General features: G+C 44.3%; 2 protein-coding genes across 2 annotated transcripts; both read left to right on the top strand.

Moving 5' to 3' along the window:
- Positions 1–24751: 24751 nt before the first annotated feature.
- LOC121579233 (voltage-dependent anion-selective channel protein 1) lies at positions 24752–39189 on the top strand. Its single transcript, XM_041893639.2, has 9 exons — positions 24752–24855; positions 30459–30528; positions 31206–31255; positions 31634–31786; positions 35442–35494; positions 35723–35950; positions 37423–37573; positions 37755–37812; positions 38114–39189. Exons 2-9 carry the CDS (start codon positions 30462–30464, stop codon positions 38203–38205), a joined length of 852 nt encoding a protein of 283 aa, XP_041749573.1. The 5' UTR covers positions 24752–24855; positions 30459–30461; the 3' UTR covers positions 38206–39189.
- An 8454-nt stretch (positions 39190–47643) lies between these two features.
- Positions 47644–83853, top strand: LOC121580113 (trans-Golgi network integral membrane protein 2-like). The gene is made up of 4 exons (XM_041895166.2): positions 47644–47744; positions 74324–74457; positions 78559–79526; positions 83719–83853. Exons 1-4 carry the CDS (start codon positions 47644–47646, stop codon positions 83851–83853), a joined length of 1338 nt encoding a protein of 445 aa, XP_041751100.2.
- The last annotated feature ends 60326 nt before the right edge of the window (positions 83854–144179 follow it).

Raw genomic sequence — 144179 nt, 5'->3', positions numbered from 1 at the left:
AATCACATTACTTCCCAAGTCAATTTTTTGTTTCCTTGGCTGTAGTGCAGCCTCTGAATGTCATACAGACAAACCGAAGATATCCCATATGCGTTGGAGTCACGTCTTTCCCCGGCATTTTACAGCTTGTTTCGAGCATTGCGGACTAAAGCGTCATTATACAGTAGATCGTTTTATATAATCAGGTCCATAAAACATTTTTCAAATCTTAAATGATCAGATATTTCAGATATTGTAACTGTAACTGGTTCTGTTGCGCTCAATTTTTACAGTTGATAGACAACTTTACCACTGTTCCAAACTTTTTAACAATAACCTGTATAGAAATAAAAACATATCCGGTGCTGCAGCATGCCCTCATTCGTTGTCATACTCTATTGTGCTATTAAAAAAGATTCTGCTTGACTCCAGTCATGTAAAATGACGTACAATTGCATGAAATGCGTTTATTAAAGGCTATGTTTTCTCAGACTGCAAATAAGATGATACAGTGCCTTCCGAAAGTATTCATACCCCTTGACTTATTCCACATTCTGTTGTGATACAGCCTGAATTCAAAATGGATGAAATAAATAAAAAATCTCAGCCATCTACACACAATACCTTATAATGACAAAATGAAAATATGTTTTTAGAAATGTTTACAAATGTATTGCAAATGTATTATAGAAATATCTAATTTACACAAGCAGTCACACCCCTGAGTCAATACTTTGTAGAAGCACGATTACAGCTGTGAGTCTTTCTGGGTAAGTCTCTAAGAGCTTTTCACACCTGGATTGTGCAACATTTGCCCATTATTCTTTTCAAAATTCTTCAAGCTCAAATTGGTTGTTGATCATTGCTACACAACCATTTTCAGGTCTTGCTATAGATTTTCAAGTAGCTTTAAGTGAAAACTGTAACTCAGCCACTCAGAAACATTCACGGTCTTCTTGGTAAGAAGCTCCAGTGTTTTGTGTTTTAGGTTATTGTCCTGCTGAAAGGTGAATTCATCTCTGTGTCTGGTAGAAAGCAAACTGAAACAGGTTTCTTCTAGGACTTTGCCTGTGCTTAGCTCCATTCCGTTTATTTTTTATCCTGAAAAACTCCCCAGTCCTTAACGATTACAAGCACACCCATAACATAATGCAGCCACCACTATGCTTGAAAATATACAGAGTGGTACTCAGTAATGTGTTGTATTGGATTTGCCCCAAACGTAACACTTTGTATTCAGGACAAAAAGTGAATTGCTTTGCCACATTCTTTTGCAGTATTACTTTAGTGCCTTGTTGCAAACAGGATGCACGTTCTGGAATATTTTTATTATGTACAAGCTTCCTTCGTTTCACTCTGTCAATTAGGTTAGTATTGTGGAGTAACTACAATGTTGTTGATCCATCCTCAGTTTTCTCTGATCACAGCCATTCAACTCTAACTGTTTTAAAGTCACCATTGTCCTTGTGAAATCCCTTAGCAGCTTCTTTCCTCTCCGGCAATTGAGTTAGGAAGGACGCCTGTATCTGTGTAGTGACTGGGTTTATTGATACACCATCCAAAGTGTAATGAATAACTTCACCATGCTCAAAGGGATATTCAATGTCTGCTTTTTTACCAATAGGTGCCCTTCTTTGCGAGGAATTGGAAAACCTCCCTGGTCTTTGTGGTTGAATCTGTGTTTGAAATTCACTGCTCGACTTAGGAACCTTACAGATAATTGTGTGTGTGTGGGGTACAGAGATGAGGAAGTCATTCAAAAATCATGATAAACACTATTACTGCACACACAGTGAGTCCATGCAACTTATTATGTGACTTGTTAAGCACATTTTTACTCCTGAACTTATTTAGGCTTGCCATAACAAAGGGTTTGAATACTTATTGACTCAAGATATTTCAGCTTTTCATTTTTGATTAATTTGTAAAAGGTTTGAAAAACATAATTCCACTTTGACATTATGGGGTATTGTGTGTAGGCCAGTGACAAAAAATCTAAATGTAATCCATTTTAAATTCAGGCTGTAACACAACCAAGTGTGTAAAAAGTCAAGGGGTGTGAGTACTTTATGAAGTCACTGTAGATTCATGCAGTGCTTTATTATAATGGAGATCTTTTCACCCCTACTTTTGTCTGCGGTGGTCTGCGAAATTACAACCTTCTGGTTACTTTGCCATGTAATGCTTACAAAATGAATAACAGTTTGTAAAACTGCATATCTAAGGCTCTGGTCAGTCCTAGGAGGGAGGGGAAACATAGGCATGTCCTCTGCTATCCACATTATATTTTAATTATTATTTTAATTTACATTTACAACTTCACGTTAGTTGACAACTCAATCAATCAATCAATTTTATTTTATATAGCCCTTCTTACATCAGCTAATATCTCGAAGTGCTGTACAGAAACCCAGCCTAAAACCCCAAACAGCTAGTAATGCAGGTGTAGAAGCACGGTGGCTAGGAAAAACTCCCTAGAAAGGCGAAAACCTAGGAAGAAACCTAGAGAGGAACCAGGCTATGAGGGGTGGCCAGTCCTCTTCTGGCTGTGCCGGGTGAAGATTATAACAGAACCATGCCAAGATGTTCAAAAATGTTCATAAGTGACAAGCATGGTCAAATAATAATCAGGAATAAATCTCAGTTGGCTTTTTCATAGCCGATCATTAAGAGTTGAAAACAGCAGGTCTGGGACAGGTAGGGGTTCCATAACCGCAGGCAGAACAGTTGAAACTGGAATAGCAGCAAGGCCAGGCGGACTGGGGACAGCAAGGAGTCACCACGGCCGGTAGTCCCGACGTATGGTCCTAGGTGCTCAGGTCTCTCAGTTGGCTTTTCATAGCCGATCATTAAGAGTTGAAAACAGCAGGTCTGGGACAGGTAGGGGTTTCGTAACCGCAGGCAGAACAGTTGAAACTGGAATAGCAGCAAGGCCAGGCGGACTGGGGACAGCAAGGTGTCATCATGCCCGGTAGTCCTGACGTATGGTCCTAGGGCTCAGGTTCTCAGAGAGAAAGAGAGAACGAGAGAATTAGAGAGAGCATACTTAAATTCACACAGGACACTGGATAAGACAGGAGAAGTACTCCAGGTATAACCAACTAACCCCAGCCCCCGACACATAAACTACTGCAGCATAAATACTGGAGGCTGAGACAGGAGCGGTCCGGAGACACTGTGGCCCCATCCGAAGAAACCCCGGACAGGGCCAAACAGGAAGGATATAACCCCACCCACTCTGCCAAAGCACAGCCCCCGCACCACTAGAGGGATATCCTCAACCACCAACTTACAATCCTGAGACAAGGCCGAGTATAGCCCACAGAGGTCTCCACCACAGCACAAACCAAGGGGGGCGCCAACCCAGACAGGAAGATCACGTCAGTAACTCAACCCACTCAAGTGACGCACCCCTCCCAGGGACGGCATGAAAGAGCACCAGCAAGCCAGTGACTCAGCCCCTGCAACAGGGTTAGAGGCAGAGAACCCCAGTGGAGAGGGGAACCGGCCCGGCAGAGACAGCAAGGGCTGTTCGTTGCTCCAGAGCCTTTCCGTTCACCTTCACACTCCTGGGCCAGACTACACTCAATCATATGACCTACTGAAGAGATAAGTCTTCAGTAAAGACTTAAAGGTTGAGACCGAGTCTGCGTCTCTCACATGGGTAGGCAGACTGTTCCATAAAAATGGAGATCTATAGGAGAAAGCCCTGCCTCCCGCTGTTTGCTTAGAAATTCTAGGGACAATTAGGAGGCCTGCGTCTTGTGACCGTAGCGTACGTATTGGTATTGTGATGTCACGAGAGGCTGTGTCCTGGAGGGACGTTACATCCCCCTGAGATGGCTGCAAACCCAGACAGCTATGGCTCCATCTGCTGGTATGGTCGGGAACTCCAACCCTCTATGGCCAATCTTCCCACGCAGCTGAAACCAATCAGGAGCTGAGGAGCTGAAGGTTTGTTGAAGGGAAGAGACACGGTCTCCAACCTGGGCTCTCTGGAGGACAAGAGTGCTGCACGTCCACTTCCAGGAGGAATATAAGGATTTGGAGATACTTACCTTTGGGGAAATACTCACCTTTGGATATATGCACCGGTGGAAATACGTGTGGGACATTTGGAAGGACGTTTTGCTGGGTTGGCCACTAGCTGCAACGTGGAAGACAGTAAGACTGGGGAAAAGTTATTTGAGCGAGGGAGAGTTATGATTTTGGATGTGGAAGAGACATCCCTGAACTGTTAACCCTTAAGAGCCACCAGAGAACAGTATTGTGTTATACTTTCGTTAGTTTCCCAAGACCTTTAATAAAATCCTTGTTTTGGTTGAACCTGGTCTCCTTGCACTACTTGAGCAATCCCGCTGAAAGCTGTGTAGCCTCTCGTGACATCACAGATGGTGGAGAATACAGGCACGCTCAAGCGTTAATAGTGCATGTCAGAGGAGGATACCGAAGGTTTGATCACCCAGTTTTCCAAGCTGGCCGTAGGCTCCCCGCCGACTGAAATGGAGGACATATTGAAAGCCCTTGTTGCTGGCCAGCAAGCCCAGATGCAAACAAACGTGGCTCTCTTGGAGGAGCAAAAGAAAGCCAACCTTCTGAAGGCAGAGGAATTGCAGTTGCAGAGACAGAGGGTGGTCCAAAATACCCGCCCAATAAAGGCAAGTGACTTTATATCTAAGATGGGAGCTACCGATGACATTGAGGCATACCTGCATGCATTTGAGGCCACGGCCACTAGGGAAGCCTGGCCCAAGCAACAGTGGGTTGGTCTGTTAGCCCCCTTTCTAACCGGGGAAGCGCTGAATGCTGTCCGGGACCTGGGCCCTGACCAGGTTACTGACTATGATGCCCTGAAGTCTGAGATCCTCAGCAGATATGGACTCACAAAGTTTGGTATGGCCCAGCGCTTTCACAGCTGGACCTTCCAACCAGACCAACCTCCTCGGGCGCAGATGCATGAACTTGTCCGAATCGCAAGGAAATGGCTGGATCCGCAGAGGAATACAGCAGCGGCGGTGGTGGAGGCCGTTGTGGTGGATCGTTACCTACGCGCCCTGCCTTATGAGGCAAAACGGTTCATCAGTCAACAGGCCTTGACCACGGCTGATCTGACCGTGGAAGCTGTGGAAAAGTACCAGGCCACAGCGGAGATGCTGAATGCTTCCCGAAAAGACCCCAGGAGTGCGGCCCCACCACAAATGGGAAGAACCCGTCCAAAGGACCCCAAGGTCTCGAACCCAGCCACGTCAGGACTTATCCCGGCTCCAGGGGGAGCCAGAAACCAGGCGGGTCCAAGAAGAGTACACCAGGAGGGGGAAACTCGACAGTGTTACCGGTGTGGGGGAGATGGGACATATCTCCTGGCAGTGTGGGAAACCAGCCGATGAACCTATGCCCACTGCGGAGTCCTCCAGCTCAGCACCCACACACCGTTTTGCCTCGCTCTTGGGAGTCGTAGATGGCGGCCCAGATCGACCCCCACCTGCCCGGTAACTGTGAATCACCATGATGTGGAGGCCTTACTGGATTCTGGTAGCCGGGCCACCCTGGTGCGTAAGGATTTGGTGGGCCCAACGTGTCTGACCCCGGGAAAGTCCTCCCAGTTTCCCTGTGTCCATGGGGACACCAGAGAATACCCCATTACTGAACTTACAATGACCAGCACACGGGGAACCATACACACGACGGCGGGGGTGGTTGATTCCCTCCCCGTCCCTGTCCTAATTGGACGAGACTGCCCAGCCTTTTACCCACTCTGGAGAGAGTCTCAGGAGAGGATAACCCGAGTACCTCGGAAACGGAGAGGCAAGACTCATCCTGGGAAGGCTCCGGTGCAATCCTCCGAATTACTCACTCCCGCCCGGGCTCTGATAGGGATGGCAGGTGCCCAGACCGACACAGAGACGGAGCTACAGAATCTGGACAAAGAACTGTCTGGTCTGAAGGGGACCGCTGAGAGGTATCGTTTGTTAAAGCAACAGTTAGACATGAAGACAGAAGAGTTAGATATCCTCCAGGCTAAACTCCAACAGAGCTCCTTCCATAAGCAACAGGAGGAGCTGGAGAGGCTGCGCAGGACCATCGAGGAGTGTGAGGAGACCCTGCGCAGTAGTAAGGAGGTCCAGAAGAAGGCAGAGGAGAAGTACAAGGTGTTGGAGAACAAGATGAAGAATGCGGAGGCAGAGAGAGAGAAGGAACTGAAAGCTGCTCAACAGAAGCTAAACTCTGCTAAAACCAAGGCTGATGCGTTCAGTAAGAAACTCAAGGAGAGACAACAGGAGGCTGAGTCCCTGGTCCTAGAGGTGGAGGAGTTGAAGAGAGAGCAGGCTGGCAAGCACCACGGCAATGCGGACGCCCTCTCCCGGCGTGATGCCTTCTTCGCTGCCTTTACCCCGACGAGGACGTCGGTCCCGAGGAGGGGGATGTGTGATGTCACGAGAGGCTGTGTCCTGGAGGGACGTTACATCCCCCTGAGATGGCTGCAAACCCAGACAGCTATGGCTCCATCTGCTGGTATGGTCGGGAACTCCAACCCTCTATGGCCAATCTTCCCACGCAGCTGAAACCAATCAGGAGCTGAGGAGCTGAAGGTTTGTTGAAGGGAAGAGACACGGTCTCCAACCTGGGCTCTCTGGAGGACAAGAGTGCTGCACGTCCACTTCCAGGAGGAATATAAGGATTTGGAGATACTTACCTTTGGGGAAATACTCACCTTTGGATATATGCACCGGTGGAAATACGTGTGGGACATTTGGAAGGACGTTTTGCTGGGTTGGCCACTAGCTGCAACGTGGAAGACAGTAAGACTGGGGAAAAGTTATTTGAGCGAGGGAGAGTTATGATTTTGGATGTGGAAGAGACATCCCTGAACTGTTAACCCTTAAGAGCCACCAGAGAACAGTATTGTGTTATACTTTCGTTAGTTTCCCAAGACCTTTAATAAAATCCTTGTTTTGGTTGAACCTGGTCTCCTTGCACTACTTGAGCAATCCCGCTGAAAGCTGTGTAGCCTCTCGTGACATCACAGTATGTACGGCAGGACCAACTCGGAAAGATAGGTAGGAGCAAGCCCATGTAACGCTTTATAGGTTAACAGTAAAACCTTGAAATCAGCCCTTGCCTTAACAGGAAGCCAGTGTAGGGAAGCTAGCACTGGAGTAATATGATCAAATTTCTTGGTTCTAGTCAGGATTCTAGCAGCCGTATTTAGCACTAACTGAAGTTTATTTAGTGCTTTATCCGGGTAGCCGGAAAATAGAGCATTGCAGTAGTCTAACCTAGAAGTAACAAATGCATGGATAAATTTTTCTGCATCATTTTTGGACAGAAAATTTCTGATTTTTGCAATGTTACGTAGATGGAAAAAAAGCTGTCCTTGAAACAGTCTTGATATGTTCGTCAAAAGAGAGATCAGGGTCAAGAGTAACGCCGAGGTCCTTCACAGTTTTATTTGAGACGACTTTACAACCATCAAGATGAATTGTCAGATTTAACAGAAGATCTCTTTGTTTCTTGGGACCTAGAACAAGCATCTCTGTTTTGTCCGAGTTTAAAAGTAAAAAGTTTTCAGCCATCCACTTCCTTATGTCTGAAACACAGGCTTCTAGCGAGGGCAATTTTGGGGCTTCACCATGTTTCATTGAAATGTACAGCTGTGTGTCATCCGCATAGCAGTGAAAGTTAACATTATGTTTTCGAATAACATCCCCAAGAGGTAAAATATATAGTGAAAACAATAGTGGTCCTAAAACGGAACCTTGAGGAACACCGAAATGTACAGTTGATTTGTCGGAGGACAGACCATTCACAGAGACAAACTGATATCTTTCCGACAGGTAAGATCTAAACCAGGCCAGAACTTGTCCGTGTAGACCAATTTGGGTTTCCAGTCTCTCCAAAAGAATGTGGTGATCGATGGTGTCAAAGGCAGCACTAAGGTCTAGTAGCACGAGGACAGATGCAGAGCCTCGGTCTGACGCCATTAAAAGGTCATTTACCACCTTCACAAGTGCAGTCTCAGTGCTATGATGGGGTCTAAAACCAGACTGAAGCATTTCGTACACATTGTTTGTCTTCAGAAAGGCAGTGAGTTGCTGCGCAACAGCTTTTTCTAAAATTTTTGAGAGGAATGGAAGATTCGATATAGGCCGATAGTTTTTTATATTTTCCGGGTCAAGGTTTGGCTTTTTCAAGAGAGGCTTTATCACTGCCACTTTTAGTGAGTTTGGTACACATCCGGTGGATAGAGAGCTGTTTATTATGTTCAACATAGGAGGGCCAAGCACAGGAAGCAGCTCCTTCAGCAGTTTAGTAGGAATAGGATCCAGTATGCAGCTTGAAGGTTTAGAGGCCATGATTATTTTCATCATTGTGTCAAGAGATATAGTACTAAAACACTTAAGTGTCTCTCCCGATCCCAGGCCCTCGCAGAGCTGTGCAGATCCAGGACAGCTAAGCCCTGGAGGAATACGCAGATTCAAAGAGGAGTCCGTAATTTGCTTTCTAATGGTCATGATCTTTTCCTCAAAGAAGTTCATGAATTTATTACTGCTGAAGTGAAAGCCATCCTCTCTTGGGGAATGCTGCTTTTTAGTTAGCTTTGCAACAGTATCAAAAAGAAATGTTGGATTATTCTTATTTTCCTCGATTAAGTTGGAAAAGTAGGATGATCGAGCAGCAGTGAGGGCTCTTCGGTACTGCACGGTACTGTCTTTCCAAGCTAGTCGGAAGACTTCCAGTTTGGTGTGGCGCCATTTCCGTTCCAATTTCCTGGAAGCTTGCTTCAAAGCTCGGGTATTTTCTGTATACCAGGGAGCTAGTTTCTTATGACAAATGTTTTTCGTTTTTAGGGGTGCAACTGCATCTAGGGTATTGCGCAAGGTTAAATTGAGTTCCTCAGTTAAGTGGTTAACTGATTTTTGTCCTCTGACGTCCTTGGGTAGGCAGAAGGAGTCTGGAAGGGCATCAAGGAATTTTTGTGTTGTCTGAGAATTTATAGCACGACTTTTGATGCTCCTTGGTTGGGGTCTGAGCAGATTATTTGTTGCGATTGCAAACGTAATAAAATGGTGGTCCGATAGTCCAGGATTTTGTGGAAAAACATTAAGATCTACAACATTTATTCCATGGGACAAAACTAGGTCCAGAGTATGACTGTGGCAGTGAGTAGGTCCAGAGACATGTTGGACAAAACCCACTGAGTCGATGATGGCTCCGAAATACTTTTGGAGTGGGTCTGTGGACTTCTCCATGTGAATATTAAAATCACCAAAAATTAGAATATGATCTGCTATGACTACAAGGTCTGATAGGAATTCAGGAAACTCAGAGAGGAACGCTGTATATGGCCCAGGAGGCCTGTAAACAGTAGCTATAAAAAGTGATTGAGTAGGCTGCATAGATTTCATGACTAGAAGCTCAAAAGATGAAAACGCCATATTTTTTTTTGTAAATTGAAATTTGCTATCGTAAATGTTAGCAACACCTCCGCCTTTGCGGGATGCACGGGGAATATGGTCACTAGTGTAACCAGGAGGTGAGGCCTCATTTAACACAGCAAATTCATCAGGCTTAAGCCATGTTTCAGTCAGGCCAATCACATCAAGATTATGATCAGTGATTAGTTCATTGACTATGACTGCCTTTGAAGTGAGGGATCTAACATTAAGTAACCCTATTTTGAGATGTGAGGTATCACGATCTCTTTCAATAATGGCAGGAATGGAGGAGGTCTTTATCCTAATAAGATTGCTAGGGTGAACACCGCCATGTTTAGTTTTGCCCAACCTAGGTCGAGGCACAGACACAGTCTCAATGGGTATGGCTGAGCTGACTACACTGACTATGCTATTGGCAGACTCCACTAAGCTGGCAGGTTGGCTAACAGCCTGCTGCCTGGCCTGCACCCTATTTCACTGTGGGGCTAGAGGAGTTAGAGCCCTATCTATGTTGGTAGATAAGAGGAGAGCACCCCTCCAGCTAGGATGGAGTCCGTCACTCCTCAGCAGGTCAGGCTTGGTCCTGTTTGTGGGTGAGTCCCAGAAAGAGGGCCAATTATCCACAAATGTTATCTTTTGGGAGGGGCAGAAAACAGTTTTCAACCAGCGATTGAGTGCTGAGACTCTGCTGTAGAGCTCGTCACTTCCCCTAACTGGGAGGGGGCCAGAGACAATTACTCGATGCCGACACATCTTTCTAGCTGATTTACAAGCTGAAGCTATGTTGCACTTGGTGACCTCTGACTGTTTCATCCTAACATCGTTGGTGCCGACAACTCAACCAAATGTAAATCAAAACTAGACGTTGAACTGACGTCTGTGCCCAGTGGGTAGTTTATGGAGGGTAGAAGGGCTTTGGAGAGTGACTGTTTGAGTAGCAGCAGGAACATGGGGGAACAGCCTGGTCTCATAGACTTGACGTAATATAGTCAATGTAAACACTGCATTTAGTTTGATATGTTACATTTGGAATGGGTACATAAGACAGATGGTTACGTAAGGCAAAAATGAAAGTAATATGGTTGGTTGGGGTGGATGGGTATAGCAACCCAAAGGTTGTGAGTTCAAATCTCATCATAGAAAACTATAGAATTGTAGCTAATTAGCAACTTTTCCATTACTTACTACTTTTTAGCTACTTTGCAACTACTTAGCATGTTAGCTAACCCGTCCCCTAACCCTGACCTTAACCCTTTTAGCTAACCCTTCCCCTATCCCTAACCTTAACCATTTTAGCTAACCCTTTCCCTAACCCTAAAACCTTTTAACCTAACTCCTAATCTTAACCTTAACCCCTAGCCTAGCTAGCGTTAGCCAGCTAGCTAACATTAGCCACCTAGCTAACATTAGCCACCTAGCTAACGTTAGCCACCTAGCTAGAATTCGTAACATATCATACGTTTTGCAAATTCAGAACATATTGTATGTTTTGCAAATTCGTAACATATGTTACGAATTGTAATTTGTAACATATCATACAAAATGGGTGATGGACATCCACAAAATAATACATCTCATACGAAACTTAGCATACAGTTGAAGTCGGAGGTTTATATACACCGTAGCTAAATACATTTAAACTCAGTTTTTCACAATTCCTGACATTTAATCCTAGTAAGAATTCCCTGGCTTTGGTCAGTTAGGATCACCACTTTATTTTAAGAATGTGAAATGTCAGAATAATAGTAGAGAATGATTTATTTCATATTTTATTTATTTCATCACATTCCCAGTGGGTCAGAAGTTTACATACACTCAATTAGTATTTGGTAGCATTGCCTTTAAATTATTTAACTTGGGTCAAATGTGTCGGGTAGCCTTCCACAAGCTTCCCACAATAAGTTGGGTGAATTTTGGCCCACAGAGCTGGTGTAACTGAGTCAGGTTTGAAGGCCTCCTTGCTCGCACACGCTTTTTCAGTTCTGCCCACAAATTTTCTATAGGATTGAGGTCAGGGCTTTGTGATGGCCACTCCAATACCTTGACTATGTTGTCCTTAAGCCATTTTGCCACAACTTTGGAAGTATGCTTGGGGTCATTGTCCATTTGGAAGACCCATTTGCGACCAAGCTTTAACTTCCTGACTGATGTCTTGAGATGTTGCTTCAATATATCCACATAACTTTCCTTCCTCATGATGCCATCTATTTTGTGAAGTGCACCAGTCCCTCCTGCAGCAAAGCATCCCCACAGCATGATGCTGCCACCCCCTTGCTTCACGATTGGGATGGTGTTCTTCGGCTTGCAAGCAACCCCCTTTTTCCTCCAAACATAACGATGGTCATTATGGCCAAACAGTTCTATTTTTGTTTCATCAGACCAGAGGACATTTCTCCAAAAAGTACGATCTTTGTCCCCATGTGCAGTTGCAAACCGTAGTCTGGCTTTTTTATGGCGGTTTTGGAGCAGTGGCTTCTTCCTTGCTGAGCGGCCTTTCAGGTTATGTCGATATAGGACTCGTTTTACTGTGGATATAGATACTTTTGTACCTTTTTCCTCCAGCATCTTCACAAGGTCCTTTGCTGTTGTTCTGGCATTGTTTTGCACTTTTCGCACCAAAGTATGTTCATCTCTAGGAGACAGAACGCGTCTCCTTCCTGAACGGTATGACGGCTGTGTGGTCCCATGGTGTTTATACTTCCGTACTATTGTTTGTACAGATGAACGTGGTACCTTCAGGCGTTTGGAAATTGCTCCCAAGGATGAACCTGTCACGCTTGTTGAAGGACGGGTCAGACCAAGGCGCAGCGTGAAATGCATACATGTTTATTATTCCAAAATAAACACACGAACAAAACAATGTAATGTGAAGTCCTCAGGCTGAACACAATACAAGCCTCTACACGGAACAAGATCCCACAACTAATGATAGCAAACAGGCTGCCTAAGTATGATCCCCAATCAGAGACAACGAGCGACAGCTGTCTCTGATTGGGAATCACACCCGGCCAAACAGAAATACAACACCTAGAATGAGAACATAGAAATAACAACATAGAACTCCACACCCTGACTCAACATACTAGAGTCCCATAAGTCAGGGCGTGACAGTACCCCCCCAAAGGTGCAGACTGTCTGGACCCTGGTGTGGGGGACCCCGAACCTGGAGAGGGGCTGAGTCTGGACTGGAGCCGCTGACCGGAGCTGGACTCGGCACCGGTGGAGCGGACTACTCTGGCTCCGGAGTGGATCCGCTGACCGGAGCTGGACTGGGCACCGGTGGAGCGGACTGCTCTGGCTCCGGAGTGGAGCCGCTGACCGGAGCTGAACTGGGCACCGGTGGAGCGGACTGCTCTGGCTCCGGAGTGGAGCAGCTGACTGGAGCTGGACTGGACCCTGGTGGAGTGGACTGCTCTGGCTCCGGAGTGGAGCAGCTGACCGGAGCTGGATCAGACACCGGTGGAGCGGACTGCTCTGGCTCCGGAGTGGAGCAGCTCACCGGTGGAACGGGCACGGGCCGTGCCGGACTGGACACACGCACCACTGGTCTGGTGCGAGGAGCAGGCACTCCACACCCTGACTCAACATACTAGAGTCCCATAAGTCAGGGCGTGACAGAACCAGACTTTTTTTTCTGAGGTCTTGGCTGATTTCTTTTGATTTTCCCATGATGTCAAGCAAAGAGGCACTAAGTTTGAAGGTAGGCCTTGAAATACATCCACAGGTACACCTCCAATTGACTCAAATGATGTCAATTAGCCTATCAGAAGCTTCTAAAGCATGACATAATTTTCTGGAATTTTCCAAGCTGTTTAAAGGCACAGTCAACTTAGTGTATGTAAACTTCTGACCCACTGGAATTGTGATACAGTGAAATAATATGTCTGTAAACAATTGTTGGAAAAATTACTTGTGTCATGCACCAAGTAGATGTCCTAACCAACTTGCCAAAACTATAGTTTGTTAACAAGAAATTTGGTGGTTGAAAAACGAGTTTTAATGACTCCGACCTAAGTGTATGTAAACTTCCGACTTCAACTGTATCATACTAAAGGGCAAATCGAAATGTACTGGGGGGAGGGGATGTCAAAAATAGGGGAGAGTTGTCAAACCTTTTATTTTGCTTTGGGTAGGTTGTGGGGTATTTTGGGGGGCACAGGAGAGGGTAGTGTGTTTTTTCCCTGGTTTACATTTGCTCTTCTGCTTGTGTTTTCCCTATAAACAATGGAATGGCTTACTTTCTTTTTCTTTTTATATATATATATATATATATATATATATATATAAAGGAAGAGAAGCTTAGTCCTAACCCCAGAGGTAACTCTGGGTCTTCCATTCCTGTGGCGGTCCTCATGAGCGCCAGTGTCATCATAGCGCTTGATGATTTTTGCGACTGCACTTGAAGAAACTTTCAAAGTTCTTGAAATGTTCCGTATTGACTGACCTTCATGTCTTAAAGTAATGATGGACTGTCATTTCTCTTTGCTTATTTGAGCTGTTCTTGCCATAATATGGACTTGGTCTTTTACCAAATAGGGCTATCTTCTGTATACCCCCCCCCCCGGAATTCATTAAGAAGGAAAGAAATTCCACAAATTAACTTTTAAGAAGGCACACATGTTAATTGAAATGCATTCCAGGTGAGATGGTTTGGGATGAGTCGGACCTCAGAGTCAAGGAAAAGCAGCCAACAAGTGCTCAGCATATGTGGGAACTCATTCAAGACTGTTGGAAAAGCATTCCAGGTGAAGCTGGTTGAGAAAATGCCAAGAGTGTGCAAAGCTGTCATCAAGGCAAAGGGTGGCTATTTGAGGATTCTCAAATATAAAATATACTTTGATTTGTTTAACACTTTTTTGGTTACTACATGATTCCATATGTGTTATTTCATAATGTTGATGTCTTCACTATTATTCTACAATGTAAAAAATAGTAAAAATAAAGAAAAACCTTTGAATGAGTAGGTGTGTCCAAACTTTTGACTGGTAGTGTATAAACAACAGTAATATGAATATGAATATCATACAGTAGACACCTACAGTGCCTTGCAAAAGTATTCACCCCCCTTGGCGTTTTTCCTATTTTGTTGCATTACAACCTGTAATTTACATTGATATTTATTTGGATTTCATGTAATGGACATACAATTGGTGAAGTGAAATGAAAACAATACCTTGTTTCAAAAAATTTTAAGAAATAAATAACGGAAAAGTGGTGCGTGCATATCTATTCAACCACTTTGCTATGAAGCCTCTAAATAAGATCTGGTGCAACCAATTACCTTCAGAAGTCACATAATTAGTTAAATAAAGTCCACCTGTGTGCAATCTAAGTGTCACATGATCTGTCACATGATCTCAGTATATATACACCTGTTCTGAAAGGCCCCAGAGTCTGCAACACCACTAATCAAAGGGCACCACCAAGCAAGCGACACCATGAAGACCAAGGAGCTCTCCAAACAGGTCAGGGACAAAGTTGTGGAGAAGTACAGATCAGGGTTGGGTTATAAAAAAATATCTGAAACATTGAACATCCCACGGAGCACCATTAAATCCCTTATTAAAAAATTTAAAGAATGTGGCACCACAACAAACCTGCCAAGAGAGGGCTGCCCACCAAAACTCACGGACCAAGCAAGGAGGGCATTAATCAGAGAGGCAACAAAGAGACCAAAGATAACCCTGAATGAGCTGAATAGTTATGCACGCTCAAGTTGTCTGTTTTTTTGTCTTATTTCTTGTTTGTTTCACATAAAAAAATATTTTGCATCTTCAAAGTGGTAGGCATGTTGTGTAAATCAAATGATACAAACCCCCCCAAAATCAATTTTAATTCCAGGTTGTAAGGCAACAAAATAGGAAAAATGCCAAGGGGGGTGACTACTTTCGCACGTCACTGTAAGCCTATAGGCCTTTGCATGTAATGCTCTGATACATTTAGTGCTCAAGTCTCTGACAGCTGGACCGTGAGGTGGACAATTATTGTTTTAGGAAAGTAGCCTAAAACCCCCCCCCAAAAAATAGGCTATAAAGTTTTGCAAATGCTACACATTGAAACAAAAGGAATAGTGTTTTTGTAATTTGTTATAGGCTGTTTTTAAGGACACGTTAATGTGGCTAATTTGGCCAACATCCTTCGTTTTTTGATGGCACTGGCTTTGTCGGGTTGGATCTGAATGCATATGGATGTCCATTACATTTCTCAAATGTCCGGTAAATAAAAATCTTCCCTGTCAAATTTTCCAAAAGATTTTAGAATATTCACATGAAAATCTGTAGCCAATTGGATGGAAACCTTGCTATAGACCCCCTAAAGACACTGGCAAGTGCGCTAGTCCAGTGTCACTTGGATTATGCCTTCACATCTGGATTATGCCGCAAACATCTAAAGAATAAGCTACCAGCCAAACAAGCTTGTAAGAATTGTAGTTAAACTCCCCCCTCATCCTCATCTGGAGGTTGAGCATTTTTTTGTCTCTATCTGTAATGTGTCTGTATCTATGTAATTGTATATGTATTTATGGAAAAATTAGGGACACAATTGAAATAAGTCCCCGACTTTATTGTGCAAACCCGGTCACTTAAAAAATATTTGTGTATATACAGTGGGGAGAACAAGTATTTGATACACTGCCGATTTTGCAGGTTTTCCTACTTACAAAGCATGTAGAGGTCTGTCATTTTTATCATAGGTACACTTCAACTGTGAGAGACGGAATCTAAAAAAAAATCCAGAAAATCACATTGTATGATTTTTAAGTAATTAATTTGCATTTTATTGCATGACATAAGTATTTGATCACCTACCAACCAGTAAGAATTCCGGCTCTCACAGACCTGTTAGTTTTTCTTTAAGAAGCCCTCCTGTTCTCCACTCATTACCTGTATTAACTGCACCTGTTTGAACTCGTTACCTGTATAAAAGACACCTGTCCACACACTCAATCAAACAGACTCCAACCTCTCCACAATGGCCAAGACCAGAGAGCTGTGTAAGGACATCAGGGATAAAATTGTAGACCTGCACAAGGCTGGGATGGGCTACGGGACAATAGGCAAGCAGCTTGGTGAGAAGGCAACAACTGTTGGCGCAATTATTAGAAAATGGAAGAAGTTCAAGATGACGGTCAATCACCCTCGGTCTGGGGGCTCCATGCAAGATCTCACCTCGTGGGGCATCAATGATCATGAGGAAGGTGAGGGATCAGCCCAGAACTACACGGCAGGACCTGGTCAATGACCTGAAGAGAGCTGGGACCACAGTCTCAAAGAAAACCATTAGTAACACACTACGCCGTCATGGATTAAAATCCTGCAGCGCACGCAAGGTCCCCCTGCTCAAGCCAGCGCATGTCCAGGCGCGTCTGAAGTTTGCCAATGACCATCTGGATGATCCAGAGGAGGAATGGGAGACGGTCATGTGGTCTGATGAGACAAAAATAGAGCTTTTTGGTCTAAACTCCACTCGCCGTGTTTGGAGGAAGAAGAAGGATGAGTACAACCCCAAGAACACCATCCCAACCGTGAAGCATGGAGGTGGAAACATCATTCTTTGGGGATGCTTTTCTGCAAAGGGGACAGGACGACTGCACCGTATTGAGGGGAGGATGGATGGGGCCATGTATCGCGAGATCTTGGCCAACAACCTCCTTCCCTCAGTAAGAGCATTGAAGATGGGTCGTGGCTGGGTCTTCCAGCATGACAACGACCGAAACACACAGCCAGGGCAACTAAGGAGTGGCTCCGTAAGAAGCATCTCAAGGTCCTGGAGTGGCCTAGCCAGTCTCCAGACCTGAACCCAATAGAAAATCTTTGGAGGGAGCTGAAAGTCCGTATTGCCCAGCGACAGCCCCCGAAACCTGAAGGATCTGGAGAAGGTCTGTATGGAGGAGTGGGCCAAAATCCCTGCTGCAGTGTGTGCAAACCTGGTCAAGACCTACAGGAAACGTATGATCTCTGTAATTGCAAACAAAGGTTTCTGTACCAAATATTAAGTTCTGCTTTTCTGATGTATCAAATACTTATGTCATGCAATAAAATGCAAATTAATTACTTAAAAATCATACAATGTGATTTTCTGGATTTTTGTTTTAGATTCCATCTCTCACAGTTGACGTGTACCTATGATAAGAATTACAGACCTCTACATGCTTTATAAGTAGGAAAACCTGCAAAATCGGCAGTGTATCAAGTACTTGTTCTCCCCACTGTATGTATTTTTTTTACTGACAAATAAAATATATCAATCCAAACTGTGCAGCAGCCAATTTATGAATGGAAAGAGACATTTGTTACAAAACACCAACAAGTTTAATGACATTTGGAGATTGTCAAGCCTTCGATACTGGGTAAGCCTACAAGGTATGGAGGGATCTATTTTCTGTTTGTCGAGATTGACATAGTCTATTTATTGTGGTGTTGAAAACGTAAACCATGATATTGAAGTGCCCGAAGTCGGCATGCTTTGTTTATTGGTTGTTTGGTGCATTGGCACAGAAACCTGTTGGTGGAAAATTCGTTGCATATTTTATATAATTATAAATATGGCATCAAAATGTTGAAAATCAGATTTCCCCCTAGCTGATCATTGTCTGCAGCTGGCTCTGATCGTAGTGTAATGAAACAAGCAGGGAGAGTGAGCTCGTCTGTGGTGGTCAGTGAAACCTTAACCTTCTGGCCCATAGCCCTGCGTGACATCGACTGTGCCACAAAAGCATGCTGAAGTGGCAAAGTCGATATCCACATTTATAAACACAGGGTCGCTACAGTTATTGTTATTTGTGGACGTAAACATTATTTTCAGTTAATTCTATGAGGGTGGTGGGTGTCCAATTTATTTTAGAGTACAAGGGGAGGTTCATGAGAAAACATGTTTTACTTTGGGGAGGGGGGTGCATTTTCTTTAATGACACCTTGAGTTGGACCAGCCCCTCCCCCCCAGTAAATTTAGATCTGCTCCTAAATGGAGTGTCTCGGATCTACATACAGAATAATACGAAATGCTCTGAGACCAAGTTGCAGGAAATGGGTGATGGACATCCACAAATGAATACATATCATACTAAATGGAGTGTCGAATTTACGTACAGAATAATACGAAATGCTCTGAGACCAGGTTGGCGAAAGAATATGATTTATACAACCATAACCAGTCTGGGTTGTGCCAGTATACACCAGGCTCCAGTGAAGTCATTGACTCATAAGAGGCTTGATTGGATGGGAGGGGTTTGGACCTCGCTTGAACCACTGTTTTGAAAAAGATGACATAGTGCCTTATTTATCCATATGTTGTAAATTATGGCATCTGTTTATAATATCTTTATTTACTTTGTAGATGCGGGCCCTGGGTTGATTTGCACTTTCTGTTGTGTTTGTCTTCTTTGGGAACATGATTGGCAGTTGGTGATGGCTGTTTGAAGTTTGCATTGGTTGGCTTTGATGCGTGGGGATGAAAGGAGCATCCAGATATTACTTGAGGATAATGTAAAAATGAATTTGGCTGCATCTTCAAGCGACTGACAGGCGACAAATGTGAAGTTGTTGATAAAATGTTATTCAGGATACAATGACACTTTTGCATGTTCAAAAGAGCAGTTCAAAAAGTTAAAGAAATACCTTAACTTTAATTGATTAAAACAATCAGATAAAGAATAAAGAAAATAGTCTCTGCGTCAGTGACAGACTGTTTCTTGGTTATGAATTATGCTGTTTATAACTGCTCTACTGTTATAATTCATATAATTGATTATCGTTTTCTGTCATGACTTACTTCAAGCCATTTTAAGGAAAATAAAATTACAATCATAAACACTTCATCTTGGAATGAATCGATTATAACAGAAATTCAATGACAAAAACAGTCCCTCTTTACTTTGAAGAATTAGCTCAAATGAAATAACATACCACTCAAAGTATTATCAATTAAAATAATAATTGAAATGCTGCAAATAAAACAGATCCATCAGATTGTTAGTTATGTACATGAGATGTAAATATTTTTCATAGGTAGTAGTTCTTTTTGGGCCAACTGTATGAGTGCTTTAACATCAATTATTTCAAAAATGCTGAGGGATTTAATTTAATTCAGGTGTTGCTATTTTATGTGATATTAATATGTTTATTAGTCTGAGAAATACAACATGTTTAGTCTTACTTTTTTTTACTGAGCTTAACTGATGTTTTTTTTTTATCAGTATATTGATCTTATGATTGACATCGAAACCAAATTTAAAATAGAATAAAAAAAATACTAATTGTTTTAGTTCATACACTAACTAACTTTTTCTAATCAAACAAATAACTTCAAGAAAATACTAAATAAAGACTTTGAGAGTGTCTGAATACCACAAAATATCAAATTATTAGGGAAACAAATAATAGGTTCAGTACAGGGACTGCTCATTACATAAGCAGCACATTTGGCCCACATTTTCAGATATCAAAATACGTGAAAAAACGAATTGTAGGCCTAGTACTTCTGTCATGAGGGACATCTTCCACCAGAGAACAAAATGAATTTGATGTTCTTAGTTGTCTTTTATTTTATTTGAGGAGAATTGTTTCAATGTGCTTTCTGGAAACAGAGAGGAGTCACAGAACACTGCTTACACTGTCATCTACTGGCCAAAACAGCTCAAAGCATCTCCCATGCCCTCTTTCAATGGCTGTAGTGCTAACCCACTGGGCACAGATGTCAGTTCAACGTCTAGTTTTGATTTACATTTGGTTGAGTTGTCAACTAATGTGAATTCAAAGTGAAATCAACCAAAAATGTCACCCTGTCATTTGATTTAGGTTCGAAGTTTTCCATGTTGATTCAACGTCATCACATATACTTTTTTGGTTGAAATGATGTGGAAACAAGGTTGATTTAACCCGTTTTTGCGCAGTGGGAACCTTCCTCCCCCCTAGAAGCCACTCTAGCACAGTTGGGATTGCAAATTTTCATAAACGCGTGTAAAACAAACCACTTTCCAAACATCGTTATTTGGTTGGGTCTTTTGCCCATTTCGTAGCAGCAAAAATAAAATCATAGCAATCGTTGTATAAAGACAGATATAATTACCGTAGGCGCATATCATAGTTCGAAAGATGAGCATTGTACTGTATGCTCTCCATAGGACTACCTGCGCATTTCTACTGCCTGGGTCACCTGTGCCCTACTGCCTATTGACAGAGAGGAAGAGGCAAAGTGAGAGGGCTTACTCCGCCCAAAATCTGTACAGATTAAGCAGATCATTAATTATTAAGCAAGTGAGGAGTTGTTGTATGGGGGTCAAAGAGAGAGTGTTGAATTTAGTCAGGATAAAAATGAATTGCTATTTTGATAGGTGAGGCTTATTTCATTAATTAGAAGTTTCGTAATGCTTAGGTTGTTACACGTGCACTGATATAAGTGTGATGCACGTGACATCCCAGAAACTTTGAGAAAAACTTGAGACGGTCTATGCATATGTCACGCCCTGACTCAGGGGACGCTTATATGTTGAGTCAGAGTGTGTATATTCCTTGTTGTGCTTTTTCTATGTGGCTTGTCTAGTATGTATAGTTCTATGTTGGCCGGTGTGGTTCCCAATCAGAGGCAGCTGTCGCTCGTTGTCTCTGATTGGGGATCATACTTAGGCAGCCGTTTGGCATTAGTGAGTTGTGGGATCTTGTTCCTGGTAAGGTTAGTTGTGTAGCTACCTTAGGACTTCACATTTCGTTTCCGTTGTTGTTTTGTCGTGTGTTTATAGTTCAATAAACATGTACGCATATCACGCTGCGCCTTGGTCTGACCCGTCATTCAACGAACGTGACAGAAGATCCCACCAAACGAGGACCAAGCAGCGTGCCGAGAAGGAGCAAACGCCTGGGACTCAACAGGAAGTAACATTAGTAGATGTCCTCCTCGGTTGGGGGAGAATTACAGAGGAGGAGGCCGTCCGTTATCGGAAGGCGATGAAGGAGGAAGCCCGGGTAGGAGAGGAGAAACGGCACCAACAGTGCCGACAACGGAGACCCGAGAGGCAACCCCAAGAAAAAAATTTGGGGGGGCACACGGTGTGGACGACTAGGCAGCAGGAGGCCGTGAAAGGGCGGATCTGCAGGTTAGGAGAGGAGGCCACCATGTTACGGGGGCTGTTGGCTCAGAGGGAGCAGGAGTTATTCGGTCTGAGGGAGGTGCTACAGGAGGCTAAAAGGGAGAAGGAAAAAGTAGAGGCACGGCGAGAGGAGCTGGTTAGGCAGCAGAAGGAGCGGGGGTTAATAAAGGAACCCAGTCCTGCTCCTCGCACCAAGCAAGTGGTGCGTGTCGCCAGTCCGGTCTGGCCCGTTCCTGCTCCCCGCACCAAGCCAGTGGTGCGCGTCGCCAGTCCGGCCCGGCCTGTTCCTGCTCCTCGCACCAAGCCTGTGGTGCGCGTCGCCAGCCCGGCCCGGCCTGTACCTGCTCCTCGCACCAAGCCAGTGGTGCGCGTCGCCAGCCCGGCCCGGCCTGTTCCTGCTCCTCGCACCAAGCAAGTGGTGCACGTCGCCAGTCCGGCCCGGCCTGTTCCTGCTCCTCGCACCAAGCTAGTGGTGCGCGTCACCAGTCCGGCCCGACCTGTTCCTGCTCCTCGCACCAAGCTAGTAATGCGTGTGTCCAGTCCGGCACGGCCCGTGCCCGTTCCACCGGTGCCTGGTCAGGTACCGGTCAGCGGCTCCACTCCGGAGCCAGAGGAGTCCGCTCCACCGGGGTCAAGTCCAGCTCCGGCCAGCGGTTCCACTCCGGAGCCAGAGCAGTCCGCTCCACCGGTGCCTGATCCAGCTTCGGTCAGCTGCTCCACTCCGGAGCCAGAGCAGTCCGCTCCACCGGTGCCTGATCCAGCTCCAGGCAGGGGCTCCAGTCCAGACCATGACGTCAGCCCCTCTCCAGGTTCGGGGTCTCCCACACCAGGGTCCAGACAGGGCCTGGCGTATCGTGGGAGGAAGGAGAGGGGAAGCAGCGCGCCGAGGTCCAGACCAGACCAGGGGCGCAACAGGGAGGCGGAGAGTGAGAGGTCGTCACGCCCCGAGCCGGGTCCGCCTCCGAGGCGGAATACCCACCCGGCCCCTACCCTGTTATGTTTATGTTGTGCGGTCGGAGTCCGCACCTTTGGGGGGGGGGGGGGTACTGTCACGCCCTGACTCAGGGGACGCTTATATGTTGAGTCAGGGTGTGTATATTCCTTGTTGTGCTTTTTCTATGTGGCTTGTCTAGTATGTATAGTTCTATGTTGGCCGGTGTGGTTCCCAATCAGAGGCAGCTGTCGCTCGTTGTCTCTGATTGGGGATCATACTTAGGCAGCCGTTTGGCACTAGTGAGTTGTGGGATCTTGTTCCTGGTAAGGTTAGTTGTGTATCTACCTTAGGACTTCACGTTTCGTTTCCTTTGTTGTTTTGTCGTGTGTTTATAGTTCAATAAACATGTGCGCATATCACGCTGCGCCTTGGTCTGACCCGTCATTCAACGAACGTGACAGCATATTCATGAGGCTAGCATATCATCTCACTCTCCATTGAATACAGGCGTTTGATGTCAACCCCCCTCATCGAATATTCCCAAAAATATTCAAATAACGAGATGTATCCACCAATCCAAAGAGAGGAATAGGCAGGAGCTTGACAGCCAGCCGTACTGCTCTGTGGACAACGAATCCCATTGTTAGGGCGGAGACTCATGCATCTCGTCATTACTTTACTTTACTTCAGGCAACAGCAGAGGGTGCACCCCCCTATCCACATCGACGGGACCGCAGTGGAGAAGGTGGAAAGCTTCAAGTTCCTTGGCGTACACATCACCGACAAACTGAAATGGTCCACCCACATAGACAGTGTGGTGAAGAAGGCGTAACAGAGCCTCTTCAACCTCAGGAGGCTGAAGAAATTCGGCTTGGCACCTAAAACCCTCACAAACTTTTACAGATGCACAATTGAGAGCATCCGGTCGGGCTGTATCACCGCCTGGTACGGCAACTGCACCACCCGCAACCGCAGGGCTCTCCAGAGGGTGGTGCGGTCTGCCGAACGCATTACCGGGGGCAAACTACCCGCCCTCCAAGACACCTACAGCACCTGATGTCACAGGAAGGCCAAAAAGATCATCAAGGACATCAACCACCCGAGCCACTGCCTGTTCACCCCGCTATCATCCAGAAGGCGAGGTCAGTACAGGTACATCAAAGCTGGGACCGAGAGAATGAAAAACAGCTTCTATCTCAAGGCCATCAGACTGTTAAATAGCCATCACTAGCACATTAGAGGCTACTGCTGCCTATTGAAATCACTGGCCACTTTAAGAAATGGAACACTAGTCACTTTAATAATGTTTACATATCTTACACTACTCATCTCATATGTATATACTGTATTCTATTCTATAATATTCTACTGTATCTTAGACCATGCCACTCTGTCATTGCTTGTCCATATATGTATATATTCTTAAATTCCATTCCTTACTAGTTTTGTGTGTATTGGGTATATGTTGTGAAATTGTTAGATATTACTTGTTAGATATTACTGCACTGTCGGAGCTAGAAGCACAAGCATTTCGCTACACCCGCAATAACATCTGCTAAACACGTGTATGTGACAAATACAATTTGATTTGATTATATCCAGCATCTCTGATATAGACATGTAACCAGTGACCCATGACCCAACAAATGACTTGGAATATATTTAAAGAAATAGTTTATGAAATATGTAAATATATTATCTTGAGCATAATAGAACTCATTTATATGACATTGAACGTGAACTGGTATAGACTTGCCTAGTTAAATAAAGGTTAAAAAAGGTATCACATTGTAGTTATTTTCACTAGATAACCTGAAGGTATATGCTGTCAGCGGCACCCTAACTATGACAGAGGAAGTCATGGGGTTTGGCAGGGTTCCACACAACCACTTCTACACTATTCTTTGAAAATATGTTACACACAATTTCACACCCATGCACTGCACTCACAAGGCTTACAATGGTGCAGAAAAACAGTATGCTATGAGAACTGGCACTGAGGAGAAAATAAACACTTTAAAAATAGCAACTGCGTGATAGATAGGCCTACACTTCACAATATGCAACATTTTGAAAAAATATGCCAATAAACAAGAGCATTGTCACACATCCTGGCTCTTCTCCTGTGCAATGCACTCGTTGTCCAGGGACGGTTTTGGGTATAAGCGCATAATGGTGGGGATATGTGATGAGGTGGGAAGAGATGATCCTAGATCTGTTGTAAATGGCAGCGGGTTTAAGCCTATGGATGATGCGATATGCGGAAATAAAAATATCAACAGCGCGTGCGCCACAGATAATGCAGAGGCGTGGCTCTTTTTTCATACGCTTGCGTGACTTCTAGAGTAACCTCCTCTTACTCCTCCCTTTGTCCAGTTGACAGGATCCTTCTCAGACAGGATTGGAAACCACTGATAGAGGTATGTCGAAATGTAATACTGTTGCCTATTATGGGGCACTATTGTATCCCAGTTGTGATGGACATTGACCTCTTGGCTTGAATGGCAAGAGATGCCACGTGCATCCACCGCGAAATCAGTAGCTAGATGCAGCCCAGGAGGAGAGATGCTGATAGGCATGCAGCAATGTTAGCTAACGTTATGTGAACAAGGCCTCGAGTAGCTAATACCCTGCTTGAGGTCAACTGTAAGTGTGGCCAACAATTATTTGGATTTATTGAGTTTAGCTACTATTTTCCTCTGCAATTTGATTTAAATTGCTAACTATAGCCACTGATACGGCAAGGTATGCACTTGTCCCGTTGTTTACCAATTGCTTGCTAAACCCAGCAGCTAGCTAGCTAGTTAGCAAGTAAACTAAAGATGTCCAAGCACAAGCAGTGATGCTTCTTCTGCCACCTTGTTTCATAACCCCTTGGGCATCGGGTAGCTAGGTTGGCTTGAAACCCGACGTTGAATTGAATTCTATGTCGGCAGAAATGAGCGTTTGAATCAGAAAAGTTTACTCGCAGGACCTCTACAAGCCAGAATATCGAATAAAATGATATTTAACTTACTTTACCGGTTGTCCGTGCGGTTGGTCCTTTTTCAGGTAGGAATGTGAGAAATAAATCCACAGGAAAGTATAATTTAAAGCTGCAATATGTAACTTTTTGGGTGACCCGACTAAATTCACATATACATTATTTAGATCTGTCATTCTCATTGAAAACAAGTCTAAGAAGCCGTAGATCTGTTCTGTACGCTATTCCTATGCTTCCCGTTAAGTTTAGCTTTTGCTTTTGCTTCTTTTACTTTTGGTTTTGTAAACCAACTTCAAACAGCTGAAAATACAATATTTTTTCTTATGGAAAATATATTTCACAGTTTAGATGGTACAATAATTCTCTACACAATGACTTTTTTTGTCACATAAAGTCACAAAACCTTTACATAAACATCAAAGCGCTGCATGTGCACATTATGAAAATACATGCATGCATACATGCCGAGCTCATGCACTTGTTTACATGGTTCTGCTGCATGCTTCAGGTGATAGAAATCTGAATGCACTACCAGTGCTTTGATAAGGTCATTTAATTATACTTTTTTGTGGATATTGGCTTTAATTCCAACCGTCAAAACAGTGCAGAAATCGCTCCGCCATTTCCAGGTTGCTAAAATTCTAATAGTTCGCCTAATTTCAGTTTGTAGGGAAACAAGCAATGTGTAGAGAATCATTGTACCATCTAAACCACTGTGAAATACCTTTTTAATAACCAAAAATATTGTATGTTCAGCTGTTTTTAAGTTGATTTACAAAACCGAAAGTAAAAGCCGCAAAAACAAAACTTAACGGGAAGCATAGAAAAAGCGTGCACAGAACATCTACCGCTTCTTAGACTTGCTTTCAATGAGAATGACAGATTTATAACTCACATTTCTATGTGAATTTGGTCAGGTTGCCTAAAAAGTTACATATTGCAGCTTTTAAACATAATTTTATTCAAGATGCTGGTTTGTAGAGGTCGTGAGAGGAAACTTCCCTGACTCAAACGCTAATTTCACGACGTAGAATTAAATGCAATTCAAAGTCCGGTTTTCAGGCACGTAGCCAGGCAGAAGAACTGCTCATACCAGGCTGCTGTAGCCAGCAGACCTGACCCGCTTGCTTACAGCTGCACTAGGGTCTCCGACACAGGCTTCCTGTGTAGATTTAAGACACGGAAAACGTATCTCAATCCAGGGATGAGAAATGTGTTGTACTCCGAATTGTCCCATTATCCCAAATGCTACACCGAAAAGGTTGAAGGACTGCTAGTTTTTCTACCCTTTTTGCCCTCATGCTAGGTAGCAGAAGCCACATCAGCCGTTTTGGAATTGGAGTGTCAGCCAATCATCTCCTTTGTTGTTCAATGCGAGGTGCCGTTCCATAATGGCTGCTGTGGTTACTGCTAGCTAGCATGAGGACGAAAACGGCAGTTTACTTAATAACTAGCAGTCGTTCAATCTTCTTCTGCTGGCTACAGGTTGCTGTGACAACTATCTGGGAAATATTGACATTCAATGTCCATCTCTAGTGCGTGTGGAAAGTAACACTACAGAGTTTCTAAACCCAGAGGCACAACATCAAGACTTCCAGGAACGCTTGCGAAACAGACCAAGCAGGCCAGGGTTTGAGGTTTGAGAAGTCCTTAATTGTCAATTTTCTCTAACTCTAAAGGCACAACCTTGATTTGAGCCAAGGTCTTAAGTAGTTGAACATATTACTCCAACCTCGTGAAAGTTACAAACTCATTTTCGTCAAAAACAACTATTTCGAAGGAGTTCCTTTGATTTGACGGCCTGCACATGCGCAGTTCGGCGTGAGACGACCATTAGACCCGATGATGTGTTTCTGCACATGAGCTTAGCTAGCCAATGTCGCCATGACATCGCCTACAAGTGTGATCTGGGATTTCTATTGGAGAAGTATTTTCTGCCTATCTTCATACTGTACTGTCTTTGGTGAAACCACCTGCCTGATGTCTGATGCAGCAATGCTAACATTCTTAATTAGGCTAACTGCTTGATCAATCTCCTATCGCAAGTGCAAGGTCCTATCAGTCTGTGTTCTCTTTATTTCTGTTCAGATATGCTCATTAGAAAATGAAATAATGTAAAAAGCTGTAGTCTGATGCAATAGCTTTGACTTTGTGCAATATAGTATTTCTATCTCTAGAGGGACCAGAAGGACATCTTGTGACTTTCCTTGAGGACCCTGTTATTTAGCCTAGCAAGTACATTCCTCAAGGCCCCACTGTCATTCTTCTCAATATGACCTAATGTTCTGACCTCTCCCACCAAAAAGACTCCTCAAAGGGTTTCAATGCTTCTTCCTGTGTGTGTGTGTGTGTGAGATCGGGATGTGTGTGTTATGTGTGTATGCGGGATGTGTGTAATGTACAGTACCAGTCAAAAGTTTGGACACACCTACTCATTCAAGGGTTTTTCTTTGTTTACTATTTTCTACATTGTAGAAAAGTAGTGAAGACATCAAAACTATGAAATAACACACATGGAATCATGTAGTAACCAAAAAAGTGTTAAACAAATCAAAATATAGATTCTTCAAAGTAGCCACCCTTTGCCTTGACAGTTTTGCACACTCTTGGCATTCTCTCAACCAGGAGTTCCCACATATGCTGAGCACTTGTTGGCTGCGTTTCCTTCACTCTGCGGTCCAACTCATCCCAAACCATCTCAATTGGATTGAGGTCGGGTGATTGTGGAGGCCAGGTCATCTGATGCAGCACTCCATCACTCTCCTTCTTGGTCAAATAGCCCTTACACAGCCTGGAGGTGTGTTGGGTCATTGTCCTGTTGAAAAACAAATGATAGTCACACTAAGCGCAAACCAGATGGGATGGCGTATCGCTGTAGAATGCTGTGGTAGCCATGCTGGTTAAGTATGCCTTGAATTCTAAATAAATCACAGACAGTGTCACAAGCAAAGCACCATCACACCACCTCCTCCATGCTTCATGGTGGGAACCACACATGCGGAGATAATCTGTTCACCTACTCTGCGTCTCACAAAGACACGGCGGTTGGAACCAAAAATCTTAAATTTGGACTCATCAGACCAAAGGACCGATTTCCACCGGTCTAATGTCCATTGCTTGTGTTTCTTGGCCCAAGCAGGTCTCTTCTTCTTATTGGTGTCCTTTAGTAGGGGTTTCTTTGCAGCAATTCGACCATGAAGGCCTGATTCACGCAGTCTCCTCTGAACAGTTGATGTTGATATGTCTGTTACTTGAAGTCTGTGAAGCATTTATTTGGGCTGCAATTTCTGAGGCTGGTAACTCTAATTAACTTATCCTCTGCAGCAGAGGTAACTCTGGGTCTTCCTTTCCTGTGGCATCCTCACGAGAGACAGTTTCATAGCGCTTGATGGTTTTTGCGACTGCACTTGAAGAAACTTTCAAAGTTCTTGACATTTTCTGTATTGACTGACCTTCATGTCTTAAAGTAATGATGGACTAACTTCTGTGTACCACCCCTACCTTGTCACAACACAACTGATTGGCTCAAATGCATTAAGAAGGAAATAAATTCCACAAATTAACTTTTAACAAGGCACACCTGTTAATTGAAATGCATTCCAGGTGACTACCTCATGAAGCTGGTTGAGAGAATGGCAAGAGTGTGGAATGCTGTCATCAAGGCACAGGGTGGCTACTTTGAAGAATCTCAAATATATTTTGATTTAACACATTCTTTGGTTCCTACATGATTCCATATGTGTAATTTCATAGTTTTGATGTCTTTACTATTATTCTAGTAAAAATAAAGAAAAACCCTTGAATGAGTAGGTGTGTCCAAACTTTCGACGGGTACTGTATGTGTTCTGGAATGCTTGCCACTTCCTGTCCCCTCCCAGTGGTCCCCACCAAGCTATGAGCAAGTGCCTGTTGGTCACCAGAGATTATAGTTAATTTTGTGGGATTGTGGAGGCTCGTATTATTTAACTTCAAAGTGTGATGAAATTAGGGTTGTGCAATGCTTGGTGTTGGGTGTCACTAAACCATGCGTTTATTTACTACAGGGAGAATGAAGGTGTGGTGATTATCACAAATCATCTATTGAATGGTGGTTGAAGGAAGTGATTGTGGCTGTAGGCTATGGCACACGTTGATGTACAAAACAGGCCTTTGGGCTATACTCTATTTGCAAACTAGCATTGTGCACACATGGGTAGAGGGCAAGTGTTCCAGTTTAAGCCTAGTCTTGGACTAAAAAGCAAGACCAATGGAGAATGTCAATTGAAAATGGTTTTAATTCCAGGATTAGGCTTAATCTTTGTCCGTTAAACCGCCCAACAATCTGCCGGCATCCTTTTTGGAATCTGCAACAAGCAGGTATTTCCTTATGTTTTTAACATGGAAATCTCTGCCCACCCGTTCTTACATAGCAGGAGTGGAGTGGAGTGGAGGTCACATCTAACAAATAATAAAACCCTTCTAATCTGCAATTTAGAAATCACTTGTCTATTGTTGAGATGGCCCCGTTTTGCGTTTTTGCTGTCAGTCCAAGTTTAGCTATTGTGAAATCTCTAGCCCGGCAAGGCAAGCACATCATTGTTTTTCGGACGAGTCAGATCAAACGGGTGAGTCCGTCCAGGCACGTGTGCGCATGCCTGCCTGCTTCCCCCCACCCGCCTACCCTATCCATCAATGACCTCCATCCATCCTCTCCTCTCCCACGTCCCCCACCAGCAGTGTTCTCTCCCCAGCCTTCCTCTGTGTATCACTGAAGGCCCAGCACACTGCTAGTTCTTTATGTCATTGCCGTTGCACGAAGGTTTGTGCCAAAGATTTTTATAACTAAACCAAGATAGACCACAGCCCGTCATTTCTAATGGGAACAAATGAGTCATAGTGGGCAGAACGGCGGATGTTTCACATTTATACATCCAGGAAATATCTGTCTCATTGTTCCATCTGTGTTTGTGCTTAAGCAGTAGCCTAACACAAGGCTCTCTTAAAAAAAAATATATATATATATATACTTTTTTTTATTTTATTTTATTTTATTTTTTACAGATAATGGCCGTTCCTCCTACCTATGTTGACCTTGGCAAGTCCGCCAAGGATGTCTTCACCAAGGGATACGGTGAGCACTGAGCAGTACTACTACTCACTATCCTTCTACTCAGCCTTTGCTTCTGACCTGCAGATAATTTGGAATGGACTGTAGCCTAGCCTAGTGTTCTATCCATTTGGTGAACTCTCTAGTTTAGACTGGCTGTCCTTGGGCAGTGTATTGACTGGGAGACACACAGCTGCACAGAGACAGTGAGGCTCAGGCCGTACTATGGGTATTCCCAGGTAAAAGGGCATTGAATAGCACTTGGGGTTAGCCATAGTACTTCCTAGGCGAGGGTGGGACTGACCAGCACACTGACTCCCAGAGGGGGGTGGGAAGGAAGCTGGGGCTGTGAACCGTGGCTGACGCCTGATGTGACTGTGTACTGTCTAGCATAGAAACCACATCAAATCAATACACTCACTCAATCTAGCAATGTTATGTAATAGTTCTAATGGATGTAGTTCTAGGCTAGTATTTCTCAGACAGGGATTTATTGAACAGTGGTTTATGAGGTGGTAAAATAAGTCTCCACGAGACTACATGTGTATTATGGAAACAATTAGAAGCCACGTGTTTACGGATTGTCAGGAATGTTAGTGAAAATAATTAACTGAACAGAAATGTATCATCAGTTTGAAGAGCATTCCAAGAATGTATTGTAATTACAACAGTTTGATTTAATTTTCTTCCATGCCTCTCAGGTTTTGGTCTCATCAAGCTGGATTTGAAAACCAAGTCAGAGAATGGACTGGTGAGATCCACTGCAGAGTTGGTCCGATTACCCCTTGGAGCCTAAAGGGGCACTTGACTCAGAGTGCTATAATTTAAGTAGTTATCTAGCCCTCTGTCACCATACAACTTAGAGGGCCACTAGTTATCTGACTCATTGCCAACTGTGAAAGACCTCTGTGATTGTCAGCGTCACTTTAGATTATTTCACTATCTGCAAAGGAAAACATACTATAACATATTTATACTTGAATACATTCAAACACATAGCCTAGGCACTGATAATATTTGGCCCATGTAATCCTCAACCATCCAAATCCTCACTGATGGTATCTGATGCGACTTTGCTTTATAACATGGTCACATCTCACCATTGACCTCTGTTTGACCCCAATCCCAGGAGTTCACCAGCACAGGCTCTGCCAACACTGAGACCAGCAAAGTGGCCGGCACCTTGGAGACCAAGTACAAGTGGGCTGAGCACGGGCTGACCTTCACTGAGAAGTGGAACACTGACAACACTCTGGGCACCGAGATCACTCTGGAGGACCAGGTTAGGATCAGGTGTTATTTAGATCAGGGTTCAATGTACTCAACTCTGTTTTCTTCAATCAGCAATTATTAGAAGGGTGCTATAAGCCAAGGAGCAATCCCATCACAGGAGGTTGATGGCACCTTAATTGGGGAGAACGGGCTTGTGGTAATGACTGGAGCAGAATCAGTGGAATGGTGTCAAACACATGGTTTCCAGGTGTTTGATGCCATTCCATTTGCCCCGTTCCGGCCATTATTATGAGCCGTTCTCATAGTAATCCCATAGTGTAAATATAAAAAAGACCAGCACTCAATGACTTGATGCAGTTTCATTGATTTATTATATATTTTAAGACAGTAGGCATAGGCCTATATTTCCATAACTTCACATGTTTAGTCTGGTGTGTGGGAGTCTGTTCCCTATGGGGCCCCCCCACCCTATTAAGTGGTGAAATGCTAATAGCAATATATCTTTCATTACATAACCATGCTTTCTTAATCATTCTTTCCAACTGTCTCAGAAATTCATGAACAGTCAAAATATTTTTCATGAAATTGGATGATATTTGGATGAAACCAGATCAAAGTGTAATGACCAAAGTATGACAAATGACTGTTGCTTCTACATTGATAAAGTTTGATCATAAAGTTACTGGTCCCCTCAACCTGTGTCAAACGCTTGGATTCAGGAGGCGGGATTATTAAAGCGATTAAGGTGACATCACCATAACTCTCATTTTAATACACCAATGGTAACATGATATTCTCTTACCTCATTTATATAAGTACCGCCTTGTAACCAATATCGTAGAAGGCGTGTTTGCAGAGGGGTGTGGTTTATATAGCTAGATAGCTACTCTACTGGTGCAAAAATTTGGCTGTAGGGTGTCAGAAAATATAATTAAAAGTTTACCCTGTTCATCTATGGCGAAGATACTTATGTTTTCCCTTTCATCTGTGTCTGGTGTTGGCTAGTTACTGGCTAGCTAGGTCTTCATCTGTGTCTGGTGTTGGCTAGTTACTGGCTAGCTAGGTCTTCGTCTATGTCTGGTGTTGGCTAGTTACTGGCTAGCTAGGTCTTCATATGTGTCTGGTGTTGGCTAGTTACTGGCTAGCTAGGTCTTCATCTATGTCTGGTGTTGGCTAGTTACTGGCTAGCTAGGTCTTCATCTGTGTCTGGTGTTGGCTAGTTACGGGCTAGCTAGGTCTTCATCTGTGTCTGGTGTTGGCTAGTTACTGGCTAGCTAGGTCTTCATCTGTGTCTGGTGTTGGCTAGTTACTGGCTAGCTAGGTCTTCATCTGTGTCTGGTGTTAGCTAGTTACTGGCTAGCTAGGTCTTCATCTGTGTCTGGTGTTGGCTAGTTACTGGCTAGCTAGGTCTTCATCTATGTCTGGTGTTGGCTAGTTACTGGCTAGCTAGGTCTTCATCTATGTCTGGTGTTGGCTAGTTACTGGCTAGCTAGGTCTTCATCTGTGTCTGGTGTTGGCTAGTTACGGGCTAGCTAGGTCTTCATCTGTGTCTGGTTTTGGCTAGTTACTGGCTAGCTAAGTCTTTATCTGTGTCTGGTGTTGGCTAGTTACTGGCTAGCTAGGTCTTCATCTGTGTCTGGTGTTGGCTAGTTACTGGCTAGCTAGGTCTTCATCTGTGTCTGGTGTTGGCTAGTTACTGGCTAGCTAGGTCTTCATATATGTCTGGTGTTGGCTAGTTACTGGCTAGCTAGGTCTTCATATGTGTCTGGTGTTGGCTAGTTACTGGCTAGCTAGGTCTTCATCTGTGTCTGGTGTTGGCTAGTTACTGGCTAGCTAGGTCTTCATCTGTGTCTGGTGTTGGCTAGTTACTGGCTAGCTAGGTCTTCATCTGTGTCTGGTGTTGGCTAGTTACTGGCTAGCTAGGTCTTCATCTGTGTCTGGTGTTGGCTAGTTACTGGCTAGCTAGGTCTTCAGCCAGCATGGAACAAAAGGGAAGGGGGAAAGGTCGTTCAAAACTCTGACACTGTTGTCATGTCAACACATCCAGCAGTGCTGCTGTTAACCGCATCACAAGAGACATGCCAAACGGGAGATGTACAAAAAATTTAATAAAACATGACATCATTGGTGCAATTTGAATGTTGTTTGAGTTGCTTTGTGTATCACCAAATTTGCTTGAGATTATTTTCCTGCAACACTGCTCACTGCATCCAAGTTGCTTGACATAGGTGTTTCAAAGAGCTGTTAGTCAAGGCGAGCTCATGAATATAAGCTCCCTGCCCACTTAGCCTGTCTTTTCAAACTTCCTGGTAGTTAGCCATGAGAGAAAGTACTTTTTATTTTTAGCATTTCTATCCAAAACAAATATTATTTTATATTTTAGTCACTCAAAAGGCTATTTTACATGTGACTCAGAATTACTGTTTGGGACCTTTTTTAAAGGGTAACTCTCAACCCCAATTTCAGCCTTTGCCCAACACCTTCAAATAAATAAATAAAATATATTCAGGTGAGAAGTTGTGGGTAGGGGGAATTGCTCATAAATATTAATTTTGGGGGTGGGTAAACGTAGTTGTACCTGATCTCAACACTTTCTCGCTAAAGCATACTTACCTGAAGTCCACTGGCACGCTCTGATAATAAAATTATGTGGATCGCGAGCAAATATGGCTCTGGACAGTTGGCTCACAGTGGTAAACCGCAGAGTTTCTGACAACTATTGCCACTGGCGGTGTAAATTCGAATCCCACATCGGGCACAAAAAATATATATTTGAAATGTGGACTCGCATTTATTGTGGTGTTGGGAAGAAAAATGCAATTATCACCTTGAAAATTAATATTAGGGGCTCAATCCAACCCACATTGCATTATTTACGCAGTAGCTCTTTTTTTAATGGTCAAATTAACTATTGGGTACTGTATAAAAACATACAACTACTACCAGGGTGAACCCTTTCACAGGTATGCTTTCACTTTTCAGAATTAGAAGTGTGTGGACACGGGATGAATATTGTAAATAAAGGATAATCTGTGGGATTAGAACTCAGCCATTGTAATATGAGTGAGCTGTGTTTTTTAGCGGACTGTGCCACCAATCAGTCATAGCAATTGGGGACAAAATCTATTTGTTGTTACGATGGTTGTAGCTACGAATATGAACTTAATCCTCATAGCCTACATGTTTTTTTCTTCGTAAAAGCACATGGATGTGTATGAAACGGTAAGCAAAAACCTTGAATTTAGTCATAGTTGGAAATGTGCCTTACTACCTTTTTAATTTTGTGTAAAGTCAGCAGTCTTGTCAAGGAAGCATCATACAAAATATATTGGCACACTCCACTTACCAATACCATTGCCTGCTTTTATAGTAAGCCTTGAGGTGGTACCACCCAGCACATCTAGAAGGGAGTGGATTTCATACCGAACCCCTCCCTTGAGATGATGTAGGTGCCCCTACATCACGATTTCAATGGTAGAGTTGAACCGCTAGGGGCAAAAATAGTTGATTTACTACTAAAACACCAAAATATATAACTTTTGGAATGTACTGTCAAAATGAAGACCACTATAGCTAAGCCTAAAATATCTGGTTTTGGATGATAATCTTTTCTTCTTCATGAAAGTTACTTTTTAATTATGAATCAGTCATGCTTTCTTAACCTCTCCATCTCTCTCTCTCTTTCTCTAACCATCTCCCCTCAGTTGGCCAAAGGGCTTAAACTGACGTTTGATTCCTCCTTCTCGCCAAACACTGGGTAAGAAGTGGCTATCCAATTCATTCAGTGAAGATAGTGTTTAATTGCTTAAAAAAAAAAAAACATTATTGAATTGAAATAAATGTCATCACACAAAACATTATGAAAAGGAATTCCCTGCTCAATATAGGTAATTGGATGTGTCTTGCCATTCTGACACTAGTCCCATTCCCTATATTACCTCACACTGACAAGTTGTCCTTCCACCATCCCTCACCTCTGCTTCAGCAAGAAGAGTGGTAAGATCAAGACTGGCTACAAGAGGGAGCACATCAACCTGGGCTGTGATGTGGACTATGACATCAACGGGACGGCAGTGCACGGCGTGGCGGTGGTGGGCTACGAGGGCTGGCTGGCCGGCTACCAGGTGACCTTCGAGGCCGGGAAGAACAGGGTCACCCAGAGCAACTTCGCCGTGGGCTACAAGACCGACGAGTTCCAGCTCCACACAAATGTGTAAGTAGATGACATGAAATTAATAGATACAGAAATATGGTTCAGGTAGGCCGCCACGCTTCAGCAAACAATGGAAGTAAGACGGGGCTTAACAACAATGACAGTAAGCCAGTAACGTGGGGCTTAACAACAATGACAGTAATCCAGTGATGGTGCTTAAGGACCCTGAACATGGTCTTTAGGGTCGATATACAGTGATTTTAAGCATTTTGTGTATGTGGCTCATTCAGGAGGAATACCCCCAACCGAGTGTTGCAAACCTCAAATCACATTTTATTGGTCACATACACATATTTAGCTATCAGACCTACCATGCTCCAACCAACCGAGCCTTTTAAACCACTAGTGAGTAAAATGTGTCCAGCTCTGTGAGAGCTGACCTTGTCTGGACAATAGCAACTAAGCACTAGCTGTCTGTCTGGCCCCCTCAGATGCAGACTGGCAGTTATTTTAGTACCACTGTATCCCACGGTGATGGGATTTGTGAAAGGGCTTTGTCAGAAGAGGAAGGTGGACAGGAAGGATAGTAAAGTAAGCTAACTTCCTGCTGTGACCTGTCCTCCCAGTCATGATCACTTGTTTTGACAAGGTCAATTAGCTCTGAGACATTGCTCTTTAATCCTTTGACAGCTCATCCTTGATATATACAGGTAACTGCCAAAATAAAGGAAACGCCAATATAAAGTGTCTTAATAGGTCGTTGGGCCACCACGAGCCAGAACAGCTTTAATACACCTTGGCATAGATTCTACAAGTGTCTGGAACTCTATTGGAGGGATGCGACACCATTCTTCCACAAGAAATTCCATTATTTGCTGTTTTGTTAATGGTGGTGGAAAACGCTGTCTCAGGCACCGCTCCAGAATCTCCCATAGGTGTTCAATTGGATTGAGATCTGGACTAAAATGTAAATGTGACTGAGACAGCCATGGCATATGGTTTACATTGTTTTCATGCTCATCAAACCATTCAGTGACCACTCATGCCCTGTAGATGGGGGTATTGTCATCCTATGGGGGCATAGCCATGGTAGCCAAAATAATGGGCAGCTTTTTTTTTATATATGACCCTAAGCATGATGGGATGTTAATTGCTTAATTAACTCAGAAACCACATCTCTGCGGAAGCACCTGCTTTCAATATACTTTGTATCCCTCATTTACTCAGGTGTTTCCTTTATTTTGGCAGTTACCTGTAGGTCTAATAGTTTGATAGTTAAGATTGTGACATTGATCTTCCGATTGCAATGTATGTGAAAGGTAATTCATGTTTTTGTATTGATAATGGATATTCTGTAAAGCAGTATTTATTTTTATGATAATGCACAAGGGCATGGTATGCTATGAGTATTGGAATGGATTTGGATGTTGCAGTATACTTGCATACATACATACATGCATGTTAGTTCCCACAGCCTTGTGTATTCAAAGTATCATCCTCATAGTGATGAATAAGCATGTTTTTCATGAAAGAAATGACGGCACCGAGTTCGGGGGGTCCATCTACCAGAAGGTGAACGACCAGCTGGAGACAGCAGTCAACCTGGCCTGGACCGCTGGCAACAGCAACACCCGCTTTGGCATCGCAGCCAAGTACCAGATCGATGCCGACGCAGCCTTCTCGGTAAGAGGCCACTCTAGCTAGTCCTCACTGGCTGAGACTTGACCTCTGCCTGAGGTCATGTTCAGGGCACGAGTAGAGAGAGCTACTAGGCTAATCAGTTTAACATTATCTTGAGGCATTGTTGTATTTAAGTACCTTTTGATTGAATCCAAAACGTTGGCATTTCATGTTTCTCCTACAGGCCAAAGTGAACAATTCTAGCCTTGTGGGCCTGGGATACACTCAGACTCTGAAGCCTGGTGAGTATTCTTTTATTCTTTTACATAATTTTCCTCCATGCCAGTGACGTCTTGATGAAACGTGCAGTAAAAAACAGTTGTAATGCCATTCTACTGTATTAGGGCAGAACAGCAGTAGGCACTTGACCTCCTCAGCCTGTCAGTGAGCCCTGATCTTTTTTTAATTTACATTTTAGTCATTTAGCAGATGCTCTTATCCAGAGCGACTTACAGTTAGTGAGTGCATAAATTTTTCATACTGGCCCCCCCACTTGTAACTCCTGCCAAAGTCCCATTTCTGATGCCTTGTCCCCGTCTGCAGGAATTAAGCTGACCCTCTCTGCTCTGCTGGATGGGAAAAACATTAACACCGGTGGGCACAAGCTTGGCCTTGGACTCGAGTTTGAGGCATAAGTCATGGAATGCAACAACAAATATTTGATTGAAATAGCTATCCTCACAACCTTGTTTCCCTTATAGTAGATGTGCTATGGTTAAGGTGAGGCGGCACAGGCGGTCAAATCACGCTACAGTTGATATGCCACTTTTTTTGGAATACAGAGCCCAGTTTAGAATAAAACTATAACATGTTTTAAAGGTAGAGTCCGCAAAATGTAGAAATGGAAAAGCTCTGTTAAGGTCTTGTGCATTTGTATTTCACTACAATCATGTAAACACTAATTTATTTATCTTTGTTTCAATAAGGATAAGAGAAAATAAGATACTGTAGGTCAAAAAACACGTGGGCTTTGCAGGATTTAGTAAGCTTAGTTTACTTTCTGTACACAAGGTGGGGCTGTTGCACGACACAGATCACTGGTACTGATCACAACATTCCTTGGCCAAGGTGATATATTCCTCTGTACTGAAGAGTTCTCTCATTGTAAACCCTCTGACAAAGGGAAGTGTCTAAGATATATTATTATGGGATGGGTTCGTGGTCCTTCCCTTAAGCAGCAGTAGCTCTGAGGCACTAAAACCCTGTTGTGTACATCCAGGATTCGTTCCAAATGGCACTGTTCCCTATATAGGGCACTACTTTTAGGGAATAGGATGCCATTTGGGACAAAGCATCTGTGTTTTTTTGTCTCACTTGTCCTTGTCTGTGCATTTGGTGTGAATTTTGTCTTTTGTTACATATTGCAAAAATATTATTTGACCAATGTTCTTGAATACTTAGCCCACCTGTGACGTTTAAGACAAACCTCTGTCAATTTTTCCTAAAGAGAATGTGGAAGGTAACATGTCCTGCACACAATTCAACATCCCTCTTAATACAAATGCTTTGGTGAAAAAATATAAATGCATTGCACAAGGAATAGTAGTCTTCCGATGATGGTGTTGGAACAGACAAACTGTGTACCTGACAGTGTTAAATAAATACCAACAACATCTTGAGTATGCCTCCATGCTTTTTTTTCACCCACAATCATAATGAAATTATTATGAAAATAAAGGCCTTGGATTTGCTTTAGGGCTATATTCTCATATCTACCACAGATAACTAAGTCGCACTGAAATGTGTCCCCCAAAATATGATCAATGTCATTTTCGTCATCCATGGCATTAGCCGGCTACCATGACAACGGCTACCATTGCCAACCATGACAACCATGGGACTTGACAAAGGCACAAATCTGGGACCAGGCTATGAGTGTCACAGTCAGGGCCATGCACGGACCTTTCAGGGGGAAGGTGCTTTTTTAACTTTCATAATTCATATCATACCAAATGCCTCGGTAGTAAAATGTTTTATATTTTTGATCATAGGCCTTTATTTCTGCAACACACATCACAAATTGTAAGCAAGCTAGTTACAGTGCCTCCTAAAGACATGAATGACATCGGGAAAAGACGGTCGGCTATCGGCTGATCGTTGATTGATGTAAATCTGCTACACAGAACAATGAGACAGATATTTCACTGGATGTTTAAATGTGAAGCATCCGCTTGGCGTTTCCCCTCACTACCAAGTATGGTAGTGAGAGGAAGCCCACTGGCGGGCAGTGGGAGAAGATGGAACGAGATGGATTTTGGCCGACATTCTGCACATTTTCTCATCGATGAAAAATTTGATCTCAATATAGTTTTCTGTTCCCAAAACTAGAATCTGTTATGAACAGAGTGGACTAAGGTTTGTAGACTTTACCCTTTGCAAACGTTTTTTAAAATCGCGTTGTTTAGGAGTGCACAGGCGAATTGAGTTATTGCACACGCGCACTCCACAGAGTAGGCGTTCCCTAACGGAAATATGAAGGTGATGCTAGAACCCGCCAATAGGATCTCGCTAACTCGTGCTTGGCTCTGCCCCCCTCCTTGCTTGTTCTGCCCACTATGGCTCATTTGTTCCCATCGGAAACGACAGGCTGTGGTCTATCTTGGTTTAGTTATAAAAAATATGTCTGCTAGTTAGCTAGCTCGATTTCTTTTACTGATTGTGATGAACCTGTCTTTCTGCCGCAGCCAACCAGACTGAATATCGATGATGATGTAGGCTAAATCAAGTGTCAATCAAATGTTGTAAGTCGCTCTGGATAAGAGCGTCTGCTAAATGACTAAAATGTAAATGTAATGTAAAATGTTATGCTGCTGTGGCAGTACTGTTGATATTTAAACTACGTAGCCAGCTACACACAAGGGTGGACTTAATGGTTTGGAGGCAGAGGTCCTAAGCAGAGCCCCCCCATCCAAAACAATTACAGCATCCGAATAGTGCACTTCCCTTCAATTCGCAAGTGGATGAAACTATCTCACCGGAGAAAGCATCCGAGTGAGCAAAACAGCGCCCCTCTGTCTTACTTTATATAGCCCATGTATCTGATGTTGTCTGGCCAAAAAATAGAATAGAAGCTCGCCGCCATTGGACTCTGGAGCAGTGGAAACGCGTTCTCTGGAGTGATAAATCACGCTTCACCATCTGGCAGTCCGATGGACAAATCTGGGTTTGGCGGATGCCAGGAGAACGCTACCTGCCCGAATGCATAGGGCCAACTGTAAAGTTTGGTGGAGGAAGAATAATGGTCTGGGGCTATTTTTCATGGTTTGGGCTAGGCTCCTTAGTTACAGTGAAGGGAAATCTTAATGCTACAGCATACAATGACATTGTAGACGATTCTGTGCTTCCAACTTTGTGGCAACAGTTTGGGGAAGGCCCTTTCCTGTTTCAGCATGACAATGCCCCGTGCACAAAGCGAGGTCCATACAGAAATGGTTTGTCGAGATCGGTGTGGAAGAACTTGACTCGGCTGGCCAGAACCCTGACCTCAACCCCATCGAACACCTTTGGGATGAATTGGAACGCTGACTGCGAACCAGGCCTAATCGGCCAACATCACTAATGCTCTTGTGGCTGAATGGAAGCAAGTCCTTGCATCAATGTTCCAACATCTAGTGGAAAGCCTTCCCAGAAGACTGGAGGCTGTTATAGCAGCAAAGGGGGGACCAATGCCATTTTAATGCCCATGATTTTGGAATGAGATGTTCAACGAGCAGGTGTCCACATACTTTTGGTTTGGGCATGTAGTGTTTGTATTTACAGTTGAAGTCGGAAGTTTACATACACTTAGGTTGGAGTCATTAAAACTAGTTTTTCAACCACTCCACAAATTTCTTGTTAACAAACTATAGTTTTGGCAAGTCAGTTAGGACATCTACTTTGTGCATGACGAAAGTAATTTTTCCAACAATTGTTTACAGACAGATTATTTCACTTTTAATTCACTGTATCACAATTCCAGTGGGTCAGAAGTTTACATACACTAAGTTGACTGTGCCTTTAAACAGCTTGGAAAATTCCAGAAAATGATGTCATGGCTTTAGAAGCTTCTGATAGGCTAATTGACATCATTTGAGTCAATTGGAGGTGTACCTGTGGATGTATTTCAAGGCCTACCTTTAAACTCAGTGCCTCTTTGCTTGACATCAAGAAAACAGCCAAAACCTCAGAAAAAAATTGTAGACCTCCACAAGTCTGGTTCATCCTTGGGAGCAATTTCCAAACGCCTGAAGGTACCACGTTCATCTGTACAAACAATAGTACGCAAGTATAAACACCATGGGACCACGCAGCCGTCATACCGCTCAGGAAGGAGACGCGTTCTGTCTCCTAGAGATGAACGTACTTTGGTGTGAAAAGTGCAAATAAAGATGCTGGAGGAAACAGGTACAAAAGTATCTATATCCACAGTAAAACAAGTCCTATATTGACATAACCTGAAAGGCTGCTCAGCAAGGAAGAAGCCACTGCTCCAAAACCGGCAAAGAAAAGCCAGACTACGGTTTGCAACTGCACATGGGGACAAATATCGTACTTATTGGAGAAATGTCCTCTGGTCTGATGAAACAAAAATAGAACTGTTTGGCCATAATGACCATCGTTATGTTTGGAGGAAAAAGGTGGATGCTTGCAAGCCGAAGAACACCATCCCAACCGTGAAGCACGGGGGTGGCAGCATCATGCTGTGGGGGTGCTTTGCTGCAGGAGGGACTGGTGCACTTCACAAAATAGATGGCATCATGAGGAAGGAAAATTATGTGGATATATTGAAGCAACATCTCAAGACATCAGTCAGGAAGTTAAAGCTTGGTCGCAAATGGGTCTTCCAAATGGACAATGACCCCAAGCGTACAGTCGCGGTCAAAAGTTTTGAGAATAACACAAATATTGGTCTTCACAAAGTTCGCTGCTTCAGTGTTATGAGATATTTTTGTCAGATGTTACTATGGTATACTGAAGTATAATTACAAGCATTCCATAAGTGTCAAAGGCTTTTATTGACAATTACATTAAGTTTATGCAAAGAGTCAATATTTGCAGTGTTGACCCTTCTTTTTCAAGACCTCTGCAATCTGCCCTGGCATGCTGTCAATTAACTTCTGGGCCACATCCTGACTGATGGCAGCCCATTCTTGAATAATCAATGCTTGGAGTTTGTCAGAATTTGTGGGGTTTAGTTTGTCCACCCGCCTCTTGAGGATCAACCACAAGTTCTCAATGGGATTAAGGTCTGGGGAGTTTCCTGGCCATGGACCCAAAATGTCGATGTTTTGTTCCCCGAGCCACTTAGTTATCACTTTTGCCTTATGGCAAGGTGCTCCATCAAGCTGGAAAAGGCATTGGTCGTCACCAAACTGTTCTTGGATGGTTGGGAGAAGTTGCTCTCGGAGGATGTGTTGGTACCATTCTTTATTCATGGCTGTGTTCTTAGGCAAAATTGTGAGTGAGCCCACTCCCTTGGCTGAGAAGCAACCCCACACATGAATGGTCTCAGGATGCTTTACTGTTGGCATGACACAGGACTGATGGTAGCGCTCACCTTGTCTTCTCCGAACAAGCTTTTTTCGGATGCCCCAAACAATCGGAAAGGGGATTCATCTGAGAAAATGACTTTACCCCAGTCCTCAGCAGTCCAATCCCTGTACCTTTTGCAGAATATCAGTCTGTCCCTGATGTTTTTCCTGGAGAGAAGTGGCTTCCTCGCTGCCCTTCTTGACACCAGGCCATCCTCCAAAAGTCTTTGCCTCACTGTGCGTGCAGATGCACTCACACCTGCCTGCTGCCATTCCTGAGCAAGCTCTGCACTGGTGGTGCCCCGATCCCGCAGCTGAATCAACTTTAGGAGATGGTCCTGGCGCTTGCTGGACTTTCTTGGGCGCCCTGACGCCTTCTTCACAACAATTTAACCTCTCTCCTTGAAGTTCTTGATGATCCGATAAATGGTTGATTTAGGTGCAATTTTACTAGCAGCAATATCATTGCCTGTGAAGCCCTTTTTGTGCAAAGCAATGATGACGGCACGTGTTTCCTTGCAGGTAACCATGGTTAACAGAGGAAGAACAATAATTTCAAGCACCACCCTCCTTTTAAATATTCCAGTCTGTTATTCTAATTCAATCAGCATGACAGAGTGATCTCCAGCCTTGTCCTCGTCAACACTCTCACCTGTGTTAACGAGAGAATCACTGACATGATGTCAGCTGGTCCTTTTGTGGCAGGGCTGAAATGCAGTGGAAATGTTTTTGGGGATTAAGTTCATTTTCATGGCAAAGAGGGACTTTGCAATTAATTGCAATTCATCTGATCACTCTTCATGACATTCTGGAGTATATGCAAATTCTCATCATCAAAACTGAGGCAGCAGACTTTGTGAAAATTAGTATTTGTGTCATTCTCAAAACTTTTGACCACGACTGTACTTCCAAAGTTGTGGTAAAATGGCTTAAGGACAACAAAGTCAAGGTATTGGAGTGGCCATCACAAAGCCCTGACCTCAATCCTATAGAACATTTGTGGGCAGAACTGAAAAAGCGTGTGCGAGCAAGGAGGCCTACAAACCTGACTCAGTTACACCAGCTCTGTCAGGAGGAATGGGCCAAAATTCACCCAATTTATTGTGGGAAGCTAGTGAAAGGCTACCCGAAACGTTTGACCCAAGTTAAACAATTTAAAGGCAATGCTACCAAATACTAATTGAGTGTATGTAAACTTCTGACCCACTGGGAATGTGATGAAATAAATAAAAGCTGAAATAAATCATTCTCTCTACTATTATTCTGACATTTCACATTCTTAAAATAAAGTGGTGATCCTAACTGACCTAAAACAGGGAATTTTTACTAGGATTAAATGTCAGGAAATGTGAAAAACTGAGTTTGAATGTATTTGGCTAAGGTGTATGTAAACTTCTGACTTCAACTGTGTGTATATATATATATATATATATATACACTCATTCAAGGGTTTTTCTTTATTTTTTACGATTTTCTACATTGTAGAATAACAGTGAAGACATCAAAACGATGAAATAACACATATGGAATCATGTAGTAACCAAAAAAGTCTAAAACAAATCAAAATATATTTTATATTTGAGATTCTTCAAAGTAGCCACCCTTTACGTTGATGACAGCTTTGCACACTCTTGGTATTCTCTCAACCAGCTTCTTGAGGTAGTCACCTGGAATGCATTTCAATTAACAGGTGTGCTTTGTTAAAAGTTAATTTGTGGAATTTCTTTCCTTCTTAATGCGTTTGAGCCAATTAGTTGTGTTGTGACAAGGTAGGGGTGGTATACAGAAGATAGCCCTATTTGGTAAAAGACCAAGTTCATATTATGGCCAAAACAGCTCAAATAAGCAAAGAGAAACGACAGTTCATCATTACTTTAAGACATGAAGGTCAGTCAATCCGGAAAATGTCAAGAACTTTGAAAGTTTCTTCAAGTGCAGTCGCGAAAACCATCAAGCGCTATGATGAAACTGGCTCTCAAGAAGACCGCCACAGGAATGGAAGACCCAGAGTTACCTCTGCTGCAGAGGATAAGTTCATTAGAGTTACCAGCCTCAGAAATTGCAGCCAAAATAAATGCTTCACAGACTTCAATTAACAGGCACATCTCAACATCAACGGTTCAGAGGAGACTGCGTGAATCAGGCCTTCATGGTCGAATTGCTGCAAAGAAACCACTACTAAAGGACACCAAAAATAAGAAGAGACTTGCTTGGGCCAAGAAACACGAGCAATGGACATTAAGACCGTTGGAAATCTGTTCTTTGGTCTGATGAGTCCAAAGTTGAGATTTTTGGTTCCAACTGCCGTGTCTTTGTGAGACACAGAGTAGGTGAATGGATGATCTCTGCATGTGTGGTTCCCACCATGAAGCATGGAGGAGGAGGTGTGATGATGTGGGGGTGCTTTGCTTTTGACACTGTCTGTGATTTATTTAGAATTCAAGGCACACATAACCAGCATGGCTACCACAGCATTCTGCAGCGATACGCCATCCCATCTGGTTTGCACTTAGTGGGACTATCATTTGTTTTTCAACAGGACAATGACGCAACACACCTCCAGGCTGTGTAAGGGCTATTTGACCAAGAAGGAGAGTGATGGAGTGCTCCATCAGATGACCTGGCCTCCACAATCACCCGACCTCAACCCAATTGAGATGGTTTGGGATGAGTTGGACCACAGAGTGAAGAAAAAGCAGCTTCAAGACTGTTGGAAAAGCATTCCAGGTGAAGCTGGTTGAGAGATTGCCAAGAGTGTGCAAAGCTGTCATCAAGGCAAAGGGTGGCTACTGTCGTAGTAAATATATAATGTTATAGCTTGGTCTGACTAAAATCTTGTGCATGACCCATTTTGTGTTGGGCCTTTGTATTCAATACAATGGACAAAAGAGTCCTATCTTGTCAGCCTTGTCAGCAGGTGGCCAAGGACAACACCCACGCCATAGGTCTCTCAGTTCTTCCAACTCACGAGTTCTTGCTCTGAGGACACACACACACACACACACACACACACACACATCATCACTGATAAACACACACACACACACACACACACACACACACACACACACACACACACACACACACACATCATCACTGTTAAACACACACACACACACACACACACACACACATCATCACTGTTAAACACACACACACACACACACACACACACACAAAAATCCCCTTCTCTTAGGCTGAACATCTGAAGACAGAGAACCCGACTCAGAGCCAATGCAACAGTGACACTAGCCTGGAGGGGACCTCGCCCAACTCATCAGGACCAATCAGAAGATCAGAACTACTAGATTCAACCTACTTCATTTTATTGTATAAAATGTCAGCACACAATGTTTTGGGGCTCTCTTCAGATATCTCCCTAAGAGTTTGACGAACGGGTCCGTGCACGCGATTCCAGATATCTTTACCTCTGAATAAACTGCCTTATATTATACCATTATCCACCCTGTCCAAAGTCTCTACTTGGTCTCAGTTCTCCAGTAAACTTGTATTATCAACACTACTTTGAAGAATCTCAAATATAAAATATATTTTGATTTGTTTTAGACTTTTTTGGTTACTACATGATTCCATATGTGTTATTTCTACAATGTAGAAAATAGTATAAAATAAAGAAAAACCCTTGAAGGATTAGGTGTGTCCAAACTTTTGACTGGTACTGTATATATATATATATATATATATATATTTTATTTTTTAAAATATGTTTTAAAATGCTGAGTTCAGGAGGCCCCTTGATGATGTGAGGCCTGAATCAATAGATCCTCTTCTGCCTAATGGAATGTCTGCCAGTGGCTACACACACTCAACCGGTGACGCATCTCTCAAGCAATGCATGTTCGGATACCGGGCATGTGCAATCTCAGTACAGGGCAGACTGGGGAAAAGGCACAACCGGTCGCGCGAGTTCCATACAGGGCAGATCAACAGGCGCAACCAACGGATGGAGTGTGGGAGGCGAACTTGACTACGACTTGCGGGCAGTGGGTTCCGAACAACAATGGCAAACATTTGTTTAATAAAAAAAACACCCAAAAGGGCACTTTGGAGACTAGAAGTGCAAAGGGGCATGTGCTCTGCACAGGTAGCGCCCTATCGGTGCACGTACCTGATTACAGTAGTCAAGTTGTCTAACAGGGTAATGTTTTCATTCTAGACAGATTATATTTGGCTCTTTGCACACATGCATTTATGTACAAGAGGTTTGTGAAAAATCATAACTGTACATAACATAAAGCTATCTTTCTCACTGATCACACGGTCCCTATTCCCACCCAGGTGTCAAATAAAGACCATTCATGCCACTTCTATACAAAGTGATTTTCGTAGCAGGTTAGGAGAGCATTTTCGTTAACCCTAACCCCTTTCCTAACCTTAACGTCTGTCTCCAAACCTGCTACGGGGAAAAAGTCACTTCGGTATCGATGTGGCTTGAAAACAGTGATTCTCGTGTCTGTTGTCTGCTGTTTTCCGTCAGCTTTTCACTTCTCCGTCAGCTTTTCACGTCTTAACCACGCCCCTCAACCATCACACACAAATAAGATGGCGACTTGCAGGAAGATGAGACGTAGCTGGAAAATTCACTGTGCATTTGCCGTGTTTATCTTGTTACAACTATTTCCTCTCAACAGTATTTCGGCACCGTTGGAACCCCATAACGGTATGTTTAATATTCAACAGGAAGTTACCATGGAATATTTATGGTTAGTTTTATGGACTAAACTGGAAACTAGGAAAAAAGAGGTGAAATCATTACATCAGCAATAGGCCCTTTTCACGTGACGTCAGACAACTTCCGTTCTGCCGCGATGCAGGTTATGTTTACATCCGGTGTCGCTTAGGAACGCTTAGCTAGTAGCACATCATTATGGAGTTCACCCAGTCCCTTTCACATCTGCCACCAATACGACTTAACGACGTAGAACGACTTGCTGACAAGTGGTCCCTTACTTCAAGATCGAAGCTTGATAAAGGCTACAAGTTCTTCGTTGAAGGTTACCTGTTTGATTATGAAGGTACGTGTTTATCTTTATTTAGCTTAAATTAGCCCTATGCTAGCGAAGGTTATGAGCTGACGAGTTTCTGTTTTGCAGCCTCTTTTTAATATTACTGCTGTTTGTATCGACCGTAAGATAAGAGTCAGTAATGTATTAATGGCTAATGCTGCGCCCTTTCTCCCAATCACTGTATTGAAACAGTCTCAAGTGTAGTTAACGGTGAGGTGACAGTGAGAGGGCGATGTTACAGGTCCATGAAGAAAAATGAGGAGGCTCATCGGCTTCAGGTTTCTCAGATAAACAGTTCTCTAACATTATGATAAGATAGGTTAAGATAGATAAGTTTTCTTTTGTTGTGTTTTGCTGCGGTTGCAGATTTAATAAGAATGATTCCACAAAGTTCCACTGTGGATCAGTTTGTTTCTCAGTCTGAGCTCTGATTTTGTATCATTAAACTTAATACACAACGAAATTCTTACAAACCGATGTGGGTTGTTGACGGCAATAAAGACTGGGAAAGATTCTGTGATAACTCAAAATGTTCAAATTTTCGATAAGTGTTGGCACTACTTGTCAAAGGTTTCAGAACAGCCAATTTTTCTTAATTAAAAAAAGAAATTGGGTTTTGAAAATTGTGTACAGTAGTTTATAATGAAACGCAGAAAAAATGTTTTGTAAGTACAGCACTAATTGTTATGTCTCTATGAACAGGTTACACTAGACTCTGCAGAGGTTCCTGTGGTACTCAATCACATGTCATGTTCCTGCTCTGCTGGGAAAGCACTATGTAATCACATAGTAGCACTTCTTTTCAAAGTGCTCACTATGTTACCATGGGCTTTAAGACAGTGCCATTGCCTCTGTCATGCACCAGCGCACTGCAGACCTGGCACCGGCCTAGGACACAGGTCAGACATTATTTGTTACACTGATGCAGAACTTTGCAGTTTGTATTGACTTTTGACAATGTATTGTTCATCATTATTATATCACAGGGAATTGTACCAGAGGCCACCAATGATATGGCGGTGTGTAAACCAGCGGCTAAGAAAAAAACAAGTGTCAGAGCTGGTGTGAAGTGCACACTGTACCGAGCCTATGATGGTGAGTCTGAATGAGCCCCCGCCTGTACTAGAGCACAAAGACTTTAGTGCATTTCTAAAATAATACAAACATAAAAGTGATTATTATTTGTTACTTTTTATATAGACTTTCAGTGGATATTTTTTTATTTGTATTAGAAGCATGTACGAGACTGGATGAGTGTGGTTGTCTTTTTTAGTGAAAAAGATAAGGTGGCATTTAATGAAATCTAAACTTGACATATCTCACTTTCATGCCAGGGCCTATTCCGGATCCTCACGTCATGGCCAGTGCTGAGAAACTGAAAGACATCCGTCCACAACCAGGGGATTTGCAAATTGCTGCACGGGCTTGAGGGCCTTAATTTGGTGGACTCTAAATTTGGCCCTGTGCCATTTGGGTCTGTGCTTTCTTACCAGTGCCCTCTAGAATTAAGTAGAGATATTATTAAACACCCTGGTGCCAGTGAGTTTCCTCAGTTGCCTATTGAAGGTTACAACTTTAAATTTCCCATTGATTTTGAGCCCAACTACATACAACAATGTCATTTGGACAGCCTGATTGTGTCAGAGGAGATGTCTGCTGCTATTGAAGCAGAAACAAGAATGCAGTCAGAATGCCAGCTGTGGAGCCAGGTACGCAAACCCCGACTGACAGCCAGCAGATTCCGTGAAATATGCCATGTTCGTGGGGAGTTGTCTGCCAAGGCTTTGGCAACCCGCATTCTGAGAGGAACTCCTCAGACAGCTGCTATGAGAAGAGGGTTGGATCTGGAACCTGAGATACTGAGGCAATATTCTGATTTTTGTGATGTCTCTCTGAAACAATGCGGGGTCATCATCCACCCTGATTCACCTCACCTTGCAGCCAGCCCGGATGCTAAAGTCTTCTGCCCAACAGAAGCACCACCATTTGGTCTTGCTGAGGTTAAGAGTTGCGATGTTGAAAATGTTACCCAAGTTAAACACCTGATCACAGTTAAAGGCCAGGCCTGCCTTAAGAAGAGCCACAAATACTACTATCAGGTTCAAGGCCAACTCGCCTTAAGCGGACTTCAGTGGTGTGACTTCATTACAGATACCCGCACTGACTTCACAGTTGAGAGAATCTTTAGGGATGAGGAGATTATCCACTCAATGCGACAGAAGCTTGATCATTTCTATTATAACATCTACATGGATGTCTTCTTAAGTTATAAAACATAAGGCAGAATTTTATGTGTAAATAGTGTTAAGGTAAATGTGGAAGGTGAACCTTTGACATTTTTTTCTTTAACTGCAAATTAACTTGTCATATACTGTATATCTCCTATGTACTGAAACACACATTTTGAAAAGGATTGTGATGTAAATGTCGACATGTTTTTCTTTAACTGCAAATGAACTTAATTGTGTTATATACTGTATATCTATGTATTGAAATACAAATTTTGAAAAGGATTGCGATGTTGTAAATGCTCTTACCAAAATCAAAAGGATTGGAAGCAGTTGCTTGCAAACATATATTTAATAGTTCCATCAGTGCCATGACACATAAGCACATAACATGGTTAATAGTTGGATATTTTTACAATATATCACATTAGGTTCATTAATAGCTATGAAAAAGTTATTACCCTTAACAAAAACATACAGTATAACATTAGATCAATTAAATTACCAACAAAGTTAATTCATATTTACATTTTTTTGTACATACAATACAGTAATATAAAAGTACTTCTATTTACAGCCCATCTAGCTTACTCAGGAAATATACAACTTCCAGTTGACAAAAACATCAGACTGGTTTGTCTCCTTTAATGTCAAGAGGTCCCTGATAGTTCGACATGAGGCAGCAGATGGCCCACAGCTGATTCACTGAACCCACTGTGGAAAGAGGAACAAGCCCATCCCAGATATGGTACTCCTTCACCCTCCGTATGGCCCTCTCGACTAAAATCCTCAGCCGGGCGATGGCCTGGGTCTTAAGAGTGTCCTCCCTGCTGAGCTGAGGAGATTTTTTCAGTGGAGGGATGACGAGTGTTGCCCCCACTTCTGACAACATCCTCTCGATCAGGAAACCCTTGTCCGCCATTAATTCATCTCCGGGCTGAAGTAAATGCAAGATCTGACATTTCCGTGTTATTTCCATGTCGGAGATGGAGCCTGTGTAGAGCTTTGATACAAATGTGATAACACCACATGGAGCTACACCAATCAGCCCTTTAAAGGTGGTGTGATTTTTGTAGCTCGAAAAGGTTTCTGACTGTAGTGAGAGGGAGGATGGTGTTTCACAGCGGATCTCGGTGCAGTCTACTATAACTCTCACCTGAGGGCAGTAGAGCTTGAACTTATCAGGCATTGTGGCCTGCACCTGCTCTCTTGTCATCCACACCGGCAGTGAGCCAAGAACCTGGTAAAGGTAGCTAGTCCATGTTAAAATGATGCGGCTAACTGTGGACAGGCTGACCTCAAAGATGGTAGACAAGGTTTTCTCCTGAAGCCCAGCTGCAACACGACACAGAAACATAAATAGTTCATCAATAAGTGGAAGTTTTCGGTGAGGGCTAGGTGTCACATGTGCCGTTTGCTGTGCCTTAGACCAGTATACAAGCCGTGAAGCAGAGGGATAAACAGAATCCCAAAACACAGTGAAGACCTCCTTTGAGCTGAATCGTGTGTAGTAGCGATAGTCCTCATCTGTGACACAAAAATTAAAAAGGAGTGGATGCTGCTTCTTAACTGTCAGGTGCTGGATCTCAATTTCTAGGGACAACACTTGCAGCTCCAACTCTCGAATTCTTTGAGTAGCACTGTCCAGTTTACCTTAAGGGGAAGAAAAAGCATACATGTTGGTAGGTTAGTTATTACTCATCTATCCCATCCCATTTTCAATAAATAAAACTGAAGAAGCTTCTAAGATGGATGAGGTTTAAAACGCCAAGTCTTTTTCACAGAGAGACCAGTTACTCCAAATCGTAGTATAAAATAGTATTTTTACTTAACTGCCATATACTTTTACTTTTTTTGCCAAACAGATACATGGTTACTCTTATTTGTAATACTAACCAGGAGAAGGACGGCAGGCATAGTCGTGATCGTTTGTCACTGCAGGCAAAGCACCCTCTGTGCTGTCAGGCATCTCATGATCAGAATCATCCAGGACAGCAACACCAAGACGCTTTCTTGCTCGCTGGTAAACTGACTCCCGAGCTTGTGAGCCGCCTCCTATATGTGTGAAATTAACCATATGCTTGTCATGATACATTTTGGTAATCACTTTTCAGTCCCTAAAATGACAAAATGTAGCAGCTATATTGCATCAGGATTAAATTATTAAACATTTTGTACAAGTAATATATTATTGGATTACAGTAGTATTACGTTTAACGCTGTCTACCTATCCTTACCCCAATCATTCCAGTGGAATCTAGACGGCACTGATCCCTGTTTAATACGGATCCGTCCACTGGCCGATGTGTATCTATCCTCAGGGGGGAAAGTGCTGACTGCAAACAAAGGTGCTCCCACGAAGAATCTTAAAACTTGGTCCCTCATCTCTCCTGATCGCCCTCACCCAACGGGCACGTATTTCTCCATCAACAGGGAAATCGTGAAAACTCAGATACGGGAATTTCTGTTTGTTGTTTGAACAAAATGGTACACTGCAATAGCATCTTCTCGAAGATTGTGCCATGCTTCGGTGTTGGATGGGATACTGTTGCGATACAGACACCGGGAGAAAAGAAACAGCTAAATTAACATTCAGCTTTGACCAGGAATCAATATTTATCTAGCTATCATGCACAACAGTATTTGAATAGGTGAGTTACTATACATTCATGAATAAACTAACTGCCTAACAAAGGGTTAGATAGCTAGCTAAGTAAACTTGTTACATTACAGCCAGGCAGCAATGTAACGCTACCTTTTAACGTTATCGGTATCTGGTACTAAGTTGTTGTTAGCTAACGTTAGCCCACTTTTAAGTAACTAAGGCAGTGAACAATTATGAATTAACAATAACGTTAGCAAGTTACAAACCATTGCATATACGTAAACATTATTACTATTAACTTTACTAATTTAACTTAAACGTACCTTTTGGAATTTCTTCAAGTAGCTAGCTTGCTAGTTAGTGGTCAACAGTTGTATTTTCGTTGAGAAGTCTCAGGTTACGGGCGAACGGAAGTGAAGTTAACCTGCTACGCGGAAAGGCGGAAGTTAGATGACGTCATCGTGAAAAGGGCCTATTGAGGTGCGTGGGTAAAATCACTGGCCAAGCCAAGCCAGTAAAAAAAAGCTATATTACAACCTAGGTTGTGATATTTGCGTTGTTTGCTAAATAATTTCGTTCATACGCCACCGTGACAACAAAAAGACAAGTCACACAGTAGCAGAATAAATTGAACTACATAAGTTGTTGTTTCATCACTAAACCGGAGCGCAACATCTGTCAGGTGAAGTCCACAAAGCAAATATTGCATGTAACAAACAGTTATGACCTGCAGCATGGTCAAGCAAGTTGTTTTCGACAATTTACTAAACAAATACTGATTTTGAATCATGGCGTTACCGCAAGTCAGCACAAAGACAACAGGAGCCTGCCTCCGCTATTCCAGCACCATTTCAACTTAAACATGATCAAATCAACAAGGCTATATGCTTAGTTGAATACACTGAAAACAAACTTAAAGATACCAAAACAATTTAGTCCAATCAATGTTGCTAAATATCACGTGGCTGTCGATGGAACTGATTTATGTGTTTGCGCGCAAGTAATAAAGAAACAGTTGACTCCCCCTACTTGTAGACTAGTAGAAGGCCAATGCCATCCTCTTTCATCTATGGCGCTGGCATAAAGTACATTTTTAGTTTTCATTTTCATAGGCTACCTAGCTAAATAGCTTGCTAGCCTAACTTCCTTGCACTGGCAACAATGAACCAGTTAAGTTAGCTAACGTGATCCTACTAGGCTACAGTTGAAGTTGGAAGTTTACATACACTTAGGTTGGAGTCATTTTTTAAAATTTAACTAGGCAAGTCAGTTAAGAACAAACTCTTATTTACAATACCGGCCAAACCCGGACGACGCTGGGCCAATAGGCCCTTTTCACGTGACGTCAGACAACTTCCGTTCTGCCGCGATGCAGGTTATGTTTACATCCGGTGTCGCTTAGGAACGCTTAGCTAGTAGCACATCATTATGGAGTTCACCCAGTCCCTTTCACATCTGCCACCAATACGACTTAACGACGTAGAACGACTTGCTGACAAGTGGTCCCTTACTTCAAGATCGAAGCTTGATAAAGGCTACAAGTTCTTCGTTGAAGGTTACCTGTTTGATTATGAAGGTACGTGTTTATCTTTATTTAGCTTAAATTAGCCCTATGCTAGCGAAGGTTATGAGCTGACGAGTTTCTGTTTTGCAGCCTCTTTTTAATATTACTGCTGTTTGTATCGACCGTAAGATAAGAGTCAGTAATGTATTAATGGCTAATGCTGCGCCCTTTCTCCCAATCACTGTATTGAAACAGTCTCAAGTGTAGTTAACGGTGAGGTGACAGTGAGAGGGCGATGTTACAGGTCCATGAAGAAAAATGAGGAGGCTCATCGGCTTCAGGTTTCTCAGATAAACAGTTCTCTAACATTATGATAAGATAGGTTAAGATAGATAAGTTTTCTTTTGTTGTGTTTTGCTGCGGTTGCAGATTTAATAAGAATGATTCCACAAAGTTCCACTGTGGATCAGTTTGTTTCTCAGTCTGAGCTCTGATTTTGTATCATTAAACTTAATACACAACGAAATTCTTACAAACCGATGTGGGTTGTTGACGGCAATAAAGACTGGGAAAGATTCTGTGATAACTCAAAATGTTCAAATTTTCGATAAGTGTTGGCACTACTTGTCAAAGGTTTCAGAACAGCCAATTTTTCTTAATTAAAAAAAAGAAATTGGGTTTTGAAAATTGTGTACAGTAGTTTATAATGAAACGTGAAAAAATGTTTTGTAAGTACAGCACTAATTGTTATGTCTCTATGAACAGGTTACACTAGACTCTGCAGAGGTTCCTGTGGTACTCAATCACATGTCATGTTCCTGCTCTGCTGGGAAAGCACTATGTAATCACATAGTAGCACTTCTTTTTCAAAGTGCTCACTATGTTACCATGGGCTTTAAGACAGTGCCATTGCCTCTGTCATGCACCAGCGCACTGCAGACCTGGCACCGGCCTAGGACACAGGTCAGACATTATTTGTTACACTGATGCAGAACTTTGCAGTTTGTATTGACTTTTGACAATGTATTGTTCATCATTATTATATCACAGGGAATTGTACCAGAGGCCACCAATGATATGGCGGTGTGTAAACCAGCGGCTAAGAAAAAAACAAGTGTCAGAGCTGGTGTGAAGTGCACACTGTACCGAGCCTATGATGGTGAGTCTGAATGAGCCCCCGCCTGTACTAGAGCACAAAGACTTTAGTGCATTTCTAAAATAATACAAACATAAAAGTGATTATTATTTGTTACTTTTTATATAGACTTTCAGTGGATATTTTTTTATTTGTATTAGAAGCATGTACGAGACTGGATGAGTGTGGTTGTAAAAAAAAAAAAAAAAGATAAGGTGGCATTTAATGAAATCTAAACTTGACATATCTCACTTTCATGCCAGGGCCTATTCCGGATCCTCACGTCATGGCCAGTGCTGAGAAACTGAAAGACATCCGTCCACAACCAGGGATTTGCAAATTGCTGCACGGGCTTGAGGGCCTTAATTTGGTGGACTCTAAATTTGGCCCTGTGCCATTTGGGTCTGTGCTTTCTTACCAGTGCCCTCTAGAATTAAGTAGAGATATTATTAAACACCCTGGTGCCAGTGAGTTTCCTCAGTTGCCTATTGAAGGTTACAACTTTAAATTTCCCATTGATTTTGAGCCCAACTACATAGTAGCAAGTAGCTAGCTTGCTAGTTAGTGGTCAACAGTTGTATTTTCGTTGAGAAGTCTCAGGTTACGGGCGAACGGAAGTGAAGTTAACCTGCTACGCGGAAAGGCGGAAGTTAGATGACGTCATCGTGAAAAGGGCCTATTGTGCGCTGCCCTATGGGACTCCCAATCACGGCCGGTTGTGATACTGCATGGAGTCGAACCAGGGGGTCTGTAGTGATGCCTCAAGCACTGAGATGCAGTGCCTTAGACCGCTGCGCCACTCGGGAGCCATTTAAAACTCATTGTCAACCACTCCACAAATTTCTTGTTAACAAACTATCGTTTTGGCAAGTTGGTTAGGACATCTACTTTGTGCATGACGCAAGTAATTTTTCCAACAATTGTTTAAAGACAGATTATTTCACTAATAATTCACTGTATCACAATTCCAGTGGGTCAGAAGTTTACATACACTAAGTTTACGGTGCCTTTAAACAGCTTGGAAAATTCCAGAAAATGATGTCATGGCTTTAAAAGCTTCTGATAGCTAATTGACATCATTTGAGTCAATTGGAGGTGTACCTTTTGGATGTAGTTCAAGGCCTACCTTCAAACTCAGTGCCTCTTTGCTTGACGTCATGGGGAAATCAAAATAAATCAGCCAAGACCTCAGAAGAAAATGTGTAGACCTCCACAAGTCTGGTTCATCCTTGGGAGCAATTTGCAAACGCCTGAAGGTACCACGTTCATCTGTACAAACAATAGTACGCAAGTATAAACACCATGGGACCGCGCAGCCATCATACTGCTCAGGAAGGAGAAGCGTTCTGTCTCCTAGCGATGAACGTACTTTGGTGCGAAAAGTGCAAATCAATCCCAGAACAACAGCAAAGGACCTTTTGAAGATGCTGGAGGAAACAGGTACAAAAGTATCTAGATCCACAGTAAAACAAGTCCTATATCGACATAACCTATCCTACCGACCCTTGACTTCGACTCCAACACTCTACTCAGCAAATTGGATGTAGTCTATCACAGTGCCATCTGTTTTGTCACCAAAGCCCCATATACTACCCACCACTGTGACCTGTACGCTCTTGTTGGCTGGTCCTCACTACATATTAGTCGCCAAACCCACTGGCTCCAGGTCATCTATAAATCACCGCTAGGCATATCCCCGCCTTATCTTAGCTCATTGGTCACCATAGCAACACCCACCCGTAGTATGCGCTCCAGCAGGTATATCTCACTGGTCATCCCCAAAGCCAACACCTCCTTTGGCCGCCATTCCTTCCAGTTCTCTGCTGCCAATGACTGGAACGAACTGCAAAAATCTCTGAAGCTGGAGGCTCTTATCTCCCGCACTAACTTTAAGCATCAGTTGTCAGAGCACCTTACCGATCACTGCACCTGTACACAGCCCATCTGAAATTAGCCCACCCAACTACCTCATCCCCATATTGTTATTTATTTTGCTCATTTGCACCCCAGTATCTCTATTTGCACATTCATCTCTTGCACATCTATCATTCCAGTGTTAATACTAAATTGTAATTATTTTGCACTATGGCCTATTTATTGCCTTACCTCCATAACTTGCTACATTTGCACACACTGTATATATATTTTCTGTGGTATTTTTGACTTTGTTTTGTTTACCCCATATGTAACTCTGTGGGTTTTTTTTTTTTATCGCACTGCTTTGCTTTATCTTGGCCAGGTCGCAGTTGTAAATGAGAACTTGTTCTCAACTGGTTTACCTGGTTATATAAAGGTGAGAAAAAGAAAAAAAAAACGGAAAGGCCGCTCAGCAAGGAAGAAGCCACTGCTCTAAAACCGCCATAAAAAAGCCAGACTACGGTTTGCAACTGCACATGGGGACAAAGATCATACTTTTTGGAGAAATGTCCTCTGGTCTGATTAAACAAAAATAGAACTGTTTGGCCATAATGACCATCGTTGTGTTTGGAGGAAAAAGGGGGTTGCTTGCAAGCCGAAGAACACCATCCCAACCGTGAAGCACAGGGGTGGCAGCATCATGCTGTGGGGATGCTTTGCTGCAGGAGGGACTGGTGCACTTCACAAAATAGATGACATCATGAGGAAGGAAAGTTATATGGATATATTGAAGCAACATCTCAAGACATCAGACAGGAAGTTAAAGCTTGGTTGCAAATGGGTCTTCCAAATGGACAATGACCCCAAGCATACTTCCAAAGTTGTGGCAAAATGGCTTAAGGACAACAAAGTCAAGGTATTGGAGTGGCCATCACAAAGCCCTGACCTCAATCCTATAGAACATTTGTGGGCAGAACTGAAAAAGCGTGTGCGAGCAAGGAGGCCTTCAAACCTGACTCAGTTACACCAGCTCTGTCAGGAGGAATGGGCCAAAATTCACCCAGCTTATTGTGGGAAGCTTGTGGAAGGCTACCTGACACGTTTGACCCAAGTTAAACAATTTAAAGGCAATGCTACCAAATACTAATTGTGTATGTAAACTTCTGACCCACTGGTGTGCCACAATGTGATGAAATAAATAAAAGCTGAAATAAATCATTCTCTCTACTGTTATTGTGACATTTCACATTCTTAAAATAAAGTGGTGATCCTAACTGACAGGGAATGTTTACTAGGATTAAATGTCAGGAAATGTGAAAAACAGAGTTTAAATGTATTTGGCTAAGGTGTACAGTGGGGAGAACAAGTATTTGATACACTGCCGATTTTGCAGGTTTTGCTACTCACAAAGCATGTAGAGGTCTGTAATTTTTATCATAGGTGCACTTTAACTGTGAGAGACGGAATCTAAAACAAAAATCCAGAAAATCACATTGTATGATTTTTAAGTAATTAATTTGCATTTTATTGCATGACATAAGTATTTGATACGTCAGAAAAGCAGAACTTAATATTTGGTACAGAAACCTTTGTTTGCAATTACAGAGATCATACGTTTCCTGTAGGTCTTGACCAGGTTTGCACACACTGCAGCAGGGATTTTGGCCCACTCCTCCATACAGACCTTCTCCAGATCCTTCAGGTTTCGGGGGCTGTCGCTGGGCAATACGGACTTTCAGCTCCCTCCAAAGATTTTCTATTGGGTTCAGGTCTGGAGACTGGCTAGGCCACTCCAGGACCTTGAGATGCTTCTTACGGAGCCACTCCTTAGTTGCCCTGGCTGTGTGTTTCGGGGTCGTTGTCATGCTGGAAGACCCAGTCACGACCCATCTTCAATGCTCTTACTGAGGGAAGGAGGTTGTTGGCCAAGATCTCGCGATACATGGCCCCATCCATCCTCCCCTCAATACGGTGCAGTCGTCCTGTCCCCTTTGCAGAAAAGCATCCCCAAAGAATGATGTTTCCACCTCCATGCTTCACGGTTGGGATGGTGTTCTTGGGGTTGTACTCATCCTTCTTCTTCCTCCAAACACGGCGAGTGGAGTTTAGACCAAAAAGCTATATTTTTGTCTCATCAGCCCACATGACCTACTCCCATTCCTCCTCTGGATCATTCAGCAAACTTCAGATGGGCCTGGAATTCTTACTGGTTGGTAGGTGATCAAATACTTATGTCATGCAATAAAATGCAAATGATTTACTTAAAAATCATACAATGTGATTTTCTGGATTTTTGTTTTAGATTCCGTCTCTCACAGTTGAAGTGTACCTATGATAAAAATTACAGACCTCTACATGCTTTGTAAGTAGAAAAACCTGCAAAATCGGCAGTGTATCAAATACTTGTTCTCCCCACTGTATGTAAACTTCCGACTTCAACTGTACATCTAGGCTACATATTGAATTTCAATCGTCTCAGGCCAGTGGCACAACATATATGAATTTATGATTTAGATCAGAATCGCCATCATAATCACTGGCTTGTACAGAGAATTAAGTCAAAACCACAAGTCCAAATCCACATCTCCATCCATGGCTTAGGAAAGGGCTGATTTAGCAAGCAAGCTACTGCAGGACATCAACACAAGCAGACCAGAAACACACGTTTTTTGACAGTGATGACGTTTTTCTTAGGATGTGATTTGATTGGTGTGAAGCCAAACCCAAACTGGCCTCTGTTGGAGGGGCTTTTTGCTGCACCAGGACAACCCACAGTTGAGCTCCGCTCAATGCTGATTGTCTAATTTTTATGTATTTTTTTAATCAAGGGAGGCCAAATGCTTGCTGGCATCAATCAATCAAATTCTACTGCAGCAACATGTCGTACTCTTTTGTTCCAAACAGCATCATATACATGGGCTACACGTTTCCCTCGCTCTGATTTCTCTGGTGAGATTCAGCCACTTCCGAATTGACTGAAAATTAAGAAAACACATATTTGGGAAAGCTTGGCTTCCTTTGGCATCCATGAATACACGCCACTGGACATCAGTTATTTTCAGGTAGGAAATTCGGAGCTCTAGAAAGATGCCAGAGTTTCCGACTTAGAATTCTGAGTTGGATGACCGTTCAAAACGATTTTTCCCAGTCGGAGCTCGTTTTTTCCCCGTGTTCCCAGTTGTCTTGAACACACTGAAGTTGGAGAGTTTCCAGTTGTTATGAACGCAGCATAAGATCTTTCAGGCATTCTAAACAACTAACAAAAATCGGATTAATAGTAGGTTGTTCTATTTGATTTCAATAACTTTTTGACCACACCCCTTTTATTTGAACAAAACTTTCCATACATTTGCCCATGGTGGAAGTGGTCAAAGTGACTTTTTGGACATGAGATGCAGGTGCTCAAAGTTGACCATTTTGCATACCATGTAAAAGCTTGCTAACATGGTTGTCAATTATTTGATTTTTTTGTCATTTCATAAATAACATATTTGTATATTGTTTGCCTTTAACATAAATTATCTAAAAACACGTTAACATTTTTGCTTGGAAAATAAATAAATCTTGGACCCTAATTTACATAATCTGAGGTTTGTGTGTTGTGCCCACAATCAGTTGACACAGCATACTCTTGAATACAGGGTGGGTGTCATTTAAATCATAGAAATATAATGCATAGACTGGACCTATCCTTTCAGACCACTGAAATTTAGCTGGTACACCATGGAAATTTAAGTTAAATTGAAAATTTTAAATTACTACTATAAGGATGGCCGTCGGTCCACCCACTGTTGAATGTCAACTTAAATGGAAAGTCTAACAATTTATATTATTTGAATCAGTTTCCTATGGAATATTGACAGTGTCATTTTAAAGGTAGACTCAGCAAAACAACGTTGCCATGAGCAGCACCGCAGATATTGCGAGATGCAAGACTTCGCATGGGCATGGGTTTGCTTCACGCTGTTAGAGTGTGGTAGGTACGGGACCAAAACAGTTGAGAAGTTAACCTCGAACTTCAATGCTCTTAGTTGTGGTGGAAATTGACCCACTATACTGTTTATTTTGTGCACCTATGTCATATCGCTGAGTCTTAGGGCCGGGACAATGCCTGTATCGGCAAAATAAAATTAATGGCTAAAATGAATACTCTAAGCAGACAACCCTTTGATCATTTAAAAACCTGCTGTATGTAAAATATTGTGCGCTTTAGCTTGGAAAAAAATGTATGACTCTGGATGAGAATATAATGATATTTGTTTTCAACATTAGGGCAGTTTTGTTTCCTTGCCACGATACTAACAATTATCTGGTATCGTCCCGGCCCTACTGAGTCTACCTTTTAAAACAACTGATATTCCCATTCAAGTCAACATTCTCTGTGTGGACCTCCATCCATCTTTGTGGTACCATTTTGAAAGTTGTACATTTATCAGCCGAAACATGACACCCACCCTATATTCCAGAGCATGCTGTGTCTCAACCGATGGCGGGCACAACAAAAACACCTCAGATGATGTAAAACAAGCTAGATCATATGCAAAAATTAGAAAATTTTTTGGAGTTGACGGTTTTACATAATTGACGTTAAATGAAGAAAATTGATATATATATATACAGTGAGGGGAAAAAAGTATTTGATCCCCTGCTGATTTTGTACGTTTGCCCACTGACAAAGAAATGATCAGTCTATAATTTTAATGGTAGGTTTATTTGAACTGTGAGAGACAGAATAACAACAAAAATATCTAGAAAAAAGCATGTCAAAAATTGTATGAATTGATTTGCATTTTAATGAGGGAAATAAGTATTTGACCCCTCTGCAAAACATGACTTAGTACTTGGTGGCAAAACCCTTGTTGGCAATCACAGAGGTCAGACGTTTCTTGTATTTGGCCACCAGGTTTGCACACATCTCAGGAGGGATTTTGTCCCACTCCTCTTTGCAGATCTTCTCCAAGTCATTAAGGTTTTGAGGCTGACGTTTGACAACTCGAACCTTCAGCTCCCTCCACAGATTTTCTATGGGATTAAGGTCTGGAGACTGGCTAGGCCACTCCAGGACCTTAATGTGCTTCTTTTTGAGCCACTCCTTTGTTGCCTTGGCCGTGTGTTTTGGGTCATTGTCATGCTGGAATACCCATCCACGACCCATTTTCAATGCCCTGGCTGAGGTTCTCACCCAAGATTTGACGGTACATGGCCCCGTCCATCGTCCCTTTGATGCGGTGAAGTTGTCCTGTCCCCTTAGCAGAAAAACACCCCCAAAGCATAATGTTTCCACCTCCATGTTTGACGGTGGGGATGGTGTTCTTGGGATCATAGGCAGCATTACTTCTCCTCCAAACACGGCGAGTTGAGTTTTCCTCTGAATCATTCAGATGTTCATTGGCAAACTTCAGACGGGCATGTATATGTGCTTTCTTGAGCAGGAGGACCTTGCGAGCGCTGCAGGATTTCAGTCCTTCACGGCGTAGTGTGTTACCAATTGTTTTCTTGGTGACTATGGTCCCAGCTGCCACGAGATCATTGACAAGATCCTCCCGTGTAGTTCTGGGCTGATTCCTCACCGTTCTCATGATCATTGCAACTCCACGAGGTGAGATCTTGCATGGAGCCCCAGGCCGAGGAATATTGACAGTTATTTTGTGTTTCTTCCATTTGCGAATAATCGCACCAACTGTTGTCACCTTCTCACCAAGCTGCTTGGCGATGGTCTTGTAGCCCATTCCAGCCTTGTGTAGGTCTACAATCTTGTCCCTGACATCCTTGGAGAGCTCTTTGGTCTTGGCCATGGTGAAGAGTTTGGAATCTGATTGCTTCTGTGGACAGGTGTCTTTTATACAGGTAACAAGCTGAGATTAGGAGCACTCCCTTTAAGAGTGTGCTCCTAATCTCAGCTCGTTACCTGTATAAAAGACACCTGGGAGCCAGAAATCATTCTGTTTGAGAGGGGGTCAAATACTTATTTCCCTCATTTAAAATGCAAATCTATTTATAACATTTTTGACATGCGTTTTTCTGGATTTTTTTATTGTTATTCTGTCTCTCACTGTTCAAATAAACCTACCATTAAAATTATAGACTGATCATTTCTTTGTCAGTGGGCAAATGGACAAAATCAGCAGGGGATCAAATACTTTTTTCCCCTCACTGTGTGTGTATGTATATATGTATATATATATATATATATATATATATATATATATATATATATATATATATATATATATATATATATATATATATATATATACACAGTGGGGAAAAAAGTATTTAGTCAGCCACCAATTGTGCAAGTTCTCCCACTTAAAAAGATGAGAGAGGCCTGTAATTTTTATCATAGGTACACGTCAACTATGACAGACAAAATGAGGAAAAGAAATCCAGAAAATCACATTGTAGGATTTTTAATGAATTTATTTGCAAATTATGGTGGAAAATAAGTATTTGGTCAATAACAAAAGTTTCTCAATACTTTGTTATATACCCTTTGTTGGCAATGACACAGGTCAAACGTTTTCTGTAAGTCTTCACAAGGTTTTCACACACTGTTGCTGGTATTTTGGCCCATTCCTCCATGCAGATCTCCTCTAGAGCAGTGATGTTTTGGGGCTGTCGCTGGGCAACACGGACTTTCAACTCCCTCAAAGATTTTCTATGAGGTTGAGATCTGGAGACTGGCTAGGCCACTCCAGGACCTTGAAATGCTTCTTACGAAGCCACTCCTTCGTTGCCCGGGCGGTGTGTTTGGGATCATTGTCATGCTGAAAGACCCAGCCACGTTCCATCTTCAATGCCCTTGCTGATGGAAGGAGGTTTTCACTCAAAATCTCACGATGCATGGCCCCATTCATTCTTTCCTTTACACGGATCAGTCGTCCTGGTCCCTTTGCAGAAAAACAGCCCCAAAGCATGATGTTTCCACCCCCATGCTTCACAGTAGGTATGGTGTTCTTTGGATGCAACTCAGCATTCTTTGTCCTCCAAACACGACGAGTTGAGTTTTTACCAAAAAGTTATATTTTGGTTTCATCTGACCATATGACATTCTCCCAATCCTCTTCTGGATCATCCAAATGCACTCTAGCAAACTTCAGACGGGCCTGGACATGTACTGGCTTAAGCAGGGGGACACGTCTGGCACTGCAGGATTTGAGTCCCGCGGCGTAGTGTGTTACTGATGGTAGGCTTTGTTACTTTGGTCCCAGCTCTCTGCAGGTCATTCACTAGGTCCCCCGTGTGGTTCTGGGATTTTTGCTCACCGTTCTTGTGATCTTTTTGACCCCACAGGGTGAGATCTTGCGTGGAGCCCCAGATCAAGGGAGATTATCAGTGGTCTTGTATGTCTTCCATTTCCTAATAATTGCTCCCACAGTTGATTTCTTCAAACCAAGCTGCTTACCTATTGCAGATTCAGTCTTCCCAGCCTGGTGCAGGTCTACAAATTTGTTTCTGGTGTCCTTTGACAGCTCTTTGGTCTTGGCCATAGTGGAGTTTGGAGTGTGACTGTTTGAGGTTGTGGACAGGTGTCTTTTATGCTGATAACAAGTTCAAACAGGTGCCATTAATAGACGTAACGAGTGGAGGACAGAGGAGCCTCTTAAAGAAGAAGTTACAGGTCTGTGAGAGCCAGAAATCTTGTTTGTTTGTAGGTGACCAAATACTTATTTTCCACCATAATTTGCAAATAAATTCATAAAAAATCCTACAATGTGATTTTCTGGATAATTTTTTCTCAATTTGTCTGTCATAGTTGACGTGTACCTATGATGAAAATGACAGGCCTCTCTCATCTTTTTAAGTGGGAGAACTTGCACAATTGGTCACTGACTAAATACTTTTTTTCCCCACTGTATATATATATATATATATATATATATATATATATATATGATCAAATAGTTTGACAACCCTGTTTGTAAGCTTTTAAATTATATAAATCTCAACCCTTTATATTTTTCAGTGATGAAGACATGGGTGTCTCATGATAGGGTGGGGTATGCAAAATGGGTCAACTATCTCCTGAATGTTTCATTCAAATCAAAAGGGGTGCGGTCAAAAAGTGATTGCAATCAAATGGAACGACCCAGTATAAAGATGTTGTTTCGGTGGTCATCATTCACCCATCCCCTAGCTACAGTTACCAAAGATGACGGCGTACTGTATGGCCTCCGTTTTGTGAGCTCTGAACCAGCTTTGCCATTTTGTGATTGTTTTGCTGTTTTCATTTTAGCTTTATTTTCACAATGTATCCGCTATCATTTCTTATAACCGACAATAACTTTTGAACATCAGATCGGCAGTTACCTCAATTCCGGCTTCAACTTTGACTCATCTGCCCTGGGCTCTTTCTGTAATTCGACCTAATTTTTGGGGTATCCCATAGGAAACGCAGGCGTTACAGAGGCAAGAGAGGGGGAGACGTGGCGAGGACAGTGGAGTCAGGGAAATCAAGAGGGGAGGGGTTTACCACCTAATCAACAACAAATAGTGTGCTGACTCGAGTGCAGTGGGAGTCTCGACCCGTCTTGGAATACCTGATGGTCAAATGCCGACCATTCTACCTCCCGAGGGATTTTTTTATCGTGACTGTTGTATACATTCGACCTCAGGACAAGAAAAACAACAAGCTGGCACTTAACGAACTGTACGAGGCTATAAACAAGCAGCAAAACTTGCAACCGGAGGCTGCTTTCCTTGTTGCCATTTACATTTTAATTCCGTGTCATTAAGACACGTGATGCCCGTCTCTTCGGCCCTAGGGGTCATAAAGTCCTAGACTACTGTTACTCTACCTACAAGCAAGCATACAAGGCCCTCCTTCGTAAGGCTGTGGTGGTCATGAAATTTTGACAGCTGGTGATATATATCAAGCAAATAACTGCCAGTCTCACGTAATTGACCGTTAATTAACATAAACACATTTAGCGTCTCCTGTCTTCCACGCATAGCCTACAAGCCACTGATGCAGACCTTTTGGAACGTCTACATTTTAAAAAGTCTAATAAATCCATGTAATATAGCCTACACCATCACAATAAATCCATTATTTATTTTAGACAGTTCTAAAGAAACATGATATGAAGAAAATGTAGTCTAGTTCAGAAGAACAGAATAGCATACTGTGTTGTCCATATGTTAGACCCTGATCTGGCTATGCCATATGGCTGTGGGCTACACTAGTTCATTTAGCAGACAAGATTTGCTTAAAATTCCGTAGCATTATTTTATAGTATAAAGAATACAATTAAACATAGCTGAATAAAATAGAAATGATATTTTCTCCAAACGATTTGAGGGAGTGCGCACATGCGGCTATTCTGTGTTGAGCAGGTAAACAAAAAAACAGGTACTCCTATATGCTTAATTTAGAGTTATCTATGTAACTTTAGTTGTGATACAAATGTTGGGCTATATGTTTTTTGTTTTTTAATACATTCTAAGGCTGCATGATGCAACTAATGATTTAAAAAAAATAGTTGAATGAAAGGCATGAGCTTTTGCGCAGGCTGTACACACCATCATTCTCTCATTCACAATTTGACAAGCACTTGATAATGCCTCAATTTTCCCGGCTGCATCCCATTTGTGTGGCCATAATCCCCCTACAAAAATCCATGCCTTTTGTGGCCGTTATGCCCTTGGGCTGAATATAATTATTATAATTCCCTTCTCCCCGCTGCGTGCCGAAGCTCCTCTAACTCACATGGCTTGGTCACGTGATCGGGTCTTTCTCACAGGCTACAAGTGAAGACAGACACATCGGGGACGCAACTGCGCTGCGTCCTTATCCAATTCCGAGGCGCATATTGAAGATATTGGAAGAACTGTCCACTTTTACTTTTCCTCAGCCAACAAGATGAGTAAGCCTAACAAACAGCAAAAGCACTAGCCTATGTCAATCTACTATCACCCACTAGTACAAAAGTTGACCTATTCTGTGCGAGGAAATAAATATTCCAAACATAGTCCGGGACAGTTGTGGGATGCGATAGATCCCAAATTAATACAACCACTAGCATCAAAAAACCTGTTTTAAGCAATGAGCCTGACGCAACAGATGAAGATTTAGCTTAAAATGTTGATTAACTATTAGGCTATTCTTCACATTATAAGCGCAGCAATGCGCACACAGCAGTAGGCTATAAGCACGAATGTTCCATTAGCAGGAAAATACCATTCTCAAAAGTGACCACAAATGCGATTATGCATGTAATGCTTTTATTATAAAGGTGCATTTTTATGGTGAAAGTTATCTTCCCCAACCTTGAAACTCACGCTCTGCTTATGTATGCCAGTTAGGCTCTACACCCATTGTAAAGCGGATTAATGTACTTAATTTGATGAAATTATTTGGCCACTTTAGTTGTCATACAAACCTTATCAAGACATATAGGCCTATGGACTAGGCTACATGAGGTGTGCGACTATGATTTGAAAAAGTCGCAAAGAAAAGCATGTGCGGTTTGCCTTAAGCTGGGCATCATTCACAAGTGATAATATATAATTCACAAGTGATAGGCTAATATTGTCACCCATCACACTGTTCTTGATTTAATCTTGTCTTTACATATACTAAATAATGTGTGAAATTTGTTTTGATATAGAATGGATCATTATCATGCACCTGTCTCAAAACAGGGGCAGCGGGGGGAAAAAAATACATGTCATCTATGCTCTTAAATAGCGAACGGAGGACTGTTTTTCCGTGGTTCATTTTCAGGCCAGCCAGGTAGGCTATACTCCTGTTTTAAAGAAGCAATGTGCTTAATATTAGGAAGATTGAGAAATAAATATCGTAGGCCTAGCTCTGTTTTCTCACGCAATTGCATAGCCTATAGAAATGTTGCGCAACATGAGCTCATGGGCTCTCATGAAGTGTTTGATTAGATTTTCGATGACATTTGCATTGATGTCAGAGTGATTAGAGGGACAATAGAGTGCGGAGTACCAGGCAGTTAGAACATTTGGTAGGCTACTAATGACCATCAGCAGCATCAGAGCTTGGAGACGCCTAATTACCGTGACTAAACGGTCACATGGAATTTGACTGCCATCATGACTCGTGACCGCCGGTGTGGCGGTAATACGATCACCGTAACAGCCCCTACTCCTTTGTCCCCCATTTGACAAATCAGATCATGACTCTGTACTCCTGCTTCCTGTTTACAAGCAGAAGCTCAAACAGGAAGTACCCGTGACTTGCTCCATTGAGAAATGTTAATCAGAGTTGGATATTATGCTACAGGACTGCTTTGCTAGCCCTGATTTGAATATGTTCCGAGACTCTGGAGATAACATCGAGCTAACTCCCTCCGTCACCGGCTTCATTAGGAAATGCATCGCTGACGCTGTCCCCACAGTAATGGTTTGCTGCTTCCCCAATCAAAAGCCCTGGATTAACACATTTACATTTATATTTACGTCATTTAGCAGACGCTCTTATCCAGAGCGACTTACAAATTGGTGCATTCACCTTATAGCCAGTGGGATAACCACTTTACAATTATTTTTTTGGGGGGGTGGAGTAAGGGGGGGTAGAAGGATTACTTTATCCTATCCCAGGTGTTCCTTAAAGAGGTGGGGTTTCAAATGTCTCCGGAAGGTGGTGAGTGACTCCGCTGTCCTGGCGTCGTGAGGGAGCTTGTTCCACCATTGGGGTGCCAGAGCAGCGAACAGTTTTGACTGGGCTGAGCGGGAACTGTGCTTCAGCAGAGGTAGGGGAGCCAGCAGGCCAGAGGTGGATGAATGCAATGCCCTCGTTTGGGTGTAGGGACTGATCAGAGCCTGAAGGTACGGAGGTGCCGTTCCCCTCACAGCTCCGTAGGCAAGCACCATGGTCTTGTAGCAGATGCGAGCTTCAACTGGAAGCCAGTGTAGTGTGCGAGGAGCGGGGTGACGTGAGAGAACTTGGGAAGGTTGAACACCAGACGGGCTGCGGCATTCTGGATGAGTTGTAGGGGTTTAATGGCACAGGCAGGGAGCCCAGCCAACAGCGAGTTGCAGTAATCCAGACGGGAGTTGACAAGTGCCTGGATTAGGACCTGTGCCGCTTCCTGTGTAAGGCAGGGTCGTACTCTCCGAATGTTGTAGAGCATGACATGAACCTACAGGATCGGGTCACCGCCTTGATGTTAGCGGAGAACGACAGGGTGTTGTCCAGGGTCACGCCAAGGCTCTTCGCACTCTGGGAGGAGGACACAACGGAGTTGTCAACCGTGATGGCGAGATCATGGAACGGGCAGTCCTTCCCCGGGAGGAAGAGCAGCTCCGTCTTGCCAAGGTTCAGCTTGAGGTGGTGATCCGTCATCCATACTGATATGGCTGCCAGACATGCAGAGATGCGATTCGCCACCTGGTTATCAGAAGGGGGAAAGGAGAAGATTAGTTGTGTGTCGTCTGCGTAGCAATGATAGGAGAGGCCTGTGAGGATATGACGGAGCCAAGTGACTTGGTGTATAGCGAGAATAGGAGAGGGCCTAGAACTGAGCCCTGGGGGACACCAGTGGTGAGAGCATGTGGTGCGGAGACAGCTTCTCGCCACGCCACCTGGTAGGAGCGACCGGTCAGGTAGGACGCAATCCAAGAGTGAGCCGCGCCGGAGATGCCCAGCTCGGAGAGGGTGGAGAGGAGGATCTGATGGTTCACAGTATCAAAGTCTTGACCAGTCTTGAAACCTGACTGGTTTGGATCAAGAAGGTCATTCTGAGAGAGATAGCAAGAGAGTTGGCTAAAGACGGCACGCTCAATAGTTTTGGAGAGAAAAGAAAGAAGGGATACTGGTCTGTAGTTGTTGACATCAGAGGGATCGAGTGTTGGTTTTTTGAGAAGGGGTGCAACACTCGCTCTCTTGAAGACGGAAGGGACATAGCCAGCGGTCAAGGATGAGTTGATCAGTGAGGTAAGGGAGAAGGTCACCGGAGATGGTCTGGAGAAGAGAGGAGGGGATAGGGTCAAGCGGGCAGGTTGTTGGGCGGCCGGCCATCACAAGACGCAAGATTTTATCTGGAGAGAGAGGGGAGAAAGAAGTCAAAGCATAGGGTAGGGCAGTGTGAGCAGGACCAGCAGTGTCATTTGACTTAACAAACGAGGATCGGATGTCGTCAACCTTCTTTTCAAAATGGTTGACGAAGTCATCCACAGAGAGGGAGGAGGGGGGAGGGGAGGAGGATTCAGCAGGGAGGAGAATGTGGCAAAGAGCTTCCTAGGGTTAGAGGCAGATGCTTGGAATTTAGAGTGGTAGAAAGTGGCCTTAGCAGCAGAAACAGATGAAGAAAATGTAGAGAGGAGGGAGTGAAAGATGCCAGGTCCGCAGGGGAGTCTACTTTTCCTCCATTTCCGCTCGGCTGCCCGAGCCCTGTTCTGTGAGCTCGCAATGAGTCGTCAAGCCACGGAGCAGGAGGGGAGGACCGAGCCGGCCGGGAGGATAGGGGACATAGAGAGTCAAAGGATGCAGAAAGGGAGGAGAGGAGGGTTGAGGAGGCAGAATCAGGAGATTGGAGGGAGAAGGATTGAGCAGAGGGAAGAGATGATAGGATGGAAGAGGAGAGAGTAGCGGGAGAGAGAGAAGCGAAGGTTGCGACGGCGCATTACCATCTGAGTAGGGGCATAGTGAGTAGTGTTGGAGGAGAGCGAGAGAGAAAAGGATACAAAGTAGTGGTCGGAGACATGGAGGGGAGTTGCAGTGAGATTAGTAGAAGAACAGCATCTAGTAAAGATGAGGTCAAGCATATTGCCTGCCTTGTGAGTAGGGGGGATGGTGAGAGGGTGAGGTCAAAGAGGAGAGGAGTGGAAAGAAGGAGGCAGAGAGAAATGAGTCAAAGGTAGACGTAGGGAGGTTGAAGTCCCCCAGAACTGTGAGGGGTGAGCCATCCTCAGGAAAGGAACTTATCAAGGCATCAAGCTCATTGATGAACTCTCCAAGGGAACCTGGAGGGCGATAGATGACAAGGATATTAAGCTTAAATGGGCTAGTGACTGTGACAGCATGGAATTCAAATGAGGAGATAGACAGATGGGTCAGGGGAAAAATAGAGAATGTCCATTTGGGGGAGATGAGGATTCCTGTGCCACCACCCCGCTGACCAGATGCTCTCGGGGTATGCGAGAACACATGGTCAGACGAGGAGAGAGCAGTAGGAGTAGCAGTGTTTTCAGTGGTAATCCATGTCAGCGCCAAGAAGTCGAGGGACTGGAGGGTAGCATAGGCTGAGATGAACTCTGCCTTGTTGGCAGCAGAACGGCAGTTCCAGAGGCTGCCTGAGACCTGGAACTCCACGTGGGTGGTGCGTGCAGGGACCACCAGGTTAGAGAGGCAGCAGCCACGCGGTGTGAGGCGTTTGTATAGCCTGTGCGGAGAGGAGAGAACAGGGATAGGCAGAGGCATAGTTGACAGGCTGCAGAAAATGGCTACAATAATGCAAAAGGAGATCGGAATGAAATGAACTAAACATCTGGGAAAGGAGAGAGCGGGGCCTCCCTCACCACAACACCCAACTATAACTCTCCCAACTTCCACCTCAGAAACTATAATTGTTGTAAACTACAGCGGTTCAATGTTTTCTAGGAATAGACTAACTTAGTTTATTCAGCTAGCTAACTAGGTACAGTATTCTTCCGTGAAAATCGTCCAGGGCACCTAGTCATAAGACGCCACAGCCAGCTAGCATGCCGGACTCCAACAACACGGTTTAGCACCAATACTCGGCCACAACAAACCACCAGTGTGTCAACACGCCAAGCAGATCGTCCGTGTCGGTGTCTAACGTTGTGTGTTGGTCCCGACAGCTTGAGCGAGTCCGTCGTCAACTTATTCAGCCAGTTAGTAAGCTAGAATAGTTAGCATACTAGCTAGCCATTGCTTTCAGACAAAGAAGAAACCCCTCCTTTCACGGCACAAACACACAGAGAGAGCAAAACTAATGTTAACTAGTCACCCATGTCCCGAATTCCTTGAACGACTCTAGCTACCAATATGTAAAAATAAAACACAAATGTAGGTTATGACTTACCCCTAGCAGCTACTGTTAGCTAGCCAAGTGCAAAGCTAGCCACTGAATTGACTCAGCCAGTTCGCGTCTGTTCGCCAGGTCGTTCCAGCTATTGTTTACTAGTTGCTATCCAGGTAGCAACAAGCTAGCTAAATTTCAAGCACAGTAGCCACTTACTACCTAACGTTAACGGTTCAGACAATGAGGTTAGAAAACAGCTGAATGGTAGGCAAATATTGTATGTAATTATTGTAGGCAGCCAGCTGGCGTAATTACAGGCACTCTCAGGCGTGAAACAACTATACCGTTGCTAATAGTTACCAGTAGCTACCCGCTAGGTAGTGGGTTAGCCAGCTAGCTTCGTGCTACACCGGGCTCAATACTAACCTACAATAATTACATACAACAACCCACGATAACTACCTACAATACCTAACTGCAATACCTAACTACAATCTAAATACATAGTTAAGCCTTACTCGACAAAGCCCAAACTATGTATAAAACCAAGCTTACCCGACGACCTCACCCGACAACCTCCTCCTGTCGAGAAATCCTAGGTAAAACACCACGGTTGGCGCTAAACTAAAGGACAGGGCTACCGCGGACAGGGCTACCGCACACAGGGCTATCGCAGATTACCGAATGTGCACACAAACAATTTAGGCAACAGAATTCTTGATCCAGGAGGGGATGAATTTCTCTGCTGTAACCAAGAAGCTTGATCTTGACATCTAGCCATTTAGCTAGAAAGTTTGCAAACCAAATGCATAGCTGGAGCCCTGAGCTTGATATTTATTTGACACATCTTAGATTTGTTATAGTTATATTTAACTTACAGCTAATAAGCAGTGCTGTATCATGCAGCCCCTGCGAGGCCGGGGTGCCCCAACAGCACCCCAAAAAAAGTATTGAAAATCATACTGTCGGTATTTCGAAATACAGTATAAACGGTATATCGCCCAAGCCTAATTCATGGTTATTTTCAACCTCTCCTTGTCCCAGTCTTTAATCCCCACGTCTTAAACTGACCACCATCATTCCTGTTCCCAACACTATAAGGCTTCATCCTACAATGACTACCGACCTGTATCAAATCAAATCAAATGTTATTGGCCACATGCGCCGAATACAACAGGTGCAGACATTACAGTGAAATGCTTACTTACAGCCCTTAACCAACAGTGCATTTATTTTTAATAAAAAAGTAAAATAAAACAACAACAAAAAAAGTGTTGAGAAAAAAAGAGCAGAAGTAAAATAAAATAACAGTAGGGAGGCTATATATACAGGGGGGTACCGGTGCAGAGTCAATGTGCGGGGGCACCGGCTAGTTGAGGGAGTTTAAGTAATCATGAAGTGATTTTGAAAGGCTGGTTATGGCACACATCAACTCCATCATCCCAGACATCCTAGAACCACTCCAATTTGCATACCGCCCCAACAGATTCATAGACGACGCAATCTCAATTGCACTCCACACTGCCCTCACCCACCTAGATAACAAAAATACCTATGTGACAATCCCAGGCAGCCGGTGGCACCTTAATTGGGGAGGACAGGCTCCTAGTAACGGCTGGATCAGAAAAAATCAAAACGAAATGATACCATTTCATTCACTCCATTCCAGCCATTATTATGAGCCGTCTTCCCCCCAGCAGTCTCCTGTGGTGAGAATGCTGTTCATTGACTACAGCTCAGCGTTCAATACCATTGCCCCCTCCAAGCTTAAGACCCTGGGACTGAACACCTCCCTCTGCAACTGGATCTTGGACTTCCTGAAGGGCTGACCCCAGGTGGTGAGGCTAGGCAACATCCCCTCTGCCACACTGTACCGCAACACGGGGGCCCCACAGAGGTGTGTGCTTAGTCCCCTCCTGTACTCCCTGTTCAGCCACGACTGCGTGGCGACGCACGTCTCAAACACCATCATCAAGTTTGCTGACAACATGATGGTGGTAGGCCTTATCGCTGGCGATGATGAGACAGCCTACAGGGAGGTCGTCAGTGACCAACCTCTCCCTCAACGTCAGTAAGACCAAGGAGCTGATCGTGGACTACTGGGGGCGGGGATCGAGCACGCTCCCATCCACATCGACTGGGCTGCAGTGGAGGGGGTCAAGAGCTTCATGTTCCTCGGTGTCCAAATCACTAACGAATTAGTTGTCCCCACAGACGCGCGAAGGCGTGTTGGCATGGGCCCTCAATTCCTCAAGTTCTACAGCTGCACAATTTGAGAGCATCTTGACTTGCTGCATCACTGCTTGGTATGGCAACAGCACCGCCCTCGATCGCATGGCGCTACAGAGGTTGGTGCGGACAGCCCAGTACATCATTGGGGCCGAATTCCCTGCCATCCAGGACCTCTAAATCAGGTGGTGTGAAAGCAAGGCCCGGAAAATCGTTAGACTCCAGCCAAAGACCGTTCTGTCTGCTTCCGCACAGCGAGCGGTACCGGTGCATCAAGTCTGGCACCAAACCTCTCCTGAAAAGCTTCTATCCCTAAGCCATAAGACTGCTAAATAGCTAACAAAATGGCTACACGGACTGAGTTGACACTTTATTTTTTAATTTTTTCACCTTCTCTATGCACACTCACCGGACTCTACACTAACACACACACTATTTGCTCACACACACATAACGTGCACACACATTTATACTGACTCTACACACACGCACACATAGTATTCAGACCCCTTGACCTTTTCCACAGTTACAGCCTTATTTATTAAATAAATGTTTTCCCTCATCAATCTACACACACTACCCCATAATGACAAAGCGGAAACATGTAATGTTTGCAAATGTATTAAAAATAAGAAACAAAAACCTGATTTACATAAGTATTCAGACTCTTTGCTATGAGACTCTATATTGAGCTCCGGTGCATCCTGTTTCCATTGATCATCCACAACTTGATTGGAGTCCACCTGTGGTGAATTCAATTGATTGGACATGATTTGTAAAGGCACACACCTGTCTATTTAAGGTCCCACTGTTGACAGTGCATGTCAGAGCAAAAACCAAGCCATGAGGTCGAATGAATTGTCCGTAAAGCTCAGAGACAGGATTGTGTCGAGGCACAGATCTGGGGAAGGGTATCAAAATAGTTGTGCAGCATTGAAGGTCCCCAAGAAGACCGTGGCCTCAATCATTCTTAAATGGAAGAAGTTTGGAACCACCAAGAGTCTTCCTAGAGCTGGCCGCCCGGCTAAACTGAGCAATCGGGGGAGAAGGGCCTTGGTCAGGGAGGTGACCAAGAACCCGGTGGTCACTCTGACAAAGCTCCAGAGTTCCTTTTGTGGAGATGGGAGAACCTTCCAGAAGTACAGCCATCTCTGCAGCACTCCACCAATCAGGCCTTTATGGTGTGGCCAGATGGAAGCCACTCCTCAGTAAAAGGCACATGACAGCCCGCTTGGAGTTTGCCAAAAGGCACCTAAAGACTCTCAGACCATGATAAACAAGATTCTCTGGTGTGATGAAACCAAGATTGAACTCTTTGGCCTGAATGCCAAGCGTCACGTCTGGAGGAAACCTGGCACCATCCCTACGGTGAAGCATGGTGGTGGCAGCATCATGCTGTAGTGATGTTTTTCAGCGGTAGGGATTGGGAGACTAGTCAGGATCAAGGGAAAGATGAACAGAGAAAAGTACAGAGAGATCCTTGATGAAAACCTGCTCCAGAGCGCTTAGGACCTCAGACTGGGGCGAATGTTCACCTTCCAACGACCCTAAGCGCACAGCCAAGACAACGCAGGAGTGGCTTCGGGAAAAGTCTCAATGTCCTTGAGTGGCCCAGCCTGAGCCCGGACTTGGACCTGATCGAACATCTCTGGAGAGACCTGAAAATAGCTGTGCAGAGACGCTCCCCATCCAACCTGACAGAGCTTGAGAGGATCTGCAGAGAATAATGGGAGAAACTCTCCAAATACAGGTGTGCCAAGCTTGTAGCGTCATACCCAAGAAGACTTGAGGATATAATCGGTGCCAAAGGTGCTTCAACAAAGTACTGAGTTGGAACATTTCTGAATACTTATGTAAATGTGATATTTTCATTTTGTTTGTGTGCAAAAATGTCTAAACCTGTTTTTGCTTTGTCATTATGGGGTATTGTGTGTAGATTTGAGGGGGAAAAACTATTTAATCCATTTTGTATTAAGGCTGTAACAGAACAGAATGTGGAAAAAGTCAAGGGGTCTGAATACTTTCCGAATGCACTGTATCTACCTTTATCACTCCAGTATCCCTGCACATTGTAAATATGGTACTGACCCTGTATATAGGCTAGCTTACTTCTCGTGTTATTTATTTCATTTCTCGTGTAATTTATTTAATTTCTCGTGTGTTTTTGTTCTACATTTGTTTTGTTAGTACTACATTGATATTGATTACTGCATTGTTGGGTTTGGAGCGTGCAAGAAAGGGATTAAAAATGGAATCCCAGCCACAGAGGTAGTTAGCTAGCTAGTAGCACACTGGATTAGTGTTTAGAATAGCCACAATAGATTACGCTCTTCAGTGTTAGCGAGCTAGCCTGTGTGCCTTGGACTCTAATTTCAAGTGTGAGAGAGAGGGACTGTCCGACCAGGTGTCCCTCACCATATATCTGAAATAATAAGCATCCTGTCAGTGAAATGGGCTCACTGTTCTCTAAAAGAAGACGCTAGACAAGAAATGTCCCAACAAGAAAATGTCAACAAAAATATTACCTTATCAAACTAGCTATAGGCCTACTTATACATATTTCTTAATGTTTGACTTGACAATGTTGTATTTGAGATTGATATAAAGCTTGTCTTCATGGGAATACTTTTCCAATAGCCTCCTTATTGCCTTCTGAAAGTGACTTACAAAAATCATATTTTGAGAAGATCATATTTCATCACATCTTGTAGAACACTACATCTCTGGCCTTTATCGTGTCATATAGCCAGTCTATGTTTGCCTTTGTGTGCCATAGCCGAGCTGTTCCGAGTTTTTCTTAGGAACATTGCATGATGCCACATTCAGGGAAAGCTAACCCATGTGGCCTATTTTACATGCATCCAAATTGACATTGCATGCTATCCAATATCCATAACGGTGTTCTTCTCTGAGAGAACTCTAATAATTCCCAACAGTAGCCCATTCACTGTGTGTGTGAGGAGATGCTGGGTTTGCCCCATAGTTTGAGTTACAGATAGAAAGGGGCCATCTGAGGTGTCATTCTACAGCGGAGTTTAACGCGTGAGGAGAGCAGTGTTTAATGTAGACATAGGAGAGATTGCAATGCAATGACAGAGATTGCAAGAGGGAAGAAATCGTCCGACTTGGGGACATTGAATAGACGTTGCGTATTATTGGGATGTCCCTCCCTATACAGAGCCGATGGAGGATACTTCCCAGTCATTTACTAGTTAAAGAGGGTGTGTTTAGTCTCAGACCTCTTTCTATTCCTTTTAATCGCAAATTAATGTGTAACGCAGTCGTTGCGACAAAGGTCTCCCATTTATTCAATGTTTATGCTGGCAGTAGCCTCAGGAATGAATATTCCCTTTCTTCCTGGGGACCGCTAACTTATTAACAATTCCTCAAGAGTTACCCCGCCCAGCTTAACCCTCAGCTTGGCCGACGCCTATAAAAGTCCCATGAGTATAAAATCGTGTTGACTCTAGTTGAATCGTGTCATTGATTGCGATGGAAGGAGCTACAACAAACATCCCCCTCATTAGATGCCTGACTGAACATCTTGTACACTTAGACTGCATATGAATTAAGCTAGTATTTACTGTACATTGCACATTTTTACAGTGAGAAATGTATAATGAAACTCAGAGGGCAAAGAGAAACTATAACAGTAGGTTATCTAATACAAAAACATTCAAAGTGATGGAGCTATGACAAACATTACAGATCAGACACTGAATGATAAGATGTGTGTATCATGTAAAATTTGATGATTAGGCCTATATCATTTTGGCTACATTGTTCAACTAAAGATTTCACCATGTTTATTTTCAAATCCCCAGTAGGCTACAAAACGGTTAAAGCCAATGACTTGTTTTGCAAAGTGTGGAATGTGAACAAATGTTCAAATGAATGTGGTGGTTGTTTGTTTTCAATTCCTATTTCTCTCATTTCCAGATCCAGTTGCGGTTCAACCATCTCTGGATCCAGGGGTTGTTGGTTCAGATCACTCCTTGCCTTTGAGAACCGCCAGCAAGGATGCAGCAACAGCCGTCATCACTGGCAAGGCAGACACAGTAACCAGTGACAAAGCTACAACACTTATCCAGGTTGATGATGATGATGATACAACAGTCATTAAGGCTGTAACAGCAGATGCTACTGCTGCTACACCCAATGAGGGCGCTACGCCTATCAAGGATGCTACCACACCCATCAAGGATGCACCTATCGATGGCGTAACAGCTTATGTCGCACCAGCCACCAAAGGGGAGGTTATAGCTGAATCCCCTGCCATTATTGCTAAAACAACTGTTGGCAAGGAAGTATTAACTGCCGACAAGGGCAAGACAACCAAATTGAATGAAGAAGCAGGACGGACGACTGAAGAACTACCTCCCAATCCCACTGATTCAGATGCTGCTGCTGCCTCTACCGTGGCTGCAGATACAGCCATCAGTACCTCCACCACCACAGTCAAAGCCCCAGAGCCTGCCAAGCCCACCCTGGAGAAACCAAGCCCTGCCTCCAACACCAAGCTTGTCGGTCGCGTGGACCCTACAGAGGATGAGCAAGAGGACAATTCTATCAAAAACTTTGACGACAACCTAGAGTCCCAGACAGAGACTGACATGTACGACGTTGATGAGGAGGACGACTATGACCCGAGGCCAGCAGTTAAGGCCCCTCTGGACCAGAACCAGAACTTTGGCGGCCAAGACTTCGAGGAGGAGGAAGACATGGTGAACGCAGACAATGACCCGGTGGTGTTCGGACCAGCAGAGAATGCTGGGAAGATAGATGTGCGTATGAAGGACACCAACATCTACACCATCCAGGATGAGGACTCTCACTTCTTCTTCCACCTGGTCATCCTGGCCTTCCTGGTGGCCATCGTATACATCACCTACCACAACAAGAGGAAGGTAAGCAGAGGAAGAATACTTTATTAATCCATACAAGACAAAGTTGTATTCTGGTGTACTCTACCTCCTATCTAGCTTCAACTAAAATATAAACGCAACAATTTCTAAGATTTTACTGAGTTAGTGTTCATATAAGGAAATCAGTCAATTGAAATAAATTCATTGGGCCCTGAACTATGGATTTCACATCTGTTGGTCACAGATACCTTAAAAAAAAAGGTAGGGGTGTGGATCAGAAAACCAGTAGTATCTGATGTGACCATTTGCCTCATGCAGCACGATATGTCCTTCGCATAGAGTAGATCAGGCTGTTGATTGTGGCCTATGGAATGTTGTCCCACTCCTCTTCAATGTCTGTGCGAAGTTCCAGGATATTGGCGGGAACTGGAACACGTTGTCGTACACCGATCCAGAGCATTCCAAACATGCTCAATGGTTAACATGTCTGGTGAGTATGCAGGCCATAGACATTTTCAGCTTCCTGGATTTGTGTACATACCTTGCGACATGGGGCCGTGCATTATCATGCTGAAACATGATGGCGGCGGATGAATGGCACGACAATGGGCCTCAGGATCTCATCATGGTATCTCTGTTCATTCAAATTGCCATAGATAAAATGCAATTGTGTTCATTGTCCGTAGCTTATGCCTGCGCATACCATAACCCCACTGCCACCATGGGACATCAGCAAACCACTCGCCCACACGACGCCATACACGTGGTCTGCGGTTCGAAGTACTGCCAAATTCTCTAAAATGACGATGGAGGCGGCTTATGGTAGAGAAATTAACATTAAATTATCTGGCAACAGCTCTGGTGGACATTCCTGCAGTCAGCATGCCAATTGCACACTCCCTCAACTTGAGACATCTGTGGCATTGAGTTGTGTGAGACAACTGCACATTTTAGAGTGACCTTATATTGTCCTGGGCACAAGGTGCACCTTTGTAATGATCATGCTGTTTAATCAGCTTCTTGATATGCCACACCTGTCAGGTGGATGGATTATCTTGGCAAAGGAGAAATGCTCACTAACAGGGATGTAAATCCATGTGTGTACAATTTGAGAGAAATAAGCTTTTTGTGCGTATGAAACATTTCTGGGATTTTTTATTTCAGCTCATGGAACATGGGACCAACCCTTTACATGTTGCGTTTTATATGTTTGTTGTGTGTGTGTGTACATAGAGTGTATTCAGACCCCTTGACTTTTTCCACATTTTGTTACGTTACAGCCTTATTCTAAAATTGATTAAATTGTTTTTTTGTTCATCAATCTACACACAATACCCCATAATGACAAAGCAAAAACAGGTTTAGACATTTTTGCAAATGTACTAAAAATAAAAAGCTGAAATATTACATTTACATAAGTATTCAGACACTTTATTCAGTACTTTGTTGAAGCACCTTTGGCAGCGATTACAGCCTTGAATCTTCTTGGGTATGACACTACAAGCTTGGCACACCTGTATTTAGGGAGTTTCTCCCATTCTTCTCTGCAGATCCTCTCAAGCTCTGTCAGGTTGGATGGGGAGTGTCACTGCACAGCTATTTTCAGGTCTCCAGAGATACAGTGGGGGAAAAAAGTATTTAGTCAACCACCAATTGTGCAAGTTCTCCCACTTAAAAAGATGAGAGAGGCCTGTAATTTTCATCATAGGTACACGTCAACTATGACAGACAAAATGAGAAAAAAAATCCAGAAAATCACATTGTAGGATTTTTTATGAATTTATTAGCAAATTATATGATGGAAAATAAGTATTTGGTCAATAACAAAAGTTTCTCAATACTTTGTTATATACCCTTTGTTGGCAATGACACAGGTCAAACGTTTTCTGTAAGTCTTCACAAGGTTTTCACACACTGTTGCTGGTATTTTGGCCCATTCCTCCATGCAGATCTCCTCTAGAGCAGTGATGTTTTGGGGCTGTCGCTGGGCAACACGGACTTTCAACTCCCTCCAAAGATTTTCGCGTGAGATCTTGCGTGGAGCCCCAGATCGAGGGAGATTATCAGTGGTCTTGTATGTCTTCCATTTCCTAATAATTGCTCCCACAGTTGATTTCTTCAAACCAAGCTGCTTACCTATTGCAGATTCAGTCTTCCCAGCCTGGTGTAGGTCTACAATTTTGTTTCTGGTGTCCTTTGACAGCTCTTTGGTCTTGGCCATAGTGGAGTTTGGAGTGTGACTGTTTGAGGTTGTGGACAGGTGTCTTTTATACTGATAACAAGTTCAAACAGGTGCCATTAATACAGGTAACGAGTGGAGGACAGAGGAGCCTCTTAAAGAAGAAGTTACAGGTCTGTGAGAGCCAGAAATCTTGCTTGTTTGTAGGTGACCAAATACTTATTTTCCACCATAATTTGCAAAGAAATTCATTAAAAATCCTACAATGTGATTTTCTGGATTTTTTTTTCTCAATTTGTCTGTCATAGTTGACTAGTACCTATGATTAAAATTACAGGCCTCTCTCATCTTTTTAAGTGGGAGAACTTGCACAATTGGTGGCTGACTAAATACTTTTTCCCCCCACTGTATTCGATAGGGTTTAAATCCGGGCTCTGGCTGGGCCACTCAAGGACATTCAGAGACTTGTCCCGAAGCCACTCCTGCATTGTCTTGGCTGTGTGCTTAGGGTCGTTGTCCTGTTGGAAGGAGAACCTTCGCCCCAGTCTGAGGTCCTGAGTGCTCTGGAGCAGGTTTTCATCAAGGATCTCTCTGTACTTTTCTCCGTTCGTCTTTCCCTCGATCCTGACTAGTTTCTCAGTCCCTGCTGCAGAAAAACATCCCCACAGCATGATGCTGCCACCACCATGCTTCACCGTAGGGATGGTGTCAGGCTTCCACCAGACGTGACGCTTGGCATTCAGGCCAAAGAGTTCAATCTTGGTTTCATCAGACGAGAGAATCTTGTTTCTCATGGTCTGAGTATTTAGGTGCTGTTTTGGCAAACTAAGCAGGCTGTCATGTGCCATTTACTGAGGAGTGGCTTCCGTCTGGCCACTCTACCATAAAGGCCTGATTGGTGGAGTGCTGCAGAGATGGTTGTCCTTCTGGAAGATTCTCCCATCTCCACAGAGGAACTCTGGAGCTCTGTCAGAGTGACCATCGGGTTCTTGGTCACCTCCCTGACCAAGGCCCTTCTCCCCCGATTGCTCAGTTTGGCAGGGCGGCCAGCTCTAGGAAGAGTCTTGGTGGTTCCAAACTTCTTCCATTTAAGATTGATGGAGGCCACTGTGTTTTTGGGGACCTTCAATGCTGCAGAAATAGAGCTCCGAGACAATCCTGTCTCGGAGCTCTACAGACAATTCCTTCGACCTCACAGCTTGGTTTTTGCTCTGACATGCACTGTCAACTGTTGGACCTTATAAAGACGTGTGTGCCTTTACAAGTCAATTGAATTTACCACAGGTGGACTCCAAGTTGTAGAAACATCTCAAGGATGATCAATGGAAACAGGACGCACCTGAGCTCAATTTCGAGTCTCATTGCAAAGGGTCTTAATACTTATGTACATAAGGTATTTCTGTGTTATTTTCAATAAATTTGCAAACATTTCTAAACCTTTTTTCGCTTTGTCATTATGGGGTGTTGTGTGTAGATTGAGGAAAACATTTTATTTAATCCATTTTAAAATAAGACTAACGTAACAAAGTGGAAAAAATCAAGGGGTCTGAATACTTTCCAAATGCACTGTACACATTAGGTTGGAGAGGCTGAAGCAGTGGGTAGCCACTTTGCTTAACCTGCACAACGGCAGGAGATGTAAGGAGAAGCACGTATTCTATCTCTGTATTAGGAAGGACCAAACATGACTATTCTAAAACATATTTGGGTTGGTTTTCTTCAGTTAGGCTTTGTCTTGAAATGGTCACTTTAAACACAAATTCCCACACTTTTTCACACATAATTGTGTATTATGATGATTATATAGCCTCCTTTTGCAGTTAGGCTATTGAGTCTTCATTTCCCTAATGGGTAGCCAAGCCACATTGTTAGCGTGGGGAATCCCCATTCACACCCCTTTTTAATCTAGGATAATTTTTGCCTTTTAGAATATGATTACATTGACAGAAGGGACCTGATCCTAGATCGGCGCTGCAACTGAGATGCTTTATGAATACTGGCCCGGGTTACAATTTCGAAAGGTTAAAGGTCAACTTGAATATCCCTTCTCTCCAGATCTTCCTCCTGGCCCAGAGTCGGCGCTGGAGGGACGGCCTGTGCTCTCGCAAAAATGTGGAGTACCATCGGCTGGACCAGAATGTCAACGATGCCATGCCTTCCCTCAAGATGACTCAAGATTACATTTTCTGAGCAGAGAAGGAAGTTGAAAAGACTGAACTGAATTGAACAAACCTGTTTCCAGCTGCTTTGTTGAAATGTTCGCTTGCCCACAAGCTTGCCCCACTTCCACTTGCTTCAGGACAATCCTGGGCAGGCAGGAGTTTGATGGTACTTCAACTCTGTAATCGATAGCCTACACATTTTCAATGTTCATCCACGTACGCTGGAAATATTACTTTCTTTGTTTTGTTAACCATACTCTTAGTTTGAAATGATTTATTTGGGTGAAAGAGACTGGTCTATATGAAAAACGTTCACCATGTTTAAGCCTTACTTTCCTTCTACACTTAAAATATTGTTTTGCTCTCATTTATTTTCTGTTGCAGATTACACACTCAGAAAATTTGAATGTAAAGATTGTCAGAATCAATGTCAAGATAAATATGTCCAGTGATACTTTGCTCGTTAGTCACTAGTTTGCCCAGCAAGGAATGAAGGCTATTTGTAGTGGTTAGCCTCAAAGCCCTCAAGCCACAAACATTTGCAGAAGATAATATTGTAGGTATACAGCAAACTACCAGTGTTTCCCAACTCCGGTCCTCCAGTACTCCCCCAACAGTACATATTTGTGTTGTGGCCCCGGGCAAGCACACCTGATTCTACTTGTCAACTAATCATCAAGCCCTTGACAAGATTAATCAGATGTTTTTGTCCCAGGCTATAACAAAAATATGTTGTGTAGGGGGTACTGGAGGACCGGAGTTGGGAAACACTGTACTACACAATATAGAACTTTTATAAAAAAAGGTCTATACAGCAAATACTGACAATTATTTACATTTGTTGTGGTCATTTCTTACGCTAAATCCATTGGACAAGTGAGGACTTTTATTGACACGACAGAACCCACCACCACATTGTGATATGGTGGCAGTTATTCCCTTGCCTGTAATTGTATTTTTCCATAATCTGGCATTTTACTGGTCTTATTAACACGTTGTCCAGATTGTGCTATACACTTATCCCAGGGCTGGTCCTCCTTTTGTATTTGTTTGGTCGTTCATTCTCTTTCTATAGGAAATGTGCCCTCTTCCTGTGGCCTAATGTGCATGTAAAGCCCTACTTCGACACAGATTACCTTCGGTCAGGACTGCCCAACCCTCTTCCTGGAGATCTACTATCCTGTAGATTTTCAGTCCAACCCTAATTTAGCATATCTGATTCAGCTAGTTAAGGTCTTGTTGAGCAGCTAATAAGTAGAATCAGGTGTGTTAAATTAGGGTTGGACTGAAAACCCACAGGACGATAGATCTCCAGGAAGAGGGTTGGACTGAAAACCCACAGGACGGTAGATCACCAGGAAGAGGGTTGGACTGAAAACCCACAGGACGGTAGATCACCAGGAAGAGGGTTGGACTGAAAACCCACAGGACGGTAGATCACCAGGAAGAGGGTTGGACTGAAAACCCACAGGACGGTAGATCACCAGGAAGAGGGTTGGACTGAAAACCCACAGGACGGTAGATCACCAGGAAGAGGGTTGGGCCTTAGGTCAATCAGCTCTCTGTCCGCATCCCTAATGGCACCCTATTCCTTATGTAGTTCACTACTTTTGACCAGGGCCCTATGGCTCTGGTCAAAAGTAGTGCACTGTGTAGGGAATGGGTTACCATTTGGGAGTCAGTCTGGAGGCGACGATAACAACCACCATCAATCACTCAGTCATCGTTACCTTAACAAGCCTTCAATTCTAATGCCATATCCTGTGACAAGAATCCAGAATTATCAATTCTCATGCACTTGTCAGTCGCTGTTAATTTTCCACTGTCTTTTCGGTACAGAGAAGAAGCATTGTAGCCTGAGTGCCAGTCTGTTTGTGCTAACATGCCAACTCGTTGTCAGTCATTGTCATGACAAAAATGTTTGCCTTGACAATGAGCAATGGCGTTGGAAAGGGCACAAAGGTTGCATCTATACAGGCAGCCCAATTCTGATATTTTTTCCACTAATTGGTCTTTTGACCAATCACATCAGATCTTTTCACAGATCTTTTTCAAAAGGCCAATTTTAATGAACAAAATATTAGAATTGGGCTGCCTGTGTAAACACAGACGAAATCAGGGACCAGGCTAAAGCGTTGTAAATAGGTGGTGGATTTCAGCTCTGTCAAGAGCTGTGCGCACTCTGGTGTCACGACAATCTAAAGCATGGGAGGGAGTTGTCATGCATGGAACAGAAATACTGTATTGTGTAGCTTTCATATAGCCTGTGGTGGGTGGACACTGCTTTGAGATGAACTGTAGAGATTCTACAAACTTTTGTCAATAAAGCACAATTGTATATGGGGCCCCTTTTTTTATTTGTCTTGCTAATGCTTAATTTTCTACTAAATAAATGTTAATATCTGTTTCTTCTTATATTTCTTCTAAATGAATTTACCTCCACAGCAGGTTGTAAGAGTCATCAAAAAACTGTTAGTTGTATTCATTACTACTATGGCTGACCTTGTAAAACAACACATTTCACTGCACCTATCCAGTGTATGTGATGATAAAACACATTCACATTTTTTTAAACTAACTGTTGAATGATGATGGTATTACTGAGAGAGCTTGATATGAGATGAGTCATGTGGGTAAGTCTTGAATGAGGTAAAGGGCCTGTTCTATAGATAGACAGATAAGGTTGCAGTTGGTCACATCACCACTTGATGTCAGTAGAGACACATACAACTCAGTGATGATGAGACGGGGTAAACAGCATCTAAGTTTGAGAACATTCAGAAGGGCACTTCTAGGAAGCTTCCAGCTTGAGTAAAATAAAATAACTTGGTAACTGTTTAAGCTTGAATAGATATGCCTATCATCCTAAAACTTGGCAAGCACAGAGTAGGCTAATTAATAACCACGTAAGTAAGTAGAACGTACTTATTTATTTACATGGTTGATTTCATGAACACCCAACGCTGTCAATTGAAGTGAAACCAAATATTCCATTGCTACACAAAAGCACATGATAGTGGGTACATGAAAAACAAACTTGCAAAGCGTTGGAAATATGCGGACCCAAATCTGCAGTGATATTGAAAACATGGGATGTCAAGGTCATGCAGGACGGTTGATTAAGGCTGAAATTGGGCATTTTGGTTGTGATATTTTGGCCTGCAGTCGGTAAGTGGGTGTTTCTCCTATGGAAATATATGGACTGGAAACCGGGGGGCAAGCCTCCCTCCGCAGATAGATAAAACACCTGGAATACAGCCAATACTTATCAAAGCACACATATCAGATGTATATGTTCTGGCTGTTGCTTTATCTTCACATGGAGGTCAAGGTGTGCCTCATTGACAAGCTAGCTCTGTGTCGGAGCCTGTTGGAGAAAGGTTGCTGTTGTAGGTAATAGTTAGGATATATGGTATTTTCATAGGTGCTGTATGTTTCTGTATGTAGGCCCTGCCTCAAACGTATGTACCTAACTTATGTGCTCTCTGTCATCTGGGGCTGCATGGCAAATGGCCCAGGAACATGAGGCAAACACAAAGAACAATGATTTAAGGGCCAGTACGCCCTTCCCCCTCTGAGGGGCCAAATGTATCTCTCTCTCTCTCCAACAGTAACCAGAGAATTGACTATGGAAATGTGTGTTAGAATAACACTATTGCATCAATGTTTGGTGTCTATCAGAAACTTGTCACCTGAGGAGAACTCTGACACTATCTATATGGATGTATGGTCTCTGTGGTAACTTGTGTCAGTACAGGGTGAACTCTAAACTACCCTATAAAAAAGGGGCTTTATTGTCTCTAGGAACTCTGCCTTATCTGCATTAGGTCTCCTTTAGACCTTCAGATGCTGTGACACCCTGTGGAGATTGGGCTTGGCTGATCAGGTTACTGTAACTTGAAATCTTTTGATGGGTCAATGGTGGTAGGTTTTGGTTTGAAAGTGTCACACCTTGTGTTATAAATGGAATGAAGTGCCTTTGTTCGGTCTCTTATCCTGTATCCTGTCCATGGAGAACGGTTGTATGATCAATTCTCATTTCCTATTAGGCATCTATTTTTTCATGCTTTGGCTTGTAACTGTTAAGATTTGTATGCCTAGATTGTGAATGCTATGTAACATAAGCTTTTTGCCTTGTATAATGTTATAATTCATTTTACAAAGTAATTAAATACACTTGCATTTTGCATTCGCTTCTCATTAACATTTCTTGATCTTAGTCAGCTAAACGTATAATACTTCATTGCACATGGTATCAAATGGAGTCAGATAGTCAGGTTTATCAAATGTAGATGGTTAAATATGATTTGGCAACACAAGGATATTTGTGGACCAATGTGTGAATGCAGGTGTCATACCTCATTTCTTTCTTCTTTACCAGTATATTTTCTTCATGTCGTCAAAATGTTGTTTCAGTTCACAGAGACCTGTCTCCTAATGGATTCTTATTTTTGATTCAAGTTCTTCATAATGAATTTTCATATTGTGTGAGACTTTTTAAGGCCTACTATTGGTTGATGCTCCACAGGAAGTGGTATTTACCTTAATTTATGGCAAATTAACTTAACAAGTATCCCTACCACAAAATGTGACAATTGCCTTTTCATTGGTCAGTAGTATGCAGTAAGATGAACATATCTGACCTCCTCTACCCTTTCTAATTACTTGACTGAGACTTTTAATTTCCTGTCCCTGCTTTCAAACTAAAAGTCACCCGGGCGGCATAGTCCACTCTGTCTAGACTGTCTAGTCCTGTTTGCCCCGTTTGATCTGGGTGTGTTATTTTAATATTGACTATAGCTTTACTGTCCTGAGTTTCTTTCTGGGAATAGGGAAAGCCTACAGTGTACAGTGTTGACTCTTGGATTACCTCTTGTTGGTAAACGCCACACATGTCTGGGGCCTCCCTCACTTCTCTCATTCTGTTGTCATCCTCCCCTTGAAGACTGCCTGCCTTCTTCTCTGAGGGGCCCGTTCCCCTGGGGCCTCCCTCACTTCTCTCATTCTGTTGTCATCCTCCCCTTGAAGACTGCCTGCCTTCTTCTCTGAGGGGCCCGTTTCCCTGGGGCCTCCCTCACTTCTCTCATTCTGTTGTCATCCTCCCCTTGAAGACTGCTTGCCTTCTTCTCTCAGGGGCCCGTTCCCCTGGGGCCTCTCTCACTTCTCTCATTCTGTTGTCATCCTCCCCTTCATTACTCACTCACCATCAAAGCACCTCCCTTCCTCTAAAACCCTCCTTCTCCTCTTCTTCCTCCTCCTCTTCCTCCTCCTCCTCCTCCTCCTCTAACAAACTGTTAGCTCAGAGGCTGTGTCAGAGGCTGTGTCATTAGTTAGTTAAATTTAAGATGATCAAACAGTTAGATTATAACCCATAATCTGTTAAACACCTGTCACATGTCATGTCTTCTTCAGTAGCTCTTACATATAAGCATCCCCCTCTCCATACTGATAATAAGCATGTTGGGCCAGTTGCCTCCAGCTCTCAGATGATTGATTAAACATTAATTGTGTGTGTGTGCTTCTCCCCGCCTCCAGCTACTATCCCATGCTAAGCCATACAGTGTCTGTCCGCTTGGTTCTCTCAGACCTACTATGTTAGCTGCCTTAACTCTATGTATTTGGCAGCAGCTCTCTGATTTACTTCTCTCCTTCCGTCCTCTCAGGATAGTGTATTAGCTCCTTTCTCTCTGTCTTGCTAGCTCCGTCCCAATCTCTCAGACTAACTTCTTCTCATGGTTTTATATGCTACTTTGATATTCCCTTCAGTCTCTGATGATGAGGTGCAGTTTTTTGTCTGTGTATTTATAGGTACAGTGCCTTCGGAAAGTTGACTTTTTCCACATTTTGTTACGTTACAGCCTTATTCTAAAATGGATTAAATATTTTATTTTTCTCAGCAATCTACACATAATACCCCATAATGACAAAGCGAAAACAGGTTTTTAATTTCTTTTGCAAATGTATTAAAAATAAATAACAGAAATACCTTATTTACATAAGTATTCAGACCCTTTGCTATGAGACTCGGAATTGAGCTCAGGTGCAGCCTGTTTCCATTGATCATCTTTGAGATGTTTCTACAACTTAATTGGAGTCCACCTGTGGTAAATTCAATTGATTGGACATGATTTGGAAAGACACACCTGTCTATATAAGGTCCCACAGTTGACAGAGTAAAAACCAAGCCATGAGGTCGAAGGAATTGTCTGTAGAGCTCCGAGATAGGATTGTGTCGAAGCACAGATCTGGGGAAGGGTACCAAAACATTTCAGCAGCATTGAAGGTCACCAAGAACACAGTGGCCTCCATCATTCTTAAATGGAAGACGTTTGGAACCACCAAGACTCTTCCTAGAGCTGGCCGCCCGGCCAAACTAAGCAATCGGGGTGAAGGGCCTTGTTCAGGGAGGTGACCAAGAACCCGATGGTCACTCTGACAGAGCTCCAGAGTTTGTCTGTGGAGATGGGTGAATCTTCCAGAAGGACAACCATCTCTGCAGCACTCCACCAATCAGGAAGGAAGCCACTCCTCAGTAAAAGGCTCATGACAGCCCTCTTGGAGTTTGCCAAAAGGCACCTAAAGACTCTCAGACCATGAGAAACAAGATTCTCTGGTCTGATGAAACCAAGGTTGAACTCTTTGGCCTGAATGCCAAGCGTCACGTCTGGAGGAAACCTGGAACCATCCCTACGGTGAATCATGGTGGTGGCAGCATCATACTGTGAGGATGTTTTTCAGCAGCAGGGACTGGGAGACTAGTCAGGATAGAGGCAAAGATGAACGGAGCAAAGTACAGAGAGATTCTTGATGAAAACCTGCTCGAGAGCGCTCAGGACCTCAGACTGGGGTGAAGGTTAACCTTCCAACAGGACAACGACCCTAAGCACACAGCCAAGAAAACGCAGGAGTGGCTTCAGACAAGTCTCTGAATGTCCTTTAGTGGCCCAGCCATAGCCCAGACTTGAACCCGATCGAAAATCTCTGGAGAGACCTGAAAATAGCTGTATAGCAACGCTCCCCATCCAACCTGACAGTTCTTGAGAGGATCTGTAGAGAGGAATGGTAGAAACTCCCCAAATACAGGTGTGCCAAGCTTGTAGCACCATACCCAAGAAGAGTCGAGGCTGTAATCGCTGCCAAAGGTGCTTCAACAAAGTACTGAGTAAAGGGTCTGAATACTTATGTTAATATGATATTTCATTTTTAATACATTTGCAAACATTTCTGAAAACATGTTTTTTCTCTGTCATTATTGGGTATTGTGTGTAGATTGAAGAGGAAAAAAAACAATTTAATAAATTTTAGAATAAGGCTGTAATGTAACAAAATGTGGAAAAAGTCAAGGAGTCTGAATACTTTCTGAAGGCATTGTATGTCTATGCATTAATTGGATCTTGTGAACATGAATTTGGGTTAAGCTTTGGAGTGAGATTTCTCATAGCGAATGAATTTTTTCTCCCATCGTGTTCTTGTAAAAAACTGTTCACTGACACCCTCTGCAGTTGTTCCTCAACATCTTGACCCTCCATTTTAAATGCATCAGATCACCTTGTGACAAGGCAGGTTTAATGATTTGGGGAGCCATGGCCTATGATTTATTTCCAAAAACACTGCTTCTCCCTTGTCAGTCACAACCATAGAATTAGGAATTAGAGAACAAATTAGTAATTTAATATGATTTCTATGGTCACAACAACAATGACATGCGTCACCCTCTGTCCCCCGGGCAATAAAACACCTGAATAACAATCTCAGGCATGACCACTGACTAGAATACTGGACAATCTCAGCATTCTGAAGGAACGTCATTATGATTCCAGTCATTCCCTCTGTGGACTTCCTTTTGGTTGATACAGCTCCTATAAAAAAAAAGAGGGAATCCATCTGAGCATGTGGGATGGAGGACCGTCGTCATGCCGACGTTGCCTAGGAACGATATATGGATGGAGGTGTGCAAAGGTCACACGCTGCAGCCGACATAAGAATGAAGTAAATTTAAATGTCAGACTCTGTAATGTTCCTTCCATTGAGCTGGTGCATATTCAGCAAAGGAGGCCCCATACACACCCTCCTCTTCTCCACACCCACACCCACACCCTCCTCTCCTCCACACCCACACCCTCCTCTACTCCACACCCACACCTTCCTCCCCACCAACCCACCCAGCCAACCGCTGGGCGTTCTCTCATGTAACAGCATTTCTGCTGTGTTCCACTATCACACAGACAACCTTTCCATCTGCTTTCATTGTGACAGCGAATACCAACACCTGAGTAAGCAAGAATTTCACTCATGACAGGTCAAACGCAATGGTCCCAAATAATTACTTCTATTAATATGTTATAGTATATGGCCGCTGACAGTTATGAAGTCTCTCTCCCGCTACTCTCTCCTCTTCCATCCTGTCATCTCTTCCCTCTGCTCAATCCTTCTCCCTCCAATCTACTGATTCCTCCTCCTCAACCCTCCTCTCCTCCCTTTATGCATCCTTTATGTCCCCTATCCTCCCGGCCGGCTCGGTCCTCCCCTCCTGCTCCGTGGCTTGACGACTCATTGCGAGCTCACAGAACAGGGCTCCGGGCAGCCGAGCGGAAATGGAGGAAAACTAGACTCCCTGCGGACCTGGCATCTTTTCACTCCCTCCTCTCTACATTTTCTTCCTCTGTTTCTGCTGCTAAAGCCACTTTCTACCACTCTATATTCCAAGCATCTGCCTCTAACCCTAGGAAGCTCTTTGCCACCTTCTCCTCCCTGCTGAATCCTCCTCCCCCTCCACCCCCCTCCTCCCTCTCTGTGGATGACTTCGTCAACCATTTTAAAAAGAAGGTTGACGACATCCGATCCTCGTTTGTTAAGTCAAATGACACCGCTGGTCCTGCTCACACTGCCCTACCCTATGCTTTGACTTCTTTCTCCCCTCTCTCTCCAGATGAAATCTTGCGACTTGTGACAGCCGGCCGCCCAACAACCTGCCCGCTTGACCCTATCCTCTCCTCTCTTCTCCAGACCATTTCCGGAGACCTTCTCCCTTACCTCACCTCGCTCATCAACTCATCCTTGACCGCTGGCTATGTCCCTTCCGTCTTCAAGAGAGCGAGAGTTGCACCCCTTCTCAAAAAACCTACACTCGATCCCTCCGATGTCAACAACTACAGACCAGTATCCCTTCTTTATTTTCTCTCCAAAACTCTTGTGCGTGCTGTCTTTAGCCAACTCTCTTGCTATCTCTCTCAGAATTACCTTCTTGATCCAAACCAGTCAGGTTTCAAGACTGGTCATTCAACTGAGACTGCTCTTCTATGTGTCACGAAGGCTCTCCGCACTGCTAAAGCTAACTCTCTCTCCTCTGCTCTCGTCCTTCTAGACCTATCTGCTGCCTTTGATACTGTGAACCATCAGATCCTCCTCTCCACCCTCTCCGAGTTGGGCATCTCCGGCGCGGCTCACTCTTGGATTGCGTCCTACCTGACAGGTCGCTCCTACCAGGTGGCGTGGCGAGAATCTGTCTCCGCACCACATGCTCTCACCACTGGTGTCCCCCAGGGCTCAGTTCTAGGCCCTCTCCTATTCTCGCTATACACCAAGTCACTTGGCTCTGTCATATCCTCACATGGCCTCTCCTATCATTGCTACGCAGACGACACACAATTAATCTTCTCCTTTCCCCCTTCTGATAACCAGGTGGTGAATCGCATCTCTGCATGTCTGGCAGACATATCAGTGTGGATGACGGATCACCACCTCAAGCTGAACCTCGGCAAGACGGAGCTGCTCTTCCTCCCGGGGAAGGACTGCCCGTTCCATGATCTCGCCATCACGGTTGACAACTCCGTTGTGTCCTCCTCCCAGAGTGCAAAGAGACTTGGCGAGACCCTGGACAACACCCTGTCGTTCTCCGCTAACATCAAGGCGGTGACCCGATCCTGTAGGTTCATACTCTACAACATTCGCAGAGTACGACCCTGCCTTACACAGGAAGCGGCACAGGTCCGAATCCAGGCACTTGTCATCTCCCGTCTGGATTACTGCAACTCGCTGTAGGCTGGGCTCCCTGCCTGTGCCATTAAACCCCTACAACTCATCCAGAATGCCGCAGCCCGTCTGGTGTTCAACCTTCCCAAGTTCTCTCACGTCACCCCGCTCCTCCGCACACTCCACTGGCTTCCAGTTGAAGCTTGCATCTGCTACAAGACCATGGTGCTTGCCTACGGAGCTGTGAGGGGAACGGCACCTCCGTACCTTCAGGCTCTGATCAGTCCCTACGCCCAAACGAGGGCATTGCGTTCATCCACCTCTGGCCTGCTGGCCCCCCTACCTCTGCGGAAGCACAGTTCCCGCTCAGCCCAGTCAAAACTGTTCGCTGCTCTGGCACCCCAATGGTGGAACAAGCTCCCTCACGACGCCAGGACAGCGGAGTCACTCACCACCTTCCGGAGACACTTGAAACCCCACCTCTTTAAGGAATACCTGGGATAGGATAAAATAATCATTCTACCGCCCCTTACCCCAGAAAAAAAAATAAAAAAAAATAAGAACGAACAAATAAAACTAAAATGTTTTTAAGAAAAAAGAAAAAAAGAAAATAAAAATATTGTTAAGTGGTCGTCCCACTGGCTATCATAAGGTGAATGCACCAATCTGTAAGTCGCTATGGATAAGAGCGTCTGCTAAATGACGAAAATGTAAATGTTAAAATATATGCAGACATTGCTGGGCAGTGGATTTATTTTTGTCCTCAATGTTTTGGACTGAATTGCATTTTGGGAGCTTTTTAAAAAGGGAATCACCTTGTTTGTCATTATCTATGCATAGTCACTTTACCGCTACCTACATGTACGTATTACCTCGACTAACCTGTACCCCCACACATTGACTCGGTACCGGTACCCCCTGTATATAGCCATGGTATTGTTATTTTATTGTTGCTCTTTTATTTTTTACTTTAGTTTATTTAGTAAATATTTTTCTTAACCCTTATTTTTCTTAAAACTGCATTGTTGGTTAAGGGCTTGTAAGTAAGCATTTCACGGTAAGGTGTACACCTGTTGTATTCGGTGCATGTGACAAATACAATTTGATTTGATTTGATCCCCCAACACACACACAGTTGTTACTGTGTGTGTGTTGGCAAGCAGAGTCTACAAGCAGACTACAAGCAGCGACTACAAGCAGACTACAAGCATCGACTACAAGCAGTGACTACAAGCAGCGACTACAAGCAGACTACAAGCAGCGACTACAACCAGCGACTACAAGCAGACTACAAGCAGCGACTACAAGCAGCGACTACAAGCAGTGTCTACAAGCAGACTACAAGCAGTGACTACAACCAGCGACTACAAGCAGACTACAAGCAGCGACTACAAGCTGTGACTACAAGCAGCGACTACAAGCAGTGACTACAAGCAGTGACTACAAGCAGCGACACAAGCAGCGTCTACAAGCAGACTACAAGCAGCGACTACAACCAGCGACTACAAGCAGACTACAAGCAGCGACTACAAGCTGTGACTACAAGCAGTGACTACAAGCAGCGACTACAAGCAGCGTCTACAAGCAGACTACAAGCAGCGACTACAACCAGCGACTACAAGCAGACTACAAGCAGCGACTACAAGCTGTGACTACAAGCAGCGACTACAAGCAGCGACTACAAGCAGCGACTACAAGCAGCGACTACAAGCAGCGACTACAAGCAGCCTCTACAAGCAGCGTCTACAAGCAGCAACTACAAGCAGCAACTGTTTGGAGGACTAAAGCAGGAGTGTACTGTATGCCTGAGAGGATGACTCCACTCTGCATTATAGAGTAAGAGCAGATGCAGTCAGGCAGTCAGGGGGGATGCCTGGGTCAGTCCAGACATACCTGGAACAGTGGGGCCCATTGATATGATTATGTAGCGGTGGCGGTGCTGTCAGTGGCTGGAGGAGAGAGCACCAGGGGGCACCGTTTGCTCTGAGCATCCTTCATGGAACCCACGACAGGCCTTTTGCATTGCTTTAAATAATGAGTTCATTCATGTTGTACAAAAGAGCTCCGGGGATCGAGGAAATTGCTTTTAGAGAGAGAGAGAGAGAGAGAGAGAGAGAGAGAGAGAGAGAGAGAGAGAGAGAGAGAGAGAGAGAGAGAGAGAGAGAGAGAGAGAGAGAGAGAGAGAGAGAGAGAGAGAGAGAGAGAGAGAGAGAGAGTTATTGATGGGTGGGTTGATTGTGTACACTCAAACGACTAACACTCTGAGAAAAAAACAACAACAACAACAGAAGATTGTGAACTGAACTTTACAGGACAAATAGTTTCTGAACACAATTTTGATTTCAGTGTAACTTTTCTTTCTTTTTTCTTCAATAAGAACCACTGCTGTGTCAAAAGCGAACCCCCTCCATCCCACCATCCAATCTCCGATATTGGTTTTCTGCTTCCTCTCCTGTAGCTGCAGTGATTACACCAAAGGTAATCCAAAGACATTCATCTAGCCTGGCTTTTAAGGTTTTTAATTATTTACAATATTTCTAATTGAAAAGCTGCTTTATATGTAGATGGTTGATCTATACATATTGATACAGATGCTGCTTTTATTATGGTGCAGAAGGCTTTGATACAGGTGTCTCTTCTCATTTGCCTCTGCGGTTTTAATTTAAATTCAGCAGTCGGACCCCTAGATTGAATATAGCTCTCTGTCAACATAGGTTAGCCTGCAATGCTTTATCGCCCCCTCAACACTAAAACAACTGCTATCCACGCTTGGGTCTGGTCAGGGAAACGATTTAATCATTTGAAGGAGGCTGTAGTAGGGGAAATAATGTGGAGAAGGGCAAGCAGCTCTATCAGTGGTTTGCTTACCTTGTCTAGAATATCTACCTGTTGATGCAAAGGAAGAAATGTGTAATGATTTCTGTATGAAAAAGCTCACCCCTCCCTTGTCTCTTCACCTGCAGCTCAGCTCCTAAAAGGCCATTACGAGACCCTGATGGGTTTCATCACTTAGGGAGCGATCCAACGGCAGCCTAATTCCATATGTAGTGCATTACTTTTGACCAGGGCCCATAGGGCAACATGAATAGGATGAAGCCCCTGACTGTAGAAATGAAACGCGAGACAATAGAGACCCACTTCTCACAGATTCCACCTGATTGGTCTGTTGTTACCGGCCGTTTGTTGAAAGGTAACAGAAATTGCCCATCCTCATCATGGCTTCCATTAATCCCCTCACACAGCCTCCGTGTCCAGTCCACATTCCATCAAACGATAAACGCTCGCCTCGCAAAGCCCCTTTGTGGTTGTTCTCAATAGCACTATTGTCCGCCAAAGTTGCCAATAAAATATGTTATTAAGTAAGTGCTGATGGAATCGATAGGGGTGGAGGAGGGTGGATTGGATTGTCTTCCCTGTTTTCAGAGTGCTTTACTTTTCCCCTTTTCGGTGACTGTACAGCGGCCGCTCCTGTGGTGTGTGGGGACACACATTACCTTAGACAGGTGCCCAACAGATGCTAACGAGAAAATACATAACACAGTGGAGGACAGGATGCAGCCAGAGCTATGTGAGGAGGAGGTAACCAGTGGGGATAGAGAATGAAGTGAGACATTAGGTTCATCAGGAAAGGTAAATTAAAGCCACTTAAATGGCGTCCTGTTAATGGCTTAAGACAGAGGATTAATCAGGGTGTTAGGGCATTACTGCTCATTACTGTAGAGCCTCCATGTATTGCACTGGACTGGCAAGACACAGCTCTATGATGTTATGAACTGCTTCTCAAATGGCATCCTATTCCCTATATAGTGTACTCTTTTGACCATAGCCATGTTGGCCATGCTCAAAAGTAGTGTGCTATATAGGGAATAGGGTGCCATTTGGGATGAAACCATGGTGAACTGAAGCAGTAAGGTACCTAGCTAGTTGACGCTGTTATACCTTGAGTAGGAATATGTACTTACGCAAATTAACACAAGCAGAGGTTTAGCTTTAAATGTAAATGAACACAACATGAACATGAATCACTAAGCATCAGATGGTCAAGATGTTATAAAGGGTGACCAAAACACAATGAATATTTACTCAGATACTAACTGCATTAGCTTAGCAATATTATCCAATATCCAGACACCTCCACCATTCACCCAGTCCCTTGGACGTCCAGATTGTTTATTTATTTATTTATTTCACCTTTATTTAACCAGGTAAGCCAGTTGAGAACAAGTTCTCATTTACAACTGCGACCTGGCCAAGATAAAGCAAAGCAGTGCGATAAAAACAACAACACAGAGTTACATATGGGGTAAACAAAACATAAAAGTCAAAAATACCACAGAAAATATACATACAGTGTGTGCGAATGTAGTAAGTTATGGAGGTAAGACAATAAATAGGCCATAGTGCAAAATAGTTACAATTTCGTATTAACACTGGAATGATAGATGTGCAAAAGATGATGTGCAAATAGAGATACTGGGGTGCACATTAGCAAAATAAATAACAATATTGGGATGAGGTAGTTGGGTGGGCTAATTTCAGAAAGGCTGTGTACAGGTGCAGTGATCGTAAGCTGCTCTGACAACTGACACTTAAAGTTAGTGAGGGAGATAAGAGTCTCCAGCTTCAGAGATTTTTGCAGTTCGTTCCAGTCATTGGCAGCAGAGAACTGGAAGGAATGGCGTCCAAAGGAGGTGTTGGCCAGTGAGATGACCAGTGAGATATACCTGCTGGAGCGCAGACTACGGGTGGGTGTTGCTATGGTGACCAGTGAGCTAAGATAAGACGGGGAATTGCCTAGCAGTGATTTATAGATGACCTGGAGCCAGTGGGTTTGACGACGAATATGTAGTGAGGGCCAGCCAACAAGAGCGTACAGGTCACAATGGTGGGTAGTATATGGGGCTTTGGTGACAAAACGGATGGCACTGTGATAGACTACATCCAATTTGCTGAGTAGAGTGTTGGAGGCTATTTTGTAAATGACATCGCCGAAGTCAAGGATTGGTAGGATAGTCAGTTTTACGAGGGCATGTTTGGCAGCATGAGTGAAGGAGGCTTTGTTGCGAAATAGGAAGCCGATTCTAGATCTAACTTTTGATTGGAGATCCTTAATGTGAGTCTGGAAGGAGAGTTTACAGTCTAACCAGACACCTAGGTATTTGTAGTTGTCCACATACTCTAGAACCCGCCGAGAGTAGTGATTCTAGTCGGGTGGGCGGGTGCAAGCAGCGTTCGGTTGAAGAGCATGCATTTAGTTTTACTAGTGTTTAAGAGCAGTTGGAGGCTATGGAAGGAGTGTTGTATGGCGTTGAAGCTCGTTTGGAGGTTTGTTAACACAGTGTCCAATGAAGGGCCAGATGTATACAAAATGGTGTCGTCCGCATAGAGGTGTATCCGAGCGTCACCAGCAGCAAGAGCGACATCATTGATATACACGGAGAATAGAGTCGGCCCGAGAATTGAACCCTGTGGCACCCCCATAGAGACTGCCAGAGGTCCAGACAACAGGCCCTCCGATTTGACACATTGAACTCTATCTGATAAGTAGTTGGTGAACCAGGCGAGGCAGTCATTAGAGAAACCAAGGCTATTTAGTCTGCCAATAAGAATGCAGTGGTTGACAGAGTCGAAAGACTTGGCCAGGTCGATGAAGACGGCTGCACAGTACTGTCTTTTATCGATCGCGTTTATAATATCGTTTAGGACCTTGAGCGTGGCTGAGGTGCACCCATGACCAGCTCGGAAACCGGATTGCATAGCGGAGAAGGTACAGTGGGATTCGAAATGGTCGGTGATCTGTTTGTTAACTTGGCTTTCAAATACTTTCGAAGGGCAGAGCAGGATGGATATAGGTCTATAACAGTTTGGATTTAGAGTATCACCCCCTTTGAAGAGGGGGATGACCGCGGCAGCTTTCTGGGGATCTCAGACATTACGAAAGAGAGTTTCGACAATTTCGGCGGCTAATTTTAGAAAGAAAGGGTCCAGATTGTCTAGCCCAGCTGATTTGTAGGGGTCCAGATTTTGCAGCTCTTTCAGAACATCAGCTGTCTGAATTTGTGTGAAGGAGAAGCGGGGGGCATGGGCAAGTTGCAGCGGAGGGTGCAGAGCTGGTGGCCGGGGTAGTGGTAGCCAGGTGGAAAGCATGGCCAGCCGTAGCAAAATGCTTGTTGAAATTCTTGATTATTGTAGATTTATCGGTGGTGACAGTGTTTCCTAGCCTCAGTGCAGTGGGCAGTTGGGAGGAGGTGCTCTTATTTTCCATGGACTTTACAGTGTCCCAAAACTTTTTGGAGTTAGTGCTACAGGATGCAAATTTCTGTTTGAAAAAGCTAGCCTTTGCTTTCCTAACTGATTGTGTATATTGGTTCCTGACTTCCCTAAAAAGTCACTTTCAACCCATGCAAACCATCCTCAAAACTACCATAAAACACAATAAGTTATGTATCACCAAGTAGCTTCTCTTTGAACAGCTTATTTGAAAAAAACAACAGCTCTCACTGTCTACCACAATAACTCTCCTCACCACCCACTCCTCGGCTCTGTCCATCCCTCAGACTTAATTACGGTGTGGAACACATGAAGCTGCTGCTGTCTGCTGAGGCATGATAACGTGCTCTGCTCTGCCAGGTGTTGTCATAGAGGTGGCCCTCCATCTGTTCAGGGGACCCTGACAGCACAGTGCTACACAGCCCTGTGGAGCCTGTTAGTCAGCCTGGGCCTCAATGCTGTGTGGAGACAGAGGAGAGGACAGGAGGCAAAGAGTGACTGCGCTGTGGTACAGACACCAGGCCACCTCTGTGTTTGGCTTAGCCACTGCCAAACCCTGCTGGGACTGCAGAGAGAGAGGCTACTATATAGGCTACTGTGTCTCTGTGGCTGTGAGCATGTCAGTATGAGTGTGTACTGTACTGTACACTGCGTAATGTCCGTGAGTGAGAGGCCTATGCTATGACAGAGACTCCAGACATGTAGAACACCTTTGGAGTAGTGGAGGCTCCTCAGAGTAGGAAGGGGATAACCATCCTCCTCAGTGAAGTTCATAAAAATACAAATAGTGAAACATTGACAGAGTTATCCTTTTTAGATAAAACTATACTAAATCTATTCACGTCAGCAAATAATTGATTAAAACACACTGTTTTGCAATGAAGGTCTACAGTAGCCTCAGCAGCAATCTGTAGGGTAGCACAATGGTGTAGCTGGAGGACAGTTAGTTTCCGTCCTCCTCTGGGTACATTGACGTCAATACAAAACCTAGGAGGCTCATGGTTCTCACCCCCTTCCATAGACTTACACAGTAATTTTGACAACTTCCGGAGGACGTCCTCTGTCCTATCAGAGCTCTTGCAGCATGAACTGACATGTTGTCCACCCAATCAAAGGATCAGAGAATGAATCTAGTACCGAAAGTATAAGCTACAACTAGCTAGCACTGCAGTGCATAACATGTGGTGAGTAGTTGACTCAAAGAGAAATAAATAAAATAGTTGAACAGTTTTGAACAAATGTATTTATTTAAAAATGAAGGAGAGAGAGAGAGAGAGAGAGAGAGAGAGAGAGAGAGAGAGAGAGAGAGAGATATTTAGTTTTCTTTTTTTCACTTTCACTTTCACTTAGCTAGCAAATGCAGCTAGCTAGTTTAACCTACTCAAACACCCGGCTCAAACAGAGAGGGATGCTATGTTAGCTAGCTGGCTATGGCTATCCAACACTGGAACTCTTCCAAGTCAGGGTAAGTATTTGGTTGTATTAATTTATTGCCACCGGGGTAACTGCTAAACTGCTTGCTGACTGTACACTGTACTGCATGATTGTAGCGGGTTTACTAACGCATTAGTTCTAGTAGCTATGTTGACATTAGCTAATATGGTGACAACGATGTAGGCTGTGTGTAGCAGTGAAGGGAAAAGGTGAGAGGAGGAGAGCGCGTAGATGCGAGAAGGAATTATACAACGAGCAAAATGTTCATGCTGTTTGTATGTGGCTTCTATGAAAGTGAACTGTGTTTGCGTGTGATCAGGGGTGTATTCATTCCGCTGATTCTGTTGAAAAACTTTTCTTAAATGTAACGAATCAGGGATAAACATACCTGAATTTGTCCAATAGAAACTCTCATTTGCAACTATTGGACTAATGATTACACCCTAGATCAACTAGATGCAGGCAAGTGTGTGCAAGGCGGTATTGAATGTGTCACTGTCTGTCACCTTGATTACTCAAATTTTTCTCTCGACCTGTGCACCTACGTTGTAAACTTTCATTCATAGGCAAGGTCATGATTAGTACAGGGAAAATGTGAGTTTAATGTAGCGGCCTAAACCTATTGATGTTACATTGAGCTGGGTGGATGGAACATGAATGACAGTCATCCAATACGCTGTAATAGAAATAAGGTCATGCTCATAAAAAAAATCGTCCTCCCTCATCTTAATCGTCACTGAATGCCACTGCTTTGGAGGTGTGTGTGTGTGTATGACAGCCAGTCCCTCCTAGCTTCTCTAGCATCTCTCTTTCTCTGTCAGGGCGCTGGTGCTGTTCTAATGAGATGGTGGAAGGAAGGCTCCCACTCAGAAACAGCTGCTACATGTCACAGCCTGATGCGGAGATAAGAGCCCTACGCCGCTACTTCCCTCCCTCCTTTCATTCAGCCCTTCTACGAGGCACTGCCGCCACGTTCCTCCTCCTCTCCTCCCTTCCCTCCCCTATCCCTGTCATCTTATTTTCCCGTAGACAGAGTGGGATGAGATTGCAGTGATTAAACCATCAACATTAATTGAAATGACGGGTTGTTGTCTTCATCTGTTCATTCATTGGGGTGCGTTCCAAACGGCACCCTGTTCTCTTTATTGTGTACTACTTTTGACCAGGACCCATATATAGGGAATAGGGTGCCATTTTGGAGGTAACCATTCTTTTCAGTGTTGTGGTGGACAGCGACGGTGGGTACTTGTGATGAGCCAATGGAAGGGGAGAGTGGTTTGGCGCTAGCTCTAACCAGCTTGTCACCACATATACTGTACCTCACAATTTAGCGACGTGTTGTAATGTGATTATCAGTTTAATCTTGTCATTATCATTCTAGAGGTGGCTCTCATGTCCATTCTCGTCATGCTAAGAGAGATCCTAGTCACAAGAAGTCATGAAGCGAAGTGATACAGATGGAGAGGGCTGCTGAAGCACCCCTGTGTTCAACATGTGTGTCAGAGTCAGTAAGTCAAGACCCCTTGACACACAACTCTTGGCAAGTTGGGAGAAGGTGGAGATGTGTTTTATTGATGCCTAAGTGAGGCTGTAGAGGATCCTTTTCAAACAGAGGGAACATCCCCCTATGGATTAATGACAACCTTGGTGGTCGCCTCACCTGGTTGGCTCCTGAACCCTGAGATGTATAGTTGCCTTGTGATGTCATGGAGTTTGGAAAGGCTGGCAGAATTCCGGAATGGGAGGAGACATGGAAGACACCAAGCAGGAGGGAGTTTTTTCCCCATCCACGTCCCAGGATCGTTCACCTAGCGGAGGAGAGGAGTAAAGGAAAGGAAGTGAAGAGGAGAGGAGGATTTTTTTTCTTTTTCTGCAGAGTCATCTTTATCCATTAATCTGACGGAGGCGCTGATGCCTCATTATCCAACGCTGTGGTGATTATATTAATGGACGGGCTGCGGTATGTGACAGCAGCAGTGGCCAATGATCTGAGTTTGGGGCCGAGGGCATGTATGAATCTAAATGCTAATTTAGAGAAAATGGGGGTCGATTTCGCCACTGAACAAAAGCGATATAGACAGACACCGCATACACAGTAAAATCACCAGTGTTCAATTTGCAGTGTCAAAAGTGATTGACTCCCTTAGATTTGATTGAACAACAGGCTGTGTCAAAAGACCCCTAGTGTCGGTGTTGATAACTGTAGTTAAAAGCTAGGTGTCATTTTTAAAACTCTAATTAGTGTAAGAAACATCATAACTCCGCCCACCAATTTTATTTGATGCTTTCAAGATTTCCTTTCTCATCAATGCCATTACAGAAGGCAGCACTAGCCAGTTGCAGCAAGGTGAGTTTCAAACAAACGTGTCTCTTAATTTAGTGGTATTCCTATTAAAATATACTTCATATTTGATTGTCAGGTGCATTTGACTAAATTTTTTGAATTTTAATTGTATTTTTAAATCGCTAGCTAGCCTAGCTACTATAGTTAGCAAAATATTAATTTCTCAGTTAAAGGGGAATTCCACTTTTTCTGTTTCTCTTGAGTCCATATGGTTTCATATCATTATGTGCGTTTCACAGCCATCCTAATGTTGATTTTAAAAGGGAACTTCACCCATTTTAATTTTGTGTGGCCTTATTTTTCACTTTATATATATTATTTCCACTGTGCCATTAATCCATGTTTGCAAGATGCAACCTAAATATGCAAATATTGAGTTATAGGAGAGTGGAAGCAATATGTAATATTAGTGGGTTTGGAGTGTTTTATAGACACATTTTCATAATGCATTCAGTCAATGGAAAGTGATGATTCAGCAAAAGTGACAACCAATTTTCTGAAATACGATATAAAAAAACAATTTGGGTAATCAACTACAAGCACAGAAAGGGGGAAAATAAAACATTTACAGTGGGGAGAACAAGTGTCACGGATTCAGCCGAGGCTGCCCCTCCTCCTTGCTCGGGCAGGCTTCGGCGTTCGTCGTCCCCGGAGTACTAGCTGCTACCGATCTATGTTTCTGTGTTTGACTTGTTTGGTCTTTATTGTGTACACCTGTTTCCCATTATGTTGTATTGTCTTCCCTATATAACCTCATCGACCACTACTGATGTAGCTTGAGGGAGGACGTGCGTCGGGAATTGGCCTGCAGGGACACCAACCTAAGCCTGGACCAACTGGTGGACATGTCGATTCGCCTGGATACCCTGTTGGCTACCCGGAGACGTCCGGATCCGGGGCTGTCCATTCCATCCCCCAGCACTTCCGAGCCGACCCCTATGGAGCTCGGAGTTGCTGGTATGAGGGAGACCAGGAGAGGGGCCGTCCCCTGCACCAACTGTGGCCGCAGAGGACACACTGCTGGTCGGTGCTGGGGAGGGCCTCCCAGGAGTCGAGGCGGTAGGCAGCGCACTGATGAGCCATTCCAGGTGAGTAGGCACCCAACTCACCCAGAGCTCCCTGTTGCGCATATGTGTATTAATGTTGTGTTTCCCGAGGTTTCTCCTCATTCCCAGCATAAGGCGCTAGTCGATTCAGGCGCAGCTTGGAATTTTATCGATTGTCAGTTTACCTATAAGTTAGGGATTCCTATTGTTCCAGTTGATGTGCCCTTCCCTATCCATGCCCTAGATAGCCACCCCTTGGGGTCAGGGTTGATTAGGGAGGTCACAGCGCCTATCAGGATGAAAACGCAGGAGGGCCATGAGGAGATAATTAGATTGTATCTGATTGATTCTCCTGCGTTTCCCGTGGTGTTGGGGCTTCCCTGGTTAACTTCTCATGACCCCAACATTTCATGGCAACAGAGGGCTCTCGAGGGATGGTCTGATCAGTGCTTGGGGAGGTGTGTAGGTGTTTCCGTAGGGGCAACGACGGTGGAAAGTCCGAACCAAGTTCCCACCATGCACATTCCGCCTGAATATGCCGATTTGGCTCTCGCCTTCTGTAAAAAGAAGGCGACTCAATTACCACCCCATCGACAGGGGGATTGTGCGATAAACCTCCAAGTAGGCGCTGCGCTTCCCCGAAGTCATGTGTATCCTCTATCTCAGGAGGAGACGGCGGCTATGGAGACATATGTTACCGAATCTCTGAGACAGGGATACATACGGCCATCCACTTCCCCTGCGTCATCGAGTTTCTTTTTTGTGAAGAAGAAGGATGGTGGCTTACCACCTCGGGCCACTATAAGTACCTCGTCATGCCATACGGTTTGATGAATGCTCCTTCAGTCTTCCAATCGTTTGTGGATTAGATTTTCCGGGACTTGCATGGACAGGGTGTAGTGGTGTATATCGATGACATTCTAATATACTCTGCTACACGAGCCGAGCATGTGTCCCTGGTTCGGCGGGTGCTTGGTAGACTGTTGGAGCATGACCTGTATGCGAAGGCGGAGAAATGTCTGTTCTTCCAAGAGTCCATCTCCTTCCTGGGACACCGTTTGTCCGCGTCAGGTGTGGAGATGGAGATTGACCGCGTTTCGGCCGTGCGCAATTGGCAGACTCCCACCACGGTGAAGGAGGTGCAGCGGTTCTTGGGTTTTGCCAATTACTACCGGAGGTTTATCCGGGGCTTTGGGCAGGTAGCAGCTCCCATTACCTCCCTGCTAAAGGGAGGGCCGGTGCGTCTGCAGTGGTCGGCTGAGGCGGACAGGGCTTTTAGGCATCTGAAGGACCTGTTTACCTCGGCTCCGGTGCTGGCACATCCGGATCCCTCTTTGGCATTCCAAGTTGAGGTGGACGCGTCCGAGGCTGGGATCGGTGCTGTACTGTCTCAGCGCTCGGGTACGCCACCAAAACTCCGTCCCTGTGCTTTCTTTTCACTCGATTTGTGTTTACGCTCACCTACAGACCAGGTTCCCAGAACGCTAAGGCAGACGCCCTGTCCCGACTATATGACACCGAGGAGAGGTCCATTGAGCCCACTCCCATACTTCCGGAGTCTTGTCTGGTGACACCGGTGGTGTGGGAGGTTGATGCGGACATCGAGCGGGCGTTACGCACCAATCCTACTCCCCCCCCCCCAGTGTCCAGAGGGTCGGATGTACGTGCCGCTCGAGGTTCGTGATCGATTGATATATTGGGCTCACACGTCACCCTCCTCTGGTTATCCTGGTATCGGTCGGACAGTGCACTGCCTTAGTGGGAAGTACTGGTGGCCCACTTTAGCTAAGGACGTGAGGGTTTATGTTTCCTCCTGCTTGGTGTGCGCCCAGTGTAAGGCGCCTAGACACCTGCCCAGAGGGAAATTACAACCCCTACCTGTTCCACAACGGCCGTGGTCTCATCTATCAGTGGACTTTGTCATGGACCTTCCCCCCTCACAGGGGAACACTACGATCTTGGTCGTTGTGGATCGGTTTTCGAAGGCCTGCCGTCTCATTCCTATGCCAGGTCTCCCTACAGCCCTACAAACTGCTGACGCCCTGTTTACACACGTCTTCCAGCACTACGGGGTACCTGAGGATATAGTGTCTGATCGGGGTCCCCAGTTCACCTCTAGAGTCTGGAGGGCGTTTATGGAACGTCTGGGGGTCTCGATTAGCCTTACCTCAGGTTTTCACCCCGAGAGTAATGGGCAGGTGGAGAGAGTGAACCAGGATATGGGTAGGTTTCTGAGGTCCTATTGCCAGGACCAGCAGGGGGAGTGGTCGGGATATATCCCTGGGCAGAGATAGCCCAAAACACACTTCGCCACTCCTCAACTAACCATACGCCTTTTCAGTGTGTGTTAGGTTATCAGCCGGTCCTGGTACCTTGGCATCAGAGCCAGATCGAAGCTCCTGCGGTGGACGAGTGGTTTCGGCGCTCGGAAGAGACCTGGAACGCTGCGCATGTCCACCTGCAGCGGGCTATCAGGCGACAAAAGGCGAGCGCCGATCGCCACCGCAGTGATGCTCCGGTGTATGCACCGGGAGATCGGGTCTGGCTCTCACCCGAAACCTGCCCCTTCGCCTGACCTGCCGGAAGCTGGGTCGGCGGTTTGTAGGGCCATTTAAAGTCCTGAGGAGATTGAACGAGGTTTGTTATAGGTTACAACTTCCCATTAATTACCGTTCCATGTCTCTCCTCAGGCCGGTAGTAGCTGGTCCACTCCAGGACTCTGAGGTACGAGAGGTTCCTCCGCCCCCACTGGACATCAAGGGGGGTCCGGCGTACTCAGTCCGTTCCATCTTGGATTCGAGGCGTCGGGTGGGGGGGCCTGCAGTATCTCGTGGAGTGGGAGGGGTACGGTCCGGAGGAACGGTGCTGGGTTCCTAGGAGGGACATCCTAGATCCCTCCATGTTGAGGGATTTCCAACAGAATCATCCGACTCGCCCTGCTCCGCGTCCTCCTGGCCGTCCCCGGGGTCAGCGCACGGCTGGAGCCGCGCGTCAAGAGGGGGGGGGTACTGTCACGGATTCAGCCGAGGCTGCCCCTCCTTGCTCGGGCAGGCTTCGGCGTTCGTCGTCCCCAGAGTACTAGCTGCTACCGATCTATGTTTCTGTGTTTGACTTGTTTGGTCTTTATTGTGTACACCTGTTTCCCATTATGTTGTCTTGTCTTCCCTATATAACCCTCTGTCTTTCATTGTGTGTTGTGTGTGATTGTATTCGTCATCGGCAGTAGTTTGTGTGTGGGTTGTTTTCCTCCCTGTGTGGAGGTTGTTTATACTCTATTTACTTTCGAGTAAAGTATGTTTCCAGTAAGCTCTGTGTCCTGCGTTTGACTTCGCCTACCGCATTCACTGACGCTCTGACAACAAGTATTTGATACACTGCCGATTTTGCAGGTTTTCCTACTTACAAAGCATGTAGTGGTCTGTACTTTTTATCATAGGTACACTTCAACTGTGAGAGACGGAATCTAAAACAAAAAATCCAGAAAATCACATTGTATGATTTTTAAGTAATTAATTTGCATTTTATTGCATGACATAAGTATTTGATCACCTACCAACCAGTAAGAATTCCGGCTCTCACAGACCTGTTAGTTTTTCTTTAAGAAGCCCTCCTGTTCTCCACTCATTACCTGTATTAACTGCACCTGTTTGAACTCGTTACCTGTATAAAAGACACCTGTCCACACACTCAATCAAACAGACTCCAACCTCTCCACAATGGCCAAGACCAGAGAGCTGTGTAAGGACATCAGGGATAAAATTGTAGACCTGCACAAGGCTGGGATGGGCTACAGGACAATAGGCAAGCAGCTTGGTGAGAAGGCAACAACTGTTGGCGCAATTATTAGAAAATGGAAGAGGTTCAAGATGACGGTCAATCACCCTCAGTCTGGGGCTCCATGCAAGATCTCACCTCGTGGGGCATCAATGATCATGAGGAAGGTGAGGGATCAGCCCAGAATTACACGGCAGGACCTGGTCAATGACCTGAAGAGAGCTGGGACCACAGTCTCAAAGAAAACCATTAGTAACACACTACGCTGTCATGGATTAAAACCCTGCAGCGCACGTAAGGTCCCCCTGCTCAAGCCAGCGCATGTCCAGGCCCGTCTGAAGTTTGCCAATGACCATCTGGATGATCCAGAGGAGGAATGGGAGAAGGTCATGTGGTCTGATGAGACAAAAATAGAGCTTTTTGGTCTAAACTCCACTCGCCGTGTTTGGAGGAAGAAGAAGGATGAGTACAACCCCAAGAACACCATCCCAACCGTGAAGCATGGAGGTGGAAACATCATTGTTTGGGGATGCTTTTCTGCAAAGGGGACAGGATGACTGCACTGTATTGAGGGGAGGATGGATGGGGCCATGTATCGCGAGATCTTGGCCAACAACCTCCTTCCCTCAGTAAGTGCATTGAAGATGGGTCGTTGCTGGGTCTTCCACCATGACAACGACCCGAAACACACAGCCAGGGCAACTAAGGAGTGGCTCTGTAAGAAGCATCTCAAGGTCCTGGAGTGGCCTAGCCAGTCTCCAGACCTGAACCCAATAGAACATCTTTGGAGGGAGCTGAAAGTCTGTATTGCCCAGCGACAGCCCCGAAACCTGAAGGATCTGGAGAAGGTCTGTATGGAGGAGTGGGCCAAAATCCCTGCTGCAGTGTGTGCAAACCTGGTCAAGACCTACAGGAAACGTATGTGTCACGGTTCAGACAGACGACAAGAGGACCACAATTGCGTCACACCAGAAAGTTTATTAAAACTTAAGGGAAAAGGGAAGTAGGGAGTGAGTGAAGGCTCCAGGGGTTATCCCGTCCAATGTGCTGGGTCTGTGCCCCCAGTGGCAGCGGTGCGTCCGATGACGCGCGGTGGTTGGTGGTCCAGAAGTCCTGGGGGGAGGAAACACAGACACAACGGGGGCGGATGAAACAAGGCAGAAGTACAGTTCAAGGGAAATCCAAATACGTTGTAGCAAGGCAGAAGGCTGGTCAGAGTTACCGGGGGTCGAAGAGTAGTCAGGAGTCGTAATGGCAGAAAGCAGGTCTGGTTTTCCTGGGGCAGAAGAGTATCCAAGAATCAGGCAGGTCCGGGGTCACAAAACAAGGGTGAGCCAGAAGCGCGAGCACACAGGTTCCGGGTGTGAGCTTTGCAGACGATCTGACAAAGGAGAGCTGAGAGACGGGACTTTAAATACTGGGAGAGGTTAGTGGGTAATGCAGCGCAGCTGGCAGAGTAATTAGAGCCGAGCAGAGCAGGGACAGGTGGAGCTCGTTAGGCTGAGTAGAGAGAGAGAGATGAGCAGAGTGGAAGATAGTGGAAACACATTAAGGTGGTAACCCGGTGGAGTGAGAGGGCTCATGACAGAACCCCCCAAGGGGGACGGCCCCAGAAGTCCCAAGAGCAACACCACGCCGGGCGGGAGGAGGGGAGCCGGAGGAGGGCTAGAACTCCTCCGAACGGTCCGAGCGAACGCCCTCATCCTCGGAGGAAGCCGGAGGGCCGTGGTCGGGGAGATGGGACAGGTCCCGAGACAGGATCAGGCACAGGACAGGAAGCCGAGCGGGCAGGACGGTTAGGGATCCCTCTGGGGCGGCCCTACGGATTGCAGGTTGATCAGGATGCCGTTGGTGGAAGGCGGTGATGAGAGTCCTATCCACAATCCGACTAGCTGGCACCCAGGTCCTTTCCTCAGGTCCATAGCCCTCCCAGTCAATGAGGTACTGGAGACCCCTACCCCTCCGTCTGGACCGAAGCAGGCGGCGGACGGTGTAAACCAGACCCCCATCGACGAGCCGTGGAGGAGGAGGACAAGGCGCAGCAGGGACCAGCGGACTCTCATGAATGGGCTTAATCTTAGACACATGGAAAGTGGGGTGCACCCTCATGGAATTAGGCAGTTGGAGCCGGACAGCAGTTGGGCTAATCACTCTTATGATAGGGAATGGGCCAATGAACCGAGGTGCCAACTTCTGCGACTCCACCCTGAGTGGCAGGTTCCTTGACCGACAACCACACCCTTTGACCAACATGGTAGGTGGGAGCAGGGATTCTCCGACGGTTGGCCCCGGTAGTGTAGCTGGCAACGGATCTGAGAAGTGTGGCTCGGGCCTGTGACCAGGTGCGGCGACATCGACGGGCAAACGCAAGTGCAGATGGGCAAGTAACCTCCCCTTCCTGACTGGCAAATAGAGGAGGCTGGTATCCATAAACACATTGGAAAGGGGACATACCGATGGCAGAGCAGGTCAGAGAATTGTGTGCGTACTCCACCCATGTCAATTGCTGCGACCAGGAGTGGGGGGTTGCGTGAAGTCATGCATCGCAGTGCCTTCTCGAGCTCCTGATTTGCCCGCTCTGACTGCCCATTGGATTGGGGATGGAATCCGGAAGTCAGACTGACTGTGGCTCCCAGCAGGTGACAGAACTCCTTCCAAAAAGCGGAGGAGAATTGTGGACCACGGTCAGAAACTACATCCTTTGGCAGTCCGTGGATCCGGAAGACGTGTTCCAGGACCACCTGGGCGGTCTCCTTGGCGGTTGGGAGCTTGGGGAGGGGAATGAAGTGTGCCATCTTGCTGAATCGGTCAACTATGGTGAGAATGACGGTCTTGCCCCTTGAAGGGGGCAGCCCCGTGACAAAGTCAAGGGCGATGTGAGACCAGGGACGTCTGGGCACAGGCAGGGGCTGCAGCAATCCGGCTGGGGGCTGGCAGGACGACTTGTGTTGGTTGCAGATGGGGCAGGCTTGGACGAATTCCCGTACATCCTTTCTCAGAGCGGGCCACCAGAACCTCTGGGCGAGCAGGTTGTAAGTGCGGGTGGAGCCAGGGTGACAAGCTAGGCGGGGAGTCATGTCCCCACTGAACGACCTGGGACCTTAGGTTTTCGGGGACAAAAAGGCGGTCAGCTGGGCAAGTGCTGGGACCGGGCTGGTTACGGAGAGCTTCCAGCACCTGTTCCTCAACAGCCCAGGTCAGAGCTGCTACGATGCAGGGACTTGGCAGAATCGACACAGGATCCTTGGAGGGGTTGTCATCCTTCTGGAATTGACGGGAGAGGGCGTCTGGCTTGGTGTTGCGTGATCCAGGCCGGTATGACAGAGTGAAATTAAACCTGGTGAAGAACAGGGCCCAGCGGGACTGCCTGGAGTTCAACCGTTTGGCCGTGCGGATGTACTCCAAGTTCTTATGATCGGTCCAAACGAGAAATGGAGTGGTGGACCCTCCAGCCAGTGACGCCACTCCTCCAAGGCAAGCTTCACAGCCAGCAGCTCTCGGTTCCCTATGTCGTAATTGCACTCAGAGGGGGACAACCGACGTGGAGAAAAAGGCACAGGGATGGAGCTTCCTATCCTCCGCAGCCCACTGAGAAATCACAGCACCAACTCCCACATCCGAGGCGTCCACCTCCACAATGAATTGCCGGTCCACGCCAGGCATCTGGAGGATGGGAGCGGAGGTGAACCTTACCTTGAGGGTACTGAAGGCCTTGTCGGCTGCTGGGGTCCAGGTGAAGGGTTGCTTGGTGCTGGTTAGAGCAGTGAGAGGGGCAGCAACGGTACTGTAGTTCCGGATAAACTTTCTATAGAAGTTAGCAAACCCCAGAAACTGTTGCAGCTTCTTTCTGTTCTCCCGGAACTGGCCATGACGTGACTGCTGATACTTTGGCAGGATCCATTTGGATACTTCCCTCTGCCACTATGTACCCCAGGAAGGCCACTGTCTTGACGTGAAACTCACACTTCTCTGCCTTGGCGTAGAGGGAATTCTCCAGAAGACGATGAAGGACTTGCTGGACATGGCGGGTGTGTTCAGACAGGTTTCTGGAGTAGATTAAGATGTCATCCAGGTAAACGAAGACAAACTTGTTTAACATGTCCCGTAGTACATCATTCACTAGAGCCTGGAACACAGCAGGAGCATTGGTGAGGCCAAAAGGCATAACCAGATACTCGTAGTGGCCTGTTGGTGTATTGAATGCGGTCTTCCATTCATCTCCCTCCCGGATCCGCACTAGGTGGTAAGCGTTTCTGAGATCCAACTTGGTAAAACAGTGGCTCCCTGGAGCAACTCAAAAGCAGAGGTGAGCAGAGGGAGAGGGTAACGGTTTTTCACTGTGATGTCGTTGAGTCCCCTGTAGTCGATGCAGGGGCGAAGAGATCCGTCCCTCTTCCCCACAAAGAAGAAGCCAGCACCAGCCGGAGATGAAGATGAACGGATCAATCCTGTGGACAGAGAGTCATTGATGTAGTCCTCCATGGACCTTCTTTCAGGAGCAGACAACGAATAAAGACGGCCCCTTGGAGGGGCTGTTCCAGGGAGGAGGTCGATGGCACAGTCCGTACGGTCGGTGAGGGGGCAGAGATGTGGCTCTTGCTTTGTTAAACACTTCTCTGAGACCATGGTAGCATTCTGGGACATGGGAGAGGTCAGGGGCGGAGTTAGTAGGTACTGGCCGAGGGGGTAGTGCGGCAGCAAGCAGGCAGGTTCGGTGGCAGTCCTCTCCCCACTCCCTGATCACCCCGGTCACCCAGTCGAGCTGAGGGTTGTGCCGGCGGAGCCATGGGTAACCCAGGATGAGGGGTTGGCCTGGAGAGGGGAGCAGGTGAAACTGGATAGTTTCTTGATGGTTTCGGACAGACCCATCAAGACCGGGGCCGTGACATGAGTGACCGATCCGAGTAAGTGTCCGTCCAGTGCCCGGGCAGGAATAGGAGGTGTCAAACGGAGGTTCTCCAGTCCCAGTTGGCGTGCCAGCTTGATGTCCATTATGTTGGCTTCGGCGCCAGAATCCACCAGAGCAGCCAGGGTGTGAGTAGAGTCAGAGAGGCGGAGGTGAACTTGCAGCAAGGGTTTGCGGTCGGAGGACTGGATGGTCATTGAGCTCAACCGGACTCCCCTATGCCCGGTGAGCTTCGGCTTTAAAGGGCAGGTTACCACACGATGTCCATCACCTCCACAATAGAGGCAGAGGTTTGAGGTGAAGCGGCGCTGGCGCTCTGCAGGAGTGAGAGAGGCTCGCCCAATCTCCATAGGCTCAGACTGATCAAGCTGACTTGGGTGAGTGGCAGTAGCTGACAGGAGCCCAGTCGGATCTCTCCGAATGCCGGTAGTTGGTGGACCTTGGCGCCCCCTCTCACGACGACGGGTCTGTATCCTTCTGTCGATCCGGACAGTCAGTGCGATGGCTTCATCAAGAGTGGAAGGCAGTTCATGGGAGACCAACTCGTCCTTGATATAGTCAGCCAAGCTATGGAAGAACGCGTCCACCAACGATGGTGTGTTCCAAGAACTTCGTCTTGCCAGGGTTCGGAAGTCGATGGAATGGTCTGCGACTGTACGTCTGCCTTGTCGAATACTGAACAGTTCACGGAGACGCCTCTGCGGTTGGTGAATCCAGGTCAAACACCTTCAGCATCTCCTCAGCAAACAGGTCGAAGGTTGCACATGCGGGGGGTTTGACGTTCGAACTCTGCTGTTCCCCAGAGTCGAGCTCGGCCCGTCAGGTGAGTGATGGCATACCCGACCCTAGCCCCTCCGTGGCGAAGGTCCTTGGCTGCAAGGAGAACTGAAGTCGGCAGCTAGTCAGGAATGGCCGGACCTGGGTAGAATCGCCGTTGAACCGCTCGGGGTTTCCAATCTTGGGTTCGGGGCAGCGGCTGAAATGACCGGGGCAGGTGACTCGGAGGCAGGGCTGGTGGGCAGACTGGCTGGGGTAAGGTTGGTGAGGAGTTGGATGATCCTGGCGAGTTGTTGTTGCTGCTGCTGGGACTGCTGCTGGTGCTGCTGGAACTGCTGATGCTGTTGGTGGCTCGACCTGAAGCAGAGAGGTGATGTCGCCGCTCATGCGGCCTAGCTCTCTCTCAGTGTGTTCCAGGCGTAGCATGGCGGTGGGTTGCTCAGGTTCTTCGGTTTCCATGTCGGGGAAGTGTGCGCTGAGTCCATGATGGTCAGATCGTACTGTCACGGTTCAGACAGACGACAAGAGGACCACAATTGCGTCACACCAGAAAGTTTATTAAAACTTAAGGGAAAAGGGAAGTAGGGAGTGAGTGAAGGCTCCAGGGGTTATCCCGTCCAATGTGCTGGGTCTGTGCCCCCCCAGTGGCAGCGGTGCGTCCGATGACGCCGGTGGTTGGTGGTCCAGAAGTCCTGGGGGGAGGAAACACAGACACAACGGGGCGGATGAAACAAGGCAGAAGTACAGTTCAAGGGAAATCCAAATACGTTGTAGCAAGGCAGAAGGCTGGTCAGAGTTACCGGGGTCGAAGAGTAGTCAGGAGTCGTAATGGCAGAAAGCAGGTCTGGTTTTCCTGGGGCAGAAGAGTATCCAAGAATCAGGCAGGTCCGGGGTCACAAAACAAGGGTGAGCCAGAAGCGCGAGCACACAGGTTCCGGGTGTGAGCTTTGCAGACGATCTGACAAAGGAGAGCTGAGAGACGGGACTTTAAATACTGGGAGAGGTTAGTGGGTAATGCAGCGCAGCTGGCAGAGTAATTAGAGCCGAGCAGAGCAGGGACAGGTGGAGCTCGTTAGGCTGAGTAGAGAGAGAGAGATGAGCAGAGTGGAAGATAGTGGAAACACATTAAGGTGGTAACCCGGTGGAGTGAGAGGGCTCATGACAGTATGATCTCTGTAATTGCAAACAAAGGTTTCTGTACCAAATATTAAGTTCTGCTTTTCTGATGTATGAAATACTTATGTCATGCAATAAAATGCAAATTAATTACTTAAAAATCATACAATGTGATTTTCTGGATTTTTGATTTAGATTCCGTCTCTCACAGTTGAAGTGTACCTATGATAAAAAATTACAGACCTCTACATGCTTTGTAAGTAGGAAAACCTGCAAAATCGGCAGTGTATCAAATACCTGTTCTCCCCACTGTATGTGTTAACTTCCCCTTTAACTGACGGTATAACAACAGAATTTCCCCTTGGGGATCAATAAAATATCTAATGCAACCATTTCACAGTTTTGTTGTGGGATCGCCGTTAAACTCTAACTCACACAGTAATGATTTTTTGAAATCATCTATAGAATGGACTGGAGAACAGCGAACAGAACAATTGAGTGTAATTCCCCCACTAATGGTTATTTTGGAATTGTTTGTCTCAACATTCCTGAAATTTGACGTACCAGTTGCCAGCCAAATTAATGCAAAGCTGTATGGTGAGTCGGAAACTGAAGTTGATGGAGAAGTGTTTGAGAAGGTGCTGACACAGCCAAGTCCTGGTGTTTTCACAATCACACTGGACAACGATACTGATGCTGGTATGTGTTGGTTTTTCACAGTAATAAAGTTAGAGGAGGGTTTAACTGTCGGCCTCTCCTTTGTATAGAGCTGTGTTGCTTTCTCACATTAATTTTGAATGTCTGTCTTTGTCAAAACCTTTGCAATAATCAACCACTTTGTGTGACAGTATCTTCCCAGATTACTTCCTCCTTTGCCAGTTCCTTGTTGGAGATCTTGTCCATTGAGTCGGATGATACTGTCATTCTGAGCGATGATGGGAGCCCTTCAAGAAAACGACAGAGAGCTGAGGATGAAGCTAAACATGTACGTTTCTGAGTGTAATGTAATGAGCCTCTGTTTAGAGTCATTCATTGCTAACCTCTCTTTCTCTTAACTAATGTTCCGTATATCAGCTTACCCCCCTGATAGTTGGGAGCTGTAATCCAGTGCATTCGTTTTTACCTGCAGTGTCCGATAAGAGCGGGTAAGGGTGGTTCTGGATTGTGCTTTATCATTTTATTTTAATAGTTAATCAATAACATACTGAAGAAGAAATCTGGTGGTGATCTTGTCATCAAGGAATACTCTCGAACCAAAGGGCTGACTGATGACACCAGACGAAAGATGATTAATATTCTCACAGCAGAGATGACCGAGACTCATGGGTAAACACTAAACCTGGCACGGAAGAAAGCTGTCTGTATCTAGGCTGTATTTCAGATGAATGTTGCAATTATAGCGACCGGAATCAACAGGGGGCTTCATTGCAAATGGATTAATAAAGTACTCTTCTTGTCAGGACATCACCACCACGCCATGTGAGGGAGACATGTGCTCAAGGAATTGTCAACTTGTTCCCTTACCTCAAGGACCCCTACAAAACTAAAGGATATGTGAGTATTAATTGGCCAAAATGTTTTTGTATGTGCCACATTGTGCATGCATTTGGGTTTTGGATTGCATGTTACATATTTTGCAATTGGTGTCTGATTAGGAGTGTTAATGTATGTGTTGCTGTGACTTTTCCATTGTGTTTAGATGAGTGAATGTGTTCTCCTTTTCTTCAAGGAACATTATTTTGACCCTCAAACTGGAAATGGTTACTTGTCCTGGAAAATCTAAACCATCCAGAGGAATTCAGCTTCATCTGAGAAATGACCATCTAGCCAGTCATTCAGTGGTGGCCCAACAGCTGAGAAAGAGACTTCACCCCATCCAGAGATTACCCTGATTGATGAACAGTGCAGGGAGGCCATTTCCCCGATGAAGCATTCTTCTGATGAGGCTACCATTAAGCAGAAGATGAAGATGACATTTGAATACAGACAGAAGATGACTGAATTTCCACAGTTCATGGATATGAAGTGCCTGGTAAGCTTTTCAAATTCAACATTTCAAACAGCATCACCTTATTGGCATCCTTCCTTGAATCCGAACATTTAGAGCTTGATTGCTTTGGCAGTTTCTTAACTATTGTGCTATTGTATTACATTTTGCTCAGTATCTTTCTGTGTTTAGGATGGACAGTGACCTCTCCTCCATCCTCCTCTTGCTCCATTTGATTCTCCCTTCATCACAAGGCCGCAAAAGACCAGGCAAGGTGTCTGCCTCTCAAGCTGAGAAGCATCTTGTCATATTCAAAAAGGTTTGTTTTGGTCTCCTTATCGGAGTACCTAGTGTCACGGTTTATTGAATCCAAGCCACTATACAATTGGTGAATTTGAAATAATGGTAGTGTTTCTTTTGTTGTTTTTGTCTTCAGGCAGGAACCAGTATCCAGGAACACCTTGATGCCATTGCCCAAAGCAGTCAAACGTACCTCCTTGCTGTCGGGACCAAGAGAAGCAGCATCCATAGTTACTTCATCAACCTGGACAAGCAAGCTCTGCCATGAAACTCTACAAGCGCTCTTGGTGCCTTCGATGAGCTCTTCAAGACACTTTTTGTTTGGGACCTCTTACAATCTGATGCTGCACAGTATGTACACCTTCATACAGACAACTGTGTCCAATATAGATATTGGGAAGGTTAAGGAGAGTCCATGTGTTGCAGAGCTTAGAGCTAGATTCCTACACTTAAGCAGAAATATTGAGTTCAAATATGATTTGTTTTGTTTGTCAAGCTAGTCATTGGAGTACAAACTTGCTTGTTAGGCATCTCAAGTTGATTCATGGACTTTGCCCTGGTAAAACACTTAAGCTGAAATATGGTCAAACAGGTTGTTGTCATGTATTTGGTACTTTTTCAGGCTTAAGGAAACATGGTACATGAAGGACAAGATTATGTTCTATTGAACACTGAAATGGATGCGAATACAAATGTTGATAGTCAACCAAGTGATGTCATGCCTACAACTTCTTATGTCTTGCCAATATCCAACAAGAACACCCTTGATTTGTGTGCGTCAGCTATTGCACAACTGCAGGCTGCGGGTGTAGGTCAGACAACTGTAAATAGTTTTGTATCTTCCATGGAAGAAACAGTTATTGAGATACAGGGTCAAGCTAAAGAGACAGCTCTGAAATGTACACTGCTCAAAAAAATAAAGGGAACACTTAAACAACACAATGTAACTCCAAGTCAATCACACTTCTGTGAAATCAAACTGTCCACTTAGGAAGCAACACTGATTGACAATAAATTTCACATGCTGTTGTGCAAATGGAATAGACAACAGGTGGAAATTATAGGCAATTAGCAAGACACCCCCAATAAAGGACTGGTTTTGCAGGTGGTGACCACAGACCACTTCTCAGTTCCTATGCTTCCTGGCTGATGTTTTGGTCACTTTTGAAGGCTGGCGGTGCTTTCACTCTAGTGGTAGCATGAGACGGAGTCTACAACCCACACAAGTGGCTCAGGTAGTGCAGCTCATCCAGGATGGCACATCAATGCGAGCTGTGGCAAGAAGGTTTGTTGTGTCTGTCAGCGTAGTGTCCAGAGCATGGAGGCGCTACCAGGAGACAGGCCAGTACATCAGGAGACGTGGAGGAGGCCGTAGGAGGGCAACAACCCAGCAGCAGGACTGCTTCTCCACCTTTGTGCAAGGAGGAGCAGGAGGAGCACTGCCAGAGCCCTGCAAAATGACCTCCAGCAGGCCACAAATGTGCATGTGTCTGCTCAAACGGAAAAACAGACTCCATGAGGGTGGTATGAGGGCCGACGTCCACAGGTGGGGTTTGTGCTTACAGCCCAACACCGTGCAGGACGTTTGGCATTTGCCAGAGAACACCAAGATTGGTAAATTCGCCACTGGCGCCCTGCGCTCTTCACATATGAAAGCAGGTTCACACTGAGCACATGTGACAGACGTGACAGAGTCTGGAGACGCCATGGAGAACGTTCTGCTGCCTGCAACATCCTCCAGCATGACCGGTTTGGCGGTGGGTCAGTCATGGTGTGGGGTGGCATTTCTTTGGGGGGCCACACAGCCCTCCATGTGCTCGCCAGAGGTAGCCTGACTGCCATTAGGTACCGAGATGAGATCCTCAGACCCCTTGTGAGACCATATGCTGGTGCGGTTGGCCCTGGGTTCCTCCTAATGCAAGACAATGCTAGACCTCATGTGGCTGGAGTGTGTCAGCAGTTCCTGCAAGAGGAAGGCATTGATGCTATGGACTGGCCCGTCCGTTCCCCAGACCTGAATCCAATTTAGCACATCTGGGACATCATGTCTCGCTCCATCCACCAACGCCACGTTTCACCACAGACTGTCCAGGAGTTGGCGGATGCTTTAGTCCAGGTCTGGGAGGAGATCCCTCAGGAGACCATCCGCCACCTCATCAGGAGCATGCCCAGGCGTTGTAGGGAGGTCATACAGGCATGTGGAGGCCACACACACTACTGAGCCTCATTTTGACTTGTTTTAAGGACATTACATCAAAGTTGGATCAGCCTGTAGTGTGGTTTTCCACTTTAATTTTGAGGGTGACTCCAAATCCAGACCTCCATGGGTTGATACATTTGATTTCCATTGATAATTTTTGTGTGATTTTGTTGTCAGCACATTCAACTATGTAAAGAAAAAAGTATTTAATAAGAATATTTCATTCATTCAGATCTAGGATGTGTTATTTTAGTGTTCCCTTAATTTTTTTGAGCAGTGTATATCTTCACAGCACACAGAAATGCTAAGCAAAATCCAGCAGTCTTTTCAGGATATTGAAAACCCTTTCACTTCATTGAATTCTGAATCGAAACGAAAAAAGTATTTTGGACAGAAATGGGAAACTGTTAACCCGGTGGAGAAAGTGCTTGGTGTTAGATTTGATAATAAAATAAACAAAACAACTGGAACTTATGATCAAGTAGTCGTATCTTACAATTTTGTTTATGTTCCAATTCTTCAGACGTTGCAGTCCATTTTTAAGAACCCAAACCTTAGTGATATGTTCAAGTCGAGTCACAATTTCGAAGGAGTTTACTTTGATTTGGAAGATGGATTGTATATTAAGAGACATCCCCTCTTCTCCAAAGAAAAAAATTGGTTGCTTTTATGACTTTGAGACAGCCAATCCATTGGGATCAAATAAGGGTATTCACAAGATGGGGGGTATATACTTCACTTTGAGAAATTTCCACCAAAATTGAATGAATCTTTAGTCAATATACACTTACAGTATGTGCGCTCTTCCAAACCCTTAAAATGTATGGATTAGATGCCATACTAAAGCCAATTGTAAGTGACCTGAAAGTGCTTGAGACTGAGGGAATTGAAATTTCCATGTTTAATGGTTGTGTTCATGTCAGTATTGTCCAAGTTACTGATGATAATCTGGGTATACAGTGGGGAGAACAAGTGTTTGATACACTGCCAATTTTGCAGGTTTTCCTACTTACAAAGCATGTAGAGGTCTGTAATGTTTATCATAGGTACACTTCAACTGTGAGAGACGGAATCTAAAACAAAAATCCAGAAAATCACATTGTATGATTTTTAAGTAATTAATTTGCATTTTATTGCATGACATAAGTATTTGATACGTCAGAAAAGCAGAACTTAATATTTGGTACAGAAACCTTTGTTTGCAATTACAGAGATCATACGTTTCCTGTAGGTCTTGACCAGGTTTGCACACACTGCAGCAGGGATTTTGGCCCACTCCTCCATACAGACCTTCTCCAGATCCTTCAGGTTTCGGGGCTGTCGCTGGGCAATACGGACTTTCAGCTCCCTCCAAAGATTTTCTATTGGGTTCAGGTCTGGAGACTGGCTAGGCCACTCCAGGACCTTGAGATGCTTCTTACGGAGCCACTCCTTAGTTGCCCTGGCTGTGTGTTTCGGGTCGTTGTCATGCTGGAAGACCCAGTCACGACCCATCTTCAATGCTCTTACTGAGGGAAGGAGGTTGTTGGCCAAGATCTCGCGATACATGGCCCCATCCATCCTCCCCTCAATACGGTGCAGTCGTCCTGTCCCCTTTGCAGAAAAGCATCCCCAAAGAATGATGTTTCCACCTCCATGCTTCACAGTTAGGATGGTGTTCTTGAGGTTGTACTCAACCTTCTTCTTCCTCCAAACACGGCGAGTGGAGTTTAGACCAAAAAGCTATATTTTTGTCTCATCAGACCACATGACCTTCTCCCATTCCTCCTCTGGATCATCCAGATGGTCATTGGCAAACTTCAGACGGGCCTGGACATGCGCTGGCTTGAGCAGGGGGACCTTGCGTGCGCTGCAGGATTTTAATCCATGACGGCGTAGTGTGTTACTAATGGTTTTCTTTGAGACTGTGGTCCCAGCTCTCTTCAGGTCATTGACCAGGTCCTGCCGTGTAATTCTGGGCTGATCCCTCATCTTCCTCATGATCATTGATGCCCCACAAGGTGAGATCTTGCATGGAGCCCCAGACCGAGGGTGATTGACCGTCATCTTGAACTTCTTCCATTTTCTAATAATTGCGCCAACAGTTGTTGCCTTCTCACCAAGCTGCTTGCCTATTGTCCTGTAGCCCATCCCAGCCTTGTGCAGGTCTACAATTTTATCCCTGATGTCCTTACACAGCTCTCTGGTCTTGGCCATTGTGGAGAGGTTGGAGTCTGTTTGATTGAGTGTGTGGACAGGTGTCTTTTATACAGGTAACGAGTTCAAACAGGTGCAGTTAATACAGGTAATGAGTGGAGAACAGGAGGGCTTCTTAAAGAAAAAACTAACAGGTCTGTGAGAGCCAGAATTCTTACTGGTTGGTAGGTGATCAAATACTTATGTCATGCAATAAAATGCAAATGAATTACTTAAAAATCATACAATGTGATTTTCTGGATTTTTGTTTTAGATTCCGTCTCTCACAGTTGAAGTGTACCTATGATAAAAATTACAGACCTCTACATGCTTTGTAAGTAGGAAAACCTGCAAAATCGGCAGTGTATCAGATACTTGTTCTCCCCACTGTACATTGCCTCTTTGGTTTTGTAGAATCATTTAGTGCCCCGTATTGCTTTCGTTTTTGCTTCACTGAGAAGGGGTATTTTCAAACTGTTCTGTAAAGATGACAAAAGTGTGATTTTGCAAACAAAAGGCATGCATTCAGACCATTGTCAAACTATACAGTCAAATCCAACACTACCTCATGTATACGGTGTGAATCATGCTTGTTTATTGACCTCTCTGCAGTACTTCCAGTTATCCATGATGGCGTAGCAGTGCGGTCGTGTATTGTGTTGTGTCTTCGTGTAAATAGCCTGTTTTTTTTTGTTCTTTTGTCTTTTATTCGTATATATTTCTCTATCTCACTTTCCATCCTTTAACTAAATATACTTTCCTTCAACCCGCCTCACCCAATGTGGAACGGATTCTATTATTTCTTAATTTTTTTCAAGAACGTACGGCTGAAACTAGCCAGCTAGCCAGCTAACTAGCTACTTGCTATTAGCCACCGTTAGCGGTCTTCACCACTGTCCGTGGCCTGCACTACCTACCAGCTAGCTCTAGCCTGGACAATTATCGGCCAGTCTGCAGAGCGTGCTATCGAGCCAGAGCATATTGGATTTTCTGCCGGAATCACTGAATCACTGGACCTTAACACCGGACCATCGCAACTAGCTAGCTGCAACCGAATGGCTGTTGTTGGCTAATCACCACTTCCCGACGTACCAGTTAGCCTTGAGCTAGCCTCGAGCCAGGCCCATCTCCCGGCTATCTACCTCTCTATCAACCGGACGGGTCCTCCTAGTGTCGACACGGAGCCCCGCCGATCCATCACAACTGGTCTGCCGACGTAATCGTCTGATGTGGTTTCAACAGGCTTCCCGTTGCGACGACCACGAAAATCCATCTGCTAGCCCCGGCCCGCTAGCACGCACAATCAACAGCCGTGCTTCCTGCTCGCCTGTGCTTTATCAGCCTATGATCTGCTTACTTAGTGCTGTTCACTGGACCTTATGATCAGTCAGCTACACAGCTAATACCTGCTGGACTGTTCCTTTACACGGTACCCCATCCTGTTTATCTGTTTAGCCTCAGCCCAAACTTTCACCGCCATTACCAGTTGTTGTCTTAGCCCTCTCGAATAACACCTGTGATTGCGTTATGCCTCTCTCCCATGTCAATATGCCTAGCCTATTGCTGTTTGGGTTAGTTCTTATTATACAATTTCACTGTAGAGCCCCAAGTTCAGCTCAACCAGCCTCAGAGAGCTCCTTTGTCCCTCCCCCATACACGCGGAGACCGGCTCAATCGGTACCTCCAGTGATGCTATCTCTTTCATAGTTACCCAATGCTTAGGTGTACCTCCACTGTACTCATTTCCTTCCATATCCTTGTCTGTACATAATGCCCTGAATCTATTCTACAACGCCTGGAAATCTGCCCCTTTTCTCTGTACCCAACGCACTAGAAGACCAGTTCTTAAAGCCTTTAGCTGTATCCTTATTCTATTTCTCCTCTGTTCCTCTGGTGATGTAGAGGTTAACCCACACCCCGTAGCCCCCAGTATCACTCCTACCCCCCAGGCGCTATCATTTGTTGACTTCTGTAACCATAAAAGCCTTGGTTTCTTGCATGTTAACATCAGTTCTCCTCCCCAAGTTTCAGTGATTCACTGCGTTAGCACACTCTGCCAACCCTGATGTTCTAGCAGTGTCTGAAGGCCACCAAAAATTCAGACATTTCCATTCCGGACTACAACATTTTCCGTCTAGATAGAAATGCCAAAGGGGGCAGAGTTGCAATCTACTGTAGAGATAGCCTGCAGAGCTCTATCATACTATCCAGGTCTGTGCCCAAACAGTTTGAGCTTCTACTTCTAAAAATCCACCTTTCCAGAAATAAGTATCTCACTGTTGCCGCTTGCTACAGACCCCCCTCAGCCCCCAGTTGTGCCCTGGACACCATATGTGAATTGCTTGCCCCCCATCTATCCTCAGAGTTCGTACTGCTTGGTGACCTAAACTGGGATATGCTTAACACCCCGGCCGTCCTACAATCTAAACTAGATGCCCTCAATCTCACACAAATTATCAAGGAACCTACCAGGTACAACCCTAAATCCGTAAACATGGGCACCCTCATAGATATCATCCTGACTAACTGAACCTCTAAATACACCTCCGCTGTCTTCAACCAGGATCTCAGCGATCACTGCCTCATTTCCTGCGTTCGTAATGGGTCCACGGTCAAACGATCACCCCTCATCACTGTCAAACGCTCCCTAAAACACTTCAGCGAGCAGGCCTTTCTAATTGACCTGGGCCGGGTATCCTGGATGAATATTGACCTCATTCCGTCAGTAGAGGATGCCTGGATGTTCTTCAAAAGTGCTTTCCTCTCCATCTTAAATAAGCATGCCCCATTCAAAAAATTCAGAACTAAGAACAGATATAGCCCCTGGTTCACCTCAGACTTGACTGCCCTTGACCAGCACAAAAACATCCTGTGGCGTACTGCATTAGCATCGAACAGCCCCCGCGATATGCAACTTTTCAGGGAAGTCAGGAACCAATATACACAATCAGTTAGGAAAGCAAAGGCTAGATTTTTCAAAAAGAAATTTGCATCCTGTAGCACTAACTCCAAAAAGTTTTGGGACACTGTAAAGTCCATGGAGAATAAGAGCACCTCCTCCCAGCTACCCACTGCACTGAGGCTAGGAAACACTGTCACCACCGATAAATCTACGATAATCGAGAATTTCAATAAGCATTTTGCTACAGCTGGCCATGCTTTCCACCTGGCTACCCCGGACACCAGCTCTGCTGCAACTTGCCCATGCCCCCCTCCCCCCCCCGCTTCTCCTTCACCCAAATTCAGATAGCTGTCCTGAAAGAGCTGCTAAATCTGGAACCCTACAAATCAGCTGGGCTAGACAATCTGTACCCTTTCTTTCTAAAATTAGCTGCCGAAATTGTCGCGACCCCTATTACTAGCCTGTTCAACCTCTCTTTCTTATCGTCTGAGATCCCCAGAGATTGGAAAGCTGCCGCGGTCATCCCCCTCTTCAAAGGGGGTGACACTCTAGATCCAAACTGTTACAGACCTATATCCATCCTGCCCTGCCTTTCGAAAGTATTTGAAAGCCAAGTGAACAAACAGATCACCGACCATTTCGAATCCCACCGTACCTTCGCCGCTATGCAATCTGGTTTCCGAGCTGGTCATGGGTGCACCTCAGCCACGCTCAAGGTCCTAAGCGATATAATAACCGCGATCGATAAAAGACAGTACTGTGCAGCCGTCTTCATCGACCTGACTAAATAGCCTTGGTTTCTCAAATGACTGCCTCGCCTGGTTCACCAACTACTTCTCAGATAGAGTTCAATGTGTCAAATCGGAGGGCCTGTTGTCTGGACCTCTGGCAGTCTCTATGGGGGTGCCACAGGGTTCAATTCTCGGGCCGACTCTATTCTCTGTGTATATCAATGATGTCGCTCTTACTGCTGATGACTCTCAGATCCACCTCTACGCAGACGACACCATTTTGTATACATCTTGCCCTTCATTGGACACTGTGTTAACAAACCTCCAAACGAGCTTCAACGCCATACAACACTCCTTCCGTAGCCTCCAACTGCTCTTAAACGCTAGTAAAACTAAATGCGTGCTCTTCAATCGAACGCTGCTTGCACCCGCCCGCCCGACTAGAATCACTACTCTCGGCGGGTCTGACTTAGAATATGTGGACAACTACAAATACCTAGGTGTCTGGTTAGACCGTAAACTCTCCTTCCAGACTCACATTAAGCATCTCCAATCCAATGTTAAATCTAGAATCGGCTTCCTATTTCGCAACAAAGCCTCCTTCACTCATGCTGCTAAACATGCCCTCGTAAAACTGACTATCCTACCGATCCTTGACTTCGGCGATGTCATTTACAAAATAGCTTCCAACACTCTACTCAGCAAATTGGATGTAGTCTATCACAGTGCCATCCGTTTTGTCACCAAAGCCCCATATATTACCCACCATTGTGACCTGTACGCTCTCATTGGCTGGCCCTCACTACATATTCGTCGCCAAACCCACTGGCTCCAGGTCATCTATAAATCACTTCTAGGCAAATCCCCGCCTTATCTTAGATCATTGGTCACCATACAACACCCACCCGTAGTATGCGCTCCAGCAGGTATATTTCACTGGTCATCCCCAAAGCCAACACCTCCTTTGGCCGCCATTCCTTCCAGTTCTCTGCTGCAAATGACTGGAACGAACTGCAAAAATCTCTGAAGCTGGAGACTCTTATCTCCCTCACTAACTTTAAGCATCAGTTGTCAGAGCAGCTTACCGATCACTGCACCTGTACACAGCCCATCTGTAATTAGCCCACCCAACTACAGTGAGGGAAAAAAGTATTTGATCCCCTGCTGATTTTGTACGTTTTCCCACTGACAAAGACATGATCAGTCTATAATTTTAATGGTAGGTTTATTTGAACAGTGAGAGACAGAATAACAACAAAATAATCCAGAAAAACGCATGTCAAAAATGTTATAAATTGATTTGCATTTTAATGAGGGAAATAAGTATTTGACCCCTCTGCAAAACATTACGTAGTACTTGGTGGCAAAACCCTTGTTGGCAATCACAGAGGTCAGACATTTTTTGTAGTTGGCCACCTGGTTCACACACATCTCAGGAGGGATTTTGTCCCACTCCTCTTTGCAGATCTTCTCCAAGTCATTAAGGTTTCGAGGCTGATGTTTGTCAACTCGAACCTTCAGCTCCCTCCACAGATTTCCTATGGGATTAAGGTCTGGAGACTGGCTAGGCCACTCCAGGACCTTAATGTGCTTCTTCTTGAGCCACTCATTTGTTGCCTTGGCCATGTGTTTTGGGTCATTGTCGTGCTGGAATACCCATCCACGACCCATTTTCAATGCCCTGGCTGAGGGAAGGAGGTTCTCACCCAACATTTGATGGTACATGGCCCCGTCCATCGTCCCTTTGATGCGGTGAAGTTGTCCTGTCCCCTTAGCAGAAAAACACCCCCAAAGCATAATGTTTCCACCTCCATGTTTGATGGTGGGGATGGTGTTCTTGGGGTCATAGGCAGAATTCCTCCTCCTCCAAACACGGCGAGTTGAGTTGATGCCAAAGAGCTCAATTTTGGTCTCATCTGACCACAACACTTTCACCCAGTTCTCCTCTGAATCATTCAGATGTTCATTGGCAAACTTCAGACGGGCATGTATATGTGTTTTCTTGAGCAGGGGGACCTTGCGGGCAATTGTTTTCTTGGTGACTATGGTCCCAGCTTCCTTGAGATCATTGACAAGATCCTCCCGTGTAGTTCTGGGCTGATTCCTCACCGTTCTCATGATCATTGCAACTCCACGAGGTGAGATATTGCATGGAGCCCCAGGCCGAGGGAGATTGACAGTTCTTTTGTGTTTCTTCCATTTGCGAATAATCGCACCAACTGTTGTCACCTTCTCACCAAGCTGCTTGGCGATGGTCTTGTAGCCCATTCCAGCCTTGTGTAGGTCTACAATCTTGTCCCTGACATCCTTGGAGAGCTCTTTGGTCTTGGCCATGGTGGACAGTTTGGAATCTGATTGATTGATTGCTTCTGTGGACAGGTGTCTTTTATACAGGTAACAAGCTGAGATTAGGAGCACTCCCTTTAAGTGGGTGCTCCTAATCTCAGCTCGTTACCTGTATAAAAGACACCTGGGAGCCAGAAATCTTTCTGATTGAGAGGGGGTCAAATACTTATTTCCCTCATTAAAATGCTAATAAATTTATAACATTTTTGACATGCGTCTTTCTGGATTTTTTTGTTGTTATTCTGTCTCTCACTGTTCAAATATACCTACCATTAAAATTATAGACTGATCATTTCTTTGTCTGTGGGCAAACGTACAAAATCAGCAGGGGATCAAATACTTTCTAACCCTCACTGTACCTCATCCCCATATTGTTATTAACATTATTTATTTTGCTAATTTGCACCCCCAGTATCTCTATTTGCAAATCATCTTCTGCACATCTATCACTCCAGTGTTAATACTAAATTGTAAATATTTTGCACAATGGTCTATTTATTGCCTTACCTCCATAACTTACTACATTTGCACACACTGTATATATATTTTCTATTGTGTTATTGACTGTACGTTTAGTTTATTCCATATGAAACTCTGTTGAATTTAGATTTTCTATTTGTTTTTATCGCACTGCTTTGCTTTATCTTGGCCAGGTCGCAGTTGTAAATGAGAACTTGTTCTCAACTGGCTTACCTGGTTAAATAAAGGTTAAATAAATAAACAAAATTACAAAACTTCAACACAGCTGGCAACAGTTGATATTATTTACGACATTGTAGAAGGAGTTGCACAGTTTGAGGTAAACTTGTGTTACAGTATGTACAAGCTAACTTTGTGACTGCCAAATACATTTTTGGTAGAATAGTCATTTAACTATGGCTACACAGAGAGAAGGAATCGTCCACCTGCAGTCAAATTGGATGATGAAAGCAATGCTTTGGGCCTAAATGCTATCCAATCTTGGTGTCTTCTCCGCAATATGCCATTGATATGGTGATCTGGTTCAGAATGATGGTAAATACTGGCAACTGCTACAGTTACTACTACAGATCGTGAATATTGTGTTTTCTCCAGTATTAACCGAGGGTATGACTATATCTAAAACACTTAATTGCTGAGCATCATAGGCTCTTCAAGTATTTGTTTCCAAATAGGAATCTTTTGCCTAAACACCATTTCATGATACATTATCCTCGGTGTATAAGGAATATTGGGCCAATTCTTCACACATGGTGTATGCGTTAGGAAGTGAAACACAACTTATTTAAAACACAGCCAAAGAGTTTAAAAAATATCATCATGACACTTGCCAAAAAGCACCAACATCACATGGCATATAAATGGGAATCTTTCAGCCAGGACAGATTAGCCATAGGTCCAGGGGAGATGGTAGAGCTTAATTACATGAAAGAAGGTCCTGAGATTGTTACTAGATTGAATGTCTCAGTGCACACAAATGTTCTCTCAGTGAAATGGTTAAAGCACCAAGGTGCTGACTATCGCCTTGGCTTGATCGTATGTGTTGAAGTAATCATGGACGTGCCATTGTTTGCAAAATCAAGGACACTGTTGTGAAAGATTAGCAAATTCTATTGGTTGGCTCACCCCTTGAAACTCTTTGTTTTGATGACCATTTCCATGCATTTGAAGTTGTATGGAAGCGAAGTGGGCTGTGTAAGGTATTTGACGTCAATGACATTATGTACTACAAACCATTTGATTTACAGATGGCTTATAGATCAAATAATTTTTGGTATGTGGTTCCATACTGTCACCTATTGCAACTTTGAGTAGGTTGCTTTATCGATGTAAACATGGTGTACAGTACATTTTGTTGTTGAACCAAAGATGTCCAACTCATATGCAACTTCGCTTGTTTTTTGTTTTATCAATGTGTCTTACCTTGCTTATTGTTGAAATGAAACCATGTCCAGTGCATATTTATTTATTGTATTTTTATTGTTGAAATGAAACCATGTCCAGTGCATATTTATTTATTGTATTTTATTGTTGAAATGAAACCATGTCCAGTGCATATTTATTTATTGTATTTTATTGTTGAAATGAAACCATGTCCAGTGCATATTTAGTTATTGCATTTTATTGTTGAAATGAAAACATGTTTAGTTCATAAAGTAACTGCCGAGTATTTACAGATTTCTATGAATATGAGTGAAATAGTTTCCCATCCCAAAAATGGTAATTAAGGATGTTGGAATGTAGGGTGGGTAAATACCGGTCTGAATGTAGGGTGGGTAAATACTGGTCTGAATGTTGGGTGGGTAAATACCGGTCTGAATGTTGGGTGGGTAAATACCGGTCTGAATGTTGGGTGGGTAAATACCGGTCTGAATGTTGGGTGGGTAAATACTGGTCTGAATGTTGGGTGGGTAAATAACGGTCTGAATGTTGGGTGGGTAAATACCGGTCTGAATGTTGGGTGGGTAAATACCGGTCTGAATGTTGGGTGGGTAAATACCGGTCTGAATGTTGGGTGGGTAAATACCGGTCATTACAAATATGAATGCAAGTGGACTGCTGATTGACTGGAGTGCATCCTCAGGAGTATTCCACACATCATAGCAAGCGTTTTTTAATGGTTATATAATTTTTTTCTCCAATTTATACTTTGGTCACATACCAGTATTGGACAAGTCCACATCATTATTTGGGTATGAGTTAACAGAATATGAACTTTTAAAAGTAAGATTTTCACTGGGCAGTTACTTCAAGTGGGACATTCCAGAATCCATGTCTCTTGACATGACAGAATGCCTTTGTTTTTATAGTATGTGCTAAGATTGTAACACATGCCTAATTTGATATTTGAAGCACTAAATACATATTTTGATGCAATTGTTCTGTTTGGATTCATTGTTATTTTGTAATTCCAGAAAACATTGTTTTTACACTGGACAGAGTAACCAGAAATGTAACTGTTAACACTAATAAAGAGTAAAGTCTAGATTAACCCTAGTGTTGAATATTAATTACACTGTGAGTGTTAATTCACCCTTAGTGTTACATTTTTGTGACACTAGCAAGTGTAATGCAATTTTTTACATTACAGTGTGTTACATTAACACAAAAAATGTAACACTATAATCTGAGTACTTTTTACACTCTGTGGAGTGGAACCATATGTTATCCGGGGTAGAGTTAAAATCAACTCTAAGTGTTGATTTAACACTGCAAAATGTACTGTGTAGACACATCACACACACCCTAGCTGCTGTCTGTACCCACTGAAAGTCTATCCTATCTGCACCTATTCTCATGGTAGCATCATCAACCCAACTCAGATGATTAAAAAATACCAACGTTTTTTAAAATCCGCTGTCAGAATAAGCTTTGGAGAGAGATTCAACTGCAATCGTGACATGAGATTAAGTTAATCTTCGGTGTGGCGAGACCGCTGTATGGTTTTAGTGTAAACAGTATTAAAACCAGACGCTCCCGTTTTTCGGCTCCATGGTTGTCGAGATAATTCCAACCCCTGAGGGTAGACTACCTGCCACAGAAGCTATCCTTTTGCCTACAGACAGAGAGATTACTATGATTGCTAATGTAGTATTATGGATTGCTACACGTTGAGAGAGGAAAGTATTTGTTTCAGAGGACCAGAGAGGATTGGTCCCTATATAGTGCACTACTTTTGACCAGAGCCCTATGGGAATAGGGTGCCATTGGGGACACAACCATGTTCAGCCTTCATTTACATTCAACCTTTATGAAAGACTTTTCAGCATGTGAATCTGACAGGAATCCAGACCTGTCTATTGTAATCCACATGCATATGGCCTGTAATTAGAGACATTATGACTTGGTGAGGAGAACACACCTGCTCCAGCTCCATCTTGTATTGTGTGACTCGCACACACACACACACACACACACACACACACACACACACACACACACACACAACGGGGCTTTCAGAGAGAGGAAGGGCTGCCATGTCTTTACCTCCTTCCCTCGACAGCAGTCAGTGTCAACTTAGTTCTCAGACAGGAGATGTGAGGGTGCTTTATCGCTGCGCTCACCCACACTTTCAAAGCAGCTCTGACGATAGTTGATACTTGCAAAAAAAAAAGGGAGAGAAGCAGGGTGAAATTACAGCACTTTGATACCGATGAGGAATTTGGGGACTTACCACTTGAAAAGTTTGCCTTTTTAAATCCTTCCCCAAGACTGAGGCAATAGTTTCCCTTGATGTTGCTGTATTAAATATTGAATGCACAGAAACAAGATGGCAGCCAGGATAATAAACAGAACTGGAAAGGATTTTCACTTATTTTTTAATCTCTCTCTTCTGTCTGAATCTTCCCACAGCAAATATGAGTGGGGGGCATGTCCAGCAGTGTTGAGAGAGTGAGAGAAAAGGTGGATAGAGAAAGAGGGAGAGAGAAATAGAGAGAGGGGGAAAGAATGCCTTCCTGTTCTAGTTTCTGCGAATGCCGAGGGCTATGTGATATCAGTTTAAACACCACTAAGTGTTAATGATGTTTTTAAGCCTTGAGATAATTGAGACCTGGATTGTGTATGTGTGCCATTCAGAGATTTAAGTGCCTTTGAATGGGGTATGTTAGTAGGTGCCAGGCTCCCCGGTTTGTGTCAAGAACTGTAATGCTGTTGGGTTTTTCACGCTCAACAGTTTCCTGTGTGTATCAAGAATGGTCCATCACCCAAAGGACATCCAACCAATTTGACACAACTGTGGGAAGCATTGAAGTCAACATGGGCCAGCGACCCTATGGAATGCTTTCGACACCTTGTAGAGTCCATGGCACAACGAATTGAGTCTGTTCTGAGGCCAGAAGTGGGGGTGCAACTCAATATTAGGAAGGTGTTCCTAATGTTTGGTATACTCAGTGTAGAAGATTTCACTGAAAAATACTGTTGTTTGTGAAAGTTGTAGGATTCCTGGTCATAAGTCAGGACTTATTCCAGTGACATCATCACTGGGTGTACTGTTTGTACATAACTCCATTGAGTGCAACTCAAACAACAGAGATAATGCAGGTAAGAAGATTGCCTGCCGCTGAAGTCTTCAACGCCATTCTTATCCTCCCAAGCAAACTGACTGATAGTGGTAATGACAAGGATGATAATGTTGACAGAATAGCATAACGGTAATCATTCCTTCATCATGCTCCAGTAGTGTTGAGAGAGTGAGAGAAAAGGTGGAGAGAGAAAGAGAGGGGGAGAGAGAGTACGACCCTACCGTAAACAGAAAGCGGCACAGGTCCTAATCCAGGCACTTGTCATCTCCCGTCTGGATGACTGCAACTCGCTGTTGGCTGGGCTCCCTGCCTGTGCCATTAAACCCCTACAACTTATCCAGAACGCTGCAGCCCGTCTGGTGTTCAACCTTCCCAAGTTCTCTCATGTCACCCCGCTCCTCCGCACACTCCACTGGCTTCCAGTTGAGGCTTGCATCTACTGCAAGACCATGGTGCTTGCCTATGGAGCTGTGAGGAGAATGGCACCTCCTTACCTTCAGCCTCTGATCAGACCCTACACCCAAACGAGGGAACTACGTTTATCCACCTCTGGCCTGCTAGCTCCCCTACCTCTACGGAAGCACAGTTCCCGCTCAGCCCAGAAAGCTATTCGCTGCTCTGGCACCCAATGGTGGAACAAGCTACCTCTTTATGGAATACCTGGAATAGTATAAAGTAATCCTTCTTCCCCCACCCTCCATAAAAAAAAATTAAGTAGTTGTCCCACTGGCTATCATAAGTTGAATGCACCAATTTGTAAGTCGCTCTGGATAAGAGTGTCTGCTAAATGATGTAAATGTAAAATGTAAATGTAAATAGAGAGAGGGGGGAAAGAATGCCTTCCAGTTCTAGATCTGGATATTTGTCTAATTTCTGCGAATGCCAAGGGCTATGCGATATCAGTTTAAACACCACTAAGTGTTAATGATGTTAAAAACATGAAGTGAGACCTATGACACAAGCAATTTTACACCAGTGTAAAGTGGAGGAAAAAGCAGTAACACATCTCTGTCGGGGGACGAAGTGTTTGACTAGAGAGTATCGCCGGGATCTTCATCTATATTCATCAATTCAAAAAAATACGATTTTGAATTATAAATAATAATCCTCTGAATGGTAATTTAAAAAATGACTGTGTCACTGACTATAAAACCAAAGAGGCCATGTTTTAACTTAATAGATTAATTATCTTTGTTACTTTGATGGCCATGCATCAACAGATATATGATCTATGAATATTCATCCATAATTCTTTCTCTTCTCTTTGATGGAAGGTTTGATAATTTAATCATGATGGAAGGGAATATCTGACTGAATTCTAACATGGCCGTTTCTGTGTAAAAAAAAGTAAAACATTCTCAGGTTCTTTTTAAAGCTAGAATCCTTAAAACAATAACAAAGCATTTCCCCACCCCTGTTTCGCTAAAAAGCTAAGGGATGAGGCTGGAAAAATGTAACCACTCAAATTCATAGACAGAGCTATGGATGCAAGGATTGATCATGCAAGGCTTGATCATCCATGATATCAAATGTATAGTTTTAACCATGTTTTGAGGCTATACAGTGTTTGTTTACATTTACATTGTTTACAAACATTGGAGTAAAACAAGCTTATATTATGGGTTCTCCAGTTGAACTAAGCTAATGAGGCATTTATAAGTTATATTCTGTAAGAATCAATGGGTATATATCATTAATTTATAAGTCCAAAAATGAATGTATAAACTAAGGATTCTAGCTTTAAGGCTTCGTCTTAAAATGCAGCCTATTCCCTATGTAGTGCACTACTTATGACCAGGGATAGTGCACTATATAGGGAATAGGATGCCATTTGGGATGCATCCTGAGAGTGTTGAATGATGCGTGTGTGTTGTACAGTGAGGGAAAAAAGTATTTGATCCCCTGCTGATTTTGTACGTTTGCCCACTGACAAAGACATGATCAGTCTATAATTTTAATGGTAGGTTTATTTGAACAGTGAGAGACAGAATAAATTTTAAAAAATCAGAAAAACGCATGTAATTTTTTTTATTAATTGATTTGCATTTTAATGAGGGAAATAAGTATTTGACCCCTCTGCAAAGCATGACTTAGTACTTGGTGGCAAAACCCTTGTTGGCAATCACAGAGGTCAGATGTTTCTTGTAGTTGGCCACCAGGTTTGCACACATCTCAGGAGGGATTTTGTCCCACGTCCTGACGTTTGGCAACTCGAACCTTCAGCTCCCTCCACAGATTTTCTATGGGATTAAGGTCTGGAGACTGGCTAGGCCACTCCAGGACCTTAATGTGCTTCCTCTTGAGCCACTCCTTTGTTGCCTTGGCCGTGTGTTTTGGGTCATTGTCATGCTGGAATACCCATCCACGACCCATTTTCAATGCCCTGGCTGAGGGAAGGAGGTTCCCACCCAAGATTTGACGGTACATGGCCCCGTCCATCGTCCCTTTGATGCGGTGAAGTTGTCCTGTCCCCTTAGCAGAAAAACACCTCCATGTTTGACGGTGGGGATGGTGTTCTTGGGGTGATAGGCAGCATTCCTCCTCCAAACACGGCGAGTTGAGTTGATGCCAAAGAGCTCCATTTTGGTCTCATCTGACCACAACACTTTCACCCAGTTCTCCTCTGAATCATTCAGATGTTCATTGGCAAACTTCAGACGGGCATGTATATGTGCTTTCTTGAGCAGGGGGACCTTGCGGGCCCTGCAGGATTTCAGTCCTTCACGGCGTAGTGTGTTACCAATTGTTTTCTTGGTGACTATGGTCCCAGCTGCCTTGAGATCATTGACAAGATCCTCCCGTGTAGTTCTGGGCTGATTCCTCACCGTTCTCATGATCATTGCAACTCCACGAGGTGAGATCTTGCATGGAGCCCCAGGCCGAGGGAGATTGACAGTTCTTTTGTGTTTCTTCCAACTGTTGTCACCTTCTCACCAAGCTGCTTGGCGATGGTCTTGTAGCCCATTCCAGCCTTGTGTAGGTCTACAATCTTGTCCCTGACATCCTTGGAGAGCTCTTTGGTCTTGGCCATGGTGGAGAGTTTGGAAACTGATTGATTGATTGCTTCTGTGGACAGGTGTCTTTTATACAGGTAACAAGCTGAGATTAGGAGCACTCCCTTTAAGAGCTGTGTGGCTGAATTGGCTGGAGACTCAAGGCACTCATTGATGTGCTACTCTCACTTTAACATTAAGGAGGCAGGGAGAGGCAGAGAGAGATAGATAGAGAGCGAAAGAGAGAGAGAGAGCCAGAGAGAGAGAGAGGGGGAAAAGAGAGTGATAGAGCGAGAGTACGAGAAATAAAGAGAGAGAGTGAAAGAGAGAGAGACAGATTCTGGCAGATAGAGTGTGAATCAATTAGAGTGATGTCATCACTGCAATACTCCACTGAGCCCGTGGCTGAATGGGAAGCAGTCTCCATGTCCTGCGTCTCTCTGTCTGTCTCTCTGTCTCTGCATCCCAGAGCAGCAGGCAGCTGCTCTGGGATGCAGGACCAGGAAGTGAGAGTTTCCCTGACAGCTGCTTGAGTTCCCACTCACGTCCTCCCAGGACAGATTTGTGCGGCTTAGACCGTAAGTTTGCTAAATGAAGCCCTGAAGGACCATGAGATTGCAGCAACAGCACTCCAAAGCAGCGAATAAAGCAGCCTTATCTCTCTCGGTTTGTAACATGAGTTCAGGGACGTTTTCTCTTTGTCACATTTGGAAGGGTGTACCGGGGTTGTGAAGGACAATGCAGGCATCTATTGTTTGACTGTAATTGTGAACAATATAACTACAATATTCACATTATATTGAATTCACAACTGCCCACAAATCTCAGACTGATGGATTATGTACATAGTATACACACTGAGTATAAAAAACATTAACCTCTTAAGATCTGATCCAGACCCTTTTTAATACAAACAAAAAAACATGCGTTTTCTATTTCTTTTTTTAAATCATCTTTGAAATGCAAGAGAAAGGCCACAATATAATATTGCAGTTTAGGTGCAATTTAGTGTGTGTGCAAAGTGTGTGTGCAAAGTTTCAGATTGATCCAGTGAAGTATTGCAATACTGGACTATTTTGTATCAAGTCTGCCCAAATGTGCCGAATTGGTCAATTGATACATTTTCAAGTACATAGCTATAGAGAACATACAAAAATGATATGGTAATACAACATTTAAGTTTACACACTCCCAGGAATGTTATACATGATGGATCATAGCTTATACATTAACTTTCAGACATCTAGATGGCCGGGCAGGGTGAGTGTAGAGCCAGAGACAGCAGGGGTTCAAACTGTAGAACCCAGTTCCTACATTTGAATATAAAAATAGATTTTATCAAACAAAACTATGCCACAGTTTATCTCTGGGACCCTTAGGATGACAAATCAGAGCAAGAATACTGAATGTAAGTACATTATTTACCTTCAGAGGTGAATGTATCAAACCAGTTGTCGTGATACGTTTTTTGTTGTTGTGCACTCTCCTCAAACAATAGCATGGTATTTCTTCACTGTAATAGCTGCTGTAAATTGGACAGTGCAGTTAGATTAACAAGAATTTAAGCTTTCTGCCCATATAAGACATGTCTATGTCCTGAAAGTTTGCTGTTACTTGCAACAGTCATGCTAATCCCATTAGCGCACGTTAGCTCAACCGTCCCGTATATGGGACACCGATCCTTTAGAGGTTAAGAACACCTGCTCTTTCCATGACATAGACTGACCAGGTGTATCCAGGTGAAAGCTATGATCCGTTATTGATGTCACTTTTTAAATCCACTTCAGTCATTGTAGATGAAGGAGAGGAGATGGGTTAAAGAAGGATTTTTAAGCCTTGAGACAATTGAGACTTGGATTGTGTATGTGTGCCATTCAGAGATTTAAGTGCCTTTGAACGGGGTATGTTAGTAGGTGCCAGGCTCCCCGGTTTGTGTCAAGAACTGTAATGCTGTTGGGTTTTTCACGCCCAACAGTTTCCCGTGTGTATCAAGAATGGTCCACCACCCAAAGGACATCCAACCAATTTGACACAACTGTGGGAAGCATTGAAGTCAACATGGGCCAGCGACCCTATCGAACACTTTCGACACCTCCATGCCACGACGAATTGAGTCTGTTCTGAGGCCAGAAGTGGGGGTGCAACTCAATATTAGGAAGGTGTTCCTAATGTTAGGTATACTCAGCATAGAAAATTTCACTGAAAAATACTGTTGTTTGTGAAAGTTGTAGGATTCCTGGTCATAAGTCAGGACTTATTCCAGTGACATCATCACTGGGTGTACTGTTTGTACATAACTCCATTGAGTGCAACTCAAACAACAGCGATAATGCAGGTAAGAAGATTGCCTGCTGCTGAAGTCTTCAACGCCATTCTTATCCTCCCAAGCAAATCAAACTGACTGATAGTGGTAATGACAAGGATGATAATGTTGACAGAATACATAACGGTAATCGTTCCTCCATCATGCTCGGCTGGCTTAATCGGCTGTCATGCATCTCACGCTCTAACTTTAAACACAAGTGGCACTTTATTGACATAATTGATATAAATAAAGAGCCTACGTGGCTCTTGACTGATATTACAGCCGCCCATTCTCCTTCTAATATTCCATTATCATTCCACCTCTCTGCTGCATTATTCATAGGGTGCCATCCCTGTAGGCAGAGAGAGAGAGCAAGCTGTGGGAGAGAGACAGGGAGAGAGAGAAAGAGAGACAGAGAGAGAGAAAAAAAAGAGAGCGAGAGAAGGAGAGAGAGAGGAGAGAAAGAGAGACAGAGGCAGAGAGAGAGGGAGAGAGAGAGAAAGAGAGAGGAGAGAGAGACAGAGAGAGACAGAGAGAGCGAGACAAAGAGAGACAGAGAGAGAGATTGATAGAGAGAGAAAGATAGAGAGAGAGAGGGTGATTTCACTAAGCCAGACAGGGGAGACGAACAGGTTTGGTTCCGAAAGAATTAATAAAAGAGATGCTGCCGTCAGTTCATCAATTGTTCCAAATTAGCGGAGCCTTCGTTTAACATATGTCTTCTTAAATTAGGAGGAGAAGGGGGGATATATATCGTCATTTAAAATGTATGTTCCCCACTGTCTTCTGTACGATGCACGATCCCCTCCACCAAGTGTGAGCAAGCTTGAGGAATCATGCCTCTACTCAAGTTGGGCTGAATATTCATTGTCCCACATTTGCATATCCCGCAGATGGCGAAAACAGATGCTCGTTGCGGCAAGTGTCAATTTTCAAGAATTTGCTTTCATGACAAAACAAATAAAGTAATATGGAGGATGGAGCAGCTCCACTATTTCTCCTGGCAGCAGCAGCGTTTTTGGGGGGCCCTCAGTATTCTGGAATACGGAACGCACTGGAGCCGGAGACAGCTGTCACAGAAGAGACACTGAGGGGTTAACACTGGGGGGAATGTGTGTGTGTGTGTGTGTGTGTGTGCAGGTAGGATGCTGGGACTTCATATTCAAAACGCTTTTCACCATTTAAACATTACTGAAGGCTCTTAGTAAAGTGCCACTCTCACTTTATCCACCATAGAGAGACACAAGGGGAAGTAGAGAGAAAGATAGAGGCACAGATAGACAGAGAAAGAGATATTCCTTTTTCTTCATCTCTTACAGAAGGTTCCACCATCCTAGGAGACTGGGGTGGAAATTGAAAATATTATTTATACTGAACAAAAATATAAACCCAACATGCAACAATTTTAACAATTTTACTGAGTTACAGTTCATATAAAGAAATCAGTCAATTGAAATAAATAAATTAGGCCCGAATCTATGGATTTCACATGATGGGCAGGTGCGCAGCCATGGGTGGGCCTGGGAGTGCATAGGCCCTCCCACTGCAGAGCCAGGACCAGTCAATCAGAATTAGTTTTGAGAAATGTTCACTAACAGGGATGTAAACACATTTTTGCACAACATTTGAGAGAAATAAGCTTTTGTGCATATGAAACATTTCTGGGATCTTTTATTTCAGCTCATGAAACATGGGACCAACACTTTACATGTTGTGTTTATATTTTTGTTCAGTATAAAAACAACATATTTTTGGTAGTTCCATCACCTAGTCCCAAGCCTTGTAAATTCTTCAATCCAAATGTGCTGATGGAATCAATTTAATGCTTGGACTGAGGTAAATATTTATTTATCACTGATATCCCATGAAATAGCTTTGGTTCAGTGACACAACAGCATATTATAGCTTCAAGCATATTCATGGATGACAGTAGAGCACCTAGCTTGATATACTGCATTCACTGAAGTGGGATGGTTTTACCACGAATTTCACTATTTTACCATCTCTTTAAATTGTGTGGCATTGAGAATGTTGTCAAGGACACTGTGTAGCTATCTACTCACAGTATTACATTCTAACCCTTTATCAGGGCTCAATTGTTGAATGGCAGCCTGTCTACTGCTGGTTCTGACATTCTGTCTCCAAGCAGATCCCCAGAGTAGGTTAGGGTTAAACCACTGCAATGTAAGGGATGATTGGAATCGGTGGTTAAGTGTTTGGACTACGTACCAAATGGCACTCTATTCCCTATGTAGTGTATTACTTTTGACCAGGGCCCGCATAGGGTTGCTACAACCTAGCCTATGAATTAAAGTTTACAACGTAGGTGCACACAGGTCGAGAGAAAAATTCAAAGTGAAACTGAAAGTTTAAAAAAAGACGAAATCTCTCTCTCTCTCTCTCGCTCTCTCTCTCTCTCGCTTCTCCTTCATTTTTGAATAAATTAATTTGTTGAAAACTGTTCAACTATTGTCTTTCTTTCTCTTTGAGTCAACTACTCACCACATTTTATGCACTGCAGTGCTAGCTAGCTGTAGCTTATGCTTTCAATACTAGATTCATTCTCTGATCCTTTGATTGGGTGGACAACATGTCAGTTCATGCTGCAAGAGCTCTGATAGGTTGGAGGACGTCCTCCGGAAGTTGTCATAATTACTGTGTAAGCCTATGGAAGGGGGTGAGAACCATGAGCCTCCTAGGTTTTGTATTGAAGTCAATGTACCAAGAGGAGGACGGTAGCTAGCTGTCCTCCGGCTACACCATGGTGCTACCCTACAGAGTGCTGTTGAGGCTACTGTAGACCTTCATTGCAAAACTATTTTGTATAGTTATATCTAAAAAGGATAACTTTTTCAATGTTTTCTCATAAAAATTAAAAATTAAATTCACTGAGGAGAATGGTCCTCCCCTTCCTCCTCTGAGGAGCCTCCACTGAGTGGGGAACATGCGGTGACAGAAGAAAACATTTTACAGTTCAAACTATTGCCTTCTCACTCTCACTGCAGGTGGAGGACCGGTAACTAGGTAATGAGAAATCTGTTGGTGCCAAGTTACACCTCTGTACACTGACGTAAACAAACAAATAAACCAAATGAGGTAATCGGTGTAAGTCAATGTTTGTCTAATTGTCACCAATGGTGTTCTCACCTCTCATCTTCCATGACAGATTCCAACACACAGTTTCAAGGACAGGATATGAGAGGGGCGTCAAATTGTAATTACCTGAAGTATAATTCCAAATCACTTGTGGCTAGGTCAGAGTCTACTTGAAAATGATTATTCTCAGAAATGAAATTCTCAGAAATGTGCCAAGGTGAAGAGTGAGTAACTATATTCACAGAGCAATACAGCGATCATACTATCATCGGGGGTTAAAGAGAAACCATAACAAGATTACGGTGAATCACTTGCCCTGTCAGTCACATAGGTCATACTTTATATAAAACTTGAACGTTATGTTCTCTAACATTACCAAAGACACCCATCATTCTTTGACATGTAATCCTGCAGTTGAATATGCAAGCCCAATACAACCTGCAGATAACTCATTAATCACCTTGACAGCTGGACCTAAAGAGACCTGGGTGGCACTGGAACGGTGTGGAGCGACGTGCAGGGGCGGCCATTCCTGATTGCTTTTCTTCATATTCTATTTAAAACTCCAAGCCCAGCACAGCTTTAAAATACACAAAAAATGTAACATGCAGCCTGATATCTGTTCCAACCACATTCAGACACCCTTGTTATTATGACTCGACTGGAAGCCACTACATGGCGTGTTAGTGTTACTCCATACTTATCTATTGTTATGAGTTGGATACCATACTCATAACTGTAGGAGTTGGTCCTAATCATGATAAAGTCCAGTCTGAAGAGTCAAATGTCTCCCACACTGTAGTGTCAGCAGCACAGCTGGTGGTGTCCAGGTGTTCAACCTGACATGTCACTTATAATACCTTACCTGGTCCCTGACAATCAGCAGCAAATGACCTGGAAGGAAGTGCCAGTCCCTGTGCATATGGACTTGGCCCCACACTAATCAGAGCAATTATGAGGCTGGTCCCACGCATAACACCTTCAGATGGATGGGGTGACAGCACAAGGGCAATATGACATTCTAACCCAAATACTTCCTAAACTTCTTTCCTGCAGTTTGACTCGCCTGAAACCTTTTTAATGTTCTATTGCCCCACTTTAATGTTCCTTGCCACCACCCAGTCTTTACCTGTGACCCAAGAGGAACTGGCGACAACTCACAGGTGGTCCCAAACCACTGTCTGGGAAACATCATTCAGTAGGCTACTTACGGCCAGGCTGTTTTCCTAACCACTTGACCTGACCAGTAACAACTATGGTTTCTAGCTCTAGCCTAGTTATAACACATCAGCAGTGCAGTACATTGAACCAGTCTAGACACGTGTTTCTCCATTTCCCCCAAAAAGTCAGATGCCATATTGTATCCCTCTGTAAATCACAGGGCCAGAAGTGGGAGAAACCAATCATGTGGTGTGACAGAAAAAGCCACCCCACTGGCACAGGAGAGGAAATACAAATCCTCCCGCCTCTCCTCTCCTCCTCTGAGGATAATCCCATTTGGGAGGCATTATTTTAGTGTTTTGTCATTGATTTCTATGATTGATCTGGCCCCCTGGGCGGCAGTGACATCCTCTTGATTTAAAACCAATTACATGATGATGATCTATCCGAGTAAGGATGCTGGGAAGCCAACCTGCCTCCGTGGGCCCAGCCAGGAGAGAGTGGGCCGATGGGATAAATCACCAGTTTATCGATCTATTTCCCCTCTTCACTTATATTCTGTGGCTTGCTGAACCGGGATGCCTCTCTGTCCTAGATGCCTTTCTGTCCTGAAATGACTGCTTGCTTACGTATCTTTGTTTGTTTGTTCGTTTGTTTGTTTGTGTGGACTGTTACAGTATGGAAAGTCACATATTTGTGTCAAATCAAACTTGATTTAAAGTACAATTAAAACATCTCAATACAACACTAGACACAATACAATAAAAGAAAAGACAACATGTGAGATCAAGCCAAGGCAACTTGTTCACTTTCAACTTTCAACTGGACAGTATCTGAAACATGCAGCTACAAACCCAGAGCAAACAGTAGACTGCATCTGACTGCATTAGACTGACATGCCAGTGGAGATAGTAAACATCTGTGAGTTGATGTATTTTGTAATATCTCTCCAGTGAGTATTTGGAACACTCCAGTCTGAAATCCCACTTGATCTGATATTCATAAGAATTAATCCTGGATTAACACAAAGCCTGTTTATTGCTTCTCTGCTTTATTGAATGCCAAATAATCACACATTACTGATGATGCCATAGTCCCCAGACGCCCACGACAGCCTTCAAGCTAATCATAAATAACTGTGTTACTTAACAACACATTTTCTATCTCTCTCGCTCTATATATATATATACTTTTTTAAATGAGATGACTCACATGTTCATCAGATATTTGTTCATAGCTTTAGAACTCATACAAACAAAACATTCACCTTGCGTTCACCCCAGGGTGTCGTGGCAACCCGGGACCTTGTGGCAACCCGGGACCTATCGCTTTGTGGCAACATCGGCATCCATAGATGATCTTACCTCCAAATCATACAGCTCAGATGAACACTACAACCGATCACATTCCCCGCCCGGGTTTCAAAAAGCTTTTTGAAGAAAGTCAAATTTTTCGAAATCATTTGAGAGCATCCATTTATCCGGGTCCAAATGTATGTCAATTACAGAATGTTTAT

This window comes from Coregonus clupeaformis, chromosome 13 (genome assembly GCF_020615455.1).
Source record: "Coregonus clupeaformis isolate EN_2021a chromosome 13, ASM2061545v1, whole genome shotgun sequence".
Classification (NCBI taxonomy): Eukaryota; Metazoa; Chordata; class Actinopteri; order Salmoniformes; family Salmonidae; genus Coregonus; species Coregonus clupeaformis.
This window is presented reverse-complemented; position numbering and strand designations above follow the sequence as displayed.

Bases quoted from the DNA above. Each gene is read 5' to 3' on its own strand.
- LOC121579233 (XM_041893639.2), top strand. From the start codon at position 30,462: ATGGCCGTTCCTCCTACCTATGTTGACCTTGGCAAGTCCGCCAAGGAT. The intron at 31,256-31,633 runs GTGAGATCCACT...CCCCAATCCCAG, and splicing joins CCAAGTCAGAGAATGGACTG to GAGTTCACCAGCACAGGCTC. The intron at 37,574-37,754 runs GTAAGAGGCCAC...TTTCTCCTACAG, and splicing joins ATGCCGACGCAGCCTTCTCG to GCCAAAGTGAACAATTCTAG.
- LOC121580113 (XM_041895166.2), top strand. From the start codon at position 47,644: ATGGCGACTTGCAGGAAGATGAGACGTAGCTGGAAAATTCACTGTGCA. The intron at 74,458-78,558 runs GTCAGTAAGACC...TCTCATTTCCAG, and splicing joins TGACCAACCTCTCCCTCAAC to ATCCAGTTGCGGTTCAACCA. The intron at 79,527-83,718 runs GTAAGCAGAGGA...CCTTCTCTCCAG, and splicing joins CCTACCACAACAAGAGGAAG to ATCTTCCTCCTGGCCCAGAG.